Below are 133,427 nucleotides of genomic sequence, written 5' to 3'. Positions count from 1 at the left end.
TCATCGGGGTGGTCTTCCGGGTCATCGTCGTCGTCATCGGGGTGGTCTTCCGGGTCGTCGACTTTAGGGTCTTCAACTTGGAAATGTAGCAGAAGGTACAAGAAGGCTGAGAAAATGCCAAGAACCAGCTGATGGAACTGGAACTCGGATGGCTACCCGAAGGTTCAAGAGCCTATGGAACTACCGAGGACCAGCTGACGTTACTGGAACCCGGTTACTAAGCAGGAGGTACCCGTGCTAAAAAGCACTACCAAGGACCACCTGACGTTGGTGGAACTCGGATACCCAGAAGGAGGCACCTAAGCCAAAGGCTCTGCCCGGAACCAGCTGACGGTACTGGAACCAGGATGGGGAGCAGAAGGTACAAGAGAAAAAGACACTGCCGAGAACCAGCTGACGGTACTGGAACCCGGATGGGTAGCCGAAGGTCCAAGAGCCAATGGAACTACCGAGGACCAGCTGACGTTACTGGAACCTGGTTACTAAGCAGGAGGTACCCGTGCCTGAAAGCACTACCAAGGACCACCTGACGTTGGTGGAACTTGGATACCCAGAAGGAGGCACCTAAGCCAAAGGCTCTGCCCGGAACCAGCTGACGGTACTGGAACCAGGATGGGGAGCAGAAGGTACAAGAGCAAAAGACACTGCCGAGAACCAGCTGACGGTGCTGGAACCAGGTGGTGGACCTGAAGGCCCACAGGAGAGGAGAGAACAGCTAGGCCGCGAGGCAGCCGCAGTTACCGAACCCCAACAGTCCTACAGGGGGAGCTGGGCCTACTGGCACTACAGAACCAGCCTTGACTACCAGTTCACGCAGCCCACATAGGAAGCTCCTAAACTGGAGGCACCCTGGAGTTGGCTAACCCGACCGCACCACGACGGGGCAAGCATAGGCGTCTCAGTGAGCTTGACACAACCCGGAAACAGCTGGCGGTGCTGAAACCAGGCTTGGCAAGAGGGAGTACCTGTGTCAAGAACACTGCCGAGAACCAGCTGGCGGTGCTGGAACCCAGATGCGTTGCCCCAGTGTGCAAGAGCCAATGGCACGACCGAGGACCAGCTGACGGTGCTGGAACACGGTTACTAAGCTGTAGGTGCCCGCGCTTAAAAGCACTACCAAGGACCGCCTGACGTTGGCGGAACTCGGATACCCAGGAGGAGGCACCTAAGCCAAAGGCTCGGCCCGGAACCAGCTGACGGTGCTGGAACCAGGTGGTGGACCCCAAGGCCCACAGGAGAGGAGAGAACAGCTAGGCCGCGAGGCAGCCGCAGTTACCGAACCCCAACAGTCCTACAGGGGGAGCTGGGCCTACTGGCACTACAGAACCAGCCTTGACTACCAGTTCACGCAGCCCACATAGGAAGCTCCTAAACTGGAGGCACCCTGGAGTTGGCTAACCCGACCGCACCACGACGGGGCAAGCATAGGCGTCTCAGTGAGCTTGACACAACCCGGAAACAGCTGACGGTGCTGAAACCAGGCTTGGCACGAGGGAGTACCTGTGACAAGAACACTGCCGAGAACCAGCTGGCGGTGCTGGAACCCAGATGCGTTGCCCCAGTGTGCAAGAGCCAATGGCACGACCGAGGACCAGCTGGCGGTGCTGGAACCCGGTTACTAAGCTGTAGGTGCCCGCGCTTAAAAGCACTACCAAGGACCGCCTGACGTTGGCGGAACTCAGATACCCAGGAGGAGGCACCTAAGCCAAAGGCTCGGCCTGGAACCAGCTGACGGTGCTGGAACCAGGTGGTGGACCCCAAGGCCCACAGGAGAGGAGAGAACAGCTAGGCCGCGAGGCAGCCGCAGTTACCGAACCCCAACAGTCCTACAGGGGGAGCTGGGCCTACTGGCACTACAGAACCAGCCTTGACTACCAGTTCACGCAGCCCACATAGGAAGCTCCTAAACTGGAGGCACCCTGGAGTTGGCTAACCCGACTGCACCACGACGGGGCAAGCATAGGCGTCTTAGTGAGCTTGACACAACCCGGAAACAGCTGACGGTGCTGAAACCAGGCTTGGCACGAGGGAGTACCTGTGACAAGAACACTGCCGAGAACCAGCTGGCGGTGCTGGAACCCAGATGCGTTGCCCCAGTGTGCAAGAGCCAATGGCACGACCGAGGACCAGCTGGCGGTGCTGGAACCCGGTTACTAAGCTGTAGGTGCCCGCGCTTAAAAGCACTACCAAGGACCGCCTGACGTTGGCGGAACTCGGATACCCAGGAGGAGGCACCTAAGCCAAAGGCTCGGCCCGGAACCAGCTGACGGTGCTGGAACCAGGTGGTGGACCCCAAGGCCCACAGGAGAGGAGAGAACAGCTAGGCCGCGAGGCAGCCGCAGTTACCGAACCCCAACAGTCCTACAGGGGGAGCTGGGCCTACTGGCACTACAGAACCAGCCTTGACTACCAGTTCACGCAGCCCACATAGGAAGCTCCTAAACTGGAGGCACCCTGGAGTTGGCTAACCCGACCGCACCACGACGGGGCAAGCATAGGCGTCTCAGTGAGCTTGACACAACCCGGAAACAGCTGACGGTGCTGAAACCAGGCTTGGCACGAGGGAGTACCTGTGACAAGAACACTGCCGAGAACCAGCTGGCGGTGCTGGAACCCAGATGCGTTGCCCCAGTGTGCAAGAGCCAATGGCACGACCGAGGACCAGCTGGCGGTGCTGGAACCCGGTCACTAAGCTGTAGGTGCCCGCGCTTAAAAGCACTACCAAGGACCGCCTGACGTTGGCGGAACTCGGATACCCAGGAGGAGGCACCTAAGCCAAAGGCTCGGCCCGGAACCAGCTGACGGTGCTGGAACCAGGTGGTGGACCCCAAGGCCCACAGGAGAGGAGAGAACAGCTAGGCCGCGAGGCAGCCGCAGTTACCGAACCCCAACAGTCCTACAGGGGGAGCTGGGCCTACTGGCACTACAGAACCAGCCTTGACTACCAGTTCACGCAGCCCACATAGGAAGCTCCTAAACTGGAGGCACCCTGGAGTTGGCTAACCCGACCGCACCACGACGGGGCAAGCATAGGCGTCTCAGCGAGCTTGACACAACCCGGAAACAGCTGACGGTGCTGAAACCAGGCTTGGCACGAGGGAGTACCTGTGACAAGAACACTGCCGAGAACCAGCTGGCGGTGCTGGAACCCAGATGCGTTGCCTATTAAAGATTGTCTTCCTAGAGCCCCAACTAGCGGTGTTGGAGCTAAGGGTAAGCAGGGGGAGCAGAGTGTAGGCCGAAGCCTGCACTGGAGGCAGCTTTGTGTCTGCGTTGCGTTTGCAGGACACTTTGCCGGCTACACAGTGGTGGAACAGCAGGCGGTGCTGAACCCCACTAACACATTGGCTGGTGTTTTCTCTGTGCAGCTAGCACTTCCGGGCAAAAACTAGCGTTGTTACAGCCCAGGGTCAGCAGGAGGAGGAGAGGAGCAGAGTGTAGGCCGAAGCCTATTTGAACCAATTTCAAAGGAAACCTTTAACCCCCCCTCAGGTGTTACAAAGTACAAGAGACACACCTTGTGCAGTATTAATGCTGCACAAGTGAAAGGTTGCTCTATTAATTTGTCTACTTGCACACGCTGAATGAAAGACGTACACAATTTAGCCCATTCTACAGTCAAACTGTAGTGGATGCGTGACTTGGCTTTTTAAGGAGACGCAGCACAGGTGTCCCAAATAACGCCTTGGTGCTTGGCGCAGCTTCCTGAGCGTTGTTATTTGCTGTACAGGAGTCTGCGCTCTTGTGTTATCCCTTGGCAATGCCCTGTTAGAGCTGCCCGTCTCATGACCTCATTTCATGTTGGCCGGTGCGGTTAACGATGGCCATAAATCCCAGACCCACAGTGCCTTTTCATAAAGTCACACTGCGGTGCTGTGATTCGTGGCCTTGAGCAGTAAATATTTTGGCCGCTCACACACGTCCTTACACCTGCTTCAGACTGGGCGGCCTCTGCTGATCCCTTCTCGCATGCCGCGGGCATGAGGCTGCACAGTCTGAAGAAGGCGGAAGGAGATGAGTTAAGACAGGTAAAGATATGCACTGCTCATGCCCATCAATCACACCCTCGCAGTCAAAATAAGACAACGAGGAGCATTGTTTCAGGCAGGGCGGACGCACAGGCGCAACAAGCCAACCAATGATGTCAGAAGACGGGAAGCGCTACCAAGGGGGGTGCTGCGTATCATTAGAAAGGAAAGTCACACCTCAGGGACATTGGAATGGTCTCAATGAGACACATTTTGTACGTTTTGAGTTCCACGTGGGCAAGGACAAAAAGTCAGCCACCTTATACAAATGCAGCAGTACTGCTGTACAAGGTGGCTGTTATACATAGAAACACCTGGGGGTGGGGGGCAGGCTCCCTTCAATTTCAGTTCATGTGCCTGCGTGGCGTTTGCAGGACACGTTGCCAGCTACACAGCAGGGGAACAGCTGGCGGTGCTGAACCCCACTAACACATTGGCTGGTGTTTTTCTCTGTGCAGCTAGCATGTCCGGGCAGAAACTGGCGTTGTTTGAGCCCAGGGTCAGCAGGAGGAGGAGAGGAGCAAAGTGTAGGCCGAAGCCTGCACTGGTGGCAGCTTTTGTTCAGTTGTGCCAGCGTGGCTTGTGCTGGACACGATGCCGACTACACAGCAGGGGAACAGCTGGCGGTGCTGAAGCCCACTAACACATTGTCTGGTGTTTTTCTCTGTGCAGCTAGCATGTCCGGGCAGAAACTGGCGTTGTTTGAGCCCAGGGTCAGCAGGAGGAGGAGAGGAGCAAAGTGTAGGCCGAAGCCTGCACTGGTGGCAGCTTTTGTTCTGTTGTGCCAGCGTGGCTTGTGCTGGACACGTTGCCGACTACACAGCAGGGGAACAGCTGGCGTTGCTGAACCCCACTAACACATTGACTGGTGTTTTTCTCTGTGCAGCTAGCAGTTCCGGGCAAAAACTAGCGGTGTTTGAGCCCAGGGTCAGCAGGAGGAGTAGAGGAGCAGAGTGTAGGCCGAAGCCTAGTTGAACCAATTTCAAAGGTTCCTTTAACCCCCCCCTCAGGTGTTGCAAGGTACAAGAGCCACACCTTGAACAGCATTAATGATGCACAAGTCAAAGGTTGCTCTATTTAATTTTGCTCCTTGCACACGCTGAATTAAACACGTACACTATTTAGCCCATTATACTGTCAAAACAGTAGTGGAGGCGTGACTACTAGTCTTTTTAAGGAGACGCAGCACAGGTGTACAAATTTACACCTAGGTGCTGTGCGCAGATTCCTTACCGTTGTTATTTGCAGTACAGGAAACTGCGCTCTTGTGTTATCCCTTGGCAATACCCTGTTAGTGCAGGCCGTCTCATGACCTCATTTCATGTTGGCCGGTGCGGTTAACGATGGCCATAAATCCCAGACCCACAGTGGCTTTTCCTAAAGTCACACTGCGGTGCTGGGATTCGTGGCCTTGTGCAGTAAATATGTTCGCCGCTCACACATGTCCTTACACCTGCTTCAGACTGGGCGGCCTCAGCTGATCCTTTATCGCATGCCGCGGCCATGAGGCCGCACAGTCAGAAGAAGGCGGAAGGAGGGGAGTGAAGACAGGGGAACATATGCACTGCTCGTGCCCATCAATCACACTCTCGCAGTCAAAATATATGAGACAACGGGGGGCGTTGTGTCGGGCAGGGGGGATGCACAGGCACAGCCAGCCAACCAATGATGTCAGGAGACGGGCAGCGCTAACAATGGGGGTGCTGCGTGTCATTAAAAAGGAAAGTCACACCTCAGGGACATTGTAATGGTCTCTAATCAGACACATTTTGTACTTGTTGAGTTCCACGTGTGCAAGGAGAAAAAGTCAGCCACCTTGTACAAATGCAGCAGTACTGCTGTACAAGGTGGCTGTTATACATAGAAACACCTGGGGGGGTGGGGGGCAGGCTCCCTTCAATTTCAGTTCATGTGCCTGCGTGGCGTTTGCAGGACACGTTGCCAGTTACACAGCAGGGGAACAGCTGGCGGTGCTGAACCCCACTGACACATTGACTGGTGTTTTTCTCTGTGCAGCTCGCATGTCCGGGCAAAAACTGGCGGTGTTAGAGCCCAGGGTCAGCAGGAGGAGGAGAGGAGCAATGTGTAGGCCGAAGCCTGCACTGGTGGCAGCTTTTGGTCAGTTGTGCCAGCGTGGCTTGTGCTGGACACGATGCCGGCTACACAGCGGGGGAACAGCTGGCGGTGCTGAACCCCACTAACACATTGACTGATGTTTTTCTCTGTGCAGCTAGCACTTCCGGGCAGAAACTGGTGGTGTTTGAGCCCAGGGTCAGCAGGAGGAGGAGAGGAGCAGAGTGTAGGCCGAAGCCTGCACTGGTGGCAGCTTTTGGTCAGTTGTGCCAGCGTGGCTTGTGCTGGACACGATGCCGACTACACAGCAGGGGAACAGCTGGCGGTGCTGAACCTCACTAACACATTGACTGGTGTTTTTCTCTGTGCAGCTAGCAGTTCCGGGCAAAAACTAGCGGTGTTTGAGCCCAGGGTCAGCAGGAGAGGAGCAGAGTGTAGGCCGAAGCCTAGTTGAACCAATTTCAAAGGTTACCTTTAACCCCCCTCAGGTGTTGCAAGGTACAAGAGCCACACCTTGTGCAGCATTAATGCTGCACAAGTAAAAGGTTGCTCTATTTGTTTTGCTCCTTGCACACGCTGACTAAAACACGTACACTATTTAGCCCATTATACTGTCAAACAGTAGTGGAGGCGTGACTACTAGTCTTTTTAAGGAGATGCAGCACAGGTGTCAAAATTTACACCTAGCTGCTGTGCGCAGATTCCTGAGCGTTGTTATTTGCTGTACAGGAGTCTGCGCTATTGCGATCCCTTGGCCATGCGCTGTGAGCGCTTCCTGTCTTCTGACCTCATTTAATGTCGGCCGTTACGGTTAGCGATGGCCATAAATCCCAGACCCACAGTGGCTTTTCCTAAAATCACACTGCGTGGCTGGGATTCGTGGCCTTGTGCAGTAAATAGGTTTGCCGCTTACACATGTCCTTACACCTGCTCCAGACTGGGCGGCCTCAGCTGATCCCTTATCGCCTACCACGGCCAGGAGGCCGCACAGTCTGAAGAAGGCGGAAGGAGATGAGTTAAGACAGGCGAACATATGCACTGCTCGTGCCCATAAACCACACCCTCGCTGACAAAATAAATATGACAACGAGGGGCGTTGTTTCTAGCAGGGCGGATGCACAGGCGCAGCCAGCTAACCATGATGACAAAAGACGGGAAACGCTACCAAGGGGGGTGCTGCGTATCATTAGAAAGGAAAGTCACACCTCAGGGACAGTGGAATGGTCTCAATGAGACACATTTTGTACGTGTTGAGTTCCACGTGGGCAAGGAGAAAAAGTCAGCCACCTTGTACAAATGCAGCAGTACTGCTGTACAAGGTGGCTGTTATACATAGAAACACCTGGGGGGGTGGGGCCAGGTTCCCTTTAATTTCAGTTCATGTGCCTGCGTGGCGTTTGCAGGTCACGTTGCCGGCTACACAGCAGGGGAACAGCTGGCGTTGCTGAACCCCACTAACACATTGGCTGGTGTTTTTCTCTGTGCAGCTAGCACTTCCGGGCAAAAACTAGCGGTGTTTGAGCCCAGGGTCAGCAGGAGGAGGAGAGGAGCAGAGTGTAGGCCGAAGCCTGCACTGGTGGCAGCTTTTGGTCAGTTGTGCCAGCGTGGCTTGTGCTGGACACGTTGCCGACTACACAGCAGGGGAACAGCTGGCGGTGCTGGACCCCACTGACACATCACCTAGTGTTTTTTCTGTGTAGACAACACTTCCAGGTGGCAACTGACAGTGTTGAAACCCAGGGAATCAAAGAGGAGCAGAGTGTAGGCCGAAGCCTGCAGTGGAGCAAGTTGAAAGGGAACCTTTAACCCCCCCCCCCCCCCCCAGGCATTTGTTGCTGAAAGAGCCATCTTGTACAGCAGTAATACTGCACATGGAAAATGGTGGCTCCGAAAATTATGCTCCTTGCAAACGCTGAAGTACACACTCATATAATGTGTCCCCTCACACCGTCAAACCATCCCGGAAGTGGGACTTTCCTTTGTAATGTGACACAGCACAGCCGTCATTCCAACCCCCTTGGTGCCGGGCGCCACCTCCTCAACGTTGTTTGGTTCTGTCACGGAGCCCGCGCAGTAATGTTATCCCTTGGCCATGCACAGTTAGCGGTGCCCGTCTTCTGATATCATGTAGGTGTCAGGCTGGCAGTGCCTGTGCGTCCAAGCTGCCCGAGATCCAACCTTGCAGTGTCATCTAATGTAGTCCCACTGCGGGCCAGGGATCCATGGGCATGCGCAGTGCATATCATCGCCTCTCACTCACCTCCTTCCTGCTTCTTCAGACTGTGCGGCGTCACGGCCGTGGCATGCTATTAGGGATCAGCTGACGCCGCCTAGTCTGAAGAAGCGTGAAGAAGGGGAGTGAGAGGCTAGTATATGCACTGCGCATGGCCATGGATACCAGGCCCACTGTGGGATCACATTAGACGACACTGTGAGGTGTGATTTCGGGCAGCGTGGACGCACAGGCGCAGCCAGGACGACAACAAATGATGTCAGAGGACGGGCAGCGCAAACTGTGCATGGCCAAGGGATAACATAACAGCGCAGGGTCCATGACGGAATCAAACAACGCTAAGGAGGCAGCGCACGGTGCCAAGGGGGTAGCAATGACGGCTGTGCTGCGTCACATTACAAAGGAAAGTCCCACCTCCGGGACGGTTGGACGGTGTGAGGGGACACATTACATGAGTGTGTAGTTCAGCGTTTGCAAGGAGCATAATTTCAAGAGCGACCTTTCCCTTGTGCAGTATTAGTGCTGCACATGGTGGCTCTTTCAGTAACAAACGCCTAGGGGGGGGGGAACAGGTCCCCTTACATTTTAGTTGTGCCAGCGTGGCGGTCGCATGACACGTTGCCGGATACACAGCTGGGGATCAGCTGACGTTACTGAACCCCAATAACAGAGGAGCGACTGTTGACTGTGCACACAGCACTTCCAGGCACCAACTGGCGGTGTTAGAGCCCAGGGACAGCAGGAGGAGCAGATTGGAGGTATTGCCGCACACACAGCTGGGATCAGCTGACGTTACTGAACCCCAATAACAGAGGAGCGACTGTTGACTGTGCACACAGCACTTCCAGGCACCAACTGGCGGTGTTAGAGCCCAGGGACAGCAGGAGGAGCAGATTGGAGGTATTGCCGCACACACAGCTGGGATCAGCTGACGTTACTGAACCCCAATAACAGAGGAGCGACTGTTGACTGTGCACACAGCACTTCCAGGCACCAACTGGCGGTGTTAGAGCCCAGGGACAGCAGGAGGAGCAGATTGGAGGTATTGCCGCACACACAGCTGGGGATCAGCTGACGTTACTGAACCCCAATAACAGAGGAGCGACTGTTGACTGTGCACACAGCACTTCCAGGCACCAACTGGCGGTGTTAGAGCCCAGGGACAGCAGGAGGAGCAGAGGAACAGAGTGTAGGCCGAAGCCTGATTGGAGCAAGTTGAAAGGAAACCTTTAACCCCCCCCCCCAAGACGTTTGTAGCTGAAAGAGCCATCTTGTGCAGCACTAAGGATGCAAAAGGAAAAGGTTGCTCTTTTAATTATGCTCCTTGCAAACACCGAAGTAAACACTAAAAATGTGTCCCTTTATACCGTTAAACCGTTCCGGAGGTGCGAATTTCCTTCGTAATGGGACACAGCACAGCTGTCATTCCTATCCCCTTGATGCCGTGCGCTGCCTCCTCAGCGTTGTTTTAAGCTGTCACGGAGCCTGCGCTGTTCTGTTAGCCCTTGGCCATGCCCAATTAGCGCTGCCTGTCTTCTGACATAATTTGGTGTCAGGCTGTCAGTGCCTGTGCGTCCACGCTGCTCCAGATCCCACCTCGCAGTCTCATCTAACGTAATCCCACTGCGGGCCTTGGAACCATGGGCATGCACAGTGCATAACCTCGACTCTCACTCCCCTCCTTCCCTCTTCTTCAGACTGTGCGGTGTCACGGCCGTGGCATGCTAGGGATCAGCTGACGGCGCACAGTCTAAAGAAGGCGGAGGGAAATGAGCGAGAGCCCGAGGGGAAGATATGCACTGCACATGCCCATGGATCCCAGGCCCGCAGTGTGACTCAATCAGAAGACACTGCGAGGCGGGATCTCAGGCAGCGCGGCCGCACAGGCGCAGCCAGCCTGACACCAAATTATGTCAGAAGACAGGCAGCGCAAATAGGGCATGCCCAAGGGATAACAGAACAGCGCAGGCTCCGTGACAGCTTAAAACAACGCTGAGGAGGCAGCGCATGGCACCAAGGGGGTAGGAATGACGGCTGTGCTGCGTCACATTACGAAGGAAAGTCCCAGCTCCGGGACGGTATAACGGTATCAGTGAACACATTTTATAAGTGTTAAGTTCTGCGTGTGCAAAGAGCTAAAAAAAAAGAGCTACCTTTTCCTTGTGCAGCATTACTGCTGCACAAGATGGCTCTTTCAGTAACAAACGACGGGGGGGGGGGGGGGGGGGACAGGTTCCCTTACATTTAGGTTGTTGTGCCAATAACACTGGGTCGTATGTTTTTACTGTGCAGCCTGCACTTCTGAGCCGCAACTGGCGATGTTGGAGCCCAGGAATAGCAGTTCAGGTGGTAGAAAGATGAACACAGCAGGAGACCTGGATGACACCCAATTACTTAATCAGGCAGAGGAGTGGCAAATTCCTGCGAGATCCAGGCCTGGTTCATTTTCAGGAAAGTAAGCCGGTCAACGTTATCGGAGGATAGTCGCATGCGACGGTCTGTTAGTACACCACCTGCGGCACTAAAGACACGTTCCGATAAGACACTAGCCGCAGGGCAAGCCAGCACCTCCAATGCATACTGGCTTAGCTCTGGCCATGTATCCAGCTTAGAGACCCAAAACTTGAACGGGGAAGAGCCGTCTGGGAGTACAGTAAGAGGGCAAGCCATGTAGTCTGTCACCATCTGACGGAACCGTTGCCTCCTGCTGACTGGAGCCGCCGGTGATGGTGTAGACATTTGGGGCGGGCACACAAAAGTGTGCCAGAGTTGTGCCATACTGGGCTTGCCTTGGGCAGAGGCACTGCTTCTGCTCCCTCTTTGGGCAGAGCCTCCCCCACTGCCTCGACGCACTGAGCTGCTTTGTAAAGCACTAGCAGCACTCCTCTCAGTTGGACAGGAGAAGATGATGGAATTCACCAGTGTGTCGTGGTACTCCCGCAATTTACGCTCCCGGGTCAACGCAGGGATGAGGTTTTGGACGTTGTCCCGGTAGCGAGGATCGAGGAGGGTGAACACCCAATAATCAGGCATGTTGAGAATGTGGTCGATGCGGCGGTCGTTTCTCAGGCACTGCAGCATGAAATCCACCATGTGCTGCAGAGTGCCAACTGGCCCAGAAACGCTGTCCCCTGCTTGAGACATGATCTCTGCCCGCTCGTCATCACCCCACCCTCGCTGTACACACTGACCACTGGACAATTGTGTCGCTCCCTCCTCTGGACGGAGCTCTTCCTCCTCCATTGACTCCTCCTCATCCTCCTCACAAATTGGCCCCTGCGTACCCCTTTGTGAGGAACCACGTGGTGCTGACTCTCCAGAAGCTGATGGAAAAGGTGACTCCTCATCCTCCACCTCTTCCACCACATCATCCCTTAACCCTTGCAAAGTTTGCTGAAGCAGGCAGATAAGGGGGACAGTCATGCTGACTAGTGCATCATCTGCACTTGCCATCCGCGTGGAATAATCAAAAGGACGCAAAACCTGGCAGACGTCCTTCATAGTGGCCCACTCTGTGGTTGTGAAGTATGATCGGCGCTGACTGCGACTTCTTTGCGCCTGATGCAGCTGGTACTCCATAACTGCTTGCTGCTGCTCACACAACCGCTCCAACATATGTAACGTGGAATTCCACCGGGTAGGTAGGTCACATATGATGCGGTGTTCCGGAAGGCGGAATCGGCGCTGCAGAGCAGCAATGCGGGATCTGGCCAAGCTGGAACGCCGCAAGTGAGCACACTCTAGGCGGACCTTGTGCAGCAGGGCATCAAGATCCGGATAGTCCCTCAGAAAACTCTGCACAACCAAATTGAGCACATGTGCCAGACATGGGATGTGAGTGAGGTTGCCAAGGGCCAAAGCTGCCACCAGATTTCGGCCATTGTCACACACTACCATGCCTGGCTGGAGATTCGCTGGCAGTAACCACACATCGCTCTCCTGCTTGATGGCATTCCAGAGCTCCTGCGCTGTGTGGCTTCGATGCCCCAATGAAACTAGTTTCAAGACGGCCTGCTGACGTTTGGCCACGGCTGTGCTCATGTCGGTCATAGGTAAACGTTCACGGGTCCATGTGGAGGTGGACTGTGACGGATCCTGCAGAGAGGAATCAGAGGAACTGGTGTAAGAGGAGGAGTCGATGCGTACAGACTGGATTCCTGCAATCCTTGGAGTGGGCAAAACACGTCCTGCGCCACTCGCACGATCTGTACCTGGCTCAACAACATTAACCCAATGGGCAGTGAGGGAAACATATCGCCCCTGTCCATGCTGACTGGTCCACGCATCGGTGGTGAGATGGACCTTGCTACTGATGGCGTTCAGTAGCGCATGTTTTATGTTTGCCTCAACATGCCTGTGCAGGGCAGGGACAGCCTGCCTGCTGAAGTAAAAGCGGCTGGGCACCTTGTACTGTGGGACTGCCAATGCCATCAAGTCACGGAAGCTGTCAGTCTCCACCAGCCTGAACGAGAGCATTTCCAGGGACAACAGTTTGGCAATGCCTGCATTCAGAGCCTGTGCTCGGGGGTGGTTGGCCGAGAATGCCCGCCTTTTCTCCCATGCCTGGACTACCGATGGCTGTAGAGTAGACTGGGAGTGTGAGGATGACTGGGAAGGTGGTGCTGTGGGTGGAATTACACTAGGTCTCTGGACAACAGTGGAGGAAGAGGCAACACGAGATGAAGAGGTGGTAGCTGCCGCTGTTGGTTGGCCTACGTCTTCACTGTGTTTCTGTAACTCCACCGCGTGCCTGTTCCGCACATGTTTCCACATATTTGTGGTATTGAGGTTGCTGACACTTTTACCTCTTTTTACTTTCTGATGACACAGCTTGCATTTGACAAAACAAATGTCATCTGCAACTGTGTCAAAAAAGGACCAGGCACTGCAAGTCTTGGGAGCGCCCTTTTTGGCTTTGGAAAGAGACAGGCTCCTAACGGGTGCCAAAGTGGAGGCTACAGGCTCCGCAGTCTTCCCCCTCCCTCTCCCTCTTTGGCCCGTAAGGGGAAGCTCTTCCTCAGAGCTGCTCCCACCACCTTCCTGTTCCTCACGCCACGATGGGTCAAGGACCTCATCATCTCCACTACCCTCTGCCACCAACTGCTCCTCCTGGGTAGTCTCGGCAGCACAGTACGCATCAGAAAGCGGCACCTGAGTTTCATCATCAGATGCGTACTGCGCTGTGGTCACCGGAGGCACTGGCCCACCTGCCTCTTCAGAGTCAGAGAGATAAAGCTTTTGGGCATCACTGCACACTGCCTCTTCTTCCATTTCTCCAATGCTGCTTGGCTGGCCCCCTGTTTCCAAGCCAAGAGATTCAGAGAACAGAAGTAGAGACGGCTCCTGTCCTGGGCTCTCTGACTGCCTGGCCAATTTGGCAGGTGGTGAAGAGACAGATGGCTGCTCTCCAGTGCTCTGTGCCTGAGAGGATGTGGCACTAACTGAAGTCGATGCCGAGGCGTTAGCTGCCATCCACCCGACAACGGCTTCAATTTGGTCTTCACGTAGCAGCGGTGCACGGCGCTCTCCGACAAAGCTGCGCATGAAGGACTGTTCCCTGCTGAAACTGAGTGACGACGAGTCACCGGCGCCCGCAGCAGGCACAGAATCACCACGTCCTCTCCCTGCTCCTCTCCCTGCTCCGCGCCCACGCGCCTTACTCCCTGCCCTCTTCATCTTGGTTGACAGATAAAGATAAGCAGAAAAGTACTAAGGCCTTAGTGTGCTTATTCCTGAAATGCTCCTCCTAACAGGTGTAAGAAACACTAATGTTGTAAATTGTGGACTAAACTTTATTATTTTTCAAATGTGGCCTACACAAGTGTTAAGTTGTGTTTGGTGAACTTAACCTTTTTTTTGGTGCAGATCGGGCTACAGAACTAGTTTAAATCACACGGAGACCGTGCAGACAGCCGTAAACGGCGCTGCAAGGCCAAAAAACCCTCCTCTCGGTTATCCTATATAGTGTTTTTCCACTATTTAGCTGGATACGAGTGGAAAGACACTAATAGGAATTTTTTTTTTCAAATTTTAAACTGGCTGCACTATTTGAAAAAAAGGAAATTGTTTTTCAAGGTATGAGGCAGTAACACACCCTGAGCTGAATCCAACCGGCTATGGCTGCACACAGACTACAGGGCGAGCTGCGCTCACACAGAGACCGTGCAGACAGCCGTAAACGGCGCTGCAAGGCCAAAAAACCCTCCTCTAGGTTATCCTATATAGTGTTTTTCCACTATTTAGCTGGATACGAGTGGAAAGACACTAATAGGAATTTTTGTTTTTCAAATTTTAAACAGGCTGCACTATTTGAAAAAAAGTAAAATTTTTCTCTAGGTATGAGCCAGTAACGAACCCTGAGCTGAATCCAACCGGCTATGGCTGCACACAGACTACAGGGCGAGCTGGGCTCACACGGAGACCGTGCAGACATCCGTAAACGGCGCTGCAAGGCCAAAAAACCCTCCTCTAGGTTATCCTATATAGTGTTTTTCCACTATTTAGCTGGATACGAGTGGAAAGACACTAATAGGAATTTTTTTTTTTCAAATTTTAAACAGGCTGCACTATTTGAAAAAAAGTAAAATTTTTCTCAAGGTATGAGCCAGTAACGAACCCTGAGCTGAATCCAACCGGCTATGGCTGCACACAGACTACAGGGCGAGCTGGGCTCACACGGAGACCGTGCAGACAGCCGTAAACGGCGCTGCAAGGCCCAAAAACCCCCCTCTAGGTTATCCTATGTAGTGTTTTTCCACAATAGAGCTGGAGACTGGTGGAAAAACACTAATAGGAAATTTGAGAAAAAATGTGCAGCAGGCTGCACTAAGAGCAAAAAAGGACAACTGTGTGAGGCAGTGTGAACCCCCCCTGAGCTGAATACAACCGGGTATATGGCTGCACACAGACTACAGAGTGAGCTGCACACACACACACACACACACACACACACACACACACACAGAGACCTTGCAGAACGCTGTTAAAACAGCGCTGCAAGGCAAGAGCAAGGTGAACAGTGAAGAACACACAGCGTTTTGCTAAATTAGCCTTTGGAAAGGAAAATAAAGCAATTAGCTAGCTCGACTGGCCCTCAGTTAGAACACAGCGTCCTGTCCCTAACTGAAATCACAGCAGAGTGAGCGCAAAATGGCGGCAGCGTTTTTTATAGTGCAGAGTGACATCATTTCAGCAGCCAATCCAAGCCTTGCCAGTACTTACATGCCCACCATGCTAAACAGGATGTGCCCACACTTCCAATCATTCCTCATTGGCTGCTGCGTTCAGTTTGAATTCTGGGAACTTCCGATTCCGGTATCCGATACGCGGGAAGTATCGGAATTCGGTATCGGAATTCCGATACCGCAAATATCGGCCGATACCCGATACTTGCGGTATCGGAATGCTCAACACTACTCCTTACAGTTATACAGCAACATACAATAAATAATGTCCCCTTGTGCTACCTTATAATAATTCCCGTGTCTCCTTTAACCCCTTTCTGACCTCGGACGGGATAGTACGCCCGAGGTCAGATCCCCTGCTTTGATGCAGGGCTCCGCGGTGAGCCCGCATCAAAGCCGGGACATGTCAGCTGTTTTGAACAGCTGACATGTGCCCGTAATAGGCGCGGGCAGAATCGCGATCTGCCCGCACCTATTAACTAGTTAAATGCCGCTGTCAAACGCAGACAGCGGCATTTAACTACCGCTTCCGGCCGGGCGGCCGGAAATGACGTCATCGCCGACCCCCGTCACATGATCGGGGGTCGGCGATGCGTCAGGATGGTAACTATAGAGGTCCTAGAGACCTCTATGGTTACTGATCACCGGTGGCTGTGAGCGCCACCCTGTGGTCGGCGCTCACAGCACACCTCCATTTCTGCTACATAGCAGCGATCATCAGATCGCTGCTATGTAGCAGAGGCGATCGAGTTGTGCCTGCTTCTAGCCTCCCATGGAGGCTACTGAAGCATGGCAAAAGTAAAAAAAAAAAAGTTAAAAAAAATGTGAAAAAAATAAAAAAAATATAAAAGTTTAAATCACCCCCCTTTCGCCCCAATCAAAATAAATCAATAAAAAAAAAAATCAAATCTACACATATTTGGTATCGGCACGCTCAGAATCGCCCGATCAATTAAAAAAAAGCATTAACCTGATCACTAAACGGCGTAGCGAGAAAAAAATTCAAAACGCCAGAATTACGTTTTTTAGGTCGCCGCGACATTGCATTAAAATGCAATAACGGGCGATCAAAAGAACGTATCTGCACCAAAATGCTATCATTAAAAACGTCATCTCGGCACGCAAAAAATAAGCCCTCAACCGACCCCAGATCACGAAAAATGGAGACGCTACGAGTATCGGAAAAGGGCGCAATTTTTTTTTTTTTTAGCAAAGTTTGGAATTTTTTTTCACCACTTAGATAAAAAATAATCTATGAACTCGTACTGACCTGAAAATAAAAAAGTTATGGCTCTGGGAAGGAGGGGAGTGAAAAACGAACACGGAAAAACGAAAAATCCCAAGGTCATGAAGGGGTTAATAATGATTCCATTCACTCCTTATAATAATGACATGCACCTCCTTATAATAATACAAACAACCCATGTGCTTTCTTATAATAATAATGCCTCCTTGATTCCCTATAATGATAATGACCCCCCCATTGGGCCTCCTTATAAGTCTACGTTAACACGATCAGGTGTGGAACAATCAGAGGAAAAGTATAATAGAAACACCTCACCAATCACCACTTCTCTGTATTTCTTACCCATTCCTGATTCTGGCTTACAAATACTGATGTAAAATACTGATCAAATACTGAATGTGTGAACGTGGCCTAATAATGCCTCTTTAATGTAATTTATTGGGGACAGTGCTGACAAGTTATGTAAAATGCTGCAGAATATGATAACACCATCTAAGCAAAGCAAAATAAATAATTATGCTTTGCGGTCTATTGTGCGCTGGAGTCTTCTAGTCCTGGACGCTCTCGCTCAAATCCTGAGGTGTCTGACACTGAGCTGGGTCATCCGGATCTGAGGACACCTGGGAGAGGAGTGGATGGACTGGAAAGGTGATGAGTACAGTGGGTACGGGAAGTATTCAGACCCCTTTAAATTTTTCACTCTGTTTCCTTGCAGCCATTTGTTAAATTCAAAAAAGTTCATTTGTTCTCATTAATGTACACTCTGCACCCCATCTTGACTGGAAAAAAAAAACAGAAATGTAGAAATTTTTGCTAATTTTATAAAAAAGAAATACTGAAATATCACATGGTCATAAGTATTCAGACCCTTTGCTCAGACACTCATATTTAAGTCACATGCTGTCCATTTCCTTGTTATCTTCCTTGAGATGGTTATACTCCTTCATCGGAGTCCAGCTGTGTTTAATTAAACTGATAGGACTATATTTGGAAAGGCGCACACCTGTCTATGTAAGACCTCACAGCTCACAGTGCATGGCAGACCAAATGAGAATCATGAGGTCAAAGGAACTGGCCAAGGAGCTCAGAGACAGAATTGTGGCAAGGCTCAGATCTGGCCAAGGTTACAACAGAATTTCTGCAGTATTCAAGGTTCCTAAGAGCACAGTTGCCTCCATAATCCTTAAATGGAAGAAGTTTGGGACCACCAGAAGTCTTCCTAGACCTGGCCGTCCAGCCAAACTGAGCAATCGTGGGAGAAGAGCCTTGGTGAGAGAGGTAAAGACGAACCCCCAAGATCACTGTGGTTGAGCTCCAGAGATGCAGTAGGTAGATGGGAGAAAGTTCCACATAGTCAACTATCACTGCAGCCCTCCACCAGTCAAGCCATTATGGTAGAGTGTCCAGACAGAAGCCTCTCCTCAATGCACGACATATGAAAGCCCGCATAGAATAGAGTTTGCTAAAAAAACACATGAAGGACTCCCAGACTATGAAAAATAAGATTCTCTGGTCTGATGAGATGAAGATAGACCTTTTTGGTGATAATTCTAAGCAGTATGTGTGGAGAAAACCAGGCACTGCTCATCACATGCCCAATACAATTCCAACAGTGAAACATGGTGGTGGCCGCATCATGGTATGGGGGTGTTTTTCAGCTGCAGGGACAGGACGACTGGCTGTCATTGAAAGAAACATGAATGTGACCAAGTACAGAGATATCCTGGATGAAAACCTCTTCCAGAGTGCTCTGGACCTCAGACTCGGCTGAAGGTTCACCTTCCTACAAGACAATGACCCTAAGCACACAGCTAAAATAACAAAGGAGTGGCTTCAGAACAACTCTGTGACCATTCTTGACTGGCCCAGCCAGAGCCCTGACCTAAACCCAAATGAGCATCTGTGGAAAGACCTGAAAATGGCTGTCCACCAACGTTTACCATCCAACCTGATGCAACTGGAGAGGATCTGCAAGGAAGAATGGCAGAGGATCCCCAAATCCAGGTGTGAAAAACTTGTTGCATCATTCCCAAGACGACTCATGGCTGTACTAGCTCAAAAGAGGGCTTCTACTCAATACAGAGCAAAGGATCTGAATACTTATGACCATGTGATATTTCAGTTTTTGTTTTTTAATAAATTTGCAAAAATTTCTACATTTCTGTTTTCTTTCCAGTCAAGACGGGGTGCAGAGTGTACATTAATGAGAAAAAAATGAACTTTTTTGAATGTATTAAATGGCTGCAATGAAAGAGTGAAATATTTAAAGGGATCTGAATACTTTCAGCAACCACTGTATAAGTATCTTTTTAACTTTTTAAAAAAATTTAATGGCCCTTTACAATTCAGAAAAAATATGACCAGCTGAATCTGCACGGAAGCACATTAATAGAAATCTACATTTTGCTGACTGTGAATTGTGTAAAATTCAAGAATTCAATCCCACCATATGAGAAAGCAGCAGTGGAGGTAGTGTTCAACTGCTGGCTCCAGGTTTCAATAAGAGCCAAAAGGTTAAGAGAATTTGAAAGAAAAAGTGATAGATATTTTGAATTTGTTATACACTGATCAGGCATTCCAGAGGGCACAGTTAAAGGAGACAGGAGAAGACATTCAATGACTGTTCATGAGATTAGTAGGGTTTCTGGGTGCAAAAGAAAAGCAATTAAATTTATTAGTACAAGGAGGGCATGGATTTTGGGAGATCTCTCCTGTGAATAGAAGGAGAAATGAGACTGTGAGCAGATGGTTCAGTGATTTGTGAGAATGTCTACTTTGTTGCACAGTGAGAGTGGATGGATTTGAGTGTTTTATGAATGTCAGAAGAGCATGAGCGTTGTACATGGAAAAGAGGAGGAAAGAGGAACTGGTGTTTGAGTATCTTGAGTACCTGTCTCTTGCTCAGCTGCTATATTTAACTGCCTTTGACAAATCCTACACAAATACCCTCGTGCACAAATGCCTTTCCCTTGGCTAGGTCTAAATTTATAGAACTTTATGCTTACATCTTGGTCTAATTTGGCTTGTTAAACAAATAACAATAAATCAACTGACTTAAGAACCTGTCACCCCCAAAATCGAAGATGAGCTAAGCCCACCGGCATCAGGAACTTATCTACAGCATTCTGTAATGCTGTAGATAAGCCCCCATGTATCCTGAAAGATGAGAAAAAGAGGTTATGTTATACTCACCTGGGTGGGCGGTCCGATCCGATGGGCGTCGCGGTTACGCGTTCTTACGATGACGTCCTCTTCTGGTCTTCACGCTGCAGCTCCTGTGCGCAGGCGCCGGGAAAGGTCAGAGAGGCCCGGTGCCTGCGCACAGCAGTACTTTGCTCTGCCCTCAACAGGGCAGACAAAGTACGCCTGCGCTGGAGCCGCAGCATATGAAGACCAGAAGAGGACGTCATCCTATGAAGATAGGAGGCCCCAGACCGGACCGCAACGCCCATCGGACCGGACCGCAGCGGGAAAGCCCCTGGGTGAGTATAATATAACCTCTTTTTCTCATCTTTCAGGATACATCGGGGCTCATCTACAGCATTACAGAATGCTGTAGATAAGCCCCTGATGCCGGTGGGCTTAGGTCATCTTCGATTTTGGGGGTGACAGGTTCCCTTTAATGAAGGCAAGGAGGAGCAGAACTAGGACGCCCTGCTGTCTTTTGTGCAAGGCACCCCACTATGAGAGTACCATTAAAGTGTAGACATTTAGGCACCAACACCTAGAGCTGAATTATGAGAGTACTGTACATCTCAGGGTTATGTCCGATACACCACCAGAATCCTAGGATACCTCTGCACGCACCCCTGCATCTCATATTTCTCTAGCTGTCCCGGATTCTGAGCTATTGAGACTGGCTCTCCAGAACCTCTTAGCCAACCCAAGTTTGGACTCTCCGTATCGGTCCAGCCCCAACGAACACATAGAGACGCGAGTCTTCCCATTTGAACCTCCCCCTAGGAAGTTATGACCCATCCTAGATATTGGGAATTATTTCAGCTAGGTCAAGGGAGAATTCAGACCAACTCAGAGGGGCGGTGGCAAATATAGGAGGGGGCGAACTAAGGGTTAAAAGCTAGATACCCACCTTTAGCCTTTGTCATTGTTCTGCCATGAAGCCATGGGGACGGACCAGAAACTAAGACGATGAATGTGGATACAAGCGCTTCCCTCCATCCACACGATAAGAAACGGTAACATGGCACATACAGCTAACTGCTATCCCCAACCTGTACCTTACTTTTATCTGTATTTCTGGCTGTAATCTCTGTATATTACTCTGTATATATCTGTATCTAGTGCCCCTTTCGGCAATGAAAATATTAGTTTTGGGCTGCTCTTTTATCTCGAAACCCGATTTTCCATGTCTGTGATTCTGGCTAGTACTTATACGCTACCTGGGGTTGTTTTCTGACCAGCTATAAGCTTGTTAACGGACCGGGCTTACATATAACAAGGAACTGGTGGCAGCATAGTGTTATTGGAGGATCCTGGCAGTGACGGATCAGAGGTATATATATATATATTCCTGGCCTGGGACTGGTGATATATATACCGCCCTCACTGCAGAGTGCCCCGATAACCAGTACGTGACAGGGCAGCCTCTACGGCGACTACTTATTCTAGGTGCAGTTCCCTGACCTGAGGGTAAAGGGGGTGCTAGAGAGTTGTGACTGTGTAAGCTCCGTCACAGAAAGGTGATGGAGGGGTGATATCCGTATCCCCCTGGTCCTCTGTAGCATGTGGTTTTCCTTACAACTTATTTGGGCATTATGCATTTTGCCATCCTCATATTACACCCACCTGAGTATCCTCCTGATAAAGATTCTCATCCCAGTACACATTTTGGCTGTTTCAGCAGCCAAAACTCCACCATCCCATAGCTGGCCACTGGCTGCAGGTTAAAAATTCAAAATCATGCAGTGGCCAGCCACATGTCGATGGAGTTTCGGCCGAACTGCCAATTAATACTGTAAAGCTGTAATGGGCTGGGCGACGGAACCACTGCGCCAAAGTCCAAGGAAGACCTGGAGGGGTGTGAATAGGAGCCTCACCCAATCTGACCTCGGATACACAGCAGCTAATGACACTGAAATCCGAGGAGAGACAAGGTAGGTGGTCCAAGTGCTACTCCAGGACAGACCTAGGGTGGATGTCAGCTGACCCCTAGGAACGGGTAGCTGGGATGGCTCGGGGAAATGTCCAACGGATGCAGTCAGGCAGAGAAGATGACAGGAACTGCAGGTGCAGACAGGACGATGGAGAGACAAGCTCAGGCGGGTGAATCAGGCTCGGCTGCTGTTGAGGTGAGCACTGGGGGGTGCATAACAGAACAAACTCACAACATTGCGCAGGCACCTCCATGTTGGAAGAGGTGCTTTAAATAGTAAATGACCTCCAGGTATTGGCTGGGGACCCTTTAGAGGAACGCGCGCAACGACTTTAAGAAAGAGGAAGTGTGCGCGAGCCTAAGTACAGTGACTGGAGACCTGCAAGGATAGCATGCACCCTGGGCAGCAGCAGACCCGGAAGGAGCAGGATGGGAGCCTGGGTGGCGAGTATGCTGGTGTCTCTGCAGGGAGAGGGACCGCAGGCAGAGATGCAGGCGCTACAAAAGCCTTTAAGGGGTTTTCCTTTTTCCAGAAAGAATACACGAAACCATCTAATAAAGCTAAAATAACAAACAGAGCAGGTATGCATCCCCTCCTGGGTCCAGCGCGACAGCTCCCCACCATCCTTTGGTCTCTGTGTTTTGGCTCCAGTGGTGACATCTCAATGACAATGCACATCACAGATGTAGCCAATAGCTGAGCTCAGTGGCTGTGCCAAAGTAGATGGCACAATCCACTGAGCTCAGTGATTGGTTAAAACGGTGACATGCAGTCAGCGTAAAGTCACAGCTGCAGCCAAACCACGAGATCGGACCAGTGGTGGGGAGCAGTCGCTGGACCAGGAAACGTTGAGTACTTGCTCCGTTGGTTACCTTAGATACTTAGGAGCATTTAGGGTTCATGTTCCTGAACCAGACATTGTTCAGTATCTACAAAGTCATTAAGAAAGAGGATAAATCTTTAAAGTCAACAATACGTGCCTATATAATGACCATAAAAATGATGAAATGGTATAAGAAGTTGACTGCCATCGATGTGCAGGATACTCTCTGTCCAAGTCCATTGAATGGACATGTTGACTCTTGGTTCACGCTCAAATCCACACGAGAGATATCATTTTGAGAAAACGTCTACAATTTATTGTCTTCTGACCTTAGACATTATTCATAGGATAGGTAGGAAAAGATTGAAAGCGTCAGGTATTATAAAAACATTCTTTATTGATTACAGTGTATTTATTTTACACGCTTAATAAAAGCTCTTCAAAAAAATCAAATAAAAAAAGTCAAGTGAAATTTCAAACATACACATAACATTACATTAGTATGGGCATGGGACTAAACAATGCAAATAGTGAGAAATCATCATTATTCCTGGCAATGTCATCAAGTTTTATCTAATTGCAAAACATCAGTTTACACTGAATTACTCAGTCTTGTGCATAGGGGGCTTCGTGCCAAGATGGGTCAATCATCTAAGGCTTAGATTCTAAGCCATGGGTGGGGAATTTTACTATCCGTTGGCGGCTGTGCAACTTACACACTAACCCGCCCAGAAAGTAAATCCTGACACTGGTGTCAGGACGTAATCTTTCTTGGCACGTGCCTCAGGGTTCAGTAGTGAACACTATGTGGGCACGCTCACAGAGCAAGAAGAAATAGGCCGGCAGCCATTAAAATACAGCAACCGGCCCAAGCACTACGGTCCCCGGGAATCTGCCCGAAGACCAGAGAAAAGGTCATCGAAGTTCCCCACTCCTGACCTAAGCCAAGGACACTGGATGCCTTATCCTGCCCCAAGAGCAGATAGGCTTGGACTAAACTCAACATCTCCTTGAGCCTCTCGATGGGCTGGTGGAAGGTCCTCCATGAATCACCCAATCAGGAGGGTTGGGGTAACCTTGTAGACCCCTCATTTCTTAGGGGTCTTAAAGTGGTCCAATTTGGAGGGTAGACCCGCAATATAGGTCTAGTTCTTGAATTGCAATTAGAGGACACAAGAGCGAACATTACCAGTCATGTTACATACAAGTGATTGCTTTAAGTAAGAAGTGAATAAACCATACCATAAAACTAAAGTGGTTTTATGAAGCTCATCAGTCCGATGATTAAAAGTCATCAAAAAGTTCAGTCAATTGCTGCGGTGAAGTTGAGTCGTGATTGGCCAAGGTGGCTTCATGTGACAACTGCGTCAATGGATAATGTTGGTGGACACAAGAGGTCATGTGTTGAATAGAGTTTAAGGGCCCCTTATCTATCCTACAATTGCACCCCCCCCCCATTAACAGGAATGAACGATTCATGGGAAGGTCCCATCTAGACAAGTTTGACCGGCTTTATACCAGGGGTCCCTGAAGACTGGAGAAGTTTCTTATTTGATAAGATCAAACTCTGTCCAATGTGAATTCATAGTTGGATGGAGTCAACCTTGCGTATGTGCAGTAGGACGTAGTACATCACCTATAGAAAGTTTTGCTTACTGGTAAAGGATTAAGGGAATCCTTAAAACATTTGATCACTAGGGCAACATAAAAGTTAAACTCATTGTCATTGCAGTATTGGGCATACTTTAGGATGTCCTTCTCCCAGGCAAGCTTGAAAGAAAACTCCCAATTTCCATGAACATTACACGGATAACCCCAAATCCTAGGATGTATCATATCTCGTTGAAATTCTTCAAAATCATTCCCCTCATGGGTGGAGTCTTGCAGTCACATGAGTATGTAACCCCACCCCTGAGCAATGTGGGAAGTCTGCAACAATAAGGGGGAGCTGGAGACAATATGACTGGGGGCAGAGACATAACCAGTGCTAAGCTAATGAGTAGCAAAGATCCGCCAGCGCACTTAAAGACTTTGCAAAAGCAGAAAAATAGTCAATTTATAGTAATTATTTTTCCCCCTTATGCTATAGCTACACTGCAACTTTTGCTTTGTGTTCGCTTAAAAGGTTAACTCCATGCACTGAACTACACCCTGTATTGTGCCTCGTGCAGGGCCAAAGGGGCTGCATGCCCCACTCCATGACACTAAGCTATGTATAACCTTGTGGATCTCTTTTATTGTAGTGTTAGTATGCCTTTAATATTCTATGAGACATCCCAGTCATCACTTGCATTGATTCTTAAAAGTAAACTGTCAGCAGGATTTTTCTAGGTAATCTGAGAGCAGCATAAGGTAGGGGAAGAGACCCGGATTCCAGTGATGCATCACTTACCAGGCTTTGTGTTGCAGTTTCAATAAAATCAGTGTTTTAACAGCAGGAGATTATCACTACAGGACTAGGTGTCTCGTGCCCCTTGGTTCAACCCCGCCCCTAGCACTGATTAGCAGTTTTCTGTCAATGTACAGTGTACGCAGAAATCAGCCAATCAGTGTTGTGGGCGGTGTTATATTGGGCTCAGCATTCTGAGCACTGCTGGTTCTGCAGAAGAGAAAACTGTGATTGTATGAAAATGACAGCAAGCAACCCAGTAAGTGATACATCGCTGAAATCAGCATCTCAGACTTTACGTCATGCTGCTCTCAGGTTACATAGAAAAACCTGCTGGCAGATCTCCTTTAAAGTGGACAGTTACAATTTACGTAAAAATTAATTTAAGATCCACAAGGCACAAGACCCAGTCACCTGAAGACACTGAAGTGATTAATAAGTATACATTCTTCAAAAAGTCTCATCTGTATCTATTTCAAGTATGTTACTGCAGAAAAAAAAAAAATTCACATGGTTCTAAACATACAAAACTAGTAAATAAAAAAAGTCTAAGATGTATTATTCTGGGGGAGCAGGATCATTATATGTGCCACCCAAACTTGGAAAGCCCCGATTGGCACACATGGCTACGTTTCTATGGGAAATGTATGGTGGCCATATTTGTTATCACCATGATAATGCAGTTAATTTCTGAGAACTTAGAGGGGCAGAAGGTCATCACTGAGGGGACAAGCCTGCTTGGGAATCCTTCCCTCTATGAACTAAGAAGCTATTCTCAATTCCATGTAATACTACATTTTTCTTGTAGCGGCCTTTGCAGGGTCAATGACTAGCTCACTGTGGCATATTAAAGGGGTATTTATGTGAAGGCATATCTACTTTAAAGTAAATATATCAGCAGAATTTTGTTGACAGCAGGATGATGTAGGGACAAAGACCCCGATTCCAACGATGTATCACTTTGTATACTAGGTGAAGCAGTTTTGATACAATCACTGTTTTCTGCTGTGGATCTAGCACAGCTCAGATGCTGAACCCTGCATAACTCCGCCCAGTATAACTCCGCCCACACCAACTGCCATCTCCTATCTAAGTAATGCGCAACTCCACTGAACTGAGAGAGTAAGATCAGTCCAGGAAGAAAAAGAAGCAGATTCCTCTGATAAGATATATTACAGAGTTGTTCGTTTCCATGCGTGCTATTGATTTATGAAATAAAAATTAAAACATTGAGAACACATTAGTTCCCCTTTAAGTGGCCGAACAACCCCTTTAATAGAGTTTTCTGGTGATTCGCCTTTACGTTATCGTATTACATATAGTTCGTGTATGCAGGTTAATTACTCTTAACTGACGGACTTATCCCAAATCATAATGAAGATTCACTGATGAAATATACATAAAATATATAATGAGGCCAGAGAAGAAAATTCAGAGCAATTAGTAAAATAATTTATGGTTTTCATTATTCTCAGAGATCCTTAATCAGCATTATATTGTCCGATGATTCCAAGGGGAGTGTCAAATCTATTTAATGGTGGCAGAAAAATCGAGGCAGCCATGAGGCATGTCAAATCATCATTCCGACAATGGAGCCTATTAAAAGGGAAGATGCTGGTAGGAAAATACTGGTTACATATCTAAAATGGCGACCTCCGCTATGTGTAAGTGGGAACACGATGGGGGGGTCATATGTCAGAATTAGTGCAAATTAGAGCAAAGTAGAGTTGCCCATAGCAACGAGTCAGATTCCAAGTCTTGAATATTCTGATTGGCTACTTAAGGCTACCTTAGAATGCCTTTTTCGCCCTAAAATAATAGGAGTTCATAGTGGTAAAATAATTTAAAGCGATATACCCAACTAATATCAGTGGGTGTCAGCAGTTGGATCTCCACAAATTTCATGTAGGAGTAGAGGAGGACCAGAAAGTTAAGAGAGGAACCCAACTCCTCGCCCTCCGCTAACGTGATCTTCCAATCTTACATAGTAGGGTAATGTGGAAGAACCCTTTAATTTCACATACTTTGAAATGTGATAGGTATTATACATATATATTTTTTAAGGAAGTATTTCTCATTTTTCTGAAGTGACCATGAGGATCTAACCTCTGGGACCCCACCAATATGAAGAAAAAATGGCACCTCGGTCACACAGGTGCCAGTGTCTTGAGCGGAGGATTCCTTAGAAGGAATCGGTTGCGGTATAGAGCATTAGGACTACCACTTATCAGAGAATGATAGCATATCTTACCGATATAACATTTATAAGATGGGAAAACCGCTTTAAGGTCAACGTCGAACTTCATAAAATGTTATCGGCCCAGTGCATCTAAAATGGAAAACGAGTATCACTGCATATAGTCCTAATTAAAAGGGAGTTTTATTTTATGTCTAAAGTTCTTATAGAAATGTGTCACCATGGTAACAGACAGCAAACAAACCCTGTGCAGTCTGATTCCCTCAGTAATACAGTCAAGTCAAATGAGCAGAGGACAGATGAAAAGGAGTATCTGCGGAATCAGACTACATAGTTTGTAGTCTGTTACCATGGAGACGCATAGTTGACCATAAGTGCTAAAAAAAAATAGTTGTCAATCTGGACCTAGTCTTTACTGCTGCTGTGATGACAAATGAAGATCCAGTGTGGAAAAAAACTGATGTGGTTGGTGAATATTTGGCCCGGTGGTCGGGTCGTACAGATGAGAGGATGTTTTGAGACTTGAAAACCCCATTCAGGTAAATGTGAAATGGTCTTTTTGTTTGCAAAAATCCTTCAAAATCCTACTCGTCCACAAGTGATCGTCTAATAGGTTGTTGAACGATTGCTCAGACATTTCAGAAGTCACGCGCTGTAAACAGAGGACCTTTATCTGGGCTACGAAATCCAAGCACCACAGATCTTAAGGCCGACTTGATGGCTCTGGAAAGCAATCTGTCTCCCAAGCATGACAGAAGACGTGTCTCTCGGAAACACAGATGTACCCTAGTAACAAAGTCAGATGGGAAAAGGCAACGCTGACCCGAGAAAGCAGCGTTATACTGGAGGGGCGGGCGGAGGACGTGCCGGGGCGATGTTAGGATGTGCGGCTTCTCTTTGGTGAGGGAGCGGAGGCCTGAAACAATAATATGGATAAATGTACAGTTTTGTACAACATCACAAACAATACATTGGCATTTACTCTATTCTAAAACTTCAACTCAGCCGATATACCAAGGTTTGGTGAACACCTCTATCCCTGAGATTTTCTAGAATAAATTCTTCTACCTTGCCATAGAGATAACCCTAAATGGCCTACTATTTTCTTTACTATGAGCCGTGTTCTATGCTGGTTGCTAACAATATCCCACAGATATTTACTCTGTAGCTGTCCGTGACAACTACCGTACGTAGATTTTAGCTCATTGGTTATTATGGACAACTCCTTGTCATTTTCCTTACACCTTTGAATGTGTATTATTTGTGTATCCTATGCGACGTATACAGCAGTCTCAGTGTATCCTATGCGATGTATACAGCAGTCTCAGTGTATCCTATGCGATGTAAAACAGCAGTCTCAGTGTATCTTATGCGACGTACACAGCAGTCTCGGTGTATGCTATGCGACGTACACAGCAGTCTCAGTGTATCCTATGCGATGTACACAGCAGTCTCAGTGTATCCCATGCGACGTATACAGCAGTCTCAGGGTATCCTATGCGATGTATACAGCAGTCTCAGTGTATCCTATGCAATGTACACAGCAGTCTCAGTGTATCCTATGCGATGTACACAGCAGTCTCAGTGTACAGCAGTCTCCGTGTATCCTATATGATGTATACATATACAGCAGTCTCCGTGTATCCTTTATGATGTATACAGCAGTCTGTTTCTGTTCATCCTGTGCGATATATACAGCATCCTATGTGATGTATGCAGCATGATATGCTACATCACGTATACAACAGTCTCAGTGTATTACATGTAATGTATACGGCAAAGTCTCATCTTAGTATGCTCTTTCGCTGCATGGGGGACAATGGAGGATACATTCAGAGATACAGGGAGGGATTTGATAGATGATGTTGTCATCCTGTCTTCTTCTAGTTAGAGACTGACTTCCTGTCTACACATTAGCGCATATACTGGACTGGTTGCCAGACTGAAGTTCACATGACCCACCTATACTCATGATGGATAAATATATAAATCTAACAATTAGGATGAAATTAATTTAACAATAAGAATATTGATTGGATTAAGGCTTTATATATGTGAAAAAACTGCTACAGTGCGTCTTCAAAATTCCCTTTAGTACCCCCCCTATTAGTGGCTTACCTTGACGGTGTATATTGAGGTTGCCTTACTGCGTACGTTGGAACAGCGACGTTATTGGGATTATTGGACTGTGAAGTAAGAACGAACACAGAATGAAATCTTTATAAAAAATGTTGCTTCAATAGCTGGAAAATGTATTTTACAATCAACGCTAGGCAAACTCAGCTCAGGTTTTATGGATCCTTCAGTAGGACATCTTTGTAGATTATTCATGGAACTTACACTTTCATAGTAAGATGGAGGAATATTTCTATTGGGTCCCATAGGTGGCACATTCCTGGGAGGTGCATTAGTGGCCGGACTGGCATTGGGTGGTACATTTCTCTGGGGTCTGGAATTAGGGGGCACTCTGGCTGCTTGCATTTGTGAGGCGTTTCTTGGAGCACCTGCGGCAGGACCACCTCTACCTGGCACATTGTTGGGAGCATTTCTTGGTTCTCCTGCGGTTGGACCACTTCTGCCAGGGACATTCTTGGGTACCTCTCTGTTAACGATCAAATAAATTTGTAATATGAGAATCAGGACTCCTGTTTCCAATAAACACCCCATTACACAAGTATCTACTCCTCGACATTTGGTTTAAGATTCATAATGTCACATCATTGTAACTAAGGAGGATACAATCATCCACAAGTGAAAAATGAAGGCTTCATGGTGCTCTTAGATCCTCATGTATGATACCTTTAGACTATGTTCACACGTTGTATTTTTGCTGTGTTTTTTAATGCTAATTTTAAGCTGCGTTTTACAGTACCAGCAAAGCCGATGAGAATTTAGAAATCTCATATGCACACATTGGTTTTATTTTCCTGACAGATTTGGAAAACTGCTGCATAGGCATCAGGTTTTTCTGCAGTTTTTAGTGAAAAAAGCAGGTACAGCAGTATTTGAAACCCATTTAGTTTTGTGTTTTTCCCCAGTTTAAACTATAACATCTTGGTGTTTATGGCAGTTGAGAATGGGGGTTGGGATTAGTACAGTTTAAATTAGTGATGTGTGCAAAGCAAACATTGGCCGACCAAGGTGTGAAATTGAACAATGCCTGTGGCTGACCAAAGTGTAAAAGTAAACCGTGTCCTACAAACTCAATTCTCTGTCCACGTTTTAGGTAAGACCAATTCACTCCCTTCTATTACATTTGTAATTGTGTATTTTTTCATGAACTCATTTGTTCAGAATAGTCACTATTTTTTCAGGCATAATCTTTTTCCACTAAATAATTTGATCAAATTGCAATTTTTCCAAAAATGGTTTCACATAGGTCTTGCATTGGTGACCTGCATTCATGGTTCTGTGGTGGAAGCAAAGCTAAACTTTGGGATCCTGACAAACGCAGCAAAGCCATGCTTTTTTTGTGAACATAGCCTGATGAGGACTTCCCTTCAAAGCTTACTGTTCAGTTCACACTACAGGATCTGTGGACGCGAACAACCGCGGATCGTCTACATTAAAGCTGTTTGGCGGTTCGTTAATAGCCTGATTAGAGAAAGTTGCTGTCACATTCGATACGCTCAGAACAATTAGTAAAAGTTACCTCTTCAGACATACAAATTGTGTACAATAAGCTTCAGTAAAGCCATCAATTTTAGTCATTTTTTTTTTTTATCAATTATTTCCTCTCTGTCTCTGAGCAGGGAGAAAGTAAAAGGCTTAAAGTCTAAAATGTCTGAAAGATATGTAATCTCTTTAGTGTATAATCAAGGACAAAAGTGCTGGCATCCTTGAAATTGTTCCAGAAAATGAAGTATTTCTCTCAGAAAATGATGGCAATTACACATGCTTTGCTATACACATGTTTATTGGAGCAACTTGCAACATAAAAAAAAAAGGAAAAAAGGCAAATTGGACATAATTTCAAACAAAACCTCAATTTGGGCAGGACAAAATTGTTGGCACCTTTGGATTGCATCATACCTAACTGACCGGGCATTCAGTCTCTCCCACTCTCACACCACCTCCTCACCTCGCCCCCTATCTGTCGGAGTCCCGCAAGGTTCAGTCCTAGGACCCCTGCTCTTCTCCATTTACACCTTTGGCCTGGGACAGCTCATAGAATCTCATGGCTTTCAGTATCATCTCTATGCTGACGACACACAGATCTACATCTCTGGACCAGATATCACCTCCCTACTAACCAGAATCCCTCAATGTCTGTCCACTATTTCATCCTTCTTCTCCGCTAGATTTCTAAAACTTAACATGGACAAAACAGAATTCATCATCTTTCCCCCCATCTCACACGACCCCCCAATGAACCTATCCATTACAGTAAACGGCTGCCCACTCTCCCCAGTTCCACAAGCCCGCTGCCTCGGGGTAATCCTTGACTCTGATCTCTCCTTCAAACCACATATCCAAGCCCTTTCCACTTCCTGCCAACTTCAACTCAACCTAAAATCTGCAAAAACCCTAGTCCATGCCCTAATCACGTCCCGCCTTGACTACTGCAACCTCCTGCTCGGTGGCCTCCCCTCTAACACTCTCGCACCCCTCCAATCTATCCTAAACTCTGCTGCCTGACTAATCCACCTGCCCCCCCTCCTTTCTGTCACTTCTTTCACTGGCTCCCCATTACCCAGAGACTCCAGTTCAAAACCCTAACCGTGGCATACAAAGCCATCCACAACCTGTGTCCTCCATACATCTGTGACCTCATCTCCCGGTACTTACCTGCACACAACTTCTGATCCTTACAAGATCTCCTTCTCTACTCCCCTTTTATCTCCTCTTCCCACAATCGTATACAAGATTTCTCCCGCACATCCCCCATACTCTGGAACTCTCTGCCCCAACATATCAGACTCTCGCCAACTGTGGAAACCTTCAAAAAGAACCTGCAGACCTACCTCTTCCGACAAGCCTACAACCTGCAGTAACCACTGATTCACCAAACCGCTGCACGACCTGCTCTGCCCTCACCTACCGTATCCTCACCCATCCCTTGTAGATTGTGATCCCTCGCGGGCAGGGTCCTCTCTCCTCCTGTACCAGTCCTGACTCGTATTGATTAAGATTATTGTACTTGTTTTATTATGCATACCCCTCCTCACATGTAAAGCGCCATGGAATAAATGGCACTATAATATTAAATAATAATAATAATGTGGGCAATATGAAAATCACACCTGAAACCAGATAAAAAGGAAAGAAGTTGACTCAATCTTTGCATTGTGTGCATGAGTGTGCCACATAAAGCATGGAGAATAATAAGAGAATAGAACGGTCTCAGGACTTGAGAACCCAAATTGTTGAGCATTATCAACAATCTCAAGCTTACAAGCTCATCTCCAGAGATCTTAATATTCATCTGTTCACTGTGCGCAACATAATCAAGAAGTTTACATCCCATTGCCCTGTAGCTAATCTTCCTGGATGAAAGAGAAAAATTGATGAAAGAATTCAAAGCAGGATAGTCCGGCTTGGTGGATAAACATCTCCAACCTAGTTCCAAAAAAATTCAAACTGTCCTGCAGGCTCAGGGCGCATCAGTGTTAGCGCAAACTATCCATCCACATTTGAATAAAATGAACCGCTACGGCAGGAGACCCAGGATGACCATACAGAAACATAAAAAAAGCTAGACTGCAGTTTACCAAAATATACCTGAGTAAGCCAAAATCCTTCTTGGAAAACATCTTTTGTACAGATGAGACCAAGATAGAGTTTTTGGTAAAGCACATCATTCTACTGCTTGCCGAAAAAAGAATGAGGTCTATAAAGGAAAAACATAGCACCTACAGTCAAATATGGTGGAGGATCAAAGATGTTCCCATTGATCACCTGTGGAGAGATCTTAAAATTGCTGCAGGGAGAAGGCACCTTCAAATATGAGAGACCTGGAGCAGTTTGCAAAAGAAGAGTGGTCCAAAATTTTAGTTGAGAGTTGTAAGAAGGTTGTTGATGGTTATAGGAAGCAATTGATTGCGGTTCTTTATTCCAAAAGGATGTGCAACCAAAGAAGTTGAGGGTGCTAACAATTTTAACCAGCCCATTTTTGGAGTTGTGTGTGAAATTATGTCCAGTTTGCCTTTTTTTTGTGTTGTTCCAGTGCATACAAAGGAAATAAAACATATGTATAACGATACATGTGTAATTGCAATAATTTCCTTGGAGAAATACTTCATTTTCTGGAACAATTTCAAGGGTGCCAACACTTTTGGCCATGATTGTATATATAGGATATATACAGTCAAAAACAGCAGTTTTAACCCCTTCCCGACCTCCGCCGTACTATTAAGGTCAGGTCCCCTGCTTTAATGTGGGCTCCGGCGGTGAGCCCGCATCAAAGCCGGGACATGTCAGCTGTTTTGTACAGCTGACATGTGCCCGCAATAGCGGCGGGTGAAATCACGATTCACCCGCCGCTATAAACTAGTTAAATGCCGTTGTCAAATGCTGACAGTGGCATTTAACCGGCGCTTCCGGCCGCGTGGCCGGAAATGCGCGCATCGCCGACCGTCACATGATCGGGAGTCAGCGATGCATCAGAATGGTAACCATAGAGGTCCTTGAGACATCTATGGTTACTGATGCCAGCCTGCTGTGAGCACCACCCTGAGGTCGGCGCTCATAGCAAGCCTGCAATTTAGCTACACAGCAGCGATCTGATGATCGCCGCTATGTAGCTGAGCCGATCCAGTTGTGCCAGCTTCTAGCCTCCCATGGAGGCTATTGAAGCATGGCAAAAGTAAAAAAAAAAAAAAAAAAGTTTAAAAAAATATGAAAAAAAAAAATATATATATAAAAAAAATATAAAAGTTTAAATCACCCCCCTTTCGCCCAATTCAAAATAAAACAAAAAAACAACAAACCTACAGATATTTGGTATTGCCGCATTCAGAATCGCCTGATCTATCAATAAAAAAAAAAGGATTAACCTGATCGCTAAACAGCGTAGCGAGAAAAAAATTTGAACCGCCAGAATTACGTTTTTTTTGGAACGTATCAGCTCGGCACACAAAAAATAAGCCCTCACCCGACCCCAGATCACGAAAACTGAGACGCTACGGGTATCGGAAAATTGCGCAATGTTTTTTTTTTTTTTAACAAAGTTTGACATTTTTTTTTACCACTTAGATAAAACGTAACCTAGACATGTTTGGTGTCTATGAACTTGTAATGATGTGGAGAATCATAACGGCAGGTCAGTTTTAGCATTTAGTGAACCTAGCAAAAAAGCCTAAAAAAAAAACAAGTGTGGGATTGCATTTTTTTTGCAATTTCACCACACTTGGAATTTTTTTCCCGTTTTCTAGTACACGACAGGCTAAAACCAATGGTGTCGTTCAAAAGTACAACTCATCCCGCAAAAAAAATAAGCCCTCACATGACCATACTGACTGAAAAATAAACGTTATGGCTCTGGGAGGGGAGCGAAAAACGAGAAAAAAAAATGGAAAAGGGCAAGGTCTTGAAGGGGTTAAATCAGGATTAAAATGTGGAAACTCCCTGGAGGCCACAGAAGTGCTCATTCAATGCAGTATTGGATACATCATCGTCCACTTCACATACTTCATATAAACCGAGTTGAGCTGCCGTAGCAGACAAAATAAGGTTGAAGAGAATGTACTGTTAGAAAATGACCTAACGAGTTATTTTTTTTTGTAGTAAAGTATTTTTTTTTTTTTAATTTGGGCTTTTTTCATATTAGAATCTGTGTAAAAAAATAAATAAATTAGAAATCTTGCAATTTTCACACTGGCCTACGGGTGTATTTTACATTCATACTTCTTGTTCTGTAATGAGGACTTTCAAGTATCTCATTATCATCACAGGCAGGAGAACAGTGACCGTTAACATATCTACATACAGTTAATAACATATGATCCTTCATTAACAAAACACGATGTCACAGCTCACTTCCTCCTGCTTCATGCACAATGACCTTTGCACACAATCATTATACGCGTCAAAACAGAAGATAAGATCGGAGTTCATTTACTAATGCTGATGTACATGCAGATTTACTAAAAGAATCTGAAGAATGATTCTAGAATAGCTACAGTGAAAGTATGAAAGTTGCAAGATTTGTTATTTCTTTTTTTAATAGATTAAAAAAATGAAAGAAAAAGAAAAATATTTATCTATCTATCGATGATATACAGTGGGGCAAAAAAGTATTTAGTCAGTCAGCAATAGTGCAAGTTCCACCACTTAAAAAGATGAGAGGCGTCTGTAATTTACATCATAGGTAGACCTCAACTATGGGAGACAAACTGAGAAAAAAAAAATCCAGAAAATCACATTGTCTGTTTTTTTATCATTTTTTTTGCATATTATGGTGGAAAATAAGTATTTGGTCAGAAACAAACAATCAAGATTTCTGGCTCTCACAGACCTGTAACTTCTTCTTTAAGAGTCTCCTCTTTCCTCCACTCATTACCTGTAGTAATGGCACCTGTTTAAACTTGTTATCAGTATAAAAAGACACCTGTGCACACCCTCAAACAGTCTGACTCCAAACTCCACTATGGTGAAGACCAAAGAGCTGTCAAAGAACACCAGAAACAAAATTGTAGCCCTGCACCAGGCTGGGAAGACTGAATCTGCAATAGCCAACCAGCTTGGAGTGAAGAAATCAACAGTGGGAGCAATAATTAGAAAATGGAAGACATACAAGACCACTGATAATCTCCCTCGATCTGGGGCTCCACGCAAAATCCCACCCCGTGGGGTCAGAATGATCACAAGAACGGTGAGCAAAAATCCAAGAACCACGCGGGGGGACCTAGTGAATGAACTGCAGAGAGCTGGGACCAATGTAACAAGGCCTACCATAAGTAACACACTACGGCACCATGGACTCAGATCCTGCAGTGCCAGACGTGTCCCACTGCTTAAGCCAGTACATGTCCGGGCCCGTCTGAAGTTTGCTAGAGAGCATTTGGATGATCCAGAGGAGTTTTGGGAGAATGTCCTATGGTCTGATGAAACCAAACTGGAACTGTTTGGTAGAAACACAACTTGTCGTGTTTGGAGGAAAAAGAATACTGAGTTGCAACCATCAAACACCATACCTACTGTAAAGCATGGTGGTGGAAACATCATGCTTTGGGGCTGTTTCTCTGCAAAGGGGCCAGGATGACTGATCCGGGTACATGAAAGAATGAATGGGGCCATGTATCGTGAGATTTTGAGTGCAAACCTCCTTCCATCAGCAGGGGCATTGAAGATGAAACGTGGCTGGGTCTTTCAACATGACAATGATCCAAAGCACACCGCCAGGGCAACGAAGGAGTGGCTTCGTAAGAAGCATTTCAAGGTCCTGGAGTGGCCTAGCCAGTCTCCAGATCTCAACCCTATAGAAAACCTTTGGAGGGAGTTGAAAGTCCGTGTTGCCAAGTGAAAAGCCAAAAACATCACTGCTCTAGAGGAGATCTGCATGGAGGAATGGGCCAACATACCAACAACAGTGTGTGGCAACCTTGTGAAGACTTACAGAAAACGTTTGACCTCTGTCATTGCCAACAAAGGATATATTACAAAGTATTGAGATGAAATTTTGTTTCTCACCAAATACTTATTTTCCACCATAATATGCAAATAAAATGATAAAAAAACAGACAATGTGATTTTCTGGATTTTTTTTTCTCAGTTTGTCTCCCATAGTTGAGGTCTACCTATGATGTAAATTACAGACGCCTCACATCTTTTTAAGTGGTGGAACTTGCACTATTGCTGACTGACTAAATACTTTTTTGCCCCACTGTATATAAAAATTTTAATGTACATTAACATTAAGACATGATTTAACCCCTTTCCGACATTAGGCGTAACAATACGCCCACGTCGGAGTCCCTCCCTTTGATGTGGGCTCTGGCGCTGAGCCCACATCTTTCCCGGCACATGTCAGCTGTTTTGAACAGCTAACGTTTGCCTCTAACAGCCGCGTGTGGAATCACAATCCACCCACACCGCTGTCAATCTCTGACAGTGGCATTTAACTTGCACCTACCGGAAGCGCACTGGAAATCCAGCCCATCGGTGACCCTCGTCACGTGATCGCGGGTCACCGATGGCTTGGCATGACAACCAGAGGTCTCCAGCAGACCTCCATGGCTGTCATAGCTAGATTGCTAAGAGCGCCGCCAGGTGGCAGAATTTTTTTCTGATTCCAGTACCCGATATGTTAAAACCAATGGTGTTGTTCAAAAGTACAACTTGCCCTGCAAAAAACAAGCCCTCGCATGGCCACATTGACCAAAAAAATAAAAAAGTTATGGCTCTGGGAAGAAGGGGAGCAAAAAACAAAAACGCAAAAACGGAAATAACTCTCGTCATCAAGGGATTAAACAATAGGTCTGATGACACAGCAATGGCAGTAAGTGTATGACTGTCCGATGCAGCCTGGACCTTTAACAGTGTACTCCTTACCAATTACCTCATATTCCACTGGTCAGGTCAAGGCATTCAAGGACTTGCTTTGAATTTTTTTTTTTTTTTTTGGTCACTTACCCGTGTGATCGTCTCCTTCCACAAAATTTCCTCTTCAATTCATTTCTTCGGAAAAATACAAACGCTCCAAGAGCCAAGAGGGGTACGACCAATAGGAAGAAAATAAGAAGCCCATCTCTTAGAGAAGTGTCTTTATCTGTAGGGTCCAAGAAAAGAAAAATGAAATGTCAGCGTGTTGTCAGAAACCAAGTCTAAAAAGATACTTGTTATTGAGCCTGTGCTGGGAAAGGAGAAAGTTAGAAACTTATGAGCATCAATTCGTTTTCAATACAGGGGATTCCTGTTTCAGTGTCTACTAGTTGAGATTATAACTTCAGGCCTCAGGATGACATTAGTGGTCAAGGCTCATTTTTGACCTCATAAGTGTAGATGCAACTTAAGAATATAGTCAGATTGAAACTGCATAACTATCATTTAAGATATGCCTGATTAAAAAGATGGGGAGCGGTATGCAGGGCTGTGTAGTGGGCATAATGGAAATCAATGATACAACAATTCTCAACATGATATTATTCACCCGCAAAGATTCCCTACCCTCTCCACTACAAGTTATCATTATCATACCATTATACGTTGGGCCACTGTCAACACTTCCACCATAACCCTTATTTTTGCAGTTTGGATAGGCCCAGCCATCACTACAGTGGCAGTTTTTATTGCTGTTACATACCTACAAAATAAACATAAAATCAACCAGTATAACAGCTTAACAATGTTCAACAGAGAAGCACACTGTCTAGTCATGAAAACTCAATCTATGACAACGTCATGTGAAAAAAAAAATATCACTTTTTAGTTTTGAGAGCTGGAGAACAGTAAGAGGTTTGCAAAACTCCAATAGATTTTGATGCACTACTTGAGACAAAGTTATTTGAACTATTTTTTGCTTTCGTACTAATCTGAGACCACATACCAAATTGATATCTCAAATTTGGGAAAATTCCAAAATTTAGGCCAAAATGCTAACTTAGTTTTAAACTTTACAAAAGAAATAAAGGAGACCGTAATGGGTCCAACATACACCCCTGATATATTGCACAACAAAGCAGGATTGAAGGATGCATAAAAATACTTTATTAGACCAAAGATGGTAATAAGCAAGACAATAGTAAAGTACGTGGGCAGTAATGAGCAAATAAAAAAAAAAGGATAGAGGTACCATTACTCACCCCATTACCGCCACATTTATTTTGAACATCACAATCATAACCCAGGGCTGCTGAATCAACACACTGGAAGCCCTTGCAGACCTAATGTGAAGAGACAATGTAAATCCTTTACGATTCATAAAACAAAAACACAGATAAAATTACTTTTTGGAAAACAGTATAGAATAATCAATATAGTTGATTTGGGAATTCTTACTTTGCCTTCTGCACACTTGGTGCCCTCATTGACCATAGCTGGATCAGGAACATCAGAACCAAGTTGGAAATCCACTCCCCAGCATATTATATCCTGGACCGGGGTTTGAATGATTGAGGGCGCAATGCCAAAGATAGGCATGGAGTTCACATTTTCACATTGTAACTTTCCACACATTGCATTCCTGGGAGAACCACAAAATAAAGCAAAGAACCAGAAGAGATGTTATAGTACACATGACAACAAACCAACTACAGAGTTTTTGATTATTTAATACAAGGATGGGCTGTATTAATGGCCCCTATTTACTGCCCATACCATAAATAGCATATTATGAGGGGATGCAGAAATGGAAAAATCCACATAGAAATAGCAATAGAGATAACAATAAATTATACAGTGCAGAAAAATAGGGATTTTTGTGTACTCACCGTAAAATCCTTTTCTCCGAGCCATTCATTGGGGGACACAGACCATGGGTGTATGCTGCTGCCACCAGGAGGCTGACACTAAGTAATACAAAGAAAAAGTTAGCTCCTCCCCTGCAGTATACACCCTCCTGCTGACTCCCAGCTAACCAGTTCGGTGCAAAAGCAGTAGGAGATCAATAACGACATATAAGCGTAAAGCATGTCACATTATATATAAGAGTATAACATATCAAAAGATAAAAACAAAGCATAAGCTAATAACAGGGTGGGAGCTGTGTCCCCCAATGAATGGCTCGGAGAAAAGGATTTTACGGTGAGTACACAAAAATCCCTATTTCTCCTTCGCCTCATTGGGGGACACAGACCATGGGACGTCCCAAAGCAGTCCCTGGGTGGGGACAACATCACTTCAGGCCGTGTAGCCGCTACTTACAAGTGCGCCACCGCGGCCTGCAAAGTCCACCTGCCCAGACTCACATCTGTGGAAGTGAGTGAATTATAGTGCTTCAAGAATGCATGCGGCCTGGAGGAATTCGCAAGCCTGCGGTCGTGCTTGCCGACGTCTGGCGCCTAGAGCCCTCAGACAGGGAGATAGGCTGGCATCTAGCGCGAAAGGACTCCTGGATGGAGAAAAGAATCCACCAGGCTAACGTGGCCGAAGAGAAACGGCTAAACCCTTCCTGCGACCGTCAGGAAGCCTACTTACCATCGAAAAACCCGAGTAAAATGTCCAACCTTTCGAAGGACGTCGTCCTCGATACGTACCCACTCGGAGCACTCGCTTCTTTCAGATTATGGAGAACCCATTCCGCTTTGTGGACTAGAGCCGAAGGAGATGAGAGGACGATGCCCCTGCAACAGTGGAGATATAATACCCCTCGGCAACGAGGGAAGGGGATGGCTAGAGGGCAACCTTGCCTTGAAGGTAATAAGGAAAAAAGATAAAGAACAGAGCGTCGAGATCTGAAGACTCATCAGGAGGACAAGAACGCAGAGAAAGAAGGGGAGAGACCCTCCCTGATAGAAAAGTCTATCCGGATCAGAAAAGGAGTCCACTGTAAGATGCCCAGGACCATTAAGGTCCCACGGATTTAACGGTACGCGGTAGGGAAGAACTACAGGTTGAGGCCTGCAAGAAAGACCATATTTCCAGCTTGAGACAATAAGCCGGAAAAATACTAGTACCGCAAGCGAGAAAAAAACCTGACATGGTCAGTGCGGGTCTCCCGGGATCACTGGGGCCCTACCCGCTTCCGAAAAGGTTTCAGACGTAGTGGAAGAGGGGTTATGGAAATTGGTACCATGGAAGAATAGATCATGCACTGCAATGGTCTTGGATCGCGAGGCCAAACCATGAACTGGAGTACATTGGCGTTCAGCTTGGACGCCATCCGAACTACCTCTGGAGTACTCCAGTGAAGGCAGGTCCGATGGAAGATTTCCGAGTGAAGTTCCCACTCACTTGAGGAAAAACCCGGACGGCTGAATATGTCTGCCGCCCAGTGTTCTACTCCAGGGAATGTACTGTTGAGATCACCGAAGATAGAACTCGGCCCATCAGAGAGTGCGAGGTACCTTAGCCATGGCGCTTGACTGAGGGTACTTGCTAGATGGCTAACTTGGGGCACAGCCGAGGCATTATCCAACTGAAGACCCGCCAGAAGGCAGAGGGCCTGCTGAAGGAATAGCCGTACCGTTCGGATCTACAGAGAGATGATCGGGAGAAGAAAACTGGCAATGGTATCTCCCAATAGCCCTTGGGCCAGGAGAAGGCTCTGGAAGAGAAAGGAGCTCAGAGACTACCCTTTGAGAGCCTGATTGACTTGCAGAAAACGAGCGCAGCGAAGGAAACTGCTTCCGTAGACGTCCTTTCCCTCAGAACCCTCCTAGCGAATTGAAAGAACCGAGGGAATGAGAGATCGAGTGCGCAAGCTCCCTGTAGAAGGGCCACGACCTAGACCCGAGAGAGAATAACCATCCTTCTTGGGCAGGATCATCCTCAAAGAGGATCTGCTGGGCTGAGAATGAGGGAAAAAAACTTGTCTAAGTTTAGCTGCTAGCCCAATAGAGAGGTAATTGCAAGTGATATGGACGACTCAGCGTAGTCCTAGGAGAGCGGCTACAAAGTCGACCAAATAGGGCAGGACGACCATGCTTCTAAGGTGCAAGAAGAACATGACAACCGTCATGACCCTTGCGACCACTCTGGTGTGGTAGCCAGGCAGAAGGGCCAGGTCGTGAAAATACTGTTCGCGAATGGAAAGGCGAAGAGATTATAGTAGAGAGGAGAAATAGGTATGTGAGGGTAAGAATCCCGAATGACGATGGATGCCAGAAAACAACCACGTTTCTCTGTTGAAGTAGTGGCTGAGCGGAGGAACTCCATCCGAAAAAAGAAAGGGCCCTGTCAAAGGTTGTTAGAAGTTTGGGGTCCAGGAATGGAGATACTTTTCATTCCCTCCATTTTGGAACCAAGATCCCTTAGATCTAGACTGTCCTGGCCAATGCTTCCACTGCTGGTTGAGCCTGAAGAAGAGATACGATCCCTTGCTAGTCTCCCGCTCAGAAGATTTGATTGGCCAGCTATACTGTGGAACGAAGTAGATAAGGTCTGGGACCCGGAGACTTTCATTCTCTCCCTTTGGTCAAGCAACCCATGTGGCGGCTAAGGAAGGGTAGAGCACTGAACCCGAAACCACAAGACGGAACGAACTAGATTTGCTATCCGACCGTCTGTGGAATCTTAATTGATGATACACCGGCCAGGATACTGGTAGGAATACCGCAAGAAATTCTGCCCGGCGAGTCTGCCAAGTGACAGAATGCGGGACTGTAACCAGTAGGTCTCTGCCATCGTCGTGCAGAGAAGAAAATAAGGAAAAACCTCGATCCACCATCTTCTTAACAGGGAAGTGGAGAGGAATCGTCCACTTTCTTGCATCTGATACAAAGGGGGGAAAACCTCCTTGTTGGGACGCCACAAATGTGGACGCCACATCCCCAGAATTGAGGTTTCCGAGTGGACAGGGCAGGTTGTGGCGATAGACCTGGATGCCGAAGAAGATACATGGAGGCGACACTCCGTGTGCTCGTCTGTTGAAGGTGTGGGGGGAAATCGGAGCCCTTTAAGGGACCCGTCGCCCATAAAATTCCGACCAGGTATGGTATCCTACTTAGAGGTCTTCCAGTGCATCACCGTCAAATGTTGATGGAGATTTCTAGAACCTGTACGTTTTTCTAGAATACTTGCGGCCCCTGCTAGCCGACGGCTCCCATTGTAGGAGAGGGAGCATGTGAGTGCTCCAGAGCTCAGTTAGGGTGACCAGCTTAGGATAGATGATGTGCCCTTAAGACCAGTAAATACTGGTCATGCGCCTTTAAGGCTAGGGGTTACTGGCCATGAGCCTTTAAGACCAGGGAATACTGGTCTTGTGCCTTTTGTAAGATGACATACTGTTCATGTGCCTTTAAAAGCAGGGCATGCTGAAATCCAGGAGATAATGGTCATGTGCCCTTAAAACCAGGGTATGCTGGTCATTTGCGTTTAAGACCAGGGCGTACTGGTCCTGAGCCTTTAAGTCCAGGGCATAATGGTCACGTGCCTTAAAGACCAGGGCATACTGGTCATGTGCCTTGAAAACCAGGACGTACTAGTCATGTGCCTTTAAGACCAGGGCATACTGGTTATTGCGTTTAAGACCAGGGGATACTGGTCACGTGCCTTTAAGACCGGGGCATACTGGTCATGTGCCTTGAAAACCAGGACGTACTAGTCATGTGCCTTTAAGACCAGGGCATACTGGTTATTGCGTTTAAGACTAGGGATACTGGTCACGTGCCTTTAAGACCAGGGCATACTGGTCATGTGCCTTTAAGACCAGGAAATACTGGTCACGTGCCTTTAAGACAAGGGCATACTGGTCGCGTGCCTTTAAGACAAGGGCATACTGGTCATGTGCCTTTAAGACCAGGGTATACTGGACACGTGTCTTTAAGACCAGGGGATACTGGTCACGAGTCTATAAGACCAGGGCATGCTGGTCACGTGCCTTTAAGACCAGGAATACTGGTCATGAAAGGAATGTTGGAACAAGTGCCTTAAAGACCAGCAAAGCTGGTAATGTGCCTTTAAGAACAAGAATGCTGGTCATGCTCCTTTAAGACCAGGGATGCTGGTCATGTGCCTTTAAGACGAGGGCATACTTGCCATGTGCCTTTAAGACCAGTGCCTACTGGCCCTGTGCCTTTAAGACCAGGGCATACTGGCCTGATTAAGTACTAAGGAAAAGGAGACCGGCTTCTGGCAGAGCAGAGAATGCTGGGGATGTGACCCTTTTAAAACTAGGGGACCCTTAAGACCAGGGAATGCTGGTCCTGGGTTTAATAAAAAGGCATGGAAAGCTGGGGATGCACCTATGGGCCCAGTGACTACCGGGCAGAGTATTAAATACCAGGGAATGAGTCACCAGGGAACGAGTCACCAGGGAACGAGTCACCAGGGAACGAGTCACCAGGGAACGAGTCACCAGGGAACGAGTCACCAGGGAACGAGTCACCAGGGAGCGAGTCACCAGGGAACGAGTCACCAGGGAACGAGTCACCAGGGAACGAGTCACCAGGGAACGAGTCACCAGGGAACGAGTCACCAGGGAACGAGTCACCAGGGAATGAGTCACCAGGGAACGAGTCACCAGGGAACGAGTCACCAGGGAACGAGTCACCAGGGAACGAGTCACCAGGGAACGAGTCACCAGGGAACGAGTCACCAGGGAACGAGTCACCAGGGAATGAGTCATGAGAGCTTCATTGCTGGGAACTCACAGCTCTCTGTTTGCAAGCCTGCACACTGTACTATACATTCTGTAGTGTGCAGGAGCACCAGAGATTGCAGCCTTATGTATATAAAAAACAGGGAAAGCTAGTCCCTTAATGCTGCCGGGATGCGTGCCGGGGGGGGGGGAGATATTGGGGCGATTCACCTTACTCAGGTTCTGAGTCCCCCGTCTGGAATAGCGCTGACTTCAGCGCTGAAAAACCGCCGGCCGCAGTCCCCTCCAGAAGAAATAGTGACCGCAATGGAGGAGGAAGAAGATGGCCGCCGAGATCTCGTCTGGAACGAGAAGCGCCTGAATAGGGGGGCGGAGCCGCTAGAAGGGAGCAAGCGGTGGGCGGGGCTTCCCGGGATGCGGCCTAAACAGGGCCGAAGCCGGGGACTAAATTTATGGCTTCGGCCGGCGCGCACCCGCAGACTGAGGGGAAAAGTGCCGCGAAGCTCTGTGGGGACCCAGTCGCTATGGAGCCCTCCTCTGACCGCCGGAAAACCCAAATCTCACGGAGCACTTACCCCAATATGGAGGGGGTGGCAGATGCTGCACGTAGGAGCTGAGCCCGGGTAGATAGGACGGTGCAGGGTTGGGGAGCCTCCATCCACCATCCCTTCAGGAGAGGGGGGGAGAGGAACCGTCTGCCTCCTTCCATCATCCGCTTTTTCAGTGGTGATGCAGTGGGGGCTGCTCGGACGCCACACTGGAAGGTGCCTCTGTACAGCCGAGGGTAAAACCTGGTGGACAGGGCTGAATGTCCGGCAATAGGCCTGGCTGCAGAAGAGGATACTGAAGGTGAAACTCCAGTGCTCGTCTGATAAGGGAGGGGGGAGATCGGTGCCCTTGAAGGGGCCCGTCGCCCCTAAAATCAGCTCAGGCAGTGGCTTCCCACGTCGCAGGAGAGGATACGGAGAGGTAAAACTCCCGTGCTCGCCTGTTGATGGTTCGAGGAGATCGGAACATGAAAGAATCCGTCGCCCCATTCGACCGTAGTAAAAAGTAAAAAACGGTAAAAAAGAGTTCTTTGGGTCTGAATAGCAGACCCGTCCGTGTGCCTCCTACGGACACTAAGCAAGAACTGGTTAGCTGGGAGCCAGCAGGAGGGTGTATACTGCAGGGGAGGAGCCGAGAGCCAGCAGGAGGGTGTATACTGCAGGGGAGGAGCCGAGAGCCAGCAGGAGGGTGTATACTGCAGGGGAGGAGCCGAGAGCCAGCAGGAGGGTGTATACTGCAGGGGAGGAGCCGAGAGCCAGCAGGAGGGTGTATACTGCAGGGGAGGAGCCGAGAGCCAGCAGGAGGGTGTATACTGCAGGGGAGGAGCCGAGAGCCAGCAGGAGGGTGTATACTGCAGGGGAGGAGCGAACTTTTTCTTTGTATCACTTAGTGTCAGCCTCCTGGTGGCAGCAGCATACACCCACGGTCTGTGTCCCCCAATGAGGCGAAGGAGAAAAAGAATTAAATGTGAACTATCTAGGGCAAATGTTGTGACTTACCTTGATTCACATGATTTGTATGCACTGCCTTGATAACCACAGTTCCCAAATCGGTCACCTTTGGAGTTTACATTTTGGAAACAAATAGGAGCCGCTGACTTTGCATCTAAACAGAGATTCATATTCACATATCAGAAAGATACAATGGCCTTAGCAGGGCCACTGAACCTAGGACTGGACAGACATTGTTATAGGGAATTTTTGTTCAACCTGTCAACGTTTTAGCTTTTGCAAAACTACAAGTCCCAGCATAAATGTCAGAACTTAAGAATGGCAATGTACAAATGGGAAGATGTTAGCAAGCATTCAGACTCAAAGACATATGATCACTTCGTCCAATCACTGGCCTCTATGAAATCATGTCTATATTCAAGAACATTTAGTCATTAGTTGGAGGAATCGCACACCAAAAGGCACAAAAAAACCTAGAAGTGCTTTTTATTTTTCTCATACCCATAATTCATACCCAACAGTTTGAATGAAGCATACAGTAAAATGTGTCATCATTTCGGGTAACGTACCCTTCATCAGGCTTAAGGGAGAATCAGTAATGATAGGAAGCAAGTCTGACTGCCATAAATATACACCGCAGCTCTTTCTATACATTATATTATAGGGTCTCCTTTTGGGGTGTACCACTGCCAACCCTGGATCCCTTCCTTCAGCTCAATGGCTTTCCATTCTCGATGAATAATGGTGCAGTCAGGTTTACTTCCTATCACTACTGAGGGTGGTCTTATTGATTCTCTCTAGAGCCTGATGAAGGGTACAGTACCCGAAATGTTGCTACATTTCACTGTACATTTAGACCGCACTTTGGAGGCGCACTTAACAATCCGTAAAAGATCACTCAGCGCACGTATAGACTGCTATTGTCCTTAACTGTTTACACAGGACGAAGAGCTACCAAGAACGATGATCTTTTGGGTAAACTAAAAGATTGTTTCACCCGACGAACAAGAGTTTTGCTCGTTCATTGATAAATTGGTAAGTGGCTCTACCCATCTAATACAATAAATGTTTTGTCCAAATTTAGCACAAAATGCCACTTTTACTGACTACTACAGTCACAGAGTGTTTCACCCCTCTATAACAAGAGTCTTTAGTACTTAGTACAGACCTTCTGGCTGTTATGACTTGCTGCAAACATAATATACAAATAACCCTAAAAGGGCAATGCCCCACTAGATATAGACCCCTCACTAAGGCTACGTTCACATTTGCCTTGCGTCGGGCGCAACCGCGGTGACGCATGCGTCATGCGCCCCTATATTTAACATGGGGGCGCATAGACATGCGTTGTCTTGCGTTTTGTGACGCATATGTCATTTTTGGCGCAAGCGTCAGGGCGCAGAGGACGCTGCATGTTGCATTTTTTTTGCGTCCAAAATCAAGGCAAAAATGGACGCATGCGTCACAAAACAATGCGTTTTTGCATGCGTTTTGCATTGCGTCACCGACGCAACGCCCAACAACGCAAATGTGAACGTAGCCTTACAGGTCATTAAAAAGTAGCCTGTATTATAATTCACTAAAACAATTATTTACATATACTCATTCTCAATGGGGTAATAGGTTAAGAAAGCATATTTGCCAGTACTGATTTTTTGAAAAGATGCAGCAAGATGAGATGTGGTGGCAGCAGGCATCAAGATATTAGTTTGACCAGTAAGTAAGAAGCCTACTAAATGCTGAAGGTCTCCATGTCCGAGGTAAAAGACGTCACCTGTACTGACTGAAAAGCACAAGAAAAGAAAAATTCTCAAGCCCATGTAAATAATCCACAAAAGTTTTGAGATTTTCTTCTGAGTGCTAAAAAAAATTGAAACTTTGGTGATACAGTGAAACATGACTGTGGCTCCGTGATGCCTACAGTGAAGCAGGGTGGTGGCTCAGTGAGGCCTACAGTGAAAAATGTTGGTGGCTCTGTGGTGTCTACAAGTAGGCATAGCAGTGGCTCAATGATACCTACAAGGAAGCATGGCGGTGGCTCACTGATACCTACAAAGAAGCATTGCGGTGGCACAGTGATGTCTACATTGCAGCATGGTGGTGGCTGGGTGATGTATATTATGAAACATGATGGTGGCTGGGTGATGCCTACACTGAAGCATGACAGTAGTTTGGTGATCGCTATGGTGAAGGGCAGTGGGTCTGTGATGCCTTCAGTGAAACACGTCAGTTATGGAGATATAACGTCACTGCCCATCTGTGTTCTGGTATCTGATTACTGGTATCGGTGGTTATGTGAACCTTACCACTGATGGAATTGCACAGTGCACACCTGATTTTGTCTGCAATATTTATGTGCAGGGGAGGTATAGCCGACGTGGAAAAACAGTGGTGGCTGGGAACAACGAAGGACAGCCACTGACAACAGTTTTTTAAAACTGTCCTTCTCCACCAGCCGGAAAAGTAGCATTTCAAAGGTCAAGAATTTTGAAATGCCGTCATTTAGGACCATGGTGTACTTTCTCTTTCTTTCCACTGTTTGGGTAATGGACAGCTGAATGCTTTCAGGGATGGTGTGGAGATGCTCGGTGACACTGCTGGTGGTGGCGATGATGCGGTTACATCCTCTCTTTGAGGTAAGCCAGATGGCCCTGTTGATTGGAAGAGGCAGAGACCACAGCAGAAGAGTGAGCAGGAGGAGCGTCCAATCCTGGTTTTCAGGTGTGTGCTCCACTGCATCTCATGCTTGGAATTCAGATGCCTCGTCATGCAGGTGGTGCTTAGGTTCAGAACATTTAAGCCTCGCTTCAGGCTCTGATGGCACAACGTACAAACCACCAGTCTCTTGTCATCAGAACATTACCTGAAGAAATGCCATGCCAGGGAGCTCCTTTGAGTTGGCTTTGGTGTGCCCAGTTCTTTGGCACGGTGGGCAGTAGCAGCCAACCTAATATGTACACACACACAGCAGGTGAAATAAGTATTGAACACATCACCAATTTTCTAAGAAAAAATATTTGTAAAGGTGCTATGGACATGAAGTTCTCACCAGATGACGGTAACATAGGCAAAGAAATCAAACAATAGATGTCCATAAAAAGTATTGAACTCGTTTACTGAAATTCATTTAATACGTCTTACAAAAGTCTTTGTTGGTGATGACAGCTTCAAGATGCCTCCTGTATGGAGAAACTAGTTGCTGGCATTGCTCAGGGGTGATTTTGGCCCATTCTTCCACACAAACACTCTTCACATCCTGAAGGTCCCATGGGCTCCTTCTATGAACTCTGAGCTTTAGTTCCTTCCATACATTTTCTACTGGATTCAGGTCGGGTGATCGGCTTGGACATTCTAGCAGCTTTATTTTCTTAATCTGAAACAAAATGCGAGTATCCTTGGCTGTGTGTTTGGTATTATTGGCTGGCTGAAATGTCCACCCTCGTTTAATTTTTATCATGCTGGCAGAAGTTAGCATATTTTTATCAAGAATGTCTTGGTACATTCGTCCATTCATTCTTCCTTCAATTACATGAAGTTTGCCAGTGCCGTATGCTGAAAAACAGCCCACGCCATGTTGTTTCCACCTCCAAACTTCACTGTTGGTATGGTGTTTTGGGCATGATATGCAGCGCCTTTTGGCCGCCAAACATGGTGTGTATTATGGCATCCAAAGAGTTCAAGTATGGTCTCATCAGACCACACTATATTCCCCCAGTATTTCACAGGCTTGTCTAAATGTTGTCGAGAAAACTTTAAATGCGCTTAAACATGCATTTTGTTCAGAAATGGAGTCTTGTGTTGGGAGTGTGCATACATGCCATGGAGATTGAGTGCATTACTTAGTTTTCTTTGAAGTAATTGTACCTGATGATTCCAGGTCGTTCTGTAGCTCTCCACATGTGGTCCTTGGCTTTTAGACAACTCTTCTGATAATTCTTTTCACTCCTCTGTCCAAAATCTTGCAGGCAGCACCTGGTTGTGGCCGGTTTATGGTGAAATGATTTTCTTTCCACTCCTGGATTATGACTCACTGGAACTTTCAGTAGTTTAGACATTCTTCTGTAACCAATGCCAACAATATGTTTTGCAGCAATAAGGTTGCGAAGGTCTTGAGACAGCTCACTGGTTTTACCCATCATGAGATGTGCGTGGCACCTTGGTAATGAATGTATAGGCGATCAGTTGAACTAGCTGATATTTTTCAATAAGTGGCAGAATTGCTTTTTAATTACTGATAGATTTCATCTGGTATAATGCCTTTAAATGACATTTTCAGCTCTCTTTCTTCGTGTTCAATACTTTTTCAATATGTAATTTCTAATTTTTACGATAATGAGGAAAAACTGGAAAGAATATGAGCGCAAAGGGGTTTTATCCGGGTTATTTAAGCAATAAAAGCAAAAATGTGCTCACCTTGGAGGGTTACAAACATCACAACCCCTTTATCAGCTGAAGAAAATGGCTTCTGGAGATCCACAGAAAAGATACCAAATGTAACTGGAGAAGGCTGAATTGAATCCGCGCTGTCAGTGGTGCAGGCAGCAGTGAAAAAACAAAGGAAGTTTAATTGCGGTTTTTATTATATCAACGCGTTTCGACACACGCTTGCTTCTTCCTCTGGATAAAATAATTTCTGTGGTTTATCCTGAGGAAGAGGAAAGTGTGAATCGAAACGCGTAGATCTAATAAAAAACGCCTTTTAACCTTACTACATACACCACTGGCAGCGCAGATTTCTCATTATTACACATAATTTATGGACACCTATGGTTTGAGTTCTTTGCCTGTGTGGATTGGATGGGTTGTTACCGAGATATGGTGAGAATTTCATGTCAATAGCACCTATAGAAATATATTCATTTTGAAAATTGTTGACGTGTTCGATACTTATTACGCCGTCTGTATGCCTAACAGCCAAATAAATGACAATTGCTTTTTTTACACCACGGCTGCTAGGCAGGGACCTAAATAATTCTCTGGAAGCGCAAAAGTCAGACTTTATTACAGATATTCCTTGATCTTACTCGGTCCGAAGATTCTTTGGCACTGGGCGTCGTAGTACTGGCAGACACCGTTGTAGCAGTAGGCTTTGGTATTTTGGCAGGGGTTTCCGTTCTGGATGAAGACATCAGGTTGGCAGAAAGGAGAAGAGCCATTGCAATACTCGGGGAGGTCGCATTCATTGGTGACAGCTCGGCACACGGTACCACCGGGGGAAAACTGGGGAGAAATTCACAGATAATGTTATAAAAAACTTGGTAAAAGTTTGACTTCTGGTCCACACTTCATATATTACACACTGAGCCATGTACTTACATAGGGCTGCTGAATTGTACTATATTGGAGGATTGTTTCAGGAGACAAGTATGGCCCCCCTGCCGCATTCCATTCTATTGATGGACAACCCCTTTAAGAGCTGACTGTCGGGGGTGTTAGCACTGCTCATGTACTGTATGTACTGTATAATGTCCCCCTCTTACCCGGCAGTTTTGACAGCAGGCGCCGTTTGCACATTCAGCCCCTGAACGCAGCTTGCATTTTCCAGGTTGGCAACAGGGGTCCTTCTCACATTCCTAAAAAGCCCCCAAAATACAACCAAAAAAAAGCGATGAGTCATCCACAACATATACAAGTAGAGAAATCAGAACTTTCCATCAAAAGGTCAGATATCACAGGTTTACATTCACTCAAGCCCACCAGGGCTAAATCCACTTACGGAATGAACGTCCATACAATGGTGGATTATTCATAGACTTTTTAATAAAAATCCAGAGTAAAACCAAGAACGCCACATCAAGATCTCACCATAAGTTGAAAAAAAAAACTGCCCTGCTCCATCCAAACAGTTTAGAGGCTTTTCTAGTTTTAACTATTTTTTTTTTTTTTTTTTAAAGTGATGATGTCCTCTACTTTACGACTTGTAAAAATAGTTGTTCTGCTACTTGACCACTAGGAGGCAGTCTTTAATGTGAACTTTAGATTGATGGGTAGACTTGTTTGAAAATATCCTACCGTTTAAAGTTTTTATGTTAAATTTTATATTTTTTTTGTCTTTTTATTGATGTCATTTTTGATTTTCCACGTCCCCACATATTTAAAAACAATCCTGAAATCTTACAGTTTTCATTGTGGGTGATGAATCTCGTAATACAAAGATACATCCTGTTCTGTGGAGATCACATCTCAGCTGTAATCTCATTATCATCACAGACAGGATTACAATGAAAAGCATCAAGAGCACGTTCACAAGAGATGGTGTCACAGCTCACCTCCTCCACCCTCTCTGCACGGTGATCTCTGCACAGGTCACAGAGCAGGCCCACAACAAGCTTTAAGAAATCAATTATACCTCTCAAAACTATAGTTTCTTACAGTCCGTGTGATTGCTGTAAATGGAGCAGAGCATTTATTCGGGCAAGATGGCCGCATTTATAATAATGTACAGAAAACAACATAAAAATACCGGAAAAAAATGAAAAAAATAAAATAAAATCAGAGGATAAAAACATACCAAAAAAAAAAAATCTAAACAACACGTTCCTTTTTAAAATCAGTTCACCTTTTCGTTTCCACAGTCGCACTCCTCCCCTGGGTCCACCAGTCTGTTTCCGCAGAAGGGGGCGGTATAGGACTCGTCCGGCCTGGGCACATTCAGGAGGCAAGTTCCACCTTTGTTCAGAATTAATTTCTCAAAGTCGTCCTCGCTGCAGCTGCTGAAGTTCTTAGAGTCTCTGCCGAGAGGAAGAGAAGGACCGCAAGTAATAATGCCATATAGGTAAATAGTCCATCTCCCTACAGGACCCCCCACCTATAGCAGCCCAGAACCACCAACCAGCGAGGGCCGATGGGCCTAACAGCTAATTTCTGTAAGTAAACAGGGGAGGAACTGTTGAAATCCCCTGCAGCGCCTCCATAGGAGAGATGAGGCATTACACAATTACAATGTAAATCAATGGGCTGTGCCTATAATGCATGGAGGAGCCGGGGCCCTTGTTGGTCGCTTCCTGCTCTGGAATATGGACCATTGACTAGTAGGGCAGGAAAGTTTACCTTTTGGACACGGCCCCCCGAAGCTTCTATAACTGTGAACATTGCAGTTCATATTCTACACTACTTTTTTTTATTGATGCCCTAGTATAGGCCATCCATATTTCATTGGTGGAGGTGCGACACCCGGCACTTCCGTCAATCAGCTGTTATAGGCGTTGGGCAGCAAGTTCTCGAAATGTTGCTGAAAATGGCAGATCTGTCAAGACTGTTGCGGACGCGACCGGGTACTGCAGATCAGCCCTCTAAGTCATCCTAAGAATAGACCTTCAATAATAAAAAAAAAACCTCCAGTTGTCTGCAGACTTGTGAACCCTCCCAGTGCGCACAGTGCGAGCTGTGAGGATTCTCCGATGCCGGGAGCTGGCGGACAGGTGACCACAAGTACGGGATTTGCATACTAGATGCGTCCATGTAATTGGCATGTGCCCGCGTGTATGCAAAGTACACACTTGCGGTCACCCGGCGAATCCTGACAGCGTGCACTGCAAGCGCTATGAGTATTCGCAAGCCTGCAGTCACATAGAGTTCTCCAAGGCCGGACAACCCCTTTAGACCACTGCTAATGCCAGCAGTGGTGGCTACAGAAGAAATATGGCAACACATGGCACCCAGTGTAATCCTAGCAGGTCCTAGATGCAAGACAGGAGAGTCCTTAAAGGGGCGTAAGGACCAGGGTCATCCAAGAGGAACCATATAAAAGTATGTCATCCTTCCCCAAACTCTGACAGCATGGAGTCTGACCATTCGGCCGGCGTGCAGGTACTCACGAGGCTCCGGAGTTCATGATGCAGTATTGAGTGGAGCATTTACAGCCTCGGTCGTTGTCGTGATTCATTCCCAAATTATGGCCCAGCTCATGAGCGACGATTGACGAGAAAGACTGCAAGGTCTGAGTAGAGAACTAGAGAAAGGACATCATGGATAATCTGCAGGATTGGAAATCACTAGAACAGTCCCTCCCTCCCAAAAACGGTGCTCATAGCTTCCCCCCACCCCTATATTTATTCGGGGAGGGTCTTGGATAGGGCTTGGAGGGGTCGGACCCCCAGCGATCGGTAAGTTATCCTCCATGTAAATGTAATCAGAGGATCGGTATGATGCTCTCCCTCTGCCCATGCTTTACACTGCAGCGCTGCTCCAACTAAAGATTATCAGGTAGCGGCCATAGATATGGAGGGAAACGATCCTCATCAAGGTTGGACTTGCCCAATCAGATAAATCTAGTATTGTCTTACCACATTTATTCCACCGGCATGACTCCTGGAACACACGGTGCCCACAAAGGCCATTCCCGCGGTGCCACCAAATTTCTTCTTCCTGCAAATAATCGATAAAACCAGAAAAAGAATAAATATTAATAGTCGCAAAGCCGATAATAAAGTAATGAAACGAACAACCCCAAGGAAGCTGCAACGCTCTATAAATCTCATCCGTCACTTTATTGCTGTGATCGGTCGGCGGGGGTCCCAGCTGACAAACCCCGACCAATGGAATATGCTAGAATGATGCCATAATTTAGTATTAGCACTGACCCATTTTATTTATACATGTTTCTGAGACAATTCCATGCATTATATTGACTGCGGAGTGATTTCAGTGGGTAATGTGTAATGCTTCATTTCCCCTGCGGGGGTGCTGCAGGGAAACTGAACACCTGCTGCCTGGGGTAACTCTGTACTCTTAGTAAGTAGCAGCTGTGCTTAATCCTATTGCTATAAACAGGATTAAACTGCAATACAAGGCTCTGTCGATATTAACCCCTTCCTGCAGCGGCCATAATTCGCTTTGCATGCTTTACTTTTTTCCCTCTCCTTCTTCCATTGACGCAGCCGTAGGAGGGCTTGTTTTTTTGGGGGGAGAGACAAGTTGCTTTTTTGCCATCAATGGTGCTATGTGAGAACATTGTGACATTTTCAGAACTTTTATTGCATTTTGTTCAGAAAGGATAAAAGCGTGATCCATTGTGCCGAATGACAAACTCCGCTCATCGACATCAAGGCAGATACTTACAGAACCAACTGAGCGCTGTCATGTCTGCGCCGCGGCAGGAGCTGAGTCTCGCGCCACTGCACAAAACGACCGAGCACTTCTCCAGCAGAGCCGTCGATGTTGATGTAATTCATTGTGGTCCAGATCTCCAGCCCCACCAGCACAACTCTTATGTTCAGCATGGAGTACATCTAGAGAACACAAAGACAAAGCTTCATCTCCAAGGAAGGGGAGAATGGAGCTCGAAAGGATATGATCTATGGAGGTCTGCCCGTATGAACCCCTACTGATCTCAAAAACATGGCACGCAAAGTCCCTTACATGATTGGAAAGATAGTGAGCACATGCGACCGCTGCTCCGTTCACTGTCAGTAGAAGCGGTGGTCGCACATGGTCACTACTGCTCCATTCACTGTCAGTAGGAGCGGTGGTCGCACATGCTCACTACTGCTCTATTCACTGTCAGTAGAAGCGGTGGTCGCACATGCTCACTACTGCTCCATTCGCTGTCAGTAGGAGCGGTGGTCGCACATGCTCACTACTGCTCTAATCACTGTCAGTAGGAGCGGTGGTCGCACATGCTCACTACTGCTCCATTCACTGTCCGTAGGAGCGTTGGTCGCACATGCTCACTACTGCTCCATACGCTGTCAGTAGGAGTGGTGGTCCTACACGCTCACTACTGCTCCATTCACTGTCAGTAGGAGAGGTGGTTGCACATGCTCACTAATGCTCCATTCACTGTCAGTAGGAGCGGTGGTCGCACATGCTCACTACTGCTCCATTCGCTGTCAGTAGGAGCGGTGGTCGCACACGCTCAATACTGCTCCATTCACTGTCAGTAGGAGCGGTGATCGCACATGCTCATTACTGCTCCATTCACTGTCAGTAGGAGCAGTGGTCGCACATGCTCACTACTGCTCTATTCGCTGTCAGTAGGAGCGGTGGTCGCACATGCTCACTACTGCTTCATTCGCTGTCAGTAGGAGCGGTGGTCACACATGCTCACTACTGCTCCAGTCACTGTCAGTAGGAGCGGTGATCACACATGCTCACTACTGCTCCATTCGCTGTCAGTAGGAGCGGTGGTCGCACATGCTCACTACTGCTCCATTCACTGTCAGTAGGAGCGGTGGTCGCACATGCTCACTACTGCTCCATTCGCTGTCAGTAGGAGCGGTGATCACACATGCTCACTACTGCTCCATTCACTGTCAGTAGGAGCGGTGGTCCTACATGCTCACTACTGCTCCATTCACTGTCAGTAGGAGCGGTGGTCCTACATGCTCACTACTGCTCTATTCACTGTCAGTAGGAGCGGTGGTCACACATGCTCAATACTGCTGCATTCACTGTCAGTAGGAGCGGTGGTCGCACATGCTCACTACTGCTCCATTCACTGTCAGTAGGAGCGGTGGTCGCACATGCTCACTACTGCTCCATTCACTGTCAGTAAGAGCGGTGGTCGCACATGCTCACTACTGCTCCATTCCCTGTCAGTAGGAGCGGTGGTCGCACATGCTCACTACTGCTCCATTCGCTGTCAGTAGGAGCGGTGGTCGCACATGCTCACTACTGCTCTATTCGCTGTCAGTAGGAGCGGTGGTCGCACATGCTCACTACTGCTCCATTCGCTGTCAGTAGGAGCGGTGGTCGCACATGCTCACTACTGCTCCATTCCCTGTCAGTAGGAGCGGTGGTCGCACATGCTCACTAATGCTCCATTCGCTGTCAGTAGGAGCGGTGGTCGCACATGCTCACTAATGCTCCATTCGCTGTCAGTAGGAGCGGTGGTCGCACATGCTCACTACTGCTCCATTCGCTGTCAGTAGGAGCGGTGGTCGCACATGCTCACTACTGCTCCATTCGCTGTCAGTAGGAGCGGTGGTCGCACATGCTCACTACTGCTCCATTCACTGTCAGTAAGAGCGGTGGTCGCACATGCTCACTACTGCTCCATTCCCTGTCAGTAGGAGCGGTGGTCGCACATGCTCACTACTGCTCCATTCGCTGTTAGTAGGGGCGGTGGTCGCACATGCTCACTACTGCTCTATTCGCTGTCAGTAGGAGCGGTGGTCGCACATGCTCACTACTGCTCCATTCGCTGTCAGTAGGAGCGGTGGTCGCACATGCTCACTACTGCTCCATTCCCTGTCAGTAGGAGCGGTGGTCGCACATGCTCACTAATGCTCCATTCGCTGTCAGTAGGAGCGGTGGTCGCACATGCTCACTACTGCTCCATTCGCTGTCAGTAGGAGCGGTGGTCGCACATGCTCACTACTGCTCCATTCGCTGTCAGTAGGAGCGGTGGTCGCACATGCTCACTACTGCTCCATTCGCTGTCAGTAGGAGCGGTGGTCGCACATGCTCACTACTGCTCCATTCCCTGTCAGTAGGAGCGGTGGTCGCACATGCTCACTAATGCTCCATTCGCTGTCAGTAGGAGCGGTGGTCGCACATGCTAACTACTGCTCCATTCGCTGTCAGTAGAAGCGGTGGTCGCACATGCTCACTACTGCTCCATTCGCTGTCAGTAGGAGCGGTGGTCGCACATGCTCACTACTGCTCCATTCGCTGTCAGTAGGAGCGGTGGTCGCACATGCTCACTACTGCTCCATTCGCTGTCAGTAGGAGCGGTGGTCGCACATGCTCACTACTGCTCCATTCGCTGTCAGTAGGAGCGGTGGTCGCACATGCTCTCTACTGCTCCATTCGCTGTTAGTAGGAGCGGTGGTCGCACATGCTCACTACTGCTCCATTCATTGTCAGTAGGAGCGGTGGTCGCACATGCTCACTACTGCTCCATTCGCTGTCAGTAGGAGCGGTGGTCGCACATGCTCACTACTGCTCCATTCGATGTCAGTAGGAGCGGTGGTCGCACATGCTCACTACTGCTCCATTCGCTGTCAGTAGGAGCGGTGGTCGCACATGCTCTCTACTGCTCCATTCGCTGTTAGTAGGAGCGGTGGTCGCACATGCTCACTACTGCTCCATTCGCTGTCAGTAGGAGCGGTGGTCGCACATGCTCACTACTGCTCCATTCGCTGTTAGTAGGAGCGGTGGTCGCACATGCTCTCTACTGCTCCATTCGCTGTTAGTAGGAGCGGTGGTCGCACATGCTCTCTACTGCTCCATTCGCTGTTAGTAGGAGTGGTGGTCGCACATGCTCACTACTGCTCCATTCGCTGTTAGTAGGAGCGGTGGTCGCACATGCTCACTACTGCTCCATTCGCTGTCAGTAGGAGCGGTGGTCGCACATGCTCACTACTGCTCCGTTCGCTGTCAGTAGGAGCGGTGGTCGCACATGCTCACTACTGCTCCGTTCGCTGTCAGTAGTGATCTCGTTATTTTACATATGTTGCTGCCCAAGTTCAGCTTTTGCTTTTTCTACGATAAACCCCTTTAAACTGGGGGGTAACTTATAAAAATGGGTCTCTCGTACTTACATTATCGAGGTAATTGGACAGCTCCACCATCTCGGCTCGCACAGCAGCGCTGTTTCCCAGTGTATCGTACTGCGAGAGATAATGAGGAAAATGTTTATGCTACAAAAACATCCAGAACCGGATTCTTCAATGGTTTGTTACATACAGTGGATATAACAAGTCTACACGCCCCTGTTAAAATGCCAGGTTTTTGTCATGTAAAAAAAATATTTCAGAACTTTTTCTCCACCAACTTTTTATTTTGCTATGGAATCTGAGAGCAGCATGATGTAGGGGCTGAGATGATGATTCCAATGATGTGTCACTTACTGGGAGGATTGGTGCAATTTTGATAGAATCTCTGTTTTCTTTGCTGTAGATCTAGCAGTGCTCTAAATGCTGAGCTGTGTATAACCCCGCCCACACCACTAATTGGCAGAGTCCTGTGTATACTGTCAGAAAGCTGCCAGTCAGTGGTGGGGGCGTGGTTACACACTAACTGGACTGACTTGCACTTGACACCTAGTCCTGTAATGGTAATCTCCTGCTGATAAAACACTGATTGTATTAAAACTACAGCACACAGCCTAGTAAGAGACATTGCTCTCAGATTAAATAGCAAAAACCTGCTGACAGATTCCTTTTAATGTTACCCATAATCTGTATAAATACAATGAAAAATAAGCTAAAATCTTTTAGGGTGGAAAAAGCAAAATAAAGAACCAAAATAATGTGGTTGCATAAATATGCACACCCTGACTCGAATACTTAATATACCCTTTGGATATATGACTGACTGTTGAAATAAATTCACTCTACTTTTCATTAAAGCAGATCTGTCATTAAATCTCCCACCAAGCGATTTTATTGTTTTCTTTTCTGTTTTTGCAGGACGAGTTGTAGCTTTTAACCCCTTTCTGACATGGGATGTACTATCCCATCGAGGTGGGGTGGGCCCCTATGACCATGGACGGGATAGTACGTCCAGCGCGATCGGCGGCGCTGCCCCCGTGATCGCGGCCGGGTGTCAGCTGCCTATCGCAGCTGACATCCGGCACTATGTGCCAGGAGCGGTCACGGACCGCGCCCGGCACATTAACCCCTGGCACACCGCGATCAAAGATGATCGCGATGTGCCGGCGGTGCAGGGAAGCATCGCGCAAAGAGGGGGCTCCCTGCGGGCTTCCCTGAGCCCCCTGCAGCAACGCGATGTGATCACGTTGCTGCGAGGGTCTTACCTCCCTCCCTGCTTGTTCCAGACCCGGATCCAAGATGGACCCGGATCTCCTGCAGGGAGGGAGGTGGCTTCACAGAGCCTGCTCCGGACGTTTGAAGCTGTCTGGTAACACTATCGGGGGCTGAAAGGTGGCAGATGAGGTTTAACAATGATAAATGTAAGGTTATACACATGGGAAGAGGGAATCAATATCACCATTACACACTGAATGGGAAACCACTGGGTAAATCTGACAGGGAGAAGGACTTGGGGATCCTAGTTAATGATAAACTTACCTGGAGCAGCCAGTGCCAGGCAGCAGCTGCCAAGGCAAACAGGATCATGGGGTGCATTAAAAGAGGTCTGGATACACATGATGAGAGCATTATACTGCCTCTGTACAAATCCCTAGTTAGACCGCACATGGAGTACTGTGTCCAGTTTTGGGCACCGGTGCTCAGGAAGGATATAATGGAACTAGAGAGAGTACAAAGGAGGGCAACAAAATTAATAAAGGGGATGGGAGAACTACAATACCCAGATAGATTAGCGAAATTAGGATTATTTAGTCTAGAAAAAAGACGACTGAGGGGCGATCTAATAACCATGTATAAGTATATAAGGGGACAATACAAATATCTCGCTGAGGATCTGTTTATACCAAGGAAGGTGACGGGCACAAGGGGGCATTCTTTGCGTCTGGAGGAGAGAAGGTTTTTCCACCAACATAGAAGAGGATTCTTTACTGTTAGGGCAGTGAGAATCTGGAATTGCTTGCCTGAGGAGGTGGTGATGGCGAACTCAGTCGAGGGGTTCAAGAGAGGCCTGGATGTCTTCCTGGAGCAGAACAATATTGTATCATACAATTATTAGGTTCTGTAGAAGGACGTAGATCTGGGGATTTATTATGATGGAATATAGGCTGAACTGGATGGACAAATGTCTTTTTTCGGCCTTACTAACTATGTTACTATGTTACTATGTACGGGGATATAATGTGGTTGGTAACAGGGCCGGCATCAGCACCCGGCGTATCCGGGCAAGTGCCGGGGCCCTGGGGAGACAGGAGGGCCAATTCAGGGCCGGCGTTAGGGGCAGGCAGCTGCCAGTACCTACGGCCCCCGCTCCCCCAGGGGCCCTCAGCTAGCAGCTGTTATGGGGCCCCTGTGAGGCAGGGGGGCCGCCTGTCACAAGCACCAACTCCCCTGCTACCGCTTTGAACTTTACCGGCGTCTGCAAAATGATGCATCACCTGACGCTCCCTCTCCCATCATTCCCCACTCTGCCTCTGACACTGCCGCTGCAGGTGCGCGATGACGTCATCGCGCCCCGCTGTGTGTCAGGCAGTGCAGTGGTAGCCGCTAAGACCGGAGCAGGGAGGGAGCAGCGTGGCGCGGGAACGTTGAGAGGCGAGGAGTGTTTTTTTTTGTAACTAACAGTGAGTACTGGACTATGGGTCATTCTTGGGGGGCTGTGCTGTACACTACATGTCTGTGCTATATACTACATGGGTTTGTTATATACTACCTGGGCTGTGCTGTATATTATATGGGCTGTTATATACTACGTGAGCTGTGCTATATACTATATGGGCTGTTATATGCTATGTGGGCTGTGCTGTATACTACATGTCTGTGCTATATACTACATGGCTGTTCTATATACTATGTGGGCTGTGCTATATACTACATGGCTGTGTTATACTACGTGGGCCGTGTTATATACTATGTGGGCTGTTATATGCTTCGTGGGCTGTGATATTTACTACATAATAATAATATTTATTTTTTACATAGCGCTAACATATTCCGCAGCGCTTTACAGACATTATCATTGCTGTCCCCAATGGGGCTCACAATCTAAATTCTTTGGAATGTGGGAGGAAACCGGAGTGCCCGGAGGAAACCCACGCAAACACGGAGAGAACATACAAACTCTTTGCAGATGATTTCCTTGGTGGGATTTGAACCCAGGACTCCAGCGCTGCAAGGCTGCAGTGCTAACCACTGTGCCACCGTGCTGCCTACTACATGGCTTTTCTATATACTACGTGGGCCGTGTTATATACTACGTGGGCTGTTATATGCTACGTGGTCTGTGCTATATACTACATGGCTGTTCTATATACTACCTGGGCTGTGTTATATAAGGGTATGTTCACACGTTCCTGATTTCCATCCTTTTTTTTTCAGGACTGTTTTTTAAAAAACTGCAGCTCTTGGCAGAAAACGCAGGTCCTTTTTTTGGTCCTTTTTTGATGCGTTTTTTGATCCTTTTTTTGATCCTTTTTTTTATGCAGTTTTCTATGCAGTTAAAATGGCTGAAAATACCCTAACCCTACCCCTAACCGTACCCCTAACCCTAACCCTACCCCTACCCCTATTCTAACCTTAGTGGAAAAAAAAAAAAAAAATTCTTAATTTTTTTTTAATTGTCCCTATCTATGGGGGTGACAAAGGGGGGGGGGGGGGGTCATTTATTTTTTTTTTTTTATTTTGATCACTGAGATATATATCTCAGTGATCAAAATGTACTTTGGAACGAATCTGCTGGCCGGCAGATTCGGCGGGCGCACTGCGCATGCGCCCGCCATTTTGCAAGATGGCGGCGCCCAGGGAGAAGACGGCCGGATGGACATCGGGACGCCGGGTAAGTATAAGGGGGGGAGATTAAGGCACGGGGGGGCATCGGAGCACTGGGGGGGGGCATCGGAGCACGGGGCGGTGGGATTGGAGCACGGGGGGGCGGGATCGGAGCACGGGGTGGCAGCCACACTCCGCCCACGCACTTCCGCCCGCTTCCCCGCACTTCCTGCTGCAGCGGTTCGGCACCACAAACCGCAGTAAAACCCGCAGATATTTTTTTCATCTGCGGGTTTTACTGCGGGTTTGACCTCACAATGGAGGTCAATGGGTGCAGAACCGCTGCGGCTCCGAAAAAAGAAGTGACATGGTACTTCTTTTTTACCGCGGCTATTCAGCGCGGCTTTTTTTCCCGATTCCCGCATCATGTGCACAGTGGTTCCTGTTTTCCATAGGGTACAGTACACTGTACCCTGCATGGAAAACAGCTGCGGAACCGCAGCGGCAAAAACGCTGCAGTTCCGCAGAAAAAAACGCACTGTGTGAACATGGCCTAATATGTGGCTGTGCTATATACTATATGGGCTGTTATATGCTACGTGGGCTGTTATATACTACATGGCTATGTTATATGCTACGTGGCTTTGGTATATACTACGTGGGCTGTGTTACAGTATATACTACATGGCTGTGTTTATATGCGATCATGAATCACGGTATGAGTTAAAGGGGGAGCCCACTGAGACTCTTTCGCCCGGGGCCCTCAAAAACCTGGAGCCAGCCCTGGTTGGCAATATTTGTTTCTTAATGAAAAAAGAGGTTCTGCAGCAGCTAACACGTATTATAAGAGACCATGAACTTCCTCACAATAAATTAATATTAAAAGTCTCCATGAAGCATATTGACCTGGATAGGGCCATGGGCCCCCTTGTAATGGTTTCTGATGGGGGCACAGTGTTAGCGTTCTCTAAGACTCGGTGCAGAGATGAGGCCTACGAAGGGAGAATATAAAACAACAGGGAGGAAATATTCGCTGACGGTTCCAATTAGATATTTGGATGTGGAGGCAAATTGACAGCAGCAGGAATGGAGTTATTAGGACGCTTGGTGTCAGATAATGGACACTGTGCTCAGAGATCATGGAGATTAGTAAAGAAAGGGTGGGGACGCTGACACAGGGTGGAAATGCCCAGAGGAATTCTGAAAAATGATCCAATAACAGATGTGCGGCCATAGAACGTCACAATCCAGTGTTATTGTCAGCTGCAAATACAACCGGATTAACGCTCATCATTACAAACGCACTTCTAAAATCACACTAAGCAATTGCCCTGAAGTGATTGTCCATCACCAATATAATGCTAATCATCGTAGGGGTTGTCTGGCATATAAACAAAAAAAGGCAGACCCAGGAATCAAGAGCCTGTCCCCCCCAAGTCAGAATAAAGGGGTCACTAGTATGGGGACGCGCTGCAGCATGCCACATTCACATGAACAGAGCGGAGGTCAGCACTGTGGTAAGACGGTAAGGTGCAGGAAGCGACATTACCATCTGTCCAATGCCGGAGACGCAGTCAGCAACTATAGGTGGTGTCTGCTGCTGCACGCACTCCCTACACAAAATAATTACTCTCAGTGCCGTCATTGACATGTAAAAATGGATTCAAAGCAAATTAAAGCTTTGCTACTGAAGAAAATGAGTATTATAATACTGCTCTTTGGACTCAGGTATACAATAATTATAATACTGCTCCTATGTACAAGAATATAACTACTATAATATTGCCCCTATGTACAAGAATATATCTACTATAATACTGCTCCTATGTACAAGAATATAACTACTATAATATTGCCCCTATGTACAAGAATATAGCTACTATAATACTGCCTGCTATATACAGGAATATAACTACTATAATACTGCACCTATAAACAAGAATATAACTACTATAATACTGCCCCCTATGTACCAGAATATAACTAATATAATACTGCCCCTATATACAAGAATATAACTACTATAATACTGCCCCTATGTACAAGAATATAGCTACTATAATACTGCCTGCTATATACAGGAATATAACTACTATAATACTGCCCCTATGTACAAGAATATATCTACTATAATACTGCCTGCTATATACAGGAATATAACTACTATAATACTGCACCTATAAACAAGAATATAACTACTATAATACTGCCCCCTATGTACCAGAATATAACTAATATAATACTGCCCCTATATACAAGAATATAACTACTATAATACTGCCCCTATGTACAAGAATATAGCTACTATAATACTGCCTGCTATATACAGGAATATAACTACTATAATACTGCCCCTATGTACAAGAATATAACTACTATAATACTGCCTGCTATATACAGGAATATAACTACTATAATACTGCCCCTATGTACAAAAATATAACTACTATAATACTGCTCCTATGTACAAGAATATAACTACTATAATACTGCTCCTATGTACAAGAATATAACTACTATAATACTGCCCCTATGTACAAGAATATAGCTACTATAATACTGCCTGCTATATACAGGAATATAACTACTATAATACTGCCCCTATGTACAATAATATAGCTACTATAATACTGCCTGCTATATACAGGAATATAACTACTATAATACTGCCCCTATGTACAAAAATATAACTACTATAATACTGCTCCTATGTACAAGAATATAACTACTATAATACTGCTCCTATGTACAAGAATATAACTACTATAATACTGCTCCTATGTACAAGAATATAACTACTATAATACTGCTCCTATATACAAGAATATAACTACTATAATACTGCTCCTATATACAAGAATATAAATACTATAATACTGCCCTATATACAAGAATGTAACTATATAATACTGCCCCTATATACAAGAATATAACTACTATAATACTGCCCCTATATACAAGAATATAACTACTATAATACTGCTCCTATGTACAAGAATATAACTACTATAATACTGCCCCTATATACAAGAATATAACTACTATAATACTGCTCCTATATACAAGAATATAACTACTATAATACTGCTCCTATATACAAGAATATAACTACTATAATACTGCCCCTATATACAAGAATATAACTACTATAATACTGCCCCTATATACAAGAATATAACTACTATAATACTGCTCCTATATACAAGAATATAACTACTATAATACTGCTCCTATATACAAGAATGTAACTACTATAATACTGCTCCTATGTACAAGAATATAACTACTATAATACTGCCCCTATATACAAGAATATAACTGCTATAATACTGCCCCTATATACAAGAATATAACTGCTATAATACGGTCTCTATGATTAAAGGGAACCTGTCACCCCGTTTTTTGAGATTGAGCTATAAATACTGTTAAATAGGGCCTGCGCTGTGTGTTACTATAGTGTATGTAGTGTACCCCGATTCCCCACCTATGCTGAGAAATAACTTACCAAAGTCGCCGTTTTCGCCTGTCAATCAGGCTGGTCAGGTCGGGAGGGCGTGTTCACAGCGCTGGTTCTTCCTCAGCTTTACGTTGGTGGCGTAGTGGCGAACAAGCAGCGCGCGATCTGCGCTGTCATCCCTTTCGTCGGTGGGGGCGGCCATCTTCCTGGGGCCGCGCGTGCGCAGATCGAGTGCTCTGCTGCACGGGGCTTCAGGAAAATGGCCGCGGGATGCCGCGCGTGCGCATTAGAGATCGCGGCGGCCATTTTCCCAAAGCCGAGATGCAAACTCGGCTTTGGGAAAATGGCCGCCGCGATCTCTAATGCGCACGCGCGGCATCCCGCGGCCATTTTCCTGAAGCCCCGTGCAGCAGAGCACTCGATCTGCGCACGCGCGGCCCCAGGAAGATGGCCGCCCCCACCGACGAAAGGGATGACAGCGCAGATCGCGCGCTGCTTGTTCGCCACTACGCCACCAACGTAAAGCTGAGGAAGAACCAGCGCTGTGAACACGCCCTCCCGACCTGACCAGCCTGATTGACAGGCGAAAACGGCGACTTTGGTAAGTTATTTCTCAGCATAGGTGGGGAATCGGGGTACACTACATACACTATAGTAACACACAGCGCAGGCCCTATTTAACAGTATTTATAGCTCAATCTCAAAAAACGGGGTGACAGGTTCCCTTTAAGAATATAGATCTGAACATGTAGAAGATTTTTACACAATTAAATACTTTTCTTAAAGCTATGGAAACACACTGATGTGACGGTGATGACTTCTAACAAAGATATTTGGCTGATAGAGTCACCCTTAAAGCTCTTTTGTCGAACACAAGTGACTCAATCCCTCATCAGAGACTGTGAAATACCGTATGCTGTTGTAATGCGTCATATGATGGAGCAGATCCAAAGGTTGGGTTTTCTGGACTCTTCTATAAGGTTTTCAAAAGCTCATACAGTGTTGTGAGGTTAAAAAAGCAGATGGACCACCAGGCGGGTCTTCCTAGCACAGAGCTAGTCCATTCACTTACACTTCTTATTTAGTGAGAACTCGAGTCTTTGTATAGTGGAGCAACCAAGGGTGTAGCTATAGTGGGAGCAGGGGCCGCAGTAGAACTTGGGCCCTGGAGGTCCCTTTGATCACAAGAAGACCAATACTATTAAATATCCGTGATAGTTAGGGCTCATTTAGGCGTTCGTTTTTCTCGCACGAGAGCCGAGTGTGATTTTTTCCCCCGACAATCTGCCTCCAGAGCTTATTGTAAATGAAAGGGAATCTGTCAGTACGATAAACCCTCCTCAGCCATCTATATGAGCATGTAGGTCATAGGAAGCTGAGTAAAATGACACCTTGATATCTGCAATGTGTGTTTTATTGCAGAAAAATGCACGTTTCTCCTACGCCTCATTGGGGGACACAGGACCATGGGTGTTATGCTGCTGCCACTAGGAGGACACTAAGTTAACACAGAAAGATTAACTCCTCCTCTGCAGTATACACCCCTTTACTGGCCAGGATTCAACCAGTTCTTGCTTAGTGTCTGTAGAAGGCACTTGGGTCTGTTTTCAGACCCCAACTTTCTTATTTTAATTTTAATTTTTATTCTTCTGTAAAAAAAAAAAATTTTTATTTAACGGAGCGAAGGGGGCGATGGATTCCTTTTATAGGGTCCGCTCTCCCCCGAACCATCAACAGGCGAGCACGGCGAGTATACCTTCCCGTCCCTCTCCTGCGACGTTTGGGGCACGCCTAATTTTACTGGGGCGACGGTTCCTCCTTGGTCCCGATCTCCCCCCCCCCTGCAAGACGGCGAGCACATAGAGCCCTGCTCTCATGTCCCTCTCCGGGGCCCGACAGAGGAGGATATACCACCTGAGACAAGGCCCACATCTGATGGCGTCACACAGCCTCAAGACAAAGCCCCCTTAGGGGACAGACGAAGATATATCAGGGGCCTCTCCATCCCCCATCCAGGGTGCATGGATTGAGCGCGGACCCTCACAGTGACAGGAGGACCCGCAACACTGTGAGTACATACCCTCCCTGCGCTCCCATCTGTGGCAGAGATGCGGTCCGGGTCCCTGGGGAGAGGCTTCGTCGGCCGGGTGTCAGCAGCGCTCCGTCGCGGCCGCCGCGCATCACCGGCAGGGCCCAGAAATTTAGTCCCCGGCTTTTCAGTCGGACTAGGCCGCAGTGTGCAGATCCACCCACGGCCGTAAACCCCGCCCCCAATATCAGCGCTTCTCGTCTGGGACGAGAGGCGCCCTGCAGAATCTCAGGGGCCATATTGCCACTCATCTTCTGCGGGGACAACAAGACCCCGAAGGTGGCTCACGCTGACTGGCACTACCAGGACCGCCGCGGCTACATTCCTCCCTGGGGACACAGGCACAGGACCGTGGGTAAGCGGCTTCAAGAAAGCTTAACCCCTTCCCTGCACCACAGTGCATATCCTGTCTCTAAAGGCACTATGTCTCAACCTAAGGAGACCAAAAAGGGTAACAAGAAGCACACAGTGTTTTTCACTTCATGTGCCACTTGCAATATGGCCCTACCCCGAGCTCACAATACCCCATTATGTGCGAATTGTGACCCGGCCTCTGTGCAGCCGCCTCCCACCGCCGCCAATGCCGCCGCTGACCCTGCAGAGCCTAGTCCCCCTGAGTGGGCCACTTCCCTGTCACAATCTATGGCTTCCCTAGCCAAGTCAATTGACTCCCTCCGGGGTCCCTCTTTAAGTCAGCCCGCGGAGGACTGTGGTGACGGTACGGATCCGTCCACCGGCAGGGGGCGTCCTCTGTCACCAAGAGCTTGGGGTACCAGGAAACGTACCCATGTCTCACCCCCCGACCACGATCGTGTTTGTTTTTCAGCATCCGCGAGTTCAGTCTCTCGTTCCCCTTCTCTGGAGAGCCTAAATGACTCTGAATATGAGTCCGAGGACTCTTACATCCAGGATTCCTCTACTTCCCAAGAGACACTGGATTCTCTCATTGAAGCGGTCGACAAAACCCTGAAGGTGGACGAGGAATCCGTATCCATTCTGGAACACGCGGTGTCTTTTAAGAAGACAAAACGTGTCCAAAAAGTATTTGTCACTCATCCTGAGTTTAAAGAAATCGTACAAAAACACAGGGACCGCCCTGACAAACGCTTCATGGGGCAAAAGCCTATTGAGGCCAAATACCCCTTTGCTCAGGAACTAGCCAAGGACTGGCTACAGTCTCCCTCAGTGGATCCTGCAGTATCGCATCTCTCTTCCAAAACGATCCTATCACTGTTCCTCAGTCAAGAACCCCTCTGACCGCCAAATTGACTACCTGGCTCGCTCAGTCTTTGAAGCCACAGGAGCGTCTCTCTTTCCATCCTTCGCCGCTTCTTGGGTGCCTAAGGCTATGGTCGCTTGGGCTGACCCACATGTCTTCAGAGCAAATGCCTTGGTCCTGCCGTGGCGCCAATTCCGCCTCCCGTACATTTTTCCTCCTCTCCCCCTGCTACCGAGAGTCATCAAGAAGATCAGGGCAGAGGGGGTGCCAGTGATCCTCGTGGCGCCGGACTGGCCGCGCCGAGCATGGTACGCAGATCTGGTTCAGATTGTCGCTGACGTCCCCTGGCGTCTTCCAGATCACATGGATCTTCTCTCACAGGGCCCGATTTACCACCAGAAATCAGGGGCCCTGTCTTTGACGACCTGGCCGTTGAATCCTGGATTCTAGGCCAAGCGGGTTTCACTCCCAAGGTGTCCTCCACCATGATCAGGGCTAGGAAACCCGTATCCATGCGCAGTTACCACCGTATCTGGCGAATTTTCTTCGCATGGTGCGACGCACATGGACGATCGCCTCTGGCATTTTCCATTCCTTCAATATTGGAATTTCTCCAATCAGGACTAGAGTCGGGTCTCGCACTTAGCTCCCTCAAGGAACAGGTGTCAGCATTGTCAGTCCTGTTCCAACGAAAAATTGCCAATAGATTACCGGTTAAAACGTTCTTTCAGGGAATTTCCCGTGTGGCGCCTCCCTACAAGATGCTTTTGGATCCGTTGGATCTTAATTTGGTCCTTGGAGCCCTTCAGGAGGCCCCCTTCGAACCACTACAGGACGTCTCTCTGACCTTCCTTTCCTGGAAGGTAGTTTCCCTAGTGGCTATTACATCCATCAGGCGTGTTTCGGAGTTGGCGGCACTATCCTGCTGACCTCAGTTTCTGATTTTTCACACGGACAAGGCAGTCTTGAGGACTTCTCCTTCTTTTCTGCCCAAGGTCCTCCTTTCACCTCAACGAGATTATTCTGCCTTCGTTCTGTCCATCTCCAGTCCATCGCATTGAGAAAGCTCTGCACACTCTCGACGTGGTGAGGGCCCTTCGACGGTATGTCTCACGGACGGCTCCCTTCCGCAAGTCGGATGTCCTATTCATACTTCCAGAGGGACCAAGGAACGGTTCTCCCGCTTCCAAGGCTACGCTAGCCAAGTGGATTCGATCTGCTATTCAGGAATCCTATTGTGTCAAGGGTGTTCCTATCCCAGGATTAAGGCCCATTCTACTCGGTCGGTGGGCACCTCTTGGGCCATTCGGCACCAGGCATCAGCACAACAGCTTTGCAAAGCTGCGACATGGTCCAGCTTACATACTTTTACGAAGCATTACCATATTCATTCTCTATCTTCTGCAGACGCCGCCATTGGCAGGCGCATTCTGCAATCGGCGGTACCTTAGCTGTAAGCCACCGGTACATGGGGTATTAGCAGATATGTTGCTCCCCACCCAGGGACTGCTTTAGGACGTCCCATGGTCCTGTGTCCCCCAATGAGGCGTAGGAGAAAAGGAGATTTTTGCGTACTCACCGTAAAATCTTTTTCTCCGAGCCAATCATTGGGGGACACAGCACCCACCCTGTTAGCCTATTGGCTTGTTATTTCTTTGGTTTTGACATAGTTTTATTGTCTTTCGTTTAATACTCCTACTGCTTTACTACCAAACTGGTTGAATCCTGGCCAGTGAAGGGGTGTATAGATCCCAGTCTTGGCCTCTCACTCAGCCAAATCAGATCTCATACTTTGCACTGATGAGAGGCAATACCCAGAAACACAGTGTCTGCAAATTGAGATTATGATTTGGCTTTTATTCCAATTAATTTTTCAATACTCATTAAAGGGCCGATAATAACTTGTAGGATCGCTACTTCCAATAGGTGGTGCTAGAGTTCAAGTCTTCTTCTTCTGAAAAGATGATTTGCTTATCTAAAAATCTAACAGAGAGCTCCTTCTGAAACTTATGGTTTCTGAGCTCCTCTGTGCTGATTCACGACCACTTCAATATTGAGCTGAACTTTGTGGTCATAAATCAATTGGAGAGGTGCTGGGAAATAGACAAGAGTTTACAAAAACTCAAGTCAGAATGAGCTCACTGACAAATTTTCAGTTAAAGTCAAAATGGTGAAGAAGTAGTTATGGAAAAAAAGTTAATAAAGCCCCCACAAAAGGGGTCTATACTATTCCCGGTAACTAGCTCTTGAAGCTCATCAAGAGAATGCCAAGAGTGTGCTAAGCAGTCATCAAAGCAAAAGGTGGCTACTTTGAAGAACCTAGAATATAAGACATAATTTGAGGTGTTTCACACTTTTTTGTTAAGTATATTATTCCATATGTGTTAATTCATAGTGTTGATGCCTCCACTGTGAATGTACAATTCTCATAGTCATGAAAATACAGAAAAATCTTTAAATGAGAAGGTGTGTCCAAACTTTGGGTCTGTACTGAGATATATATATATATATATATATATATATATATATATATATGAATTAAAGAAGTTGTTCATTTTCAGGAAAATGACCAAAACCTTAAAATTATAATATTTGTATTAAATATAATTCTCCTTATAGGAGAATAGTTGTGCACCCCCCCCCCCGTGTATTATTCATTATCATTATTATTATTATTGTTATTTATTTATATAGCACCATTAATTCCATGGTGCTGTACATGAGAAGGGGTTACATACAAATAAAAATATCACTTACAGTAAACAAAACTAACAATAAGACTGGTACAGAGGGAAGAGGACCCTCCCTTGCGAGCTTACATTCTACAGGATTATGGGGAGGGAGACAGGAGGTCGAGGGTTGCAGTAGCTCCAATGGTGTTGAGGTGGCTGTGTGGTCTTTACAGGCTGTAAGCTTCCTTGAAGAGGTGGGTTTTCAGGTTTCTTTTGAAGGATCCAAAAGTAGTGGATAACCGGATGTGTTGGGGCAAAGAATTCCAGAGGATGGGTGATATTCTGGAGAAGTCTTGGAGGCGATTGAGTGAGGAGCGAATAAGCGTGGAGGAAAGGAGAAGGTCTTGGGAGGACCGGAGATTACATGAGGGAAGATATTGAGAGATTAGTGTGGAAATATACGGAGCAGAAAGGTTATGGATGGCTTTGTAGGTCAGTGTTAGTAGTTTAAACTGGATACGCTGGGAAATTGGGAGCCGGTGAAGGGATTTGCAAAGAGGTGAAGCAGGAGTGTAGCGAGGAGAGAGATGAATTAGTCAGGAAACAGAGCTAAGGACGACTGGAGGGGTGCGAGAGTGTTAGAAGGTAGGCCACAGAGGAGTATGTTGCAGTAGTCGAGGCGGGAGATGGTTAGGGCATGAACAAGCATTTTGGTAGAGTGTGGGTTGAGGAAAGGACGGATTCTGGAAATATTTTTGAGCTGGAGGCGACAGGAGGTGGCGAGAGCTTGGATGTGCGGTTTGAAGGACAGGGCAGAGTCAAGGGTTACTCCGAGGCAGCGGATTTTGGGGACAGGGGAAAGTGTGATTTCATTTATTTTGATAGATAGATCAGGTAGGGAAGATATGCGTGATGGAGGAAAGATAATGAGTTCAGATTTGTCCACATTGAGTTTGAGGAAGCGAGAGGAGAAGAAGGAGGATATGGCCGATAGGCACTCTGGGATTCTGGAGAGCAGAGAGGTGACATCTGGGCCAGAGAAGTAGATCTGAGTGTCATCAGCATATAGATGGTCCTGGAAGCCATAGGACCTTATGAGTTGTCCCAGGCCAAGTGTATAGATTCATTAACAGCAGATCGATCATATCCCTTTTATCATGATGCCTTTAGTGAAGCAATAAACTAGGACAAGCCGCCATATATTGATCCATTGTCTCACACACACAAACACGATAGTAAAACAGTTTCAAGTAATATTGTGACAAAACTATAATATTGAAAACTCCGGCTCCTGCTTGAAACAGCAGCAAGTCTGATAAAACTTTGTCACAGCGAGTAGGTCTGCATGTCGCATAAAGTGACATTTCAAAACGCTACTATGGATATGAGCTTTTACCATTTTTTAAGTCATATCGATGTGAATTCAAATATTTTATAATCTCCCCAGAGTACCCCTCTAAAAGGAAATCTGTCAGCAGGGTTTTGATGTAAATTGAAAGCGGCATGATGTAGGGGCAGAGATCCCGATTCCAGCAATGTGACACTTACTGGGCTGTGCTGTTTTAATAAAATCAGTGTTTTATCACCAAGAGATTATCACTACAGGACTAGGTGTCTCGTATCTACTGGTCGAACCATATCCCCAACACTGATTGGCAGCTGTCAATATATAGTGTACACAGAAAGCAGCCAATCAGTGCTGTGGGCAGGGCTATACACAGATCAGCATTCCACGCTCTGCAAGATCTTCAGCAGAGAAAACTATGATTGTATCACAACTGCTGCACCCAGTGAACTAAGTGATACATCGCTGGCATCAGGGCTTCTGTCCCTACGTTATTCTGCTATCAAATTACATAAATTGAATCTGTCAGCATATTTTGCTAGGTAAAAAATAAATAAATTATGAGCGAACCTACTCGGTTATACTCGGCTATCACAGTGCTCGGATGTGCTTGTTACTCGAAGAGCAACAGGCACTGCTCCATGTGAAACTTGAATCTCCGCCCAGCATCTTTGGTGCCTGTTACGCAGCCAATAAGCATGCGGGCATGGCCTGTGAGTCACTGTAATGCGGTAGCCATCTTGGTTGTGGCCACGTGACATCACCAGGGGTTCTAAAAGGACCGGCGCTGCCTGGTTCGGCACACTAACGCCATTGCACAGCTCTGTGACACCTCATATTGAAGGGAGAGGATGGTTGTCTAGGCCTGTGTGCCAGTATAAGGCTACTTTCACACTATGCGTCGGGCCGACGTACCGACGCACGTTGTGAAAATGACTGCATGACGTGGGCAGCCGATGCAGTTTTTCAACGCATCCGCTGCCCATTCTGCAGTCCGGGGCAGCGGGGGCGGAGTTTCGGCCACGCATGCGCGGTCGAAAATGGCGGACACAACGCACAAAAAAAGTTACATGGAACTTTTTTTGTACCGACGGTCCGCCAAAATCATGCGTCGCAATGCGTCGCTAATGCAAGTCTATGGAGAAAAAACGCATCCTGCGGGCAACTTTGCAGGATGCGTTTTTTCTCCAAAACGACGCATTGTGACGGACAGCAAATGACGCAAGTGTGAAAGTACACTAAGGGCTAATCATTTTTATCACAAACAATCTGCATTTAGCGTAGGGAGGGAGAGAGAGTCGCAGGAGCAGGGGGAGTGATAGAATCCAGTCAGTAGGCAGGGATTGGGGCTGCGCAGTCCATTGACAAAGCTACAGCTGCAGATTTTTTTGTGGAGGATGAGAATATTTTATATATTTTGATCCATCAAGTATTATGTGCTGAGGTTTTTTTTGTGTGTTACGTAACACCCAAAAATCATCAAAACATTTTCCTGGGCTAAATTCCTCATCCATACACTGTTCTGTAACGTGGAGCACATTTCTGTGATCTCTTTGTAGCTTTTAATAATTTTGCAGGCCTCCATTTCTCAGGCTGATCGGTATTATATTGCTCACCCATAGACTATTCCAGGGTCTGGAGTACATTCCCTTGGTATATAACCCTCAAAAAATAGTTGTGACAAAACCCAGGAAAGTGAATGAGAAAGCTGACGTGTCATTCGCACGTTGAGTATTTCTGACTTGCAGATTTGGTGGAGAGAATAATTTGACCCATGTGGGTGACATGCCCACAATCCGTGATAGTAGCGTTTTGGACCCAGCTCACGTTACAAGCACAATGGATCGGATTTAGACAAATCCCATGCCCACTGTGCTTCTATTTGACATTGTGAAAAGAAAATACGCTGCGTCCAAATGCTGCTATACCTTGATTGTGGGCACAAAGCATGTCAAATCTCTGTGCGATTTTCACCATTGACTTCATTCAGATCGATCAAAAAAGAAGGCAAATATTGTTCTCATCAACGATCTGGGAGTCACAGATGCTTCCAGGGTCTTCCGCATGTTGTTCTCCTTCCATTCAGCACATTTCCCATCCATTTGAACACTTTCACTGCCCCCCCAGACCTCTTTGTAGGGTCTGTCGGAAAAAAAGCTTGGCTTTCCCATTGACTCCCATTATACTCGTTACTGGAAACGAGCATCCGAGCATTAGGAATCGCTCATATCGAGCAATGAGCATCTGAGCATTAGGAATCATGAGCATTTTAGCGCTCGCTCGTCTCTATTGCCATATCCTTTAATTAGCTTTTCGCTGTATTTTAGTGCTGGAGTTTATCAGTTGATCACAGCTACTGGTGATCATGGGCACTTGGGATCATAATGGTCTATCTCTACGGGAAGGAGGAGGACTTCATTGTCCATTGGCCACGAGCGTTAAATGTGAAAAGCTTCCATGACTTACCCTTTCCTTGTCCACCACTAGGAAGAGCTCCACATATCTGGTCTGGGGCAGGACTGCTCGCTTCTTCTAAACAGGAAGACATGGAAGACTATTAGACGGGCACCGGCAGCGACAAACATCCTATGTGGCAAACAGATCACTGAATGATAAAAAAGACCCTACACTTCAGACACAAAGGTTTCTCAGCACAGTCTTTTCGCTGATTGTGGAGGTTTTGAAAGAAGCAGAGGTGAAGCTCATCAAAATCACAAAAAAATGATGGCTCCCGCTACATTTATGTAGACCCCTATGGAGGACCTTTCACTTTTTTTATTTTTATTTTTTTAATTTAATGGAGTACCCCCTTATATTGTCACCGCTATTCCACTGATTCTGGGACAGTTTTTCTTTTTCTTCTGTGCCCCCCGTTCCAAAGTTAGACCCCTTTTAATAACGGTGAAAAAAATTTTTTTTAACCAACTGGGTGGAAACCACGGAACCTTCCTGTGGGCGTTTGCTTCTGCCCCTCTTAGGCTGGCCAATAAAAACACAGAAGATCTGTGGTTTACGCCCAGTTGCTTAAAGTTAAAAAATTTGCACCATTATTAAAAGGGGGCATAACTTTGGAACGGAGGGGCACAGAAGAAAAAGAAAAACTGTTCCAGAATCAGTGAAACACCGGCAACAGTTTACATTTTAAAAAATCCAGTGAACGGTCCCATATAAAAAAAACCCATTATTAGACACGGCAGAGTCACCCAATACCCCATATATATCATATTACTAAGCTGAGCAAATGTCTGATAAGTGCTGTCAATCAATAATGGCACCGACACAAGAACAGGAAACGTTATGCTGGTAAACGTATCTAGGCTATGGAGTCTTCCATCTCCTGCTCTGTTTCCCATAACCCCTTCATTGCTCAATTTTACAGTTTCATCACTTTTTTTTTTTCATTTTTCTATGTACATTACAGTTTTTCTTTTTAGTCGTCAGTTTGAACTGTCCCATTTATTTTACCCTATGATGTACTGAAAATGGGGAAAAAAAATCCAGTGCCGTGAAAAGGAAAAATAAGCACAATTCTGCCAATGGTTTTATTTTTACGACTGATTACTGCGATACCAAACTTGTATAATTTAAAAAATATATATATTTTAGTGGTTACAAAAATTCAGAACAAACAAAAACACTATTTTTTTGTCTGTGTTGGAATTTTCTAAGATTCATAACTTTGTATATTACTTGGACCTGTGTGACAGCTTGTATTATGGGTGATGAGCTGACATTTTTATTAAAAGGAATGTGTCAGCAGATTTTTGCTGCCTCACCTGAGAGCAGCCTGATGTAGCGGAAGAGATCCGAATTCCAGTGATGTGTCACTTTCTGGGCTACTTGCTGTAGTTTTTATAAAATCACCAGAGGACTACCTGACAGCAGGCCCGCCCCCCACCACGGATTGTTTATAGGCAGAAAACTGCCAATGTACACAGAAAGCAGCCAATCAGTGGTGTGGGTGGGTTAACACAGGGCTCAAAATTCAGAGCTTTGCAGCACAAAAAACAACCAAACAGTATTTAATCAAAACTACAGCAATGAGTAAAGTAAGTGATACATTGCTGGAATCATGCTGCTCTCAGATGGGGTAAAAAAAAACTCATAACAGATTTGCTCTAATACCATTTTGGAGTACATATGATATTTTGGTTGCTATTTATTGCATTTTTGGCGAAGGGAAGGGAATTCTGGCATTTCAATTTTTTTTCTCGTTATGGTGTTTACCGTATGGATGAATTAATTTTATACTTTCATAAACTTGTTTTTTAAAATGTTTTTTTTTTTCTCCACTTTAACTTTTTAGCATTAGGAGACTTGAACCTGGGATCATTTAATTGTTCTATAACACAGCTATCATCCACCACTTACGTAGCGAGCTCAGATCCTGAGCCCACTCCATGCACCCGTGCTCAATGTGTAACATATTTCTGTAACAAGATGGGAAGAGGTTATAGGGTTACTCTCATGTCAGTAAGTGACAAAATCTCTAGGGTATGCCATTCCTTAATGATCACACAGTCCATCGTATGGGATGGCCCAGATCCTAAAAATAAAAAAGGGGACTGTAGTGGGGTATCCACGAACGCCACTATACAGAAAAGGTGCTGCAACCTGATCACTCTCAAGGTTGTGAGGATCTCAAGGGTCAGAACTTCATCGATCATGCCCTTACTTACTGATCTAGGAATACACCTATAGAATATGGACTGAAAGGTCATGCAGTATTTTAGGAAAGCTTGGTGTCTGCCCCTTTAGTAATGCAACGATGTGCTTCTCACCCAGGATAACAGAAAAGTTGGGTGACACTACCGGCAGGACAAGCTCAGTGCTTACCCGGCGTAGTAGCTGATACATGCTGGGGGAGTGCGGGTGCTGACTCTCATGACCCTCTGCGGGGTCTGACACCCCACACACCATCGGCTCCTGCTTCACATCTTCAAGGCGATAAATGAGGTGTTGAAAGGTGGAGGAAGACTGCAGAGGCTCGATTCCATAGCTGCCATTACTCAGGTGGAGCAGGCCTCTGTTACCAACAGATGATTGTAGCATTAATATTTATACACCACAAGTCACGGTCTTCTGCTTTTACGTAACTATTATTGACTGTTTCATTCATTACTGACCTACACTATTCAATGGAGGCAAGCAGAGACATTGAAAAATCGAGAAAAAATTGGGAAAATTGCATAATTCTTTATTATAAAAAGAATAACCTTTAATTTACTGAAACCCCTTTTAAGACATATCAATCCTTGCTGTTTTTTTATAGATCAATAATAAAGATTTCTTAATAGGGTAAAGTGGGGTCCAAAAGGCTGGAGATCTAAAGATACAGGACAGAGGAGAGGGAGAAGCGGGCATGATGCTGCAGTCTGTGCGTGTGTCTGCCTTATGCTGTGAGAGGGGAGAGGGAGCGGCCAAGGGAAGATAATGGCAGCTTACACAGTTTATCGCATTCAGGGGAAAGGTGACATTAATCTCAGGATAAAGTGGAGCTCTTAGAGACGGACTCGCAGCAAACAACACAATATGGGATGTCCTAGGTATAGGTGTCATTCTCTAGGATCCCCACTAATCCTGGGTACCCCACGTGAATAGAGCGTTGAACAAGCATGCACACTTAATGAGAATCTGTCAGATCCCAGAATGTCACCAATATATACATAATCATGCCTCCCAGACCTGATAGACATCCTCCATACACCATACATCATGGAAATCAAGACATGCCTGCTGTCCTAACAGTGAGGGGAGTATACGGAGGCGGTCAATCAGGTGTAATAAGAGGAACCAAGGCAGGACTAGTATGAGCAAAGAGGTGCCTGGTCAGAATAAAGTCTGACGGAGAAAGATGACCGTTGTACGTATGCTTGACCACTGCTCCATTCAGACAGAGAACTTGAGACCCTGAGAAATCAGCAACTCATCACTTATTCAGTGGAAAGAGGAGAAGTTGTGGGACTCTCTCTCTAAATCCCCATATTCACTGGGAAGAAGATCCTGTCTAAAGTGGTCTTCTGGGGAAAGCAAGTTATCACCTACCCAGAGGATGGGTGACAACTTACTGATCGTTGGGGCCCAACCCTTAGGTATCCTTTAAAAGCACCTATCAAGTGGTAGAGATGGTCGGACTCCAGCCCAGGGGTCAGGTCAGTAGTCTCTGGTTGCTGGATGGGAAACCCACAAATCTATTACCTTTCGGGATCCCCAGGCTCAGCTTTTGATTAGCCGAGCTGGCACAACGTTATGTATGTGTCACGTTACGATGACATTGCGCTAATTAAATGGCAAGTAAGGAATCACAGAAGGGAAGAGATTGGCGAACTTCCTGTACAGCGGCCGGGAGACTACTGACCTGACCGATGGCCTGGAGCACCCGCAAATCAATCCGTCCAATTCTAGCAACTGGTCTTTGTGTAGAATTAAGAAGACTGTTACCTTAGACCTGAGCAAGTGCTGATGGCTACCCGGGAGTCAGGATATCCTTCTGCATAACCCTGATAATGGCACAGGTCCTGGGGGAATAGAAAGGAGACTGATGAGTACAGTACAGAGACAGCAAACTGAAATAATGCAAAAACATCTGTAGTTACATCTCATACTGCTGTAGGGAATTTTATATATATATATGTGCCCACTATTAAAAGAGAATGAGTGGGAGTGAAGAGCAGTGAATATTCATTCTGATTAACAGCAGGACAGCAGGCACATGTGATCGCCCAGCCGTTGCAGGAAGCCGGTGGCTTCAGCTAACAATGTGCCTGCTATTAATTATGAACATTCACTGCTCTCCATGCCCATAATCGCAGGTGTGGAGAGCAGTGAGTATTCTGGCAGTTGACCTCAGCGTGTAGGGAAGCATAGCAGTGACATCATGTGCTGTTTCACACTGAAATCAGCTGTTGGCATCAGCACAGGATGCAGCGCAGTGAAGGAGCGAAGGTAAGGTAAGTAGAATTGATTATTTTTTTTGTGTGCAGCGTGATAGAGACCAGACATACCAGGATGGTGGCCATGTATAGCAGTGTCTGAATGAGCCCGCCTCCATAACAGTGTGTCAGTGTGTCAAGGCCACATTTTTTGCTTCAATTTTTTTCCTATTTTCCTCCTTTAAAACCTAGGTCTGTCTTATGGTCAGATGCATCTCCTTGTCCAAAAAATAGGGTAATCCAGAAAAAAAAAATCAACACTTTTTTGAGTGTTATACAATAGCAAAATGTACCACAAAGCATGTAATATTCCATGGATCTCGCAATATATTCAATTTTTCACAGAAAAAAACAAACAAAAAAAGCCACAGCTAGATATTTTCCAAGGGACCGCACAGCTCTACTCCCTGCCTACAGACTGGATTCTGTCACTCCCCCTGCTCCTGCAATTCTCTCCATCCCTAGGCTAAATGCAGATTGTACGTTATACAAACAGCAAAGCAAACAATTAGCTCTTAGAAGGGCTGTTAGTATGATGGCTCAGCTTCAGCACCAGCGAGGGGCGAGAGCGCTGGGAGCTGCAATGTTGCGTGCTGAATGTTTCCGAAGTAATAAGATATCACCGGAGGGTGTCTGATCCAGCTGGTGAGTACAGCCACAATAGAGAAAAAGGATTTAATCCGGTACACCCATCTTGGTAAAAAATATGAGTTTATCAGATCATGTTTTAAAGCAGCTTAAAAAGAAACCTGACGCGTTGCTGGTGCAAAAGTGGCGCCCTTAATCATAGAATGTCAGAAAGAAAATGGAAACATGTACATAAAATAAATTAAACCAATTATCAATCAGAATTAAGTATAAATGAATTCAAATGGGCAAACAGAAGACGACACAAATAGTTAATAAATGCAATATAAGGTAAGTTATTTTTGTAATTCATCCCATTAGGAAATTTGGTATTTAAATGTAAAATTCAGCAAGCCTCCCTTAGAACAAGTTCTCTTTTCCGTTTGGGATAGGGGACCTTCTTAAACCAAAAAACGCAAGGTGTGTGAGGTCACTCATGTGTACTGTGACAAAGGTTTGAATTCCTGGATGAAAGCTCTCCCTCCGTAGGACATATGCGCATGGCACGGTCATAACCAAAAGACTCATTACCCATGGTTATAATAGCCTGAACGTAAAACATGCTTTTAGAAGAGCTTCTTGAAAGTCAAATAAACCATTTTTTAGGGACCACATCCCTTATGAAGTGACTTTGAGGGGCCTATGTGACAGAAAATACTCAAAGGTGACACCATTTTAAAAACTGCACTCCTTAAAGTGCTCAAAACTGCAATCAATAAGTTTATTAACTCTCTAGGTGCTTCACCGGAATTAAAAAGCAAAGGGAAAGGAAAAAAAAAGAAAAATTTACTTTTTCCCACAAAAATATTGTTATAGCCCCAAATTTTTAATTTTTAATTTTCACAAGGGTTACAAGAGAAAATGGATAGTACAATTTGTTGTGCAATTTCTCCTGAGTACACCGATACCCCATACCTGGGGGAAAACTACTGTTTGGGAGCACAGCAGGGCTTGTAAGGGAAGGAGCACCATTCGACTTTTGGAGCGCAAAATTGGCTGGAATCATTAGCGGACGCCATGTCGTGTTTGCAGAGCCCCCCAATGTTCTGAAACTGTGGAAACCCCCAAAAATGACCCCATTCTAGAAACTATGCCACTCAAGGAATTTATCTAGATGCGTGGAGAGCACCTTGAACCCCCAGGTGCTTCACACAAGTTTAGAATGTTGAGCCATGAAAATACAAAATTATCTTATTTTTTCCGAAAAATGTTACTTTAGCCCCAAATGTTTAATTATCACAAGAGATAATTGAAGAAAATTGACAACAAAATTTGTTGTGCAATTTCTCCTGAGTACACAGATACCTCATATGTAATCGAAAACTACAGTACTTTTGAGGCACAGTGCAGGGCTCGGAAAGGAAGGAGAAACATATTGGAGTTCAGATTCTGCTGGAAAGGCTTGAGGGTGCCATGTCACATTGGCAGAGCCCCTGACATGACAGAAAAGCAGACCTTCCCCCCACAAGTGACCACACTCAAGAGCTGACCCACACCATAGGAACTGGTTGCTGGCTGTGTTATACAGCCAGCACCTGCGCCTCTCAGCAGTGATCGGATCAAGAACCATAGGCTGGGCTTCATAGGAGATCACCAATTTGACTATGTACTGCAATACTGAAGTATTGCAGTATATAGAACACACGAAAGGACTTGGGAAAAATAATAATACATAAAAAAAATTTGGGAAAAATTGTAAAGCATTAAAAAAAAAATCAAATCTATTTGAAATGGTCAAGCATACAATTACTTAATCCAGAAAGCAAAAAAAAATAAAAAAAATTACTGCATCTCCAACAAAATTTGCAATAATAAGCAATCAAAACATTGTGTGTACCCAAAATAAAAATAAAAAACTACGGTATGTAAATTTGTGATTACTGTAATCGCAGTGACCTGATGTATCGTATTTCCAGGTAATGTTTACCACACACTGAACAATGTATAAACAAATTACCCCAAAACTATGGCAAAATTACTCTTTTTAACGATTTCACCGCACTTCGATGTTTTTCCTTGTTTTTCAGTGCATTATATGACTGATGTCATTCAAAAGAAAACTTGTCTCAAAAAAAAAAAAAAAATCAACTCCTCATATGGGATCAGTTGCAGCTCTTGGAAGTAGAGTTGGAAAAAAAAAACCACGAAAATTTGCAACAATGGGGAAGATTTTGACTTTTTTGAGCAGCTACGTTCATTATAGAGCAAGCTGATTTCCATAACATTTTCCCAGGAAGCAATGCTTTGCCAATATGTCTGCTGATAGGAAGCAGCGCTATTAGGGTCTGTGCACACGGTGAGTATTTTCTCTGCACCAAAAACCAAAGGGTTGGAGGGAAAACCGCTGTGGCGTGAAAAGTGCTGATATTTTACGCTTTTATACTTCTGGTTTTTTTTCCCCCAATAAATGAAAAATACTAAAAAATTGATGTGCTGCTGATATGAAAAAAAAAATGCTTTGAAGTATCAAATCTGCAAGGGAAAAAAAATCGGCACTAAGTGCATGAGAGTTCAGGACTCTCATTTACCATGCTGATACAGTAAAACACTGCAGTTTTTTTACCTTGGGAAAAATGCAAGGTGTGAACAAGCCCTAAGGCCGGCCTCACACTAGCGAGTTTTACGGACGTAAGAGCGCAGAAACTACGTCCGTAAAACTCGCATAAAATACGGCACAATTATTCTCTATGCCCCTGCTCCTATCTGCCGTATTTTCCTGATCAGTATTATACGGCTTTCTACGGCCGTAGAAAATCGCAGCATGCTGCGTTTGTCACCGTATTGCGCAAATAAAACGTCAATGAAAGTCTTTGGAAGCCCCAAAAATACGGATTACACACGGACCAGCAGTGTGACTTGCGAGGAATATGCAGCGGTGTTAGAGAGAAAAGCCGGCAATTCAGTGCGGTGTACAGTAAAATCACACTGTCAGCTAACAGTAGAATAGGTAGAATAAATATGTACACATAGAATAGATATATATATATATATATATATATATATATATATATATATGTCAGTAGACACATATATGTATATATATTATTACTTCATCCAGCGCGAGATAGCTTTAAAGCTGGTAATTCAATTACCGGCCTTTGCTTTCTCCTTCCTAAAACCCGACATGATATGAGACCTGGTTTACATACAGTAAACCATCTCATATCACCATTTTTTTTGCATATTCCACACTACTAATGTCAGTAGAGTGTATATGCAAAATTTGGCCGTTCTAGCTAGTAAATTAAAGGGTTAAATGGCAGAAAAAATTGGCGTGGGCTCCCGTACAATTTTCTCCGCCAGAGTAGTGAAGCCAGTGACTGAGGGCAGATATTAATAGCCTGGAGAGGGTCCACGGTTATTGGCCCCCCCTGGCTAAAAACACCTGCCCCCAGCCACCCCAGAAAAGGCACATCTGGAAGATGCGCCTATTCTGGCACTTGGCCACTCTCTTCCCATTCCCGTGTAGCGGTGGGATATGGGGTAATGAAGGGTTAATGCCACCTTGCTATTGTAAGGTGACATTAAGCCAAATTAATAATGGAGAGGCGTCAATTCTGACACCTATCCATTATTAATCCAATACTAGCAAAGGGTTAAAAAAAAAAACACACACACATTATTAAAAATTAATTTAATGAAAAAATCACAAAGGTTGTTGTATTAATTTATTCTACTCTCAATCCACTCACTGAAGACCGTCGATCTGTAAAGAAAAAAAAAATAATAAACCAACAATATACAGTTAGGTCCATATATATTTGGACAGAGACAACATTTTTCTAATTTTGGAAATTATAGACATTACCACAATGAATTTTAAACAAAACAATTCAGATGCAGTTGAAGTTCAGACTTTCAGCTTTCATTTGAGGGTATCCACATTAAAATTGGATGAAGGGTTTAGGAGTTTCAGCTCCTTAACATGTGTCACCCTGTTTTTAAAGGGACCAAAAGTAATTGGACAATTGACTCCAAGGCTATTTCACGGACAGGTGTGGGCAATCCCTTCATTACGTCATTCTCAATTAAGCAGATAAAAGGCCTGGAGTTGATTTGAGGTGTGGTGCTTGCATTTGAAAGGTTTTGCTGTGAAGTAAACATGCGGTCAAAGGAGCTCTCCATGCAGGTGAAACAAGCCATCCTTAAGCTGCGAAAACAGAAAAAACCCATCCGAGAAAATGCTACAATATTAGGAGTGGCAAAATCTACAATTTGGTACATCCTGAGAAAGAAAGAAAGCACTGGTGAACTCATCAATGCAAAAAGACCTGGGCGTCCAAACAACAGTGGTGGATGATCGCAGAATAATCTCCATGGTGAAGAGAAACCCCTTCACAACAGCCAACCAAGTGACCAACACTCTCCAGGAGGTCGGCGTATCAATATCCAAATCTACCATAAAGAGAAGACTGCATGAAAGTAAATACAGAGGGTTCACTGCACGGTGCAAGACACTCATAAGCATCAAGAATAAAAAGGCTAGACTGGACTTTGCTAAAAAAATCTAAAAAACCCAGCACAGTTCTGGAAGAACATTCTTTGGACAGATGAAACCAAGATCAACCTCTACCTGAATGATGGAAAGAGAAAAGTATGGTGAAGGCGTGGTACAGCTCATAATCCAAAGCATACCACATCATCTGTAAAACATGGCGGAGGCAGTGTGATGGCTTGGGCATGCATGGCTGCCAGTGGCACTGGGTCACTAGTGTTTATTGATGATGTGACACAGGACAGGAGCAGCCGAATGAATTCTGAGGTATTCAGAGCCGCCATACTGTGTGCTCAGATCCAGCCAAATGCAGCCAAACTGATTGGTCGTCGTTTCATACTACAGATGGACAATGACCCAAAACATAAAGCCAAAGCAACCCAGGAGTTTATTAAAGCAAAGAAGTGGAATATTCTTGAATGGCCAAGTCAGTCACCTGATCTCAACCCAATTGAGCAGCATTTCACTTGTTAAAGACTAAACTTCAGACAGAAAGGCCCACAAACAAACAGCAACTGACAACCACCGCAGTGAAGGCCTGGCAGAGCATTAATAAGGAGGAAACACAGCGTCATTGCCAGGAAAGGGTTTTCAACCAAGTACTAGAAATGAACATTTTATTTAAAATTATTGAATCTGTCCAATTACTTTTGGTCCCTTTAAAAACAGGGTGGCACATGTTAAGGAGCTGAAACTCCTAAACCCTTCATCCAATTTAAATTTTCAAATGAAAGCTGAAAATCTGAACTTCAACTGCATCTGAATTGTTTTGTTTAAAATTCATTGTGGTGATGTCTATAACCAAAATTAGAAAAATGTTGTCTCTGTCCAAATATATATGGACCTAACTGTACATACCTTCCGAGGATCTGTCACGTCCAACGATGTAAATCCATCTGAAGGGGTTAAAATATTTTGCAGCCACGAGCTTTGCTAATGCAGCTGCTCATGTCTGCAAAACCCCGGAGAATGTAGGTAAAGTAGGTCATTGACCTATATTTACCTGCATTTGCGGTGAGGCGCCCTCTGCTGGCTGTTCCTAGATCGTGGGAACTTTCCTAGAAAGCTCCCTGGCTCGAGTTCATATGAGGACAACCAGCAGAGGGCGCCTCTTATGATCTCGAGCCTGGGAGCTTTCTAGGAAAGTTCCCAAGATCTAGGAACAGCCAGCAGAGGGCGCCTCACCGCAAATGCAGGTAAATATAGGTCAATGACCTACTTTATCTACATTCTCCGGGGTTTTGCAGACATGAGCAGCTGCATTAGCAAAGCTTGTGGCTGCAAAATATTTTAACCCCTTCAGATGGATTTACATCGTTGGACGTGACAGATCCTCGGAAGGTGTATATATATATATATATATATATATACAGACAGACATGTATATATATATATATATATATATATATATATATATATATATATATATATATAGACAGTATATATGGTTTTTTTGTTTTTTTTTAACACATGGATCCCTTGTATAGCTGTATGTCAGTTTTGCAAGCCTGCGATAAAAACACGCAGTACGGATGCCATACGGATTACATACGGAGGATGCCATGCTCAAAAACGCTGAAACACCCTGCGTACGGAGGAGCTACGGACCACTATTTTGGGGACTTTTCAGCGTATTACGGCCGTAAAAAGCGGACCGTATTTTCATACGCTGAGTGTGAAGCCGGCCTAACAATGTGAGTAACTAATATTTCACTGGTGTAATATTAAATATTGTGACCGTCCGTGGACTTTCCTATGAAACGCGCTGCTCTAGTTAGGCTTAAGACAATAATTAATCGGACACAATGCACGCACACGAATTTAGACTGATCTTGGACCAGCACCTATTACCAAACTGGAAGGGCTCTAACAAGTGTCTAAAGAAGACTTATCACCAGGTCAAAAAAGTGTCCCAGTTTCACTCATTTATTCCCTCTGCTCCTCTGAGTATTCCGTTTTTTTGTTTTCTTAACATTTACCATACGGTTCCAGAGATATAGGCCTTTTTATTTAGTACTAAATTGTGTAGTCTTTAGAAAGAGGAAGCAGCTAATGAGGTAATTATGCAAAGCAGCTAGAGACACACCCCTGAGGATCCTGTTGAAAGACGATAAAAAGGAGCACTAAATAAACAGGCCTAGAGGCAGGTCCTATTTAAAGGGGTATTCTTATCTCAGACTCCGAGGACTTTTCCATATTCCATACATTTCTTATGGGTGACGGTCCCAATTATCAAGCATTGGATGCTGTTCTCTATTCCACCAGGGCTACTTGGCGCTGTCGAAAACTAGCAAAATGTATGGCCAGGGCTCTATTCTGCCAACATCTGCCTTCTTGCCTTGGAAAATGGATGTCTGGAATCCCATTTACTAGATATGAGAACCAATACCTTTCTGTTTATGACGCACCCTGGCGCTGCACAGAAGTTCTTTAATTATAATTAGATAATTGCTCAAAATGATGAAGCAAAAGAAATCTCTGTGCCGTACTAAAGGGGTCATTCTGCTATACCCCTCCTATAATCAGTGGTGGTCTGCGTTCTCTGACCTCACTAGTGTGACTTTTTAGAGAATAGTCTGGCGTTCAGAGACCATAGCACTGAGTCAGCTGTGTAAAACTGTAGGAAATCTTGCGCAGTCACCTTCCAGGACATGCAGTCATTTCCCATTGAAATCCGCTGACTACCGTGCTTAACCTTACTAGTCCTATCCCTTATACCAGTCCCGGCTCCGACATCAGGACGGCACACAATGTACCAGGTCGTAAAACTGTTCGCAGGCTCAGGACGTACCGCACTGTCACAAAAAAAAAAAACATGTCAAGTATGAGACTAAATGTATGTCTGGTTATGGGTCACGCCTATGAGTCCAAAGCCAACAACGCACATCTTCTGGCTCCGACTACAAGACTTGGGTGACGTGACACAAAGACCACCGAGTAGTGAAAGTCCCTTTGGTGGCAGATCACATGGAATTTTTCCAAAATCTTGATCCAGCCGTCAAGACGGGAGCCCCGCACACAACCTTCTACCTGTTGGCATTCGCGTCACAACGGCAGAGCAACGCACACCCATCATCCCACAAGGCTGGCTAATCCAGAGAGGAGAAGGCAGATGGGTGAATAGTCGCGGGGCTCCTGTCCACAAAATAATGACCTGCCTGCTAGACCAGAGTGCTGAGATTGTATTCGCGCACCTCTATTGTACAGTGTTTGGGGGATATCCCAATGATAATGGGATTAGTAACATGCAGTCATCATGTTATTCAGACATTTCCAGGAGGAGCAGCAGGGGAACAATGCACCGGACAAGACACTCTTATTTTATAGGAACGCGTACTAAAAAGAGGTTCTCTAAAGGGATTTTCTGGGATATGATATGAAGGTCAATGAGAAGTCTGCAGGTCCCACTCGTTAAACCACACAGATGAGGAAAATGAGTGGGCCAAGACGCTCAGTGTGGGGGTCCTGACCGCTTCATCCCACTGATGATCACAATGAAAGGATGCAGCACTTGAAGGGGCGTCCTGGACCCATGCACAGCGCCATAAAGCCTCAAACTCAGTACCAGGAATAGGTCCTCGTAGTGAAGGGTACGAGGTCCTCCATCAGGCGCCATGGCCCATTTATACTGCCCATCTGTGAGGGTCCTCAGCGACCGCACAGGGATGGCCTTTCCTCCTAGATTGGACATTCATCTTATCACAATTATGGACACGGTGACTTCATGCGACATTTTACATTGATTCTCCCAGTACTACATACACACCTGTTGGTGGAGCGGGCTCGCCAGTCTGGTCCCATTCTCAGTATATGTGTACACGGTGAAATCTTTGGATAATATATCTCTGTAGAAAAGAAAAATATATATATATTATCCCCTTAAAGGGAGTCTTTCAGCCCATACTGACCGTATAAACTAAGCACAGAGCTCTGTAGGGGATATAGACTGTATATAAAAACAAAACACATTTAGTCACTAATCGCTGCCTCCATTCTGCAGAATCTGAAGTTTTATCAGATTTACTAATCAGATGACTCAATGTACCCTGGGTGTGGCCAAGAGGCTGAGTGTCTGCTCCACCCACTGACTTTGCATATTCCTACCTCCCTCACTGGTGGTGGACAGTGCTGGCTTTGCCCAAACTTTCATAGAAAACCAGTGGGTGGAATGGTACGCGGAGCCTCTTGGCCACACCCAGGGTGCACCGAGCACTGACGGTAGGATAAATATAGGGGTTATAGTGTGCAAACTCGCTGAGTTTTTTCTGGAGGAACTTTCCAGCATCTTTTGTACTGAAGCGTCCCTTTTTCCTAATAAAGAGTTTCATAAAGCCAAGAATAATAGATATATGATCAATTCTATTTGCTTCCAAATCACCACTAGGGTGAGCTTAAAGGGAACCTGTCACCCCGAAAATCGCGGGTGAGGTAATCCCACCGGCATCAGGGGCTTATCTGCAGCATTCTGTAATGCTGTAGATAAGCCCCCGATGTTACCTGAAAAAGGAGAAAAAGACGTTATATTATACTCACCCAGGGGCGGTCCCGCTGCTGGTCAGGTCGGATGGGCGTCACGGTCCGCTGCGCCGTCTCCTATCTTCTTTCCATGACGTCCTCTTCTGATCTCCAGCCACGGCTCCGGCGCAGGCGTACTTTGCTCTACCCTCTTGAGGGCAGAGGATAGTACTGCAGTGCGCAGGCGCCGGAAAGGTCAGAGGCCCGGCGCCTGCGCACTGCAGTACTTTGTCTGCCCTCAACAGGGCAGAGCAAAGTACGCCTGCGCCGGAGCCATGGCTGAAGATCAGAAGAGGTCGTCTTGGAAAGAAGATAGGAGGCGCCGCAGCGGACCGTGACGCCCATCCGACCTGACCAGCAGCGGGACCGCCCCTGGGTGAGTATAATCTAACGTCTTTTTCTCCTTTTTCAGGTAACATCGGGGGCTTATCTACAGCATTACAGAATGCTGCAGATAAGCCCCTGATGCCGGTGGGATTACCTCACCCGCGATTTTCAGGGTGACAGGTGCCCTTTAACAAGCTGACTGTATACTGAGCTCCTGAGCTCTCCCTTGTGGAGGCTAAAGTCAACATCTGATTTTTCGCTGGCTGGTGTACCTAACTAACACGCTTGCTATTGCTTGTACAATAGTGAATGTAACATCTCAGCTTTGGAGGCAAAGTCATGAAACCATTGGCCATTACAAATTTTTTTTTTTTTTTTTTACAAATTTCCAAGCGTTTCGTTGCTGCAGAGAAGTCCTATATATAGCTGAACAACTTGCAAAAATTATAGAAATCCATTACAGCACCCGTTTCTGACTACTCTCTCTGCTCCCCTTTTCTCAGTGTTAGCGATAACAGCAGGGAGGGTGAGAGCGTTATACACAGATCAATATGGTAAGGAGAGGAGAGAAATATCTACAGTCCTAGAGAAAAGAGGCTATAAATAAGGAGGACAGCACCTGGAGAGGAAATGAGTGCAGGATAGAAGCTGTGCTGATATATAAAAGCAAGTGAAGACCGTAACATCCTGGATACACAGATCTCACATCCAGCCTGTATTACTGGGGGATACACTCCCAAAAGTGACATATCTAAAAATTGGATTAGGCCGCAAACTGTGTATCAGGGCGTCTGGAAATGAAGGACTGAAGATTGTAGATTGAAACTTGGTGCACATTTAAGAAATAAAAGGTAATCACCAAAAACCAAGTTTCAATCAAAAAGCACAAAAAAAATGTTTCCCCCCCCCCCCAAGTAGGAGAAAAACGGATCAAACTCATCGGTCCGACTTTCTCATATGTGGAAAAATCGGACAAGCGAATGAGCCCTAAGACTGTGTCCATACCAAGCTTGGTACATCCCAGACTCTTGGACTGACATATGGCCTCTGATTGGCTGCAATGGTCACAGATCACGATTGCGATGGTTAGAGACTGGCATGGAAACAGCCCGAAAATTGGTGAAATTAGCAGAGGAGGTCAACTTTTTTGTTTTATGCTAGGATTTGAGGCTTTTGCTGGCAGATAATCCACAACTCAATTTGCAGAAATTCAACAATCTGACTTCCTCTTGAACTTAATGGAGAAGTTCAGTAATAAAACCTAATTGTATCAGCAGAAAAAAAATAAATAAATAAATCCGTACAACAGGTCACAGAAAACACCAGTAAAAATTTCCATTTTTCATCTACTTTGCCGATGCTGTAAAACCCTGCCGATTTTTTCACCCAACAATCTGGATGGAAAATCTGCTGCAATTCCAGCACAAGTGGATATTCCAAGAACGTAAAAAAAACGCCCTGCAATTACAGGTAACCTTGCTGCAACGTCTCCGGTACTTTCTGACGCCCGTGGACTTTGAGACTCATGTGATAAAATGACCCTAGGTTATAAATTACTGCATAGATAGAGGAAGCCGATGGTTGTAGGAAAACATGTATTTCTGCAGGAGGAACGTATCATCAGCATACTAAGACGTCTGTATGACGGTTGGTTTATAGAACGGTATCATTCATGTGCAAGGTTTCAGAAGAGACGGTGCTGGCTTAAAGGGTTTGTCCGGTGAAAACAAGTTATCACTCATCACTGGATTGTTGATTATTTGCCAATTGGTGCAGATCCCGGCACACAGGGGATTTATATCCCTGATGGGAAACTTTCTCTAGTTACAAACTGAAGCGGTAGGATGGACAACCAAATGCCGCACCATTCGTTCCCTACTGGGGTTGCTGGAAAAAAGCCGTGGGTGGAACTTGACAACCCCCATAGGGAATAAATGGAGAGGCAGTTGAGCATGGGTATAGAACGTTCATTCCTCAACCAAGAATCTGCAAAAACCCTAGTCCATGCCCTCATCATCTCTCGCCTTGACTACTGCAACCTCCTGCTCTGTGGCCTCCCCTCGAACACTCTCGCATCCCTCCAATCTATTCTAAACTCAGCTGCCCGACTAATCCACCTGTTCCCCCGCTATTCCCCAGCTTCTCCCCTCTGTCAATCCCTTCACTGGATCCCCATTGCCCAGAGACTCCAGTACAAAACCCTAACCATGACGTACAAAGCCATCCACAACCTGTCTCCTCCATACATCTGTGACCTCGTCTCCTGGTACTTACCTACACGCAACCTCCAATCCTCACAAGATCTCCTTCTCTACTCCCCTCTTATCTTCTCTTCCCACAATCGTATACAAGATTTCTCTTGCGTATCACCCCTACTCTGGAACCCTCTACCCCAACACATCAGACTCTCACCTACCATCGAAACCTTCAAAAAGAACCTGAAGACCTACCTCTTCCGGCAAGCCTACAACCTGCAGTAACCACCGATCGACCAAACCGCTGCATGACCAGCTCTACCCTCGCCTAGTGTATTCTCACCCATCCGTTGTAGATTGTGAGCCTTCGCGGGCAGGGTCCTCTCTCCTCCTGTACCAGTTATGACTTGTATTGTTTAAGATTATTGTACCTGTTTTTATTATGTATACCCCTCCTCACATGTAAAGCGCCATGGAATAAATGGAGCTATAACAATAAATAATAATAATAATGTTCCTGATCTGCTGATCGGTTGAGCATGGGGATAGAAAGTTCGTGATCTGCCGATCGGTTGAGCATGGGGATAGAAAGTTCCTGATCTGCCGATCTGTTGAGCAAGGGGATAGAAAGTTCCTGATCTGCCAATCGGTGAGGGTCGCAGAGGTCAGATCCCCACTGATCAATCATACGGATGAGTGATCTTGTTCTCAATGGGCAACCCCTTCAAGTCAAGCCAGCTGTACCCTACAGTAGGTGGTAGAAAAGCTGGTGGAAGTGTGGGAGGAAGGGTGGGCCGGACCATGCGGCCATTGCACAGAGCTCCCATATAAAAAAAAAAAAAGGAGAGAGCCACGCATGCGTGAACACCTTTCTCCTCTTGAACATGACCAACAAGGACCTGTTCCCGAGATAAATGTTGATCCCAGTAGTGAGACCGTATCTACTGGACCTCTCTTTGTCATATCTTATTGCTGTGGGATAATTGTCCAAGATGGAGCAGAATGGAGACCCCATGGGATTGTCTCCACCTTAGATAATGTAAGTCCGCAAGGACAGGGTCCTCTCCCCTCTGTACCAGTCTGTCATTGTAAATTTGTTTACTGTAAACAATATCTATAACCCTGTATGTAACCCCTTTCTCATGTACAGCACCATGGAATTAATGGTGCTATAGAAATAATAATAATAATGTGGTGCTTCCTATAAAAATTCTCCATATTCTACTCTTATTGTGGTGGTCATCCTGATAAAGAACGCCCCCATATTGGTGGGATGCCATCAATAAGATGATTGATGATCAGTCACCAGCTTCCTGGCCAGGTAGAAAGTAAACAATAGTGCAATTTTAATTAGATTATTTCCAGGAACATCATCTACAGAAGTCACGACACAGATGTGCGGAGAAGGACAAGAAACACCATAAAAATACAAGAGAAGATTCTTCCAAGAAGGTCCCGAGGGTGCACTCATCCAAAACATATGTAGAAGATCAGCTGGTGCAATCACACATCTGGGATATTGAGCATCTGAATGGACGCCTGGAGAGAAGGAGCGTTCTCTATATACTGTATAATGGTGGGATTCTACAGTGGTGGAGAAAGTACTGACATATAGTGGAACATTTACCACCACAATCTTCTGGGGGTTGTCTGGGACTTAGAAAATGATGGCCTAGCCTTAGGATGAGATTGATGGGGTCTGAAACCTGACATCCTCACCGATCACCTGCTACCATACACGTAGAAGTACAAAGTGTATGGAGCTCGGACACCACTACTCCATACACCGAGTAGTGGCCGTTCTTAGGTACTGCAGATCAGCTACTATTGAAGTGAACTGGAGCAGAGCTGCAGTACTCAAGAATGGCGCTATATCTATAGATCAAGCAGATCCAGAGGTCCTGTCACAAGCAGCTAATAACACAAGCCTGGATACCAACATCGGAGAACCCTAGTGTGAGAACCTTATTTAGGTTTCATGATTTACATTGTTAGATCTCATGGTGTATATGGTAGGACCACCCCTGCGCTACATTCTAATTTATTGCTTTGAAACTCCGGTTGGGAACCTTAGGAATAGACGTGACTAGTCCAGCACCACCTACAGATGTCTTTTCCCAGCTCCACTCCAGGTGATCAAAGGATCATTTCACCCGACAAATGGGCATTTTGCTTGTGTTGGGCGATTGGCAGCCGGTTTACACAGCACGATTCTCCCGTTCGATCACAATAGTCGTGCAGTGTAAAAGGATCGTTACCCCTCATCTTAATATCACAATAGCTTATCTGAATAAAAAAAACATTTGTGATGTCGACAGTTCTAATATACAGCAGTTACTAACGAAAACCCACCCTAGGTGTCAAGGCATGACGCGGTCAGAAACCCATATCTCGCGTCACTTATAAACGCCCAATTGTGATGCATCAGTCGGTCGACAGCTATCTAGTGTGTATAGTGGCCTTTAGGGTACGTGAACACAGAATTTTTCTTTGAGGCGTTCCAAAATGAAAAGTTTTCAAATGGAAACCACTTCAGGAAATGCTCCTTCTTAGGATATGAGCACACAGAGTCTTTTGCGGAGTTTTTGGAGCAGAACTTCCACATTTTTTAGACTGACTTTAGACTGACTGCTCCAAAATGTCCTAAAAAAAAAATGTGTGGACATAACCTTACGGGAGATTTTGAAGGAGTTTTTTGGTTTCCTGTAGGGTTTAAGAGTTTTGAAATTGTTTTTTTTACTGATGTTTTCTAATTGGACAGAGCTTAGTTTGCGGCGGATTTCGTTGGGAGCCGCTTCACAGAAATGACATGCGCTCTTATTTTCTCACTGAGCATTTTTTAAAACCTGAAGCGTGGAAAAAAAAAACATCCAAAAACACAGAACTTCTGACCAATAAAGTGATCTTACAATAGAAATGAACTAGAAGAGTCTTTCAAGGGATATTTCTGGCCCTTTTTTTGTAGTGAACTCCAGGAAAAAAAAAAAAAACGTCCATATACATATACACTTATAAAAGAGGCATCCTGTGTGAGAACTTTCCACGCAACTCAATCTGAAGTCCAACTGATACTCTGACGACAGTGAGAAGCCATAGCCCATCCACCTCATTCATGGAAAATTCTTCACCACCGAACCAATCCGATAGTATGTGTTGTAAGACATGAATAGGACGGGGTGTAGCAGCTACATATGATAGCACAAATGCCAAGGGCCGACACTACTATTCACTATTATTAATTAGCAGGATGTGGCGGCACACTTTGGAGCTACAGTCTTCATATAAAGAACTTCTGTCACAGAGTGGAATTTGGGGCTAGAACTTAAGAATAACAATATATTCTTCTAAATAATGGATATTACAAAGTGTAAGTACTGGAAATACTGCAGGGAGTTAAAAAAAAATATGACTCCATAGTCTTGGCTACACTAATTAAACAATTCTATGACCAAGTCCATCCTCTAAAGGCCTTTAAACTTGGCCAGTAGTGGGCCATTATCCACTTAGTGCTACGATAGATATCCAAATGATATTCCCAATGTGCCCTGATAAAATTGTAACAGAACCGCCTCAACAACTCTTATCCATCGCATTGAGGATTATAGTCATACTAGGATAGATGCCAAAACACCAAGGACCTCTGGGTTTCTGAAGGTCCATTTTAATCCGGGTAAACATACTCTAAACTTGTAAAGCCAACAAGAGAGTAGACCGGACGCAAAAGTCTACCTAAACCCCTGATTGCATGGCATTATGGCCTTTCCATGTCTAACGTAAAACACTACCAATAGCTGTTGGAAGAACTCCTGAGTCCTCCGTGGTGGCTTATCTTCCATGAGAATGAAAATATGAGGCTTTGAAATATGATATGTCCAATCCTTCTTTCCTCCAACATCATCTATCAGGGAAAAGTCAGGAGGTCCTCATACGCATAGGATAATCACGTAGCTACACCAAAATCATTGGGTTCTGCTGATTTTGCTCTACTGTATATGGTGTTCTTATGAGAAGACCACCTGTCCATGACCTCAAATGACCTCGTTTTGCGTTATCCAATTCTTCAAATCCAACAAATGAAAGATTCAGAGCTCCACGTTACAAAGACAGAACCTGAACGTCATAATAATACATTTTAAGTAATTTATGAAATTATTTCCACCAAACAGAATAAGATGTCTTGTCGTAAATGACAATCGGAGTCCACATTTAGTTTTTCTAATACACTTTAAACGTCTGACTGGCCGCCAACCATTACATCATTGTTTTCTTGTGAAACATTTTAGAGATGTTCCGAGAAGTTCCAAGAAACACAGCAGACAAGTCACATTGGCATCTTAGCTGTGTCTCTCTGAATAAGACGCGAAAACAATGTCATCGAGGTCTACAAAGAGAATGTCATCCATTGTTACATAGATCCATATAATAAATGATTAGCCATAAACCCACTGGCAGGTGAAGTGAACAACATTGATGATCCCCAATAATGGTACCTGTCAAGGTGGGGGATATTAGGCTACATGTGAAAACAGTGCTTGAAGTAGATATGTTAGAGGCAGTAATAACGGGTAAAGGTAAGGTCTACGGCAAGGGTAATTGATGATGGCTACACGGCAGGGTCAGAGAATGTCCTAGAAAGCAGGTATTGTGGGTTGTTCCTGGTATACCCTGGTTAGTCCTTATCAAATGTGGTCCAAAGAAGGATAATGTGCCCTGTCACACTGCAAAAAGTCTGATGACTTGTCTCCAAATTTGTCAGGCCTCAGGACATAGGAAGAATGTACAAACTCCATGATGATGATGTTTCCTGTGCAAGTTGGTGACTCATCAAACAACCAACAATGACCCCAATGACTCAAGGATAATCTTTCATAGAAATAGATCAGACAGAGGTCAGATAACTCCATTCTGACTCCCTTTTTACAGAAGGGAACAACCACGTGATGCAGAAGACCAAGGAAGAAAGCTTCTCCATGGCTTATAGCCACAGAGACCACAAGGACAAAATTTCCCCTGCGAGGGGCACTTAATACCTTGCAAAATCAGTTGTTTGGTGGTGGTGGGGCTCACAAGTGATTATCACAGTGACTTTAAGACTAAAGCGGTTGTCAGAGATTTAATAAATGCCAAATTTAATATAATGTATTCCTCAGATGATCTAAAGAGTCATTTGTTTTATTCGGAAAGTGATTGGTAGAAATAAAAGGCAAGGAGTTGAAATCAAACCCGCTCATCCTTTTTTATCCCCGACATCTGCCTTAGTGGAGAGTTTTAGTAGCTTCCCTCCTAAACAGAGTGGCCCCCTTATTCCAAAAATTATGTCACAGCTGCTCTGACTTTTAATACATGAAATGGTGGAGCAGCACTACAAGTTATGGTGAACTTAGAACTGGCGTGCTGCTCTCCGGGTGGCCGGGTGTGTCTACGGTACAGGGAAACAACTCTTGGGAATACATTTATGTAAAACTCTATATTTGCCTATGTGTTATCTGATCTATTGTTTGTGCTGATTAGGAATGGATGATATGAGTGTACAGAAAAAAAGAAAACGGATGGGACGATGTCTGTCAGCATAATGCGAGTGTTCTTTCTTTAGCACAAAAGTCAGTAAGATGACAGATATATTGTAACATGAACTAGACAGGAAACAGTGATGGAGGATCCAAGTGTCTACCTAGATAAACACACAATGTACAGTACAACAGAGGAAAAACTGCCTCCATTTATAAGAAAATAACTACTGTAATACCGCCCCTATGAACAAGAATATAACTACTATAATACTGCCTCTATGTACAAGACTATAACTACTATAATACTGCCTCTATGTACAAGAATATAACTACTATAATACTGCCCCTATGTACAAGACTATAACTACTATAATACTGGCCCTATGTACAAGAATATAACTACTATAATACTGCCTCTATGTACAAGACTATAACTACTATAATACTGCCCCTAACTACTATAATACCACCCCTATGAACAAGAATATAACTACTATAATACTGCCTCTATGTACAAGACTATAACTACTATAATACTGCCCCTATGAACAAGAATATAACTACTATAATACTGCCTCTATGTACAAGACTATAACTACTATAATACTGCCCCTATGAACAAGAATAAAACTACTATAATACTGCCGCTATGTACAAGACTATAACTACTATAATACTGCTCCTATGTACAAGAATATAACTACTATAATACTGCTCCTATGTACAAGACTATAACTACTATAATACTGCCCCTATGTACAAGACTATAACTATTATAATACTGCCTCTATGTGCAAGAATATAACTACTATAATACTGCCCCTATGAACAAGAATATAACTACTATAATACTGCCCCTATGTACAAGAATATATCTACTATAATACTGCCTCCTATGTACAAGACTATAACTACTATAATACTGCACCTATGTACAAGAATATAACTACTATAATACTGCCCCTATATACAAGAATATAACTACTAGAATACTGCCCATACGTACAAGTATATAACTACTATATTACTGCCCTCTATTTACAAGAATATAACTACTATAATACTGCCCCCTATGTACAAGTATATAACTACTATAATACTGCCCACTATGTACAAGGTTCTAACTACTATAATACTGCCCCCTATGTACAAGGTTATAACTACTATAATACTGCCCCCTATGTTATATATGATACAACAGATCTCATGTTTCATATGATATCATAATATGAGAATACCTGTTGTGTTCAAGATGTAATATGTGGTCTTTGCCTTCAGCCTGGATGACGTAAGACAGACCCTGCAAAATACAACAATGGAGTTGACGAATTACTAAACGTGTACGGTAATTATCATGATTGTACTAACTATATATACACATCCATATACAGTACATACACACAATACACTATACTACCCAGAAAGAGACCCCTACAATCAGAAATCTCTAGCTTGCCTTCGGTTTAGTTGATTAGCATTATATATTACTGGAAAATATTATTTTAAGACCGGCAATAGGTAGTTACCTCTTGTAAGGAACCAGAAGCATCTCTTCTTAGACGGGTCAGTTTCTGGGGTATTATTATTTCATAAGAAGAAAGAAAAGATGATGGATCCAGACCTGATAAAGAGAGCACAAATATTAACCTAAGGAAAAACAAACTGAGCATATACCCTATAGTAATAAAAAGTAATAGTACATGTAAATAACAAGGGTACGGTACTTAGTTAATGCTAGCTTGATCGAAAAACCATAAAAGCCATCCCACCACGACAAGGTGACCCATCGGGACAGTCCTAACCTGTCTCCTGTATTAAACCCTTACCTTGTGTCAACCAACCTCAACGTGAAAAAGGGCAGAGAAGGACAGGAGCCTACTGGTCATGCACCTGTCCATGGGAAGCTATATAGATAAAGGACTAGCTCAAAAGGGGGCCATGCTCTTGTACAGTACAAGAAAATACAAAAAAAATGAGCCAGGCATACATTGGTATACAAGCACTGCATAACAGCACATTTCCACTAATAGTACATATAAGTAACATTGGGTACTTCTTTAACGCTATTTTGATCAAAAGAGCATAAAAGCCGTCCAACCGCGACAAGGTGAACCCAATCAGGATAGTCCTTGCCTGTCTCAAGTAAATTTTTGGGGTCCCTGCCCTGCAGTTATTCACATTGAGGTCATCTGACACAAGGTAAGGTTTAATACTAAAGACAGGTTAGGACCACCCCGACTGAGTACGCCTTGTCGTGGTGGGATGGCTTTTATGCTTTTTTTTTTTTCAACTAAGTGCCCTATGTTATTTACATGTACTATTACTTTTTACAAACTGCAGGGTGCATGCTCAATTTGTTTTTTCCTTGGTTTTGTCTGTGAAATGGCCACAGTGTGAACGCGGTCTTATGCAATACACGTATACCTACTTGTACTCCGGCTTATTTTTTTTTGTTTTGTGAGCACAAAACATTGTACATTGAAGAACTTGGGAGAGATTTTCTTGTATTAGACAAGAAGATATGGCACTGGTGCTTAACCCCTTCACAACCTTGGGGTTATTCCTTTACGTGCCTCCTTCTTCCCAGAGCCATAACTTTTTTATTTATTTTTTTACCATGTTCACTAGATGCTAAAACTTGTTGTATTTTACTTAAGTGGTGAAAAAAAATCTAAAGTTTGCAACAACAAAAATTTTTTTAAAAAAAGGGAGCCATTTTTCGAGACCCACAGCGTCTCCATTTTTCGGATCAGGGGTTGGGTGAGGGCTTATTTGTTGGGCGCCGAGCTGATGTTTTAAATTATACCATTTGGGAGTAGATTTGATGTTTTGATCACCCGTTATTGTATGCCTTATTGTAATTCTGGACTTTTGATTTTTTTTTTCTCATTACGCTGTTTACCGATCAAATTAATTATTTTTATATTTTGATAGACCGGGCGTTTCTGAACGCAGTGATAGAAAATGTGTATTTTTTAAATATATTTTTTATTTTTATATTGGGGTGATTTGAACTTTTATATTTTTTTTTTACTTTTCACTGGCTTCACTAGTCTCTATGGGAGACTAGAAACTGTGATCATCCAATTGTTTGTGACACACATAGCAGTGCTGAAGCCTTTCTAAGTGTAGTTACAATGCTCATCTGCTATGAGCGCAGGGTGGCACTCATAAGAATCTGGCAATGACAACTACAGGGGTATCCTGCAGACCCCGGGTTGACATGCCAACCAATCGGCAACCATCGGTCATGTGACATGGGCACCAATGGGCGGGGCTTATGATATGCTTCCAAAACTGCAGAGGTGATGAAACGCGCGTCGAGGTGCGGTGGTACAAACCTCACATCCTTGAGGTATGGCATACTACTCCTGCCGTTTTCATATTATGTATTGTATATTTTTTGTGATTTCTACTAAAAATTGTATATTTTACTATATTTCATCATGTGGCTCCATCTGTGAAGCCACAGAAGTGAAGGAATACTATTGGTTTCAAAATTAACAGGAATGTAACACAAACGGATTGTGGCTGCTGCTCCAGCCACTGTTCTCACAACAAATGGAAAGAGGACACAACAAATGAAGGAAAGAGGAATGTGGTGGATCAAGGGCGCTGCCGCTAACAGAAATTAATCCAGGCAGTAAGTATTAAAAAAAAAAAAACTTCCAATTTACAGCAATGCCAACGAACAAGCAAACAGAAACTAGTGTGTTTAATTGGGGGGAGTAAATACAAAGGGCAGAAAAGCAAGAACTAAAGTATTCTCTCTCCTTTGTTGGGTGTTCTCCAGCACTAACACTTACGAGCACTTATCCGCAGATTATCCGTTCATTGAAAAGGATGCAAGAGATCCAGCTATTGATAAGCAGAGACAGAAAATATATAAGGAAATACTTATTTACTATGATATTACAATAGTTATATTGTTCCTGAAGAAATTACATTTTTCAGTGGAAACAAAGGAATATTCCTTACTCAAGACCACCATTGTTTGAGGACATCAATCCATACTTGCTAAAGTATTAACCCCCTCCCTTGGCTTTTTTCCCTATTTTGTTGCAACACAACCTGTGTTAAAATACTTGTGTAATCCGATTTGTGTGTGATGCATCAGCAATAAATAGTCTAAATTGGTGAAGTGAGAAAAATATAGGCATAAATTACATTTATGGGTTCAAATAACTTAAAATTGGTATGTGCATATGTGTTCACCCCTTTTGCAATGTACCGTAAGTGTCACATGGCCGGTCAGTATATGCACACCTTTTCTGAAAGGCCAACACCATTAAGCAAGAGGCGCCATTAATCAAACAACACCATGAAGACCAAGGAGAGTTCTCAGTACAAGTCAGGGACAAAGTTGTTGAGGAGTGCAAGTCAGGGTTGGGTTATAAAAAAAATCCCAATCTCTGATGATCCCCTAGAGCACCATCAAATTCATTATCAAATTGAAGGAAGCACAAAAAACCTGCCAAGAAAGGGCTGCCCACCAAAACCTCAACCTGGGCAAAACGAGCACTAATCAGAGAGGCAGCACCGAGAACAAAGATAACCCTGAAGGAGCTGCAGAGTTCCCAATCAGAGACTGGAATATCTGTCCATACAACAACAATACGCCGTACACTCCACAGAAGTGGCATTTATGGAAGAGTGGGCAGAAAAAAAAGCCTTTACTTGCACACAAAGATTGTAAGGCTACTTTTGAGTTTGCCAAAAGATGAGTGGGAGACTCCACAAAAGTATGGAGGAAGATTTTGTGGTCAGATGAGACACAAATTGAACTTTTTGGCCACCAGGGTAAACCCTATGTCTGGTGGCAAGCCAATACAGATCATCACCCAAAGAACACCATCCTCACAGTGAAACATGTTGGTGGCAGCATCAGGCTGTGGGGATGTTTTTCAGCAGCAAGGAAAATGGTCCGAATTGAGGGGGAAGATGGATGCTGCAAAAAACAGGGATATTCTTAAGCAAAACCTGCAGTCTGTAAGTGATTTAAGACTGGGATGTAGATTTACTTTCCAACAAGAGAATGACCCAAAGCATACTGCTAAAGCAACACTTGAGGGGAAACGTGTAATTGTTTTGTAGTGGCCAAGTCAAAGCCCAGATCTTAATGCAATGGAGAATCTGTGGTTAGACGTGAAAATTGCTGTTCACCAGAGGAAACCATGTAACTTGAAGGAGTTGGAAAAGTTTTGTTTTGAGGAATGGGCAAAAATCACAGTGGCAATTTGTGGAAAGCTCGGAGACTTATCCAAAGCAATGTGCAGCTGTAATTGAAACCAAAGTAGGCTCTACAAGGTACTGACTAGAGGGGTGAACAGTTATGCACACTGAGGTTTTCAGTAATTTTGTCCTATTTCTTGTTTGTTTTAAAAAATGTTCAAATTTGTAGGCATGTTGTTAAGCTGAACTGATGCAAACCCTAAAAAAAAAAAAAATTCCAGGTTATGAGGTAGCAAAACTCAAAAGTGTCAAGGTATGAAGGGAAACACTTTTGCAAGGCACTGTAGATGGGAAAATAAACACCTGAGTCCTCAAGTTTTGTTGATACAGTGATACAGTGCCTCTTCATCTACAGATAGGCTGTGTGGTCTTGTGCAACTCATTTCTAAGGAATAAAGTTCTACAAATTGTTCACATCTGACTCCACAAAGAAGTTTAGGACAGAGTTGAGGGAGCTGCTGATAGGTGCTTATAACAAAAAAATTATTAGTACAGATGAGTTTGACTTTTTATCTACAGTACTTCTACAGCCGTCCCGAAATGCCAAAGGCTCAAAATGCCCTCCCCTATTTTGTCAGAGGTCAGGAGTCTTAGGCATTTATATCTATCAGTTCTGTCATGGCTTGTGACAGTCCTACCCTTCTAAACCCAAGCTATTGTAGATCTACCACAATTGGTTGGGATATGGGCAGATAAAGGGTCTTGGTTGGTGAATATTGACACGGAAGCTGTGTAATTTTTCATTTCACTTGAATACTGTCTGAAAGCAGAAGAATAGTACCAAAGAACCAAGAAGTGCCAGTGCCATGACTACAGTAAATTTGTTCTCACACTAGTTGAGTTTATCTAGACTAAGAATGTTTTCCGAGTCTTTAAACAAGATTTCTACAGCTAACTGAAAGGTACTGCAATGGGGTACCTGTGCGCCCCACATATTTTAATTTTGCTCTTAAAATAGTGGTAGAAATACCTCGTCTTTCGAGATGAACACTTGAAGTAATTACTAGTGATGAGCGAGCATACTCGTTGCTCGGGTTTTCCCGAGCACGCTCGGGTGACCTCCGTGTATTTGTTAGTGTACGGAGATTTGGTTCTCATCACCGCAGCTGAATGATTTACAGCTACTAGACAGCTTGATTATATGTGGGGATTCCCTAGCAACCAGGCAACCCCCACATGTACTCAGCCTGGTTAATAGCAATTATTCAGCTGAGGCGTTGAAAACTTAATCTCCGAACGATAACAAATACTCGGAGGTCACCCAAGCGTGTTCGGGAAAACCAGAGCAACGAGTACACTCGCTCATAACTAGTAATTACCAAGTTGCAAATAGACCCTAACTAAAGATCTTTAGACAATAAAATATAACTTTTAATGATTAATTATAATAATGAAAAAAACGTGCTCATTAAAAATACAGAGTCCATGATAGTTATTTATGTCCTGATTTGATGTATTGCTGGTATGGAAGGCTAAGTTCACATTAGCGTTGTGCGGGGCTGCGTCGGGCGCAGCCGCGGCGACGCATGCGTCCCTATATTTAACATGGGGGGCACATGGACATGCGTTGTCTTGCGTTTTGTGACGCATGCGTCATTTTGGCGCAACAGAAAACGCTGCATGATGCAGTTTTTTCTGCGCCAAAAATCATGCAAAAATGAATGCATGCGTCACAAAAAGCTGCGTTTTGCATGCGTTGTGCGTTGCCGACGCAGCACAGCACAACGCAAATGTGAACGTAGCCTAATACCTCCTCAAGCAGTGTGATTAAAAACTTCTGGGGGATATTACTACAGTGGTAGATTTTGGGAAGTATTTCCCTATTAGTGTATAGATCTAATAGTGATCTCACATGAAGGTAGGTATTGTTCAATTCCTCCCTTTATGCGATTTATAGTAATTAATTTCGCTGGCTATTTGCCTTTGTGGGGTACATATTTTTAGCACTTCCCCATGTGAAACCTAATAGCAGGCGAAATTAATGACTATAAATCACATAAAGGGAGGAATTGAACAATACCTACCCTCATGTGAGATCATTATTAGAACTAGCCTACAAAAAAAGAAAGCTTATGGCCCAGATGGGAATGTATACACCCAACATTAATAAAAAGAGGAATTAGAGTGTGTAATATACACACCAAATATTGATAGGATTTAGATCTCCCTTTTGTTCGTTCAGAATAGGCAAAAATAAACTATTATCATTTCTATTTTTGAAAGCTTTCTTCCACTCCTGTCTTGTGTATAAGTACCATCCAGGTATTGTGACCAATAATATCTGCGGTCACTCTTTACAAAGGGGAAGGACCCGAAATAACATGTCACTCCCCCTCTTGCATGGATGATTCAGGGACGTGTCAGTCTGCTGACTGCTGCGGTGATGATGATCTCGGTGCACCGCTCTTACAATGAAGGCATCAATGTTACACAACACAGACGTTTTTAGGAGGAAACATCTAGGATGTGATAACCGTTGGGTATCCTGGACTGCTGACGCTGATATAGCAATTTCAAAGAATAGGAGAAGATAACAGAAGCGGAAAATCAAAAATAATTATGACCGAAGTTTGTACATTCCCACTGTTTGAATGTTATTTTTTTTATTATTATTTTCAGTTTGGACTTTGAACATTTTAATCTGTAGAATGGACAGGCTTTAAAAAGTCCTTCACATGGAATGCCTTGTCTTATGGATTGGCTTATCGGTAAGACAACACCAGCCAACTTAAAAAGAAACACCTTATCTGAGCACGGTCGCTCAACACTAATACATGCCCATTACGGTACCTAAGATGTTGGAAGTCCAAATGGCCGTCTACACTGAGAACCAGCAGGCAATTACAATCCACAACACACTTCTCCTCCGCCATTAAAACTTTCACATCTCAAATTCAGTACTGGTTTTGGGTGAAGCGGTTTTAATACATAAATACAAAAGGGCGGGCAAAGTCAGAAAAGGGCCCCTGTGTAAGAACAATATATGGGCCCTTTGCAGATCAATAGCTCATCATAATGAACATCATCATCATCATAAAGCACAATTCTACCTGCTTTGGAGGTAAAAGTGGTATTTGATGGAATATGAAAGGTTGCTGACACGTGGACAAATCAAATTGAAAAGCAAGGAGATCATGTGGAAAAATTATGTATGTGTCTTTTCTAAAAGATGATTAAAAGGGGTTTACCAAGAATGTTATAACATTGTCCACATTGCATAATTAAAACGGTAGCTTGTTCTAGTTACGTTTCGGGATGGACTGCGGTCTGAATAAACACAGCTCCCAGACCTGCGTTGAGAAAGGTTGTGACATCAGAATAAATACATTTTCTCCTCGACCGACTGAGTAGAGTACTGAAGAAGGATCCAAAGAAAAAAAGAAAAAAAGCAGGCGCACTATTAGCTCCAAACCACCAATTATAAAACCCTCAGACCAGTCGGCGTTATAATAAGCCACTACGGAATGCGGTGCTCGTAGAAAACAGGTAAAAGTTCTGTAATGACGAAATGTAAAAGAAAACGAGCACTCACCATCCGTGCAAAAAGTGTCCTTCCTTTATTGAGGCTTCATATTAAAACAGCAGGACATAGCAGGGAGAACCTGTGGTTCCAAGACGACGGCCGTTTCGCTCTCCTGAGCTTCTTCTTAGACCCGTAGAAGCTCAGGAGAGCGAAACGGCCGTCGTCTTGGAACCACAGGTTCTCCCTGCTATGTCCTGCTGTTTTAATATGAAGCCTCAATAAAGGAAGGACACTTTTTGCACGGATGGTGAGTGCTCGTTTACTTTTACATTTCGAGAGTACTGAAGAAATAAAGTCCTTTGTATGCAGTCAGCAGAGTAGATTTATTTCTTCTCCTGTCACAGCCCTTCTCCTCAGCTCATGTGCTTCCGATACAGCTTCTCTGTCAGTTGAGACACAGGTCTCAGGAGCTGCGCTTCTTCAGACTGCAGCCCATTCTGACACGATTAGAACGATCTGCTGTTTGAATTATGTGATGGGTCCATTTTATTACATTTTTGGAGAACCCCTTTGAAATAAATTCTACAGCCACAGCACAGATCATTTTTTATTCAACCTCATATTATATTATTTAAAAGGTAAAGTAGTCACCTAGATTTGAACTCTCTCCCCAGGCATCCACTTAGGCCATATTGCTAAGCACACATCGTTGGCCCTCCTTATAATCTTACACAACCTGCTGGCTCGGATTAGCACAGAACTCAAAACACTCGCTCTTGTGACTCCGAACACTCGGCGCTACACATACAAATAATCCTTTCAGACGCTCTGCAGTCATGGAAATGTTTAAATAAGTTATTTTCTCTTCGTTTGGAGAACTGCAGACAAGTCTGCTAAAGAAAGCCAGGGAGAGGAAAAAAAACAGGGACACCACCAGTGTCAAGACGTACCTGCACCGCAGAGCTGTCCTACTTATAGACGCCTCTAAATATAGATGAAGGCACATTCTGATTTCACTCGTCATGGACGTTAGCATTCCTATTAATGGGGGTAACAGAGCAACTTTAGGCTTTGACAATGCGGATGACTAATGATGAGTCGATTTTAGGAATTCTTTAAGGGGCAACTTTCATCCTGCTACATCATATCCTTACTGTGGTCTTTCATGGGTTCAATAGGCTTCTGAGCAATGCTTGCCATTTGTGACCTAAAAGTAGAAACCCATGGGAACTTAGAGAATAGGATGTCAAAAATCACCACCGATAATCATGTCTTACTGACAGATGCCCTATAAGATAGATCAATCAAGTACAGGTGCAGCACAGGAGAACATCCTGAGGCTATGATAATGGAAGTTTCAGGTCATGAGCCGGTTCTAGGACAAGTGTAAGTCTATCAATAAAACATTTTCTCCTTCCACAACTCGTTTTTCTATGAGACGTAAAGCAGTTCTGAGTTGTGAAGGCTGCAGCCGATCAGTGGCAACGATCATGTGACATAACAGAGATATAGCACAGTCATGGCTGGAAGGAGGCCAGTCCGGGGGTGGGTATTTAAAGAAAACAGATGAGTATGGCATCTTAACGACAAAACTCCATGTAAGAAAATGTATGCAAATTAGATCAAAAGGTAGCTACTAGTGATGAGCGTGTATACTCGTTGCTCGGGTGACCTCCGAGTATTTGATAGTGCTCGGAGATTTAGTTTTCCTTGCCGCAGCTGGATGATTTGCGACTGCTAGACAGCTTGATTACATGTGGGGATTCCCTAGCAACCAGGCAACCCCCACATGTACTCAGGCTGTCTAGTAGCTGTAAATCATACAGCTGAGTCAGCAAAAACTAAATCTCCGAGCAGTCATAAATACTCGAAGATCACCCGAGCATGCTCTGGAAAACCCGAGTAACGAGTACACTCGCTCATCACTAGTCGCTACAGAACCCTGTAAGTCAATGGCTGAGCCTTTAAACCATGCAAAATATTCCAGGTTTGTTAATGGGTCGGACATTGACTTTTGGGGTTGTTAGCTCCCAACAGGTGACACTTGTGAGATACCCCCTCTACCTGAACAAATGAAAACCAACTTGCAAGCACTGACTCCCAATACGCTATATGCCTTCCTTAAAGGGTATTTCTAGTCTTAGGCTGGCCATACACATTAGATGGCTGTCGACTGAACGATGCTTTGGCCGATCGTTCAACCGAAAGCCATCTCGGTCGAGTCCCCCAAATACAGTAGATATTGTTCAAAGTCGGTGGCTTATCTCCAGGAGACCAATGCAATCCGAAGACAAAATCGGACATGTGCGATCAACATCTGCCCTGTCCATCAATAAGCCGTGCCGCCATACACAAGCTGTCGATTGAACCCATTGCCCACCAATGATTGGCAGCTTTGGTCTGTCCACAGAGGTCAATCATTGGCAAAAGCGGGAGTTAGAGAGAGGTCATCACTGAGAAGACGAGCAGGGCTGCAGCAGAGAAATGTTATCAAAACTACAGCGAGAAGCCCAGTAAGTTATATAATGCTAGAAACACAGTCTAGGCCTCTATTTTTTTGGCTGCCCTCAAGTTGGGAAGCATAAACTCGGTAACAAATTTCCTTTAAGAAGTCTTTTTGCCTGGTATCTGCTGGATTTCACAAGTGCCTACAGGAATTTTACTCTATAGATTAAGTATATGTACAGCTCTGGCAAAAATTAAGAGACCACCACATCAAAACCCTGTCATGGGCAGCCCAATCTCCAGACCTGAACCCCACTGAAAACCTATAGAAAGTAATCAAGAGGATGATGGATAGTCACAAGCCATCAAACAAAGAAGAACTGCTTACATTTTTGCGCCAGAAGCAGTGTGAAAGACTGGTGGAAAGCATGCCAAGACGCATGAATGCCGTGATTAAAAATCATGGTTATTCCACAAAATATTGATTTCTGAACTCTTCCTGAGTTAAAACATTAGTATTGTTGTTTCTAAATGAGTATGAACTTGTTTTCTTTGCATTATTTGAGGTCTGAAAGCACTGGGGTTTGTTTTTTGTTTTTTTTTTATTTTGACCATTTTTGTCAGATAAAAAATACAAAATTTATTGCTTGGAAATTCCGAGACACGTTGTCAGAAGTTTATAGACTAAAAGAACAATTTACATTTTACTCAAAAATATACCTATAAAGAGAAAATCAGACAAACTAAACATTTTGCAGTGGTCTCTTAATTTTTGCCAGAGCTGTGTATGGCCTAACCTTCTTTATCTTAGACACTAGCTCTCATATAGATTTCTCCGCATGACTCATTAGACACCCAATATAAATTTCTCAATACTTCTGCTGTCCTACAGAAATTGCGTTCGTAACTAGTCACACGTAGTCACGCTGTCCAAGTATCTCGATGAGGTCATGCTATAGATAACCTCGACTTCCTCTGGTGTTAGAGAATTCACCGTATTTCACAAAAGGAGCAGGCAATTATATTCTTATCAAATAATAAAAATGCTTTTATCAAGGACTCAAATGTATAAGTTGGACGTGTGCGGTCTGAATTTTATCACACAGAGCGCACCGACTCATGTAATTCAATAGCGCTGTTCAGATGGTCGAATCCTCTCTTGGTCCAAGTGTCCATTAGAAATAAGAAAAAATAAAGTCACAGCATGCACTGCTCTAGTCATAATTAACTCAGATGAGAGTCTCCCATTCAAGTCTATGAATGTGGAATAAAAACATAGAATGTCCCACCTGAGCTGTGGAATTCTGCAGGGTGACCATGAGCCTCTTGGCTGTTTCTCTAATTAGCGCTCTCCTTGCTTGAGATATCAGTTTAGGTGGACGGCCATGTCCTGGTAGGTTTGCAGTTGCTCCATTCTACTCCCATTTTGTGATGAAGGATTGAACAATTCTCCGTGAGATGTTCAGAACTTGGGTGTGTTGTTTTTTTTTTATACCCTAACCCTGCTTTACTCTTTTCCACAACTTTATCCCTGACCTGTCTGGTGTGCTCCTTGGATTTCATGATGCTGTTTGACCCCTAATGTTCTCAAACAAACCACTGAGGCCTTCACAGAACATCTGTAGTTATACAGAGAATAAATTACACATAGGTGGACTCAATTTACTAATGATGTGACTTCTGGATACAATTGATCAATCAGGATTATATTTAGGGGCATCAGACTACAGCGGGGCTAAATATAAATGAATGGCACAATTTTCAGATTTATATTTTTTTTTTAAAAATGAGAAAACCTTGTATCATTTCTTTTACACTTCACAAATACCTTCGACTTTGCGATGTTATATCAAATAAAATCCCAATAAAATATATTTTAGTGTGTGGGTGTAACATAAAAAAAATGTGGAAAAGTGGGCGTGAATACTTTTTCAAGGCACTGTATTTTCGGAGATTTTCTATAGGAAAAGAATGTAAACTCCGGCAAGAGCGATCATCCAGCTAGTTAGGACTTCGTAACAGTCACCTTGAAGCCAAATAATCACGCAAACTAAAAACAAATTGTAACGGATTATTTTTCTTGTTCGTGTAGTGCAGATGCAAACCAAGTCACTTATCTAACTTCTCAGCAGAAAACCTCTGAACTCAGGTGAAGGATCCTTCTCTGGCGGTCACACAGTCACCGAGCAGTAAATTCCTTCCTTATCTAGCTGGGCTCAAATATGGTAATAGCAAAAAGCCATTATAGGGCCGAGTAATATTTCTTTTTTTTCTTCCAGCTAGTGCTAAAAGACAAGGTTGGGTGGATAAAAAAGCCATTGTCCATATGAGTAAGGCCTGACCCCGCTCCTGCACGGAGAACAGGCGGGCCCACCCTGTCCTGCCAAAAGAGCTGCTGGAGGAATGTCAGATCCCCGGCTCCTAATAATGCGGATTAACCAAACAAAAGCATTTCTACAACTGTGAAGACGATCCCAATGTTCTGAGTAATCTCTACGGGATGAGAGACGCTCGGTCAACAACCATGACAGCCCCGACTCCACGGCATTGAGTGTACAGTGCCGCAAGTCTTGGCCTGCGGATACATTGTGAGGCATATGGCTGTCAAATTGTGACTACTGGGCTGCTCTATTGCGTCACGACCGCCTGAGCTCGAAAACCGGAATGTGGCTCTGCCTCTCCCCCATGCTTTACACTGCAGCTCCCAGAAGGAAGTCAGGGTATGGTTTCCATCACAGGATATAGGTCATGAAGGTACGAAAAGCAGAAGCCCCGATCAGCTGTTCCTGGTGCCGGATAAGATCAGGTGTGAAGTGGAACTTCACAGCTCAGTCATGTGCGGAGTGGCCACGGCCGGGTACTGAACATCCACCCGCTATCCAAATAAAAAGGCGATGACCTGCAGTTATAGCAACAAAATGAAAAAGATCCAGCATCCGCAGGAAATAAGGTAAGTATATGTATACATTACTTTATTAGCAACGTAGTTAAAAAAAGGGAAAAATTAATAATCAAAATATACAAAAAAGTATAAAAAAACATAGCATAACCCCTCTTAGTGACTTTGGTCTACGCATTTCGAGCATAACCACCCTTAGTGACTTGGGGCTATGTGTTTCGAGCATAACCATTCTTAGTGACTTGGGGCTACGCGTTTCGAGCATAACCACTCTTAGTAACTTGGGGCTACGCGTTTCGAGCATAACCACCCTTAGTGACTTGGGGCTACGTGTTTCGAGCATAACCACTCTTAGTAACTTGGGTCTACGTGTTCCGAGCATAACCACTCTTAGTGACTTGGGTCTATGCGTTTCGAGCATAACCACCCTTAGTGACTTGGGTCTACGCGTTTCGAGCATAACCACCCTTAGTGACTTGGGTCTACGCGTTTCGAGCATAACCACCCTTAGTGACTTGGGTCTACGCGTTTTGAGCATAACTGCTCTTAGCCCTGAGGACTGAGTGGTTATGCTCAAAACAAGTAGACCTGTGTCTTTTTATGCTTTTTGTATATTTTAAATATTTCCTTTTTTTAACTAGGTTATTTTAATAATTATTTCATTAGCAACAGCTAAAAAAGGAGAAATTAAAATATAGAAAGTGAATAAAAAGGATGTGGGTTTACACGTTTCGAGCATAACCGCTCTTAGTCCTTAGAGCGATTATGCTCGAAACGCGTAGACCTGTGTTCTTTTATGCTCTTTGTATGTTTTGATTTTTAATTTTTCCCTATTTTTAACTATGTTGCTAATAAAATAATGTTTTAATATACTTACCTTGTTTCCTGCGGATGCTGGATTTTTCCATTTTGCTGCTATATTTGCAACCAGAAGTTGGTTTGGAGCCTCCGCGCAAGGCACCTTTAATCAAGGCATTTTTCAACAATTGGTGAGCCGATATACAACTTCTCTATTTTTGGTTGATCTGCAGTACCCTGCTGCGGCCCCTACACAGTTTATGGAGTCGTGCTGGTTCGCTCCATAATTGATCACATCCAGTCGCCTGCACCAAGAATAGCTGATCTCTGAAGTTGCTGGGTGTTGTGCACCCACCGATCTGACATTAATGACCAATCTCCGGGACAGCAAATCAAAATAACAGTCCTGGACAACCCCTTTAAATCAATCTGAAACCTTCTTTTTACTGGAGATCAGACACAGTGACTCAATGGGGGCTAAAAGGACAGTCTTTGGGCGGCCTCTGGTGAGCGTATAAGTGCCTATGGATACATCTGACATGCACAAGGAGCTTTCCCAGCTCATCTGGCATGAGGACAGTGTGACAGTGCCCTTAGTGGGTAAGGGAAGGAGGAATCGGCCACAGGTTATATGTCATGCATAATTGGTCTTGGATGCAGTTTTGCCCATGCTAAAATCCGGTCCTATTCTGCATAATATATAGATTATACATTTATTATATGTGTATTTCTATATTAGTGTTAATGTGTACATATATGATGGTGGAACATCTTGCAGGATAAAGTGGAGGTACGTGCCCACACGATATGCTCATAGCTCCTGCCTCGCTCTCACCACCTCCTCCGTGTAAATCGGGAAGCAGCCATTCCGGGAGGTTTCACTTTTTTGGGGAAATGTTTTCAGCCTGTCTTGTTCCAGGATATAAGAAATATTTATGTTATCTGGGCAGGAAACCAACTTTTCCCGAGTAGTAAGCAAAGCACGAGCTCAGTCTGGGAGTTTTGGAAAAAGCAAAAAAAAAGCTTGACGCAGCCGAGGGCAAGGACTGTTTTCAGTAAGCCAGATGAAGGCGGCCTCTGCTGCATCATTACATGGAGGTCATGCCACAGAGGAGTCCAGGGACTAACTGTCAGTGAATGATAACAATAAATTGCTGAAACCTCCGTAACGGCTCCTGAGACAGGGATAAATAGGGGTGGGGTTCACCGCCTGGGGGGGAATCAAGTTTTCCATTCACCGGCTGAAAACTGAAATCTTGGCGATAGTCAGGAACTGAAACACAAAGTCCATCACAAACTTGTGAACTTTCTATTCTGCCATAACGAAAAGGGGAAAAAGATCCGATTGGACAACCCGCGGCTAACCAAGGACCAGCTGGGGATCAACCTGCGCACAGACCAGTCCAGGAGGAGGGGCACTTATTTCTCCAACAGCACCCTAAAGTATGGTGGACTGCATTGAGCAGGGGTTGGACAGGGGTGGGACACGATGACCCTGGAGGTCCCTTCCAACCCTAACAGTCTATTATTCTATGACTTCCTATATAGATTCGATGGGGACGGTTGTAGACAGTTGGGTAGAGTTATTATTGGGGATCTAAAGTCTATTAGCACACTATATGAATACAAATATGTGCCCCCTATATGACACCTTCAGGGGCTTTTACCATATCCCATAAATCCATAGACATGAATATGGAGCTGGCTCCCTCTTTGAAGACGTAACAACTTCCTCTCTTCTGGGAAGGTTTTCGATCAGATTTTGGAGGTGTCTGTGGGAATTTTTGTCCATTCACCCAGAAGAACATTTGTGAGGTCAGACACTGAGGTTGGGGAGAAGCCAAACTCCCCCAACCATGTCTTATTGACCTCGTCAGTGGGCACAATCATGGGGAACAGAAAAGGGCCTTCCCCAAACCGTTCCCACATAGTAGGAAGCTACAATTGTCCAAGATGCCTTGGCAAGCTGGAAATAAGAGGCCGAGCCTCCGTATCATTATCCTCCACCAAACTGTACAGCCGGCACAATACAGTCAGGCGGGTAACGTTCTCCTGATATGCACCAAACCCAAACTCGTCCATCAGGTGCCACATAGAGAAGTGTGATCCATCACAAGAAGTTTCCTCTGCTCCACAGTCCAGCGTTGGTGGCTTTACACTACTCCATCCGACGTTTGGCATTGTGCTTGGTGATGTAAGGCTGCATGCAGCTTTTTGGCCATGGAGCTTCCGGCGGGGCCCAGTGTGCTGATGTTAATACCAGAGAAGGTTCGGTAACTCCAGTAATATAGACAGCAGAACGTTTGTGATTTTTTTTTTTGCCCTCTGCTCCTCAGCATTCGGTAACCCCCCTCAATAATATCACTCACAGGTGATGGGGGAATATTTAGGAGGGAAGAACTGTCATGGACTGACCTGTTACACCGGTGGCTCCTATATTTGTACATGACAGGGCAATGTGTATACAGACCCTAACGTGTATGGTCATAATACAGAATCCAGAAGTTTGCAGAACAAATCTGATATAAAATATATATATTTTTTAATTTTATTCATTTTAGAAAATTACCAGTGTGACCTGTACAGGGAAGCACAATCATACCCCCCCTTGGCCGTCAGTGCATGTGTCTATGCCGATGTACTGATGACATGGTAGTGAGGGTCCGGGGTCTCGTGACTTCCTGTACTGTAGGATGAATCAGCTCCGTCCCTGCAGATAATGTAATGGCCGGTTCTGTAAACAGGAGCTGCGCTCGGCTAAAATCCATCTAATCCTCTTAGGACAAGTATGACAAAGCCATTATTCAATACCAGGATCATAAGAGCAGGCTAGAAAATCTGGAAAAATGGACTTACGGTATATCCAGAAAAATAACTTCGGCTTGGCACTGTGGGCAACTGCCCAGGGCTACAGGTTCCTTAGGGGCTCGTAAGGGTAAGGGTATGTTCACACAACGTTTTTTATCACACAGCTCTGGAAAAAGTGCTCAGAAAACACTAAAAAAAACACTATGTAAAAATGACTTGCTGTTCCTATGTTCAGGCTTTTAACCCCTGCAGTTTTCCAAAAATGCCAAGTGGTCAAAAGAAGCTGTCTGACCCTTCTTCAGGTGTTTCCCACTTACAAGATGCTCAACAGTTTGCAATAGAAGAAGTTAATGGGGACCTTTGGGTGTCTTTAAGTCAACCTTGTCTTCATTATTCAAAGAAACAACGCTAAAAAGATCCCAAAAAAAAAAGCTTGAGAAAAAAAAAGACAAAACGGTGCTCCGGAAAAGGCCAAAATAAGTTGCATATCCCGAAGTCTCTTCTGCTTGCAAAAAAGGCAGCTTTTGACGTCACGAAAAAGACGCGGTGTGAACTTACCCTTAAACCTCCAAGAAGCGGAGCATGAAAACATTTACTGCCCTGAACTAGGGGAGACTCTATGCGTTACATTGCAGCATTACTTCCGCACTGTATGGCGGTGTTAAGCGACAGCTGTATGGTAGTATTATTTGGATTCTGCGTGGAGGTATTATTTTAAGGTACAGGATTGGATGGGCAATGAAGAAAAGTTTAGTTGGCATTGCATATTTTTTCTAGATTTTTTTAATAAAAATATGTTTAAAAATGTCTCCGAGAGAGTGTATTGAGTGCATGAGTCTATTCTAATGGATCGCCGGACTGAATGATCCTGCATCATAAGGGCGAGGAAAAAGGTGCCAGGGCCCTGCACTGTGACAGGATGGTATTCTGCACATTTAGATTTCTGGTTTTAGAGCTGAAAATAAAATGACTGGAAACATCTCTCCTCTCAACCACGAAAAAAAAAAAAAATGTGCAAGTCATTCCCAGCAAGCAAAGGTTCAAATTATTTTTAGTAAATGATTAAAAATGTATAACTAGTAATAGTAATAAAGGCGTCCATCAGCTCCATACTCCAGAAATGCTTTAAAGTTAAGAGTATACATCCCAGGAATTGTCACCTAGGCCCTTGTGTGGCTTATAGGCCAAGATATTTAGGAAGAGGGGATGATCCACTGCATAATGAGGGAGAGTTTCCGTTGTGGTCAAGGAAATCAACTGTATAGGCGGCCATATAGGTCATAGGTCAGTATGTATCAGTGATCACCAGCAAAATGGATCAGTTCTCACCTAATCCAAAAATACCTGACCAGTCAGGCAAAACACATATACAGCAGGCCAGGAAGAACACACACACTATATATATATATATATTTTATAACCTTTACTAGTAAAACAATGGCCAATATATTTCTCGGACCAACATACATGACTTTTCACAGTGCATCAGTGCTCATGTTTGACAGTGCTCTATTAAGAAAATTGGGTCAATCTTCAATGGTTGATTCTCATTCATTTCCAGAATTTGTCCGCTATAAAGGAAGATAAGCAATAAGAGGGGAAAGAGGGGGGTTATAAGAGAATGTTCTTCCTGGCCTGCTGTATATCCAGTATGTGTCAGTCAAGTACGTAACGATCCTGGAAAAATCATCATCAGTTAAGTGGTCACTGTGTGGAAGCAGGGCTCGTGGGTTCTACCTACGCGTGGGCAGGCGAGGCGAGAGCGGCCTCTCGTCCTGCGCGTGGGCAGCCGGGGCGAGCACGGCATTTTGACCTACGCGTGGGAAGCCGGCCTCTTTCCTTGCATGTGGGCAGCTGAGACGAGGCGAGCGTGGCCTCTCTCCCTGTGCGTGGGCAGCTGAAGCGAGTCGGCCTCTCTCCCTGCTCGCGTGCACAGCTGAGCCGAGACGAGTGTGGCCTCTCTTCCTGCGCGTGGGGAGCTGAGCTGGGGCGAGCGTGGCCTCTCTCCCTGCGCGTAGGCAGCAGAGGCGAGCCAGCCTCTCTCCCTGCACACGGCCAGCCGAGGCGAGCCAGCCTCTCTCCCTGCGCGTGGGCAGCCGAGGCGAGCCAGCCTCTCTCCCTGCGTGTGGGCAGCCGAGGCAAGCCAACCTCTCTCCCTGCGCATGGACAGCTGAAGCCCGCGGCCTCTCTCCCTGCGCGTGAGCAGGCAAGCCAAAGTCTGCAGACCCTCTCCCTGCGCGTGGGCAGGCGAGCCATGACTCAAGAGCCCTCTCTACGTGTGGTCGATCGAAGGAGAACTCAGTCTGTGTGTGTGTGTTTTGGTGTCAGATAAATACCTTTGTACATAAAAATACTAAGTTTAAACATACAAAAAAAAAAAAAAAAACACAACTATCTACCCAAGTCAGGTGATGCCTGGAAAGAGCTGATGAAGGGGCAATGAAAGGTTGGACCTGTTGTTCTAACAAGCACTGGTGGCCCACAGCTACACGTACAGAAATCCAGGAACCTGTGAGACTGAGTAGGCGGGCGGCCCAGCGCGCCGGGTCACATTTCAGGTTTTCTTGAGGTGATGTTTGCTTTTCCATTTGTTTTCTGATGCACATTAGTGTGCCATGTTCTGGTTGCCTCAATGGCTCCTACTGTGTTTTCTCAGCACCGAAGCAGAAGATCCATCTGCGGATTATCACTGTTCCAGCCTGGACAGGGGCACGATCACTAACATAATTAGTTCATGCTGAGGCGCCGTGTGTTTTATGTCTTTACTGCAGACATTCAGCCATTATGTTGCTGGTTATCTAATATTCAGGGTACATATGTGTATATAGACCTACCAGACAAAAAGTTGCTGCGTATCATAGAAGCAGATTTGCGGCTGAGATTTCACGGAATCCCTGGAGAAAAATCTGTGGTATAAATTGACCGGCGCCACGGACTTGAAATCTGTGCCACATCCGGTCATTTTCACCTTTTGTAAACGCCAAGGTTGGATTGTGTGACGAGCCTGCAACATTTCACAACCGGAAATTCTGCAGCAGATTCGTCTACTGGAAACATATCCACTGGGAACATTCCCTAAAGAGTCTCACCTGCAAACCCTCTTTAATAAAAGCGGGTCTAAGGGTCTCCATAATCATTAGATATAAGTCAACCAAACCCGCTGATCTCGGTCTGACCATCTAGTCTACGGGAGCCTGCTGACTGTGCCCCAACAGATTATGAGGGAGGACATAAGGATCGGGTGGTGAGGGCTCAATCACCTCATCTTTTTGTTCCGCGGAGGTGTCAATTCTGGCAGCTACTCTCCCATAGAGAACTTAGTAGAACGTTCCAGACCATGGAGAAGTCACGAGAGACAGCAATCTACTGTGTGTGTGGTTGGCTTTACAGGTAGCTGATCACCGCAGGTCCAGCTACAGAACAGGAGGCTAATAAAACATACTGGCCATTGAAAGGAATGGCTGACCATGTCATACATCCACGGGCCAGGTCCGACTGAGCGAAAGCAGATTTCACAGTACATTACTCCAAAGATCTTCTAGATTTGATGAGGCCAAGGTACCTACTTTGAAAATCCAGATAAGAATGGTTGTATAATATTTTACGAAAGATTAACTCAATCTCATCCCATCTGGCCTGACTGACAGCTCCTCAGTGTCCCTCCTCCCTGCTGAAATCTTGCACTGCTCAGGACAAGCTGCAGCTGTCATTCATGCTGGATGGGTGCTGCAGACAATAACCAACAACAGGAACAGTGATGGAGACTTAAAGCAGGAACCGGGGAAGGTGAGGAAAGCTCAGATTGTTTCCAAAACCAGATGTCCTAGAGGACAACAGGAACACTATTTCCTATTCTGGCAATCGGTGGGACCTACGAGGAATGGTTAAAGGATTTGGGAATGTTTAGGTTGCAAAAAAGGATAAGAGGAGACTTAATAGCGGTCTACAAATATCTCAAGGGCTGTCACATTGCAGAAGGATCATCTTTATTCTCATTTGCACATGGAAACATGAGAAACAATGAAAAAAATGTTTATAAAATGTGCCCCCTCATACCGTGAAAGCGTCCCGGGACGGGTCTTTCCCTCCCCATCAGACGCAGCACAGCAGTCGCTCCGGGCCTGTGCGCGCCACCTCCTCTTGCAGCATTATCGTCCCCGGCACCTGCGCATTAAGTTTTTTTTTCGGAGGTGCACAGTTGCGCTGCCTTTCGTACTTACAGCGCAGGCGCCGGGGACGATAATACAGCAAGAGAAGGTGGCGCCCGGAGAGACGGCTGCGCTGCATCTGATTAGGAAGGAAAATCCCTGCCCCCGGGACAATTTCATGGTATGAGGGGGCACATTTTCTAAATGTTTATTTCAGCGTGTGCAGGGAGCATAACTAAAAGAGCCACCTTGTCAGAATGCAGCATTTGTGTTGCACAAGGTGGCGCTTTTAGTTACAAACGCCTGAGGGGGGGTGACAGGTTCCCTTTAAAGTGCTATTCCCATGTCCAAGATCCTATCCCAATATATAGTAAATGCAATTTTAACATTAGAAAATACCTCCAAATATAGTATAGTTCTTCTGATAAGCTGTGTCGCTTACCCAATGTGCAGGGCATTGCAGTAGCTTAGGTATCCATGGTAACGACCACTCACATAGTGACAGTTACATGCTAGTGGTCATAACCATGGATACCTAAGCTACTGCAATGCTCTGAACATGGGGTAAATGACATAGCGAATCAGAAGAACTTACTACATTTCTAATTGGAGGCATTTCCTGATATTATTACACCTACTACACACTGGGATAGGATCTTAGAGATGAGAATACCCCTTCAAGGCATCCACTGTTTGTCCTTTTCCAGACGATTTCATTACCAACAGAGCCGGTGAGCTCTCCGCTCCTTTTTCTCACATTTGTGTTGGTGGCTCCGGAGCAATTTCTGTCCAAAAAGCAGGAACATCTGCCCTGAACGTTGTAGTATTTTGTTTTTTTCCTAGTAAAATAAAAGACAGTGATGGAATCCTGATGGGCCGCATTAGAGTCAACGTCAGGCGCCATTATATGGTGTCATGTCAGGGGTCCGGCTCGGCCGTCATCTTCCTGTCATGAGAAGTCACGGTATTTTTCTGTCACATGAGGAGGATTTTTCCCGCCTCCAGAAGTCAAAGGCTCCTTTACCACAGCAGCAATCAGAGACCTTGAAAACCACCAGGAACCGATAAAGGAAATAAGAGGAAACTGCTTTTCTAGTCATCGCAAAAGGAACAATCTTTTATCTTGAAACGAGAATACTCAGTAACTGGGCCGAAAAGTCAGCGACACCAGCACCACGAGGAGAAAATACCAGGCTTATCATTCGGTCCCCTTACCCCAGGTATACAAAATCCAGCACCTCACCCCCAATGCATAGCATCTTCGCACCCCCCCCCCCCCCCCACCGATGTATGACATCCGGCTCCATCACCCCCCTAATGCACGACATCCGACCCCATTGCCGCCCCCCAGGGGTACGACATCCGACCTCATTGCCGCCTCCCCAGGGGTAGGATATCTGACCCCATAGACGCCCGACCAGGGGTGCAACATCCGACCCCATTGCCGCCGCATCCCCCCCCCCCCAGAGGCATAACATCCGGAGGCCCCTCGACACTCCCCCAGATGTAAGATATCTGGTGGCCCCTCGACACTCCCCCAGGTGTATGATATCTGGAGGCCCCTCGACACCCCCACGGGTACAATATTCTGCGGCCCCTTGACACCCTCCCCCCCAGGTGTACCATGTCCGGCAGGCCCCTCGACCCACAGTGTATAACATATGACCCCTCGACCCCTGATGTATATCCTCCTGCCCCCCCCCATGCAGTCTGCCTCTACTAACATGTGACACAATAAAGAGCTCACTGATACCAGTGCAGTCCTAGGAGCCACCGGGGGTAACAAGTCCGTTCATCACATTTTTTTCTCTTTCATCACCTTAGTGATATTATAGAGAAGTGGAAGGAACCGCCGCAACTCAGTGGAGACCCCGTAACTAGGGTTGAGCGACCTTGACTTTTTTAGGGTCGAGCCGGGTTTCGCGAAACCCGACTATCTCAAAAGTCGAGTCGAGTGAAATCGGCCGATTATGGCGAAAAGTCGAGGATCGACCGAAACACGAAACCCAATGCAAAGCCAATGGGAATTTTTTTTTTTTTTTCTCTCTCCCTCTCTCTCTCTCTCCTCCGTCCGTCCCTGAACTGAAAAGCTGGTGTTACACATTGCAAATCGCTACAGCGCACAAGCGACAACATGGCGATAGGCGTCCACGCCCCTAAGACCTATGTCATCACTCTGCCCACGCCCCTTCATTGGCTGAAAAAAATGGCGCCAAGCGCGTCATACGAAACGCGACCTTGGCGCGAAAGTCGCGTACCGCATGGCCGACCCCACACAGGGATCGGGTCGGGTTTCATGAAACCCGACTTTGCCAAAAGTTGGCGACTTTTGAAAATGAACGATCCATTTCGCTCAACCCTACCCGTAACATTACAGAGCAGGGGGCTGAGGAGCAGAGGGCAGAAAGTCCCCAACGCTCTGCTGACTCCATAACTGCAGAGTCCAGATCTCCTCTGGTATTAACATCAGCACAAACACTGCGCCCCCGCCAGGAGCTTCATGGTTGTGCAGCTGCATGCAGCCGTACATCACCAAGCACAATGTCGAGCGTCGGATGGAGTGGGGTAAAGCCGCCACCACTGGACTCTGGAGGAGACGTGTCCTGTGCAGTGACGGATCATCCTTCTCTATCTGGGATGCCATCTCCAGTAGGTGCCATGTGGGTCAGAATGGCTTTGTTTAGATATTTTATTTTTATGAGGAAGAGGACGAGCAGACACCGAATGAAAGGTGACGATGCCAGGAACCACGTCAGGTGTAATGCTATAAAACCCGTATCCGCCCGTACATGGCTGAATACTCGCCCGACCCCGAGCCGAGCTCTACATTATGACGCCAGAGGACACAATCACTCAGAGATCAGACTGACTTCCCTTATGGAAAACTGGAGAAAGTGATCTTCTCTTCCAAAATTAACCATTTACCAACCAAAAGAAATGAAAAGCGAGTCCTGAAAATGGGACAAACGTTGCAAACGTCGATTTAGGAAGGTAAACGGTCACGTTGGCCAGTTATGATTTACGGATTATTTCATTAAGGCTGGGGCGACACCGGTCCCATGAATGGTGCCACCTAGTCCGCCCGCATTATGCTGGGATGCAGCAGTGCCCCGCGATATTTGGTGACGGCGCTGACGAAACTACTGTTTAGTAGTAAAGGTGATGACAGCATGAACACGAGGCTCCGCGGCTGTGAAACTACAAGTCTCAGCCTGACCTAAATACTGGGGGTTGTAGTTCCAGGACACCTGGAACATCAGATCTCTGTTTCTATCCACAGCTGAGGGTCTGTTACTCTTGCGCCCAGTCTAGGTTTAGGCTCCAGACTGATACAATGTTTCACAGCAGGTAAAAGTGTAAGAAACAATAAAAAATAAAGGATCTTGTGGCACCAGGTTGTTCTCCAGCCTCTGAGATAGGCAACTCACTGACAGCAAACAGAGATGTTACAAATGGTGAAGAATGGACGCAGAAGATCTGGCAGAGAGTGGTGGAAGAGTCAGCAGAGGTCTTACCTGTGACCAGGGAGCAGCAGAGCAGCAGCAGGACAATCCCAGGGCACAGAGTTACTGCAGCAGCCATGACATGTACATGCAGAGTCCAGATCACTTGTGCAGAGGGCTGCACCCTCCCTCCAGAGCGGCAATCACTGCACTGCACCCCCAGAATGACCCCCAGCCCCGGCTCTGCTTCCACCCTTGATGGCTGATCCCCTCTGCCCCCTCCCTAGCAGGACCCAGGAGGAAAATGATGATGATGATGATCCCGCCTCACTGCTCCCATGGAAGTGCACACACTGCACTCAACCCAGCTGATCACTCTCTGACCTCAACATAGCAAGTGCGCATGCGCGACCCGGTTTTGTCACTCTCCTCCATTGGATGCCCGTTTAGACAGCGCCATCTGGTGTTCTTCCTGTGAAACACAATCCACATTGTATTACGGCACCAATAATAATTTTCTAAATATCCTGTCTAGGACTTATAAGAACTATTAATGACACACAGTAATATATTTGAGCGTTATACTAGATAATACTACCGCTAAGTAAGGCTTTTTGTTATGACTTCTCATCAACGTCTGAACATATCATGTATGTTTTTCTCTAATGTCGCCATTTTCTTGTAGACCGTTATGTATTGTTCACTATATTGAAAACTAATCAAAAATGGCGCCTACTGAGGAGACAAAAAGCGTCTGAACGTAAGATTGACGTCATTCCGTGAACGTCACGTGTCTGCTCTGTGATTGGCCGGCGGGAGTGCTGGCGGAAGAAGCTGGTTAGAGGCTGGCAGGTCGCGGCAGGAGGAAGATGGGGTGGCTGCGGCCCCCGGTGGGCTACCTGCTGCTGGGAGGGCAGGGGCTGCTCCTCACCTTCTCCCTCATCGCCACACAGAATAACACCAGCCCCGCCACTTCTACAGAGCCCAGCAGCACCCCGGCCCCCGAGCTGAGAGACCCCCGGGGGCCCCTCGTATTGTGCGAGTACTTGTGAGTATAACAGACGCAAACTCCTACAGACTAAACACAGCTGAGGGTTTGCTACAGTGTAAACAGGGAATTGGCTGGCCTGTGTGCAAAGGACATGTAAACTCAGCATTCAGAAATGTCCCCTATGTGCGGGCTCCATTCCCTGAGGGGAGGAATGTTAACATTCATAGACAACAAGCAGAGATGATTACTGAAGAGGTGGGGGCTGCACTGACTACTGAGGAAGAGGTGGGGGCTGCACTGACTACTGAGGAAGAGATGGGGGCTGCACTGACTACTGAGGAAGAGGTGGGGGCCGCACTGACTACTGAGGAAGAGGTGGGGGCTGCACTGACTACTGAGGAAGAGGTGGGGGCTGCACTGACTACTGAGGAAGAGGTGGGGGCTGCACTGACTACTGAGGAAGAGGTGGGGGCTGCACTGACTACTGAGGAAGAGGTGGGGGCTGCACTGACTACTGAGGAAGAGGTGGGGGCCGCACTGACTACTGAGGAAGAGGTGGGGGCTGCACTGACTACTGAGGAAGAGGTGGGGGCTGCACTGACTACTGAGGAAGAGGTGGGGGCTGCACTGACTACTGAGGAAGAGATGGGGGCTGCACTGACTACTGAGGAAGAGGTGGGGGCCGCACTGACTACTGAGGAAGAGGTGGGGGCCGCACTGACTACTGAGGAAGAGGTGGGGGCCGCACTGACTACTGAGGAAGAGGTGGGGGCCGCACTGACTACTGAGGAAGAGGTGGGGGCCGCACTGACTACTGAGGAAGAGGTGGGGGCCGCACTGACTACTGAGGAAGAGGTGGGGGCCGCACTGACTACTGAGGAAGAGGTGGGGGCTGCACTTACTACTGAGGAAGAGGTGGGAGCTGCACTGACTACTGAGGAAGAGGTGGGGGCCGCACTGAATACTGAGGAAGAGGTGGGGGCCGCACTGACTACTGAGGAAGAGGTGGGGGCCGCACTGACTACTGAGGAAGAGGTGGGGGCCGCACTGACTACTGAGGAAGAGGTGGGGGCCGCACTGACTACTGAGGAAGAGGTGGGGGCCGCACTGACTACTGAGGAAGAGGTGGGGGCTGCACTGACTACTGAGGAAGAGGTGGGGGCGGCACTGACTACTGAGGAAGAGGTGGGGGCCGCACTGACTACTGAGGAAGAGGTGGGGGCCGCACTGACTACTGAGGAAGAGGTGGGGGCCGCACTGACTACTGAGGAAGAGGTGGGGGCCGCACTGACTACTGAGGAAGAGGTGGGGGCCGCACTGACTACTGAGGAAGAGGTGGGGGCCGCACTGACTACTGAGGAAGAGGTGGGGGCCGCACTGACTACTGAGGAAGAGGTGGGGGCCGCACTGACTACTGAGGAAGAGGTGGGGGCCGCACTGACTACTGAGGAAGAGGTGGGGGCCGCACTGACTACTGAGGAAGAGGTGGGGGCCGCACTGACTACTGAGGAAGAGGTGGGGGCCGCACTGACTACTGAGGAAGAGGTGGGGGCCGCACTGACTACTGAGGAAGAGGTGGGGGCCGCACTGACTACTGAGGAAGAGGTGGGGGCTGCACTGACTACTGAGGAAGAGGTGGGGGCCGCACTGAATACTGAGGAAGAGGTGGGGGCCGCACTGAATACTGAGGAAGAGGTGGGGGCCGCACTGACTACTGAGGAAGAGGTGGGGGCCGCACTGACTACTGAGGAAGAGGTGGGGGCCGCACTGACTACTGAGGAAGAGGTGGGGGCCGCACTGACTACTGAGGAAGAGGTGGGGGCCGCACTGACTACTGAGGAAGAGGTGGGGGCCGCACTGACTACTGAGGAAGAGGTGGGGGCTGCACTGACTACTGAGGAAGAGGTGGGGGCTGCACTGACTACTGAGGAAGAGGTGGGGACTGCAGTGATTACTGAGGAAGAAGTGGAGGGGGAATGCAGTTAGTACTGAGGAAGAACTGGAGGGGGAATGCAGTGATTACAGAGGAAGAAGTGGAGGGGAAATGCAGTTATTGCTGAGGAAGAAGTGGAGGGGGGATGCAGTGATTACAGAGGAAGAAGTGGAGGGGAAATGCAGTGATTGCTGAGGAAGAAGTCGAGGGGGCATGCAGTGATTGCTGAGGAAGAAGTAGAGGGGGATGCAGTAATTGCTGAGGAAGAAGTGGAGGGGGGATGCAGTGATTGCTGAGGAAGAAGTGGAGGGGGAATGCAGTGATTACAGAGGAAGAAGTGGAGGGGAAATGCAGTGATTACTGAGGAAGAAGTCGAGGGGGGATGCAGTTATTGCTGAGGAAGAAGTAGAGGGGGATGCAGTAATTGCTGAGGAAGAAGTGGAGGGGGAATGCAGTGATTGCTGAGAAAGAAGTGGAGGGGGAATGCAGTGATTGCTGAGGAAGAAGTGGAGGGGAAATGCAGTTATTGCTGAGGAAGAAGTGGAGGGAGATGCAGTGATTGCTGAGGAAGAAGTGGAGGGGGAATGCAGTGATTGCTGAGGAAGAAGTGGAGGGGGAATGCAGTGATTGCTGAGGAAGAAGTGGAGGGGGAATGCAGTGATTGCTGAGGAAGAAGCGGAGGGGGAATGCAGTGATTGCTGAGGAAAAAGTGGAGGGGGGGATGCAGTGATTGCTGAGGAAGAAGTGGAGCGGAAATGCAGTGATTACAGAGGAAGAAGTGGAGGTGCAGTGATTACAGAGGAAGAAGTGGAGGGGAAATGCAGTTATTGCTGAGGAAGAAGTGGAGGGGGATGCAGTGATTGCTGAGGAAGAAGTGGAGGGGTGAATGCAGCGATTACAGAGGAAGAAGTGGAGGGGGAATGCAGTGATTACAGAGGAAGAAGTGGAGGGGAAATGCAGTTATTGCTGAGGAAGAAGTGGAGGGGTGAATGCAGCGATTACAGAGGAAGAAGTGGAGGGGTGAATGCAGCGATTACAGAGGAAGAAGTGGAGGGGGAATGCAGTGATTACAGAGGATGAAGTGGAGGGGAAATGCAGTGATTACAGAGGAAGAAGTCGAGGGGGGATGCAGTGATTGCTGAGGAAGAAGTGAAGGGGGATGCAGTGATTACTGAGGAAGAAGTGGGGACTGCACTGACTTCTGAGGAAGAAGTGGGAACTGCACTGACTACTGAGGAAGAGGTGGGGGACTGCAGTGATTACTGAGGAAGTGGAGAGGGAATGCAGTTAGTACTGAGGAAGAAGTGGAGGGGGAATGCAGTGATTGCTGAGGAAGAAGTGGAGGGGGAATGCAGTGATTACAGAGGAAGAAGTGGAGGGGGGGGATGCAGTGATTGCTGAGGAAGAAGTGGAGGGGCGATGCAGTAACTACTGTGCAAGTGTTGGTGGGGAAGGACTGTTGTTACTGCAGTCCACCTGCCCACCACCTCAGTAGTCACATCTTTGGTTGTTGGGTTGATGGACTGCAGTGAATACTGCGGTGAAAGGTAGAAGTGGTGGTGGGGACGGACTGCGGAGATGACTCCTGGGTCAGTAGTGACATCTGGCCAGGCTCACACATCCATGGTTGCACTACAATTACCGGACATTATTATAGATTTGACCTTTGCTGGTTGCCACCGCTCGTAGTCGATGTTTCCAGACTTGCGGCTCCCCCAGATTCTACTAACACTAATTTTTTTCTACATAATCTTATATTTTAATTTCTGCTTCACAGGCCTGAAGAGTTTATAGACTGTGACGATCCAGTAGACCACACGGGAAATGTGTCTGTCCAGCAGGACCTCGGCTACGGCTGCACCAAGGTACTGCCAGTGATACAATGTATCATCCATCTATGATCACAACCCCTCCTGGACGGTGGACATACTGGTGCATCCTCCGCCAGGTCTCCATGTATGGTATAGCTCGGGATCTGAGCCTGCACTGTACCCCGCCTTGTGTTACACAGCCGGCATCTGCCTGTAAAAGCAGCAACCAGAGCTTGCTCTGATCACTGCTGTTTAACCATTTAAATGCTGCTGATAATGAGGTCCAGATCGCAGGGTGTCAGGGCAGTTAGGGTCCTGCTGAAGGGACTTCATGGCCGCCATACCGGCCCATGTATGAGAAGCTCAGCCCGGGGCTTCATAGCAGACTATATAATGCAATCTATAAGTAGGACAGGATATAGAAGAAGTGATCAATCAAGCCAGAGTTTCAAGTATCCAAAGAGAATAAAAAAAATGAATACAATTTGACAAGTTACTGATGTCAGAAAATAACACAAACCACTTTTTAATTTTTTTTTTTTTTTTATTATTATTATTTACGGATTTACAATTTTCTATGCTCTAAATAAAAAAAAAAATAAACTATACAGGTTTGGTTTTATTGACCTGGAGAATCATGTTAGAAGGTAAATTTTTACTGCTCCACGAATGCCCCAAAAACAAAATAAAAAGAAAAACCCAATATCGGAATGAAGGTATTTTTCATCTTGTCACCGCACTTGGCGTTTTCTCCTGTTTGCCAGTAAAATAAGTGGCGTCATTCAAAGCAACATCTCGTTCCACAAGAAAAATAAAACCCGCACTCAGTGACGTCGATGGTAAGATTATGTCTCTTGGAAGAAGAGGAGGAAAAAATGAAAATTGTCCGCCTCCTTGTATCCAGCCTTACCGGTGGTTACCGGCATTGGATGGACGGGCTGTATACTGTATACATGCCCATCACATTATCTGATGATACAGTTGTATACATGGTATTAATAATTCTGCCTTTCTCTTTTTCGCAGTTCGGGGGGCAGGCGTACGCTGACGTCGAGCACACAAAGGTATTGTGCCAAGCGTTGAATGGTATCGAGTGCGCCGGACCTCGTACGTTCCAACGGGGGAACAAGCCCTGCATCAAGTATGTGACCTCGTATTTCTGGTTATTCCTCCTGGGAGTATATGAATTAAAGGGGTTCTTCTCCGGTTTTCTGATCTGTGACTGCAGATTCCTGGTAAAAAGATTGAGCGGTATTGCCGGTGAGAGCGGGAGGTCACGTTGCCGCTAGTTTGCGATTTTCATCTTCACAGTCACATTCCGACTAGACTTAGCGAATTTGATTTGTGAAGCCGTTATGTTACCAGCAGCGGAGCGGCCGCTATACTGGAGACCCCCATCGAGGAGCAGTCACAGCTCCGAAATTCATCATTGTGCAGGAACCTTGGCCCATACGGGCCGGACGCCTTCTCTCCTAGATGGAGAAAGCTTGCTCTACCTCTCCCCCACCTCATTGTAGATTGTAAGCTCTCACGAGCAGGGTCTTCTTATTTCGCTTTAATTATCGTATCGCTAACGTTGTTACTTATTACTGTCGTGTTTGAAACTGTAAAGCGCTGCGGAATATGTTGGTACTATATAAAGATTATTATTATTCTACCCCGATCCCAGAGTTGTACCTTTAGATTTAACCCTGTTATGATTTTCATTTTTGCAGTTTAATTGTTTTTTCCTCCCCTTTATCCAATAGCCATCGCTATATGAGAGCTGGTTTACATTGCGGGACAAGTTGTAGTTGTGACTGACACCGATGGTTTTAGCAGCTGAGTCCTGCCGTGTGTAGTGCGGTCTACGCTCCTGGAACCAATCCTTGACTATATGACCCTAGTAGCACGGTGCGCTGTCCTGCCGAAAGTCTACTTTTTTACGGTCTCTTTTATCAGTAGGGGGCAGTATTACATTATATATTGATAGAAAAACACTAGTGATGAGCAAACGTGCTTGGATAAGGTGTTATCATAATCGTGTGCTAATCGAGTGTCTTCAGTGTGTTCGAAAAATATGTTCGAGTCCCCGTGGCTGCTTGTCTCTCAGCTGTTCAACATGCAAGGATCGTCTGTTTGTTAGGCGATCTCTGCATGTGTTGTGGCTGTCAAACATCCTCGAGACATGCAGCCGCGGGGACACGAGCATATTATTCAAGCACGCCAAAGACACTCTGTTAGAACACGAGCATGCTTAGATAACACCTTATCCCAGCACCATCGCTCATCACTAATAAATGCCTGTTCTGGTGGCCAGTAAGCAGAAAAATAAAAAAAAATATAGCTCTTAGAATCTTAGAAGAAGAGGAAAGCACCAAAGCTGAAAATCATCTATTCCTCAAGCCTTTAACCCCTTCATGACCTTGCAATGTTCAGTTTGTTTTTTGTTTTTTTTCGCTCCCCTTCCAAGAGGCATGCCTTTTTTTGGGGGGGAAAAAAAATTTTTTCCTTCAATATGGCCCAATGAGAGCTTATTTTTTGCGGGACGAGTTGTACTTTTGAACGACACCATTGATTTTACCGTATACTGTACTGGAAAACAGGAAAAACAATTCCCAAGTGCAGTGAAATTGTAATGAAAAAAAATAAGTTTTATTCCACAATAGTTTTTTTAAGAAAAAAAAAATGTCGACTTTCTTTGAGACCCATGGCATCTTAACATGGCCGGGTGAGGGCTTATTCTTTGCACTTTGAGCAGACATTTTTATTGATACCCTTTTGGGGTAGATACATTGTGTTGAACACCTCTTATTGGAATGTTGCTGTTGACAAACAAGTGTAATTCTGCCATTTTTCATAATTTTTTTTTTTCTTGCTACGCCGTTTACCAATCGGTTTAATTGGTTTTATATTTTGATAGATCGGACATTTCTGAATGCAGCAATACCAAATATGTGTTTGTTTGTTTTTTGTTTGAAATGGGAGTGATTTCAACGCTTGTGGGTTTTTTGTTTTTTCATATGTTTAAAAAAGTTTTTCACTCTTTTTACTGACTTCAATAGTCCCCTTAGGGAACGTAAAGCTGTGATCATCTCATCTCCTGCGCTACATAATCGTACGTGCGGGAGGGCTGCAGAAAACGTAACCATGCGCTGCCAGTCCCGCTGCAGATACAACTAATCAGTGGGAAAACCTGTAATCTTATTATCTGAAGACAAAAAAGGGATTATCCAGAGTGACGTACCACTTTAACTTACCAATGCTTTTTGTTGAAGCATCATTCTAGGAAACTTTTTATGAATGCCTTTTTTCCTGTCTTCTAACAGATACACCGGTCATTATTTCATTACCACCTTACTCTACTCGTTCTTCCTTGGATGTTTTGGCGTTGATCGCTTCTGCCTAGGACATACCGGCACTGCTGTAGGTAAACTCCTCACCCTGGGAGGACTGGGCATCTGGTGGTTCGTAGATCTTATCCTGCTCATCACCGGAGGGTTAATGCCAAGTGACAACAGCAACTGGTGCACCATCTACTGACCGTCTCTTCCTATCAGAAGGGTTTTATTGCACTGCAGCCATAGACTTGTACTCGGATCCCGCTCACGAGGCGTGTGGGGGTCACATCACCGCAGACGCACCATTTGGCGTCATTATTTCATTTTATGACTATACAGTGACGATCGGTTACCTCTGAAATGACTAAGAACTACTGATGAGCAAACGTCCTGGGATAAGGTGTTATCTGAGCATGCTCGGGTGCTAACCGAGTGACTTCAACGTGCTCGAATATTATGTTTGAGTCCCCGCAGCTGCATTCCTCACAGCCGTTCTATAGCCGCAACACGTGCAGGGATTGCCTAACAAACAGACAATCCCTGCATGTGTATCATCAATCGAACAGCCGCGGGGACTCAAACATATTTTTTGAGCACGCCGAAGACCCTAGGTTAGCACACAAGCATGCTCACATAACACCTTATCCCAGCACGTTCACTTATCACTACTAAGAACCCGTTGAATCGTTGCCTCATTTAGTCTCGTTTGTAAGATAAAAAGCTGTAAATAAGTTATAAAGGCTGATGCCCCGTTACTATAATAAAAAAAGGAATTGTACAATGTAGCCTGTGGGTGTAAAATATGGCTGGTAGATCTTAAACACGTAGTCACTGCAGTGAAACATAACTGGCAGCCCTGATGAAGAATACGCTGGTGTAAGCCATAAAAGATTCCTGAAAAATCTGGCACCTGCACCTAAGAGGAAAGGGGAAATATGTGCCATATGTAATACTAAGCTGTCTGACACATGGGAAACATTTATGCCCAGAGTTTATTGCAAAGGTGGTTAAAGAGGAACATCCCTCCTTTATGACAGACATGAGGACCGTAATAAGAGAGGAGGTTGTCATTATTATTCATTTTTTATAGCGCCATTTATTCCGTGGCGCTTTACATGTGAATGGGGCAAATATAGACAAGTACAATAAACATGAGTAAAAGAAGGCACACACAAGTACGGGAGGAGAGAGGACCCTGCCCACGAGGTGGGATATACAATCCAGTTCAGGAGAGGAAGAATTGTCAGGTTGCACTGACCCTGAATAGGAGGAAAGGGAAGAATGTATCTGTCCCCCCAGAGGAGAGAAAGAAATAACTTTTCTCTTGGGAAGATACTGACACACTCTTATCGGCCGTGAGACATGACATATGAAGGTTGAGGATACTCTCCAGCCCTCCTCAATAATGGATGAAATGTTCGAAAGGATTAAGAAGTTGTATGAACGGAGTATTCCCTGTTAACATACATGTAAAGGCTATGATCCTAGAGGAGTGGGAAGATGTGGAAAAGAGACTAATTATTCCAAGAAGTTTCAAATCACGTCTACCTTTTGAGCCTGAGGAAATAAAATTGTGGGAAGAAGTTCCTAAAGTCGACATTCCGATAGGCAGGGTAGCGTAGAAAACAGCTATCCCATTTGAGGACTCATCATGTGTGAAGGACCCTATGGGCAGAAAGGCAGATGGTCTTCTCAAAAAAACATGGGAAGCATCTGCAGCAATAATTAAGGCTAACATAGCCGTCATCTCTGTAGCAAGATCCATGAATATACGGATAGAGGAGTTAGAGGCTCAGCTAAGGATAAAGATATCCAGGGATGAGATCTTTGAATCTGTTCCATTACTAAAAATGGCAACAAGATTTATGGCAGATGCATCAGCCGAGTTAATTAGATTTCCCGCAAGGAATGGGGCACTCTCCAACACTGAGGCAAGCAGTCTGGCTAAAAACTTGGTCAGGAGATAGTTACTTAAAGAGCAAATTGTCCTTCATTCCCTTTTCCGACCTCCCAGTATTTGGTCCAATACTAGATAACATTCTAGAAAGAGCCTCAGATGAAGAGAAGGGTTTTCCAGAAGAAAATACCTAAAATAGTATCGTCCTTTCGGAGGTCTCGTTCCCATCAAAATCCGGCATATACAGTTAAAGGAAAAACAGTCTGAAGTCTAAAGAACAAGCACATCAGGATCCTGTCAGACAATATCACGACAGTAGCCTTCCTCAGACATCAAAGGGGACCAAGACCTCGCCATCTGCACGCTTTATCACAGAAGACCTTCCTATGGGCAGAGGAGATGATGCTATCAGTGACAGTGACACATCTGAAGGGTTCTCAAAATTCAGTGGTAGACTTTCTCAGCCCGAAAACAGTTCAACAGTCGGAATAGGAGCTGGACTGGGAAGAATTTCAACACAATGCTTCGAAGGGGTACTCCCCAGTTGGACCTGTTCACTACAAGGAAAAAGGCTTTCCTCCATTACCCCTAATTCCAGCAGTGCTAAGGAAGATACAGGAGGATCAAGCCAAGGTAGTCGTGATATTACCATTTTGGCCCAGGAGAAGCTG

General features: G+C 45.7%; 2 protein-coding genes across 3 annotated transcripts; one reads left to right on the top strand and one right to left on the bottom strand.

The window, feature by feature from the left end:
- Window positions 1-22,994: 22,994 nt before the first annotated feature.
- ADAM9 (ADAM metallopeptidase domain 9) lies at window positions 22,995-123,196 on the bottom strand. 2 transcript variants are annotated; one of them, XM_069766869.1, is made up of 23 exons: window positions 122,877-123,196; window positions 99,095-99,189; window positions 98,807-98,868; window positions 88,788-88,866; window positions 79,409-79,485; window positions 77,804-77,993; window positions 75,434-75,499; window positions 58,409-58,477; window positions 54,984-55,153; window positions 54,209-54,290; window positions 53,741-53,874; window positions 52,483-52,654; window positions 51,404-51,496; window positions 50,948-51,143; window positions 45,972-46,077; window positions 39,656-39,733; window positions 39,225-39,408; window positions 39,029-39,109; window positions 38,424-38,529; window positions 37,860-37,995; window positions 29,628-29,889; window positions 29,406-29,473; window positions 22,995-28,203 (listed from the first exon to the last, which is right to left on the bottom strand). In XM_069766869.1, exons 1-23 carry the CDS (start codon window positions 122,941-122,943, stop codon window positions 28,125-28,127), a joined length of 2,652 nt encoding a protein of 883 aa, XP_069622970.1. In that variant the 5' UTR covers window positions 122,944-123,196; the 3' UTR covers window positions 22,995-28,124. The 2 variants fall into 2 exon arrangements, with proteins under 2 accessions (XP_069622970.1, XP_069622971.1); XM_069766870.1 differs by lacking the exon at window positions 39,656-39,733.
- Window positions 123,197-123,629: 433 nt separating this feature from the next.
- Window positions 123,630-131,644, top strand: TM2D2 (TM2 domain containing 2). Its single transcript, XM_069766868.1, has 4 exons — window positions 123,630-123,852; window positions 127,506-127,593; window positions 128,565-128,680; window positions 130,848-131,644. Exons 1-4 carry the CDS (start codon window positions 123,674-123,676, stop codon window positions 131,059-131,061), a joined length of 597 nt encoding a protein of 198 aa, XP_069622969.1. The 5' UTR covers window positions 123,630-123,673; the 3' UTR covers window positions 131,062-131,644.
- The last annotated feature ends 1,783 nt before the right edge of the window (window positions 131,645-133,427 follow it).

The sequence above is a fragment of the Ranitomeya imitator genome, chromosome 4, assembly GCF_032444005.1.
Source record: "Ranitomeya imitator isolate aRanImi1 chromosome 4, aRanImi1.pri, whole genome shotgun sequence".
NCBI classification, from domain to species: Eukaryota; Metazoa; Chordata; class Amphibia; order Anura; family Dendrobatidae; genus Ranitomeya; species Ranitomeya imitator.
The sequence above is the reverse complement of the archived record's forward strand: the minus strand, read 5'-3'. Positions and strand labels throughout refer to the sequence as shown.

What these genes read in the sequence shown, in the direction of transcription:
- TM2D2 (XM_069766868.1), top strand. Translation starts at nt 123,674, where the DNA reads ATGGGGTGGCTGCGGCCCCCGGTGGGCTACCTGCTGCTGGGAGGGCAG. An exon ending in CTCGTATTGTGCGAGTACTT is followed by an intron (nt 123,853 to 127,505) that starts GTGAGTATAACA and finishes TCTGCTTCACAG; the next exon opens with GCCTGAAGAGTTTATAGACT. An exon ending in TCGGCTACGGCTGCACCAAG is followed by an intron (nt 127,594 to 128,564) that starts GTACTGCCAGTG and finishes TCTTTTTCGCAG; the next exon opens with TTCGGGGGGCAGGCGTACGC.
- ADAM9 (XM_069766869.1), bottom strand. Translation starts at nt 122,943, where the DNA reads ATGGCTGCTGCAGTAACTCTGTGCCCTGGGATTGTCCTGCTGCTGCTC. An exon ending in TGTATCAGCTACTACGCCGG is followed by an intron (nt 75,500 to 77,803) that starts GTAAGCACTGAG and finishes CTTCCTGTTTAG; the next exon opens with AAGAAGCGAGCAGTCCTGCC. An exon ending in TAGTGGTGGACAAGGAAAGG is followed by an intron (nt 58,478 to 75,433) that starts GTAAGTCATGGA and finishes TATCTCTCGCAG; the next exon opens with TACGATACACTGGGAAACAG.